General features: G+C 42.1%; 8 protein-coding genes across 15 annotated transcripts in view; 4 read left to right on the plus strand and 4 right to left on the minus strand.

Moving 5' to 3' along the window:
• Positions 1 to 22,752: 22,752 nt before the first annotated feature.
• Positions 22,753 to 28,560, plus strand: erlec1 (endoplasmic reticulum lectin 1). Of its 2 annotated transcripts, none has more exons than XM_076165573.1 (14): positions 22,753 to 23,091; positions 23,184 to 23,288; positions 24,650 to 24,730; positions 24,926 to 25,003; positions 25,104 to 25,167; positions 25,286 to 25,332; positions 25,414 to 25,637; positions 25,810 to 25,951; positions 26,170 to 26,331; positions 26,410 to 26,468; positions 26,559 to 26,693; positions 26,783 to 26,860; positions 26,979 to 27,054; positions 27,704 to 28,560. In XM_076165573.1, the coding sequence occupies exons 1-14, from the start codon at positions 22,945 to 22,947 to the stop codon at positions 27,773 to 27,775; spliced, it is 1,470 nt and encodes a 489-aa protein (XP_076021688.1). In that variant the 5' UTR covers positions 22,753 to 22,944; the 3' UTR covers positions 27,776 to 28,560. The 2 variants fall into 2 exon arrangements, with proteins under 2 accessions (XP_076021688.1, XP_076021698.1); XM_076165583.1 differs by having other exon boundaries at positions 26,410 to 26,469; positions 26,569 to 26,693; positions 27,704 to 28,559.
• A 1,813-nt stretch (positions 28,561 to 30,373) lies between these two features.
• On the minus strand, positions 30,374 to 32,017 carry gpr75 (G protein-coupled receptor 75). The gene has a single exon (XM_076162114.1). The coding sequence runs from the start codon at positions 32,015 to 32,017 to the stop codon at positions 30,374 to 30,376; it is 1,644 nt and encodes a 547-aa protein (XP_076018229.1).
• Positions 32,018 to 33,523: 1,506 nt separating this feature from the next.
• Positions 33,524 to 58,172, minus strand: psme4a (proteasome activator subunit 4a). 2 transcript variants are annotated; one of them, XM_076162940.1, is made up of 48 exons: positions 57,515 to 58,172; positions 56,423 to 56,563; positions 56,021 to 56,137; positions 54,582 to 54,638; positions 51,644 to 51,688; positions 50,351 to 50,500; positions 50,085 to 50,148; positions 49,920 to 49,994; positions 49,307 to 49,429; positions 49,130 to 49,222; positions 48,030 to 48,295; positions 47,714 to 47,900; positions 47,531 to 47,620; positions 47,383 to 47,447; positions 47,059 to 47,209; positions 46,862 to 46,960; positions 46,688 to 46,757; positions 46,521 to 46,588; positions 46,209 to 46,424; positions 45,411 to 45,568; positions 44,206 to 44,301; positions 43,940 to 43,995; positions 43,767 to 43,823; positions 43,535 to 43,590; positions 43,339 to 43,437; positions 43,105 to 43,167; positions 42,926 to 43,021; positions 41,920 to 42,051; positions 41,601 to 41,810; positions 41,162 to 41,298; positions 40,915 to 40,968; positions 40,695 to 40,824; positions 40,476 to 40,557; positions 40,207 to 40,360; positions 40,037 to 40,106; positions 39,812 to 39,937; positions 39,577 to 39,729; positions 39,266 to 39,370; positions 39,092 to 39,183; positions 38,874 to 39,005; positions 38,585 to 38,793; positions 37,580 to 37,665; positions 37,332 to 37,460; positions 36,636 to 36,791; positions 35,335 to 35,497; positions 35,117 to 35,250; positions 34,887 to 35,026; positions 33,524 to 34,607 (listed from the first exon to the last, which is right to left on the minus strand). In XM_076162940.1, exons 1-47 carry the CDS (start codon positions 57,709 to 57,711, stop codon positions 34,892 to 34,894), a joined length of 5,544 nt encoding a protein of 1,847 aa, XP_076019055.1. In that variant the 5' UTR covers positions 57,712 to 58,172; the 3' UTR covers positions 33,524 to 34,607; positions 34,887 to 34,891. The 2 variants fall into 2 exon arrangements, with proteins under 2 accessions (XP_076019055.1, XP_076019061.1); XM_076162946.1 differs by lacking the exon at positions 54,582 to 54,638 and having other exon boundaries at positions 57,515 to 58,171.
• A 1,075-nt stretch (positions 58,173 to 59,247) lies between these two features.
• On the plus strand, positions 59,248 to 71,172 carry tarbp1 (TAR (HIV-1) RNA binding protein 1). 2 transcript variants are annotated; one of them, XR_012965096.1, is made up of 30 exons: positions 59,248 to 60,258; positions 60,366 to 60,463; positions 60,568 to 60,637; positions 60,742 to 60,896; positions 61,014 to 61,066; positions 61,171 to 61,268; positions 61,342 to 61,477; positions 61,557 to 61,653; positions 62,084 to 62,173; positions 62,286 to 62,430; positions 62,534 to 62,785; positions 63,437 to 63,534; positions 63,626 to 63,784; positions 63,884 to 64,113; positions 64,229 to 64,472; positions 64,577 to 64,765; positions 64,848 to 65,044; positions 65,122 to 65,193; positions 65,298 to 65,418; positions 65,574 to 65,684; positions 65,923 to 66,072; positions 66,171 to 66,257; positions 66,364 to 66,578; positions 66,667 to 66,748; positions 66,846 to 67,017; positions 67,111 to 67,296; positions 67,991 to 68,115; positions 68,618 to 68,754; positions 70,508 to 70,777; positions 70,820 to 71,172. XR_012965096.1 is itself a non-coding variant. In XM_076166235.1 (29 exons), exons 1-29 carry the CDS (start codon positions 59,355 to 59,357, stop codon positions 70,659 to 70,661), a joined length of 4,827 nt encoding a protein of 1,608 aa, XP_076022350.1. In that variant the 5' UTR covers positions 59,248 to 59,354; the 3' UTR covers positions 70,662 to 71,172. The 2 variants fall into 2 exon arrangements, 1 of the variants encoding a protein (XP_076022350.1); XM_076166235.1 differs by having other exon boundaries at positions 70,508 to 71,172.
• Positions 71,173 to 71,229: 57 nt separating this feature from the next.
• Positions 71,230 to 73,868, plus strand: LOC143012671 (5-hydroxytryptamine receptor 1D). Its single transcript, XM_076165932.1, has 3 exons — positions 71,230 to 71,530; positions 72,158 to 72,318; positions 72,505 to 73,868. Exons 1-3 carry the CDS (start codon positions 71,230 to 71,232, stop codon positions 73,816 to 73,818), a joined length of 1,776 nt encoding a protein of 591 aa, XP_076022047.1. The 3' UTR covers positions 73,819 to 73,868.
• Positions 73,869 to 75,752: 1,884 nt separating this feature from the next.
• slc35f3b (solute carrier family 35 member F3b) lies at positions 75,753 to 117,474 on the minus strand. 2 transcript variants are annotated; one of them, XM_076165223.1, is made up of 8 exons: positions 117,377 to 117,474; positions 116,376 to 116,590; positions 82,298 to 82,640; positions 78,571 to 78,790; positions 77,103 to 77,228; positions 76,423 to 76,615; positions 76,217 to 76,306; positions 75,753 to 75,994 (listed from the first exon to the last, which is right to left on the minus strand). In XM_076165223.1, exons 1-8 carry the CDS (start codon positions 117,472 to 117,474, stop codon positions 75,753 to 75,755), a joined length of 1,527 nt encoding a protein of 508 aa, XP_076021338.1. The 2 variants fall into 2 exon arrangements, with proteins under 2 accessions (XP_076021338.1, XP_076021348.1); XM_076165233.1 differs by lacking the exons at positions 116,376 to 116,590; positions 117,377 to 117,474 and adding an exon at positions 92,508 to 92,583.
• Positions 117,475 to 126,144: 8,670 nt separating this feature from the next.
• kcnk1b (potassium channel, subfamily K, member 1b) lies at positions 126,145 to 133,061 on the minus strand. The gene is made up of 3 exons (XM_076166299.1): positions 132,299 to 133,061; positions 129,753 to 130,148; positions 126,145 to 127,225 (listed from the first exon to the last, which is right to left on the minus strand). Exons 1-3 carry the CDS (start codon positions 132,651 to 132,653, stop codon positions 126,966 to 126,968), a joined length of 1,011 nt encoding a protein of 336 aa, XP_076022414.1. The 5' UTR covers positions 132,654 to 133,061; the 3' UTR covers positions 126,145 to 126,965.
• Positions 133,062 to 136,526: 3,465 nt separating this feature from the next.
• Positions 136,527 to 142,898, plus strand: part of map3k4 (mitogen-activated protein kinase kinase kinase 4) — a 17,840-nt gene continuing 11,468 nt past the window's right edge. For 2 of the 4 annotated variants that reach the window (XM_076164613.1, XM_076164639.1), the window contains exons 1-3: positions 136,527 to 136,736; positions 141,879 to 142,066; positions 142,186 to 142,898. The exon at positions 142,186 to 142,898 is cut by the window's right edge and continues 714 nt beyond it. In XM_076164613.1, the coding sequence (XP_076020728.1) occupies positions 136,705 to 136,736; positions 141,879 to 142,066; positions 142,186 to 142,898 (933 nt within the window). In that variant the 5' untranslated portion in view covers positions 136,527 to 136,704. Of the gene's footprint in view, positions 136,737 to 136,868; positions 137,019 to 141,878; positions 142,067 to 142,185 lie in introns of those variants that run through there. The other 2 variants (XM_076164623.1, XM_076164631.1) reach the window with 2 other exon arrangements.

Consider the following 142,898-nt stretch of genomic DNA (forward strand, 5'->3'; position numbering starts at 1 on the left):
TGTGACATTGGTGAATGTGGGGAATGCAGTAAATAAATAAATATGTGGTTTTCTCGGGCAATATTTCTATCAGTCAGGGAATACTGGATAATCTGGCAGGGGAACATGAAGCAGGCTGAGTGTATAAATATTGATTTACTAATGACAAGATGGGCAGCAGCTGTGCAGGAAGCGAGTTGGGAATGCAGGCAGGAAGTATAGGAACCGGACTGCAGCTGACATGTAGCTACTCAAAAAATGAGACGAATACATTATAAACAATGTTTCCCCTTTATCTAATCACTAGTCTTCTTTTCTGTACTCTTGAGTTTGCGTCAGTTCCAATGGCAGAGATTCTGGTTCTGTGTGTGTGCATGTGTGCTTGTGTTTATGTGTGTGTTTGTGGTTAATTTTGATATGGAGGATGGACATGAGTCATTGTTTCGCGTTATTAAAGTGTTGCTATGGTTACCTGTGGCTTAGTAAAGCTGGAGCTAAACCGTTGACCTGAACTACGTTTGATGTGTGCTGATATGATTGCAACACACCACTGCCAGCCAATCGGAAACGAGTATTTGTTCACAGCTGTGGTATTAATGTGAAACAGATAAAGATAAAGTCTGTGCTGGACTATTGATCACCTTAAAGTCAAACATATCAGTCAAACACAAAATCACTTCAAGAAAATCAGCTGACATGAACTCATCCAAGCTTTTTTATTGTTTTTGTTTCAAAATTCCCTGAATGTGACAAAGACAAAAGACAGAATTGCTCTTCACTAATCCAACATTTGTTATATCTACAATGATCACACAATAAAACCGTCTTAACTCACCACACACACACATGAAAAGACTTTAATAAAAAGCTTCTTATTAAATTATCAGCCAACAGTAATTATAATTATTAGATCAGATCAGTGTGGGTAAATTGTTGTGCTACAGCAGTAAGAAGCAATGACACAGATCAAAGACAATTATGTCATCAATCAAAAAGCGCAAAAATCAGAATGTGAACAAAGGTCAAAGACTAGACGGCAGATCAACTCATCATTTGTACATTTGTTCCCTTAAATGACAAACGTTTTACAAAACACCTGCAGTTCTATCAGTGTGATTGACAGCTTAGATGAAGAGAGAGGCGGAGTTTGTACTACCATAATTAAGCCATGGACAGAAGTATGGGAGGAGCTTGTGAGTGAAGGAGCAGCAGGAGAAGATCAGCACTGTCGCATCCACATCATAAACGGAGACCAGACCCTCTTCGTAATCCACAAACACTCCCACCTTCTCTGGCATGGACTTCACACTCAGAGGAACAGGAGAGCCATCACGAGCGAAGAACTCATTTGAATCTCTCAACAAACCAACAGCCCGGTAATCATTCTGAGGACTCGCTGTGATGATTCCATTCCTGAACCTCGTAGTAAAATCTTCATGAGGAGAAACTCTGCTTTCCAAAAACACAGACACACGTATCAAATCTCTGTGGGTTCTTTGGTCATATCTTCGCCACATCACCGTGATGACCTTGATTCCCATCGTCTGACAGGATGAGCTGTATCAGGATCGAGCATCCATTTCAAACTGCTGGATCCTCAACCTCCAACAGCTTCTTCAGGTCTTTATTGATGGTCTCCTCTAGCTGAGCCACAGCTTTCACCAGGCTCTCCTCGTATGACCTTCGATGGACTCTGACCTCTTTCCAGTCCTTGATGAGAGGAGCAGTGCTAATGGATGAGGAGCTTTGGAGGAGGTGAAGGTGGTCTTCAGAGCGTAAGAGCTTCTCCACCTCAGCGGCTGTCTCCATCTGTTCAGAAAGTGCCTACGGCAGTCTTTAACCTGTTTCTCTGTGCTCTTCTGCTTCTCCTCCACAGTCTCCATGAAGTCAGCCTGGATTTCCTCCACATGCTACTTCAGACCTGAAATCCATCTGCTTTCTCTTTGTCTGCAGCTTTCTTGCTGACTGTTTGATCTCCTGGATCATCTCTGCTGGATCTTCTGATCTTCACTTGAATTTCAGCCTCCGTCTTCCTTAGCTTGGCTTTCTTAACTTCATTCTTCTCTCAGGGGAACAAACACATGGTTCTTGTGGTCAAAAACTGGACAGAGTGAGCACACAAAGGGTCTCGTAAGTCTTATAGAAGAGCTTCAGAGATTCATTGTGCTTGTTACACATCCTGTCATCCAGCTTGTCCACTGGATTGATCAGCTGATGTGATTTTAGGTGTGCTGCTGTCATATGAAGCTCCAGATGAGCCTGACAGTAGGAGGCCTTCTCCTGGTTTGGCAGCTGGTTCGTTTGCAGCCAACCGTCTGAACTCAGCAGTCATCCCAGATATGAATGTGTTGACCTTCAGCGCTGGTCTCGTGTGGACAACCTCGTTACAGAGGGGACACACACAGAACGTTATTGTTTTTTTTTACAAGTCCAGACAGATGGAGCACAGAAACGGATCTTCAGGATGCACAATTACTGAACACCAAAAGTCTGTAAGTGTTTGAAGCTCATCAGTATTCAACATCAAATGCATCAAATGAGGTTCTTGTCAGAGCAAAGATGAAGAGATTCTCTGAGTGCAGTCATTGGTTCTCTAAATGAGAAGTCTAGACTTTAGTCATTATTGTTGATCTTTCTAAAGATGTGAACAAATGTATGAATAGTGCATGGATCAATCATTAGGATTGAAGACAAATTAATCGGGACAAAAATGAAGCTTTTGTCTCTCTGCTACTATTCTGACTGCATTATATTTGACTCTTCACACTCGAGCTGGAATTTGACTTTTAATTAGGTGGACATGACTTAAGGCTGCATTCATTCACTTCCTGGTGTGAGGGGCGGAGCTCAGGGTGGTGACTCACTGATGCGGATAAACAAGGTCACTTCCTGCTGCGCTTTACCCGCTCTGACGGTGAAACTGCACCGAGGAAAAAGGCCGTATCATCGGGTTCCGTTACAAATATCAACGCGTGATCAATGGGATATGAATGTGAGCGAGGCCCTATAGAATGATGCACTGGAGTGAGGTGAAAAGTCAGAGAGCAGCTCAGCTTTTGTCTTCACGCTGCTTGTTAAATACTACATTATGTTTTATTATAGATCCTAACACTATATTCTGTGCCGTACTCACCAGAGGCTGACTGAGACGCTGCTGTGCTGAGTACAAAAGTCTGATCCCCTCGCTTCTCTTCTCCTTTAGTCATGTCGACTGCAGCTCTGCTGGATTCTCACTGACTTTCTGTTTCACTGGAAGATCACGTGAACATTTTTACCACCAGCCATCCCTACATCTTGCCATAGTCATAGTTACATTACATCATAACACCATAGCTATGTCATAGGAGTACAGTTGCTATGGCTCAAAATAACAAAAAGCAAAACATGTCTTAAAAGTATTTTCAATGTGTCGGCGTGTTTCCCTGCATGCCTGTTGCAAACATTATGCTGCAGATATCCAAGTGGAGATACACACTAAATCTGGGTGTTGCGTGTTACATAAGGTGCGTGATGAAGCTTTGTTTTTCATTAGTATCCAGTGTGTTAGGATACCAACTGACAGCAGTCCTGGGGGATAGCTTTGTGCTGCTCCCTTATTTATGAGCCCAGTGCAACTCCGAAACATCTCATCCTACATGCTCTCCACATCCCCCATCTTTATACATTAAGCTCAACCTCAGGAGCACCTCTGGCAATGAGGAGGTTGCTGTATTTGTCTACCCACACAGCGAGGGATTGGTGAGGTTGGGTGGGGGGGAGCCTTCTGACTTCTCCTTTTTATGTAAATTGAAATTCATGACTTGTAAAAACATTCATTTGAAGTTTTATTTTAAATAACAATGAACAACACAAAAATCTGTTTATGTTAAGGTAAAGAAAATTCATATGTAAGCTTTATTTTCTTTGCAACAAAAGAGTTTTTTTTCGTGACTGATTGCCTCTGGTTGCTGAATGTGATCGGTCCTGACCTGCTGATCGGGTATGTGGATTGGTCGGCTTCGTGGCGAGAGCAACAAATACGGTTGATTTATTCCTGATTGCCGTGCTAGCTTTTTGCTCCTTTTCTCATATTATATTTGTCTGGAGAAAATCTCAACCTCTGCTTGTATAATTTCTCTTCCAGTGCTGCATTACTGATATTGCAGAATACCTTGTGGCGCTTGAAGCTACACACTAGACAGGTGATTATATATGCTGTATACCAGCTTCAGGCTGACTAAACTTATGATGGGTTAGTCCTAGATGGTGTGTTTACTTCCATCCTGTTTTATAAGTTATGGATGACACCAGAGATTTCAGTGATATGGGAGTCAAGAACTACCTGAATCCATTTGAAACATCCAACATTCAATCTGAAGGTTGTTTTGTTGCTCGTGCCGTTATGTGCCCTGATGGTGAACTTGCATTCGCCAACACATATCTTCTAGCTAGGAACAATACTTTTCTCCTGCAGTCCCAGCCCCATGAGTTGTGTGTTCCACCGCATGATGGACAGCAACATTACCAACCGAGCCAATTCCACAGCGCAGTTTTGCTGAGTCAGAATGGCATTTCCAACCAAACAGTAGAGGAGTAAATCGCAGCTTCTTCAAATATGTTTGTCCAAGGTTTCAGCGAGACAAATACTTGATTCTCATTTCTTGATTGATCACCATATGTGATAGAGGTCAGTTCTCTGGCTCATTGATCATTTTGATGCGATGTGAATGGCTGTCCAGATGCTCCATGTTGGGATTGTGCACAGTACATTGACTTTGCTGATTCTGCACTGAGAAGCTCAGAGGATACTGACAGTGCAGCTTATTGGGCCTCTAACCACAGCAGATAATTCCCCTGCTCCCTCTTTGATTTAGTGGATTCAAGCACTGTAACAGGGTCCTCTACTCACTACCGTACTAACTCTCTTAGTACTTTACGGGACCCACTGTTAAAAGTCTAATTCAATTACAAACAATGAAAGAAGACTCAAGTTAAATGAGGTTTGAATACGTTTTCAGGCTTTTTATATAGTGTATATAATCTACAATGTGTATATTTATAATATAATCATCATCATCATCATCATCACCTAGAAATCAATATGCTAGCATCAGCAGTTCTCTAAGGCAGATTGCATACAGAAGAATTCACGGCTTTATTGTTGCTTTGAGGGCACAAGTTTTGTTGGGTTTGTAAAAAAAATTAGATTCAGTCATTCAGTATTAAATTCTACAAAACACACTGTCAACTAGTTTGAAATTGGATGATTGGAAGCCATAGCTGGCACTGCACAATTCAGATATTACAGTATTAACTCAAGTACCCGCTGTTGTTTAAAGTCGTGCTTAAAGTGTTGGGTTACGTTTTTCCTGACATGGCATGTATTTTATTTGTGACCCCCGTGGGAGAGCAGATAAGCATTTGGGATGTTGAGTTTATTCTCTGTAGACTCCTGTTGTGTGTTGCCTTAGGCCTTAGTGTCTGGGGTCTGACAGGGAGGTCCTAAGTTTATGTGGCGTGGCACTGGGGTAGACATACACCATTACTTTGCTGGCCTGGGTCACGCATGAACATCACACACTCAGCCCTCATTCTCTCTCTCTCTCCACTACTGATGGCCTCCTGGCTTGCCAAAACGAGGGGCTGTCCTGATTTCCTAGCCTCATTGATTTCGGAAGGTCTCCATCAATTAAATCTGATAGGCTTTCCACTTCGCTGAAACCAACAATGCAGCTATTTAGAAAAGCAGGATCCTGGCAAAGGGTTATTCTAACCTGAGAAACTAACCCACCACTGGTACTGTCAAACACACACATGGCTGTAGAGAGACACATCATCTGCTGAAAGCTTTTGATCCCAAATAAATCACTCACCGCATTGCAAAGGAGTCATTTCCTTTTCTGCTTGCAAACAATATAAATTGCAATTCAAGTCACCGACAGCTATTTCTTCAAACTAACTGCTGTCTGCAGGCAAAACAAGTTGCTATTCAGTTCACTCTGCAGCATTTTAGATTGAAGGGAACGTACAGATCATGTTCGCAATTTCTTGATATCTCTTAACAGTAATGTTTTGTTGTGACATCTGTATCATACATACACACGTGTGTTGTATGTAAACATACTGAATCAGGTATTCATAATGCTTTGCTCTTTTTTTAGGGCAGTATTACATTTATAGTGAGATATTCCTTTATAATGAAAAGCTTTATTAACTTAACATATTGCCAGCGACAACTACAATTAAACGAAACAAATCGGCACCATTTTGTGAGCAGTATGCCAAAATGAGCTCGTGTTAGATTGTATACCTCTGCAACCGTAAACGTTTACAGTGTGATATACGATGTTCATTAAATACCTTCGATGAAAGATATCTCAGAAATTGCAATTCCCATGCTTTTGTCTTATTATTGTGATTCTTTAAGTGGCAAAATGAAGCATTTTCCTGGTCTGTGTACAGGGTTCAGCAGCTGGAGCTGTCATCACTCACATAGAGCGCCGACATGAGCAGTGATGGCTTATTCATGTGTAAATAAACATGGTGTGTCTGCTTTTAAGAGTAACGTCACACCGAATTGTCGTGAGTGCAGATGACACATGCATTTCCCTGGCAGCTACGGACTAAAGACACATTTTGCTGTACATTTAGAGGGATCCTTGTTATTTTGTGCCAAAAAAGTGTAGACAGTGGTTTCTGTGGCGTCAGACAGACAGACTAAACCCACAGCTCGCTAACACCTCACAAAAGGTTTTTTTTTGTAGGTGATGATTCATACAGAGAAAGCTTGATTCCACCTGCAGAGCTGAAGCGGGAGGATAGAGTGCCAGCACAGATGATCTAGGAGGCATTGATCAGGTCTGCTGCTCTCAAAGCTCAGCGGAACAGAGCCTCCTTCTGTTCTGACCATTGCCTCACACTCAAATCCAAGCCCCACTTCGAAAGGACCATGGGAATATGCAAATGTTTAAGCTTGTATCTGACTGCGCATTTTCAACACAACAAGTACACAACCTATTGTGTCTGCTCTGGGTGCTGTGACATTTCACATTTAAAACTACGTGTACTTCTGATCTCCTGTCTATCTTTCTCTCTATTTATCTATGTATCTGTCTATGTATACATCTCTCTATTCCACACGCCTTTTTTTTAAATGGAGTCAAAATGTGAAAGTGCCTACTCTCTGTATTTGGAAAAACATCTCTATTGTAAATGGATGCCACCTTTGTATAATGAAGTGATCCGCATTTACATGTATTTCTGTCATTTGTATGAGAGAAAATGCCTCTGAGCTCAGAGAGAAAGAGGGGACTTCAACAATGAGAGGGGATATTTGGATGTTTGCGAGGCTGGTGGAATTTACACTACTGTTCAAATGACATTTATTATTCATTATTCCTTTAATGTCAGAGCAGTTCAATAGAAAGAAAGATGGCATTTCTGACCGATCTGACTGTTTCGAATTCATTAAAGTTTCCCCAGTTTCTGTCTTCTTTTCTTTTCTTTCATTCGCAGTGTTGAAAGGAAATGCAGTGTGAGCTCTTTACGTAACGCAGAGCCATGGGGGTGCAGCACTGTGTGTACATTCAGCATGCACGCTAAATGTATGTTACACATGTTAGTGCCTTTTCATTTAACTCACATTACAGGAATAAGGGCCTACTGATTTTCTAATGCATGAATTATATTGTTTGTTATTTACAGAAGACTGAATACTGGAGGAGTACACCACTTAACATTTCTAAACCTCAAACCAACAGGAGTTTCACTCAATGCAATTATTCATGCATTCCCACCTCCATTTTTCACTGATTGTAAAGTACACAGCAGTGGACAATAACAATATGCTTTACTGTAATGAATGTGTGTGTAGGCTATACACGTCTTTGTCAGCAGAACTTGCCTTTTAGCTTGTTTTGCATTGCTTTTGCAATCACGAATTGATGAAAATCCCAATCGGTATTGAATGATTAATCATCAGTAGAGTGAGATGGTGGATACTGGGCAGCAAGAAAAGTGAAAAAGCTAAAAATGCTGTGTAGCCAGATAACTTTGAAGTTAGATTTTTTGATATCAGTATAGAGAACTAACTCCTACCTACAGCAAATGTCTTACACCTAACTTAACTTATTTGAAGTTGTTTTCAAAGAAGGTACCCAATTTCCCCTATGTCTTGCTGTGTAATGGTAAAGCATTTATCCCACGCATTTAATTTACAGTGTGTCTATTGAAAGCTCCTTAGAAACAAAGTCAGTCATGGTTTGAATGTCATAGGCTCTATGGGCAGCAACTACTTCACAGTTGCTTGCAAAGGCCATGTGTATAATAGCAATTACTGTAATTAGCACTTTATCTCAGACCAAGAAATCTTTCTAAACCATTCCTGTGTGTATTTGACAATTCTGTAATCAAGGCCCTAACCCTAACCCTAACCCTAACCTTTACACAAACAGAAAAGTACATTTACATTTATCCAAAACAACAAACCAATGAGATTTTAATACTAGACAAGCAAAGTTCTAGTCCGGAGAGAATAGCAACTGTCAAGGGCCTAAGTTGTAGTCCAATAACATGACATAGGTAAGTAGACATTAGGTGTAAAGGTGTTCACGGGAGAGTTGGGTTTAAGACTGAGCAGATTGAATGGAGTTTGGTAACTCCTTCCACCACCTCGCGGCCTGAAAGAAGAAGTGTCTGGCTAGAGACCGAGGGCCTCGTAGTGGTGGTGGCACCAGGCCGCGTTTGTTGGCTGAGTGGAGAGAGCTAGGGGGACATAAACCTGACAGATAAGTGGATGCCATATTGGACACTGTTTTGTAGGGGAGCATTAAGGACTTGAACTTGATCCGGGTAGCGACTGGAGGGTTATGAACAGAGTGTGCTGCTCTGGGGCTGGTTGAAGACCAGACAAGCTGCTGCATTCTGGATCATTTGCGGTGGTTTAAATGTATAAACTAAAGTAGTCAAGGCGTGAGATGACAAGAGCTTGTACCAAGGAGCTGTGCCGCATACACAGACAAGTGGGGGTCTGATATTGCTGATGTTGTACAGGGCAAATTCTGCATGACAGAGAGACTGAAGCAATGTGTTCTTTGAAGGTTAGTTGGATATCAATAGTGACAAGTTCCTGGCAGACTGTGGGATTGACCTGAGAGATGTCAAGCTGGATGCTGATTGGTGTAGGGTATGTATTGGCTGGGATGGAATGTATTCTACTGGTGCGCGTTATGTTTATGTAAAAAGTGTTGTGGTTTGCCTTGGATGCTGGTTATAAACCTTGATATAGATCCATAATGTTAATGTTCTATTTTGTAGCAGTAATTTGGATACATACAGTGAGGGTGTAATACTTCAAGTCAAGTCAAGTTCATTTATAAAAACACATTTAAAGTTGAAGCCTGCAAGATTGTGAAGTTGGTGAAGAGGGCGGAATCCCGGAGAAAATACAAATGACTCCATCCTCCCCCCCTTCATACCTGCTGCACTTACAAAGCATCCACAACTCCTCCCTCCTACCTCCTACACGACCAACAAATGTAAGCAAGAAACCCAGTTATGTCTGCTGAAACCACATTAATGCAGCGATGACTTCAAACACTGTTTTCAGCTCATACTGAAAACAGTTTTGCCGGGCTTGCAGGTATCATCATCACCAGCCTTCTGGTACAATACACCCCGAAATCATACACAGCTTGCAATGAGATTTCAGCAGTCATGCCAGCGTGAGTCCTTCTGAATAAATCACTGGTTTGGCCCACAACTGTTTTCCGAGAACGCACCCCAACCCGCTGTTAGTAATTAGCACAAACACGTCACGTATTTATCCTGCAGATATGCACCGCATTCTTTTGCCCATTTGTGGTGATGTGACCAAGGAAACCAACAACAGCAATTTGATACTTTGTGGTTGTTTGAGGTGCAAAGGCTTAAAGTTTAACCTCACCAAAAAGGGCCAGAGCTGCAGAAAAATTGGCACAAATGCACAAAACACCTACCGCAGGTCGGGACAGAGATTACATGACTGTGAATGTTTGATATTTATTACCACAGGTCTCCTGAATTTAACTGTTGGAATAAATTCAGTAACACAGAAAATATGCAGAAAGGGTAAAAGTGTCATTTCTATCCCTGACTGTCAGTGCATGTAATTATAATAATAACATGACAATGAAAACAATGAAACAACAATGAAAACTGGGTTTGAATAAGTTGAAGTAGCATCAGAGTTCATTGGTTCATGGAACAGCACATTTTAAGACTATTTATGAAATGTACTGAGCATTCTTTGTAGTGCAAGTGGCCTCGAGAGCCGTCTGCTAAATATGCACTTCTTGAGTATGTCAAGACTTTCTCAAGTTTCTTGGCTTCTCTTATTATTAACGGAATGCAAAAATATGACTTTCCATCAATATAAGAAATATTTGAACATCCAATTACTGTACAAAACATCAAAATGATTTGCTGTACATTGGTCTCAAGTTGGAACTCACTCTAGTGTATACACAGTGCAGCTTAATGTGCCTCTGCTGAGCTTCCAAGGTGATGGATTTCTTATGTTTACCTTATTTGGTGACATTGGGTAAATAGGCTCTGCAATGTGCCTACTTGGTCCCTCTGCTGTGTTGCTTCACCAGAGTTGTACACGTAGCACTGGTGTGTGTCCACCCTGGTGAATCCCAGTAGTGTCATCTGTGTTTCTGTCAAGCACTGACTATGGGAATTAGCATGTCCCTCCAGATCCCTGCATTTGGAAGCGACGACAGCTTTCAGTTTGACCGTTGGGGCGTTGATTTTTTTTTTGCCACAAGATATTAACACATGGCCACGACTTATAACACACAGATAATAATGTGTGGGCACTGAACCTGATGCATTGAAGGTGGTGATGGCTAATTATAAATGAGGTGACTGTTGAAGCAGCTGGCATCGAATCAACCCTGCTGCTCCAGGGGTCTATGGATGTACAGGTGCAGCTTCAGGTGCCACAGACATTATCTTTATATGTCATTGCCACTTAGATCAAATTACATAGAATTACATTCTGCCGTTCTCCTCTCAAACGGTGATTTGTAATTGAAAGAAGGGAGAGAGGAATAGAGGTCCTGAACAAGTCAAATGAGACGATGACCCTGTCCATTTTTGACATCTCCATCAGTTCTGTGCCAAATTGCCACTGACAGCATTTCAGATCATAATCATTATCAAATCTAAAAAGTTAGTAAACCCTTCTACAGACTGCTAGAGACACTAGCCACATTTTTTCATCTCTCCCCTTGTAAAGTAAAGTTTGTTCACCAGCTGAGGAGATGAGAAAAGCACAGTGCCAGTTGGTTTGTCGGGGGTTAAGTGCAGGCATACGGCCGCTGTTCGCAGAGAGGCAGCGGTACTCCAGTCACCAAAGGAACAAAAACTCCCGTGACCAGATGTTTCTCTCTTCCAACTCCGTCTGAACTGCCGAAAATATGAATATGAATCAAGAAATTTGTGTTAGTTATCAACAAGGTTATTCAATTAATTCTAATTGTCACATTTAAATTCAAGTCCTTTCATTCCATTTCAAATGAACAAAAGGAACATTTAGAACTTCAATGCACGCTCATGTGATTCTAATATGATCTCTGCAGGAGTAGCGCTCTGTTCACATGTGAATGATGTGCCAAATCAAATCATGTCTTGTAAACATGCAGCATGACATTCAAACAGACAGGAGCAGACTGGACGGCTTCTGTTCGCAGCAGAGATTCACATATACCAACACAGTCCCAGGGCACTTGGTGGGTCCTCAAGGTGCTTTGCCCTAATTTCACACCCATCCCCCCCATCTGACCTTTTACCCTGACCCCAGCCTCCCCTGACCATCCTTCATCCTTCCTGAAGTAGCGTTGACGTTCACTTAAAAGTCGTTCTGTATGACATATGGTGTGACACCGCTCGCAAAGTTAGTGTGCGTGTCAGTGATGTCAACAACAATTGTTGCATCAGTCACGATGATGTCATCCATTTGAGCCTCCCATCTTCTACTACTATAATTTGCATAATTTGTTCAGGGCAAATAAAAATGAATGAAATGAAAAACACCCTAATGCACATGCTGAATATTGTGTATTGTAATATTGAGTGAATTAAACTACTTAAGAGTTAATTTTTGTAATCAATGTGTATGAAACAAAACCTCTCTGATTGCAGTAAAGCCCCAGCACAGTTCCATCACATAATCTCTTCACCTCATCCATCTCCACTACCTGAACTTTATGTTGTCAGTGTCTACATATCACACTCTGCACTGTGATAAGTCCTAGGGAATGGGCATAACTCTTTGTTTCCTGCCATAGGTTATCGCGCAAGAAGTGAGAGTAATGGCAACAACAACAATTTACTGTACCAAGAGCCTGAGGGTAATTTGCCAGTGGAGTGTTATTTTGCCCTGAAGTCAAACACAGCATGTCTTGTCAGTGCAATGTATGACGCATTAGGATTTATATGAAGCTACTGGTTGAATCTGATTGTATATCTTCTTTCTTAACAATCAATTTTTATCTTTATTTTGATATTAATAATTCTACCGCACTGTAGTAAATCATTTGAAATGTCCTTTGAGGATGTGAGGAAATTTGTTCGGAGACGGGTTTGGTTCGGTATTGTACGTGATATTATAGTAATGTTTGTATAATGATGGTTGAATCATGAGCTAAAAGTATCCGCCCAGCAGGTCATCTGTCAGAGCTGCTGACAGGACCAGCTGGCCTGCTCAAGCTGCCAGAGGTACAGGCAGGTTAGAGGATGGCCCTCCTACAACCATGGTGCTCTTTCCTAAATCAGGAGCTGGAAACACAGCCAAGCTTCAACTTGTGCTGTGCCATCCTCCAGAACAACAGTGTAATTGATCCAAAAAGACAACAGACGGAAAGGAGGAGCAGATTGCCCACACAGCCATTCATGTCCAGCACATTACTTTAGATCTGAAGTTCAAAATGGGTCAAGGATGATGTAGCAGAATCACAGAGGGAGCAGGATCAAGGGTGAGTGCATGTGTGTGCATGCATGTGCCAGTGTGTGTGTGTGTGTTGGTGAGTAATTGCTTCTTTGTCCAGTAAAAATGATGAAGGTCTTAACATTTTACAAAAAAATAGCTGGAAAAATATTGCGTTTCTTTGTTTATGCCTCCCAGGCAATCAGTGAGTGCCTCCTGATATACGTAATCCCTGATTATACATTCTGTAACAACAAAGGATTGAAGGAAGGTGTGCCCGGCTTCCCCTGTTAGTCATACATTTCACAGTTGGAGACAAACAGCACAGACACAGAAAGCATTTCACTTCTCTTGTAAGAAGTAGCCAAAAAACAGTCTCAATATATTGACAAGTTTGCACACTGCACGAAAGTCCAAGGAAAATTCATCCTCTGCTTTCCCACGATTCTGTTCACTTGACAGTAAACGCAAGATAGATCTCAGCTTATTTGTCAAGGACAGCACAATGAAGACAGAAACATATTTCGATTGTGTTTCGCTATCTTCGCCCTAGCGATGGTGAGCTAGGCTATGTCAATGGGCCAGTCGAGGTGTGAACAGGTGGTGGAGATACGGTGATCTCCGTGAGTGATGGAGGACAAGAAGGTGGTCTTCGCAATGTCTGGAAACTCAACAATATGGCGGAGAAACTCATCTGCAGCCATAAGCATGCTGGGCAGTGCATTTAAGTGTTTATCAGGCGCCGGCCCTTTACAGCCACCAATAGCTAATAAGTAGGAAATCTACACCAATCATGGCCTTCAATCAAAACCTTGCATGGTAGAAGCACAGATTGGTGGTTCCCTGGCGTTGAAGCAGATAAAGTGTGGCGCGAGGCCAGGAAAAATGTATCTGCCTCCCCGGCCAGAACCCAACAGTCAGTGAAGGTGGTGTTGGCCCGTACCTGAGACAGCAGCTGCTGCAACAACAGCTCAAAGAACAGAAAGTGCGGCTTGTGGCTTCCCAGTAGAGCAAGCATTTGGTCCGTGAGCTCCGACAGCCTGCTGTCGCTGAGGCCCTGCAGGGTGTAGAACGCAGGACCTTCTCTCTATCGTCTACTGATACCCATCATGCCATAGTGCTGGCCGGTTACCATCAAATTATTTTTGATTGTGTCTTTACAGCTTCTTTTTTGAGTTGTCTACATCAAATTTTCACAGTTTAGACCCAAAACAACCCACATACCTGAGATAAAACCTGGGTTTGGTTTCCAAGATGGAGACAAAATTCTATAATTGGTGCAAATTAGACATAGGTACAGAAAGAAGAAGGAAAACCTAATTAATCTCTCTGTGATTGCTCTAAAGATTGCTTTTCTCTCTTTAGAAATTAAATCTCCTTCTAAGTAGCCAGGGATTTAACCTGAAACCCTTTCTTAATTTTCTTTCTTTTCTCAAATTACATCTGAAAAAAGTATCTTATTTTCTGAGATAATTACCAACCCTGAGACACTTTCTCAAAGATTCAAGGGCAAACAATTAACTTTGCGATGTAACGATCTCCTTCGTTAGCTTTAGTATCTAAGGATTCTCTCAATAGATAATATTAAGGAAAGGTCTTAGTAGAGCGCCGAGTAAAACCAGTGGCAGAGAGTCGATTGTGGTGGCTGGAGTTTACTTTGGCAGCATATCTCCGGATCCCAGCAGAGCTTAGGGTGAGAAGCCATGCAGTCAACTGTGAGGGGAGCCCAGGTAATAAAAAAAGAAACTGCGCATGCATCATTAATTTATCACAGTTTAAGTTGCGGTAGAGTTCAAAGCTGGCTTTTTTTGCATCTCTGCGTGTGTGTCCTCAGTCTTCCCCCGGGCCCTGACCACTCTGCCCTCTCGGACACTGGAGTCAGGTGGAAGAGCGGGTCAGAACAGAGGAGAAATCAGCATGGATCGTGCCAGTCACACAGGGCCCGCAAGACTGAGTGGCTGAGGCCCTGTAGGACCGGCTGGCAGATGGCTGCCTCAGGATAATGACCAGATGACATCTGCAGAGTGAACAAGCCATCCGGCTAACAGACTCACCTTGACCCACCAGGGAAGCCGCCCTGCCCGTTCCCAACCTCCCCCCCTGCAAATCCCTCCGGTTACACCCACCAGTGAGAAGTAGAAGACAAGTTTATTGATTTACTAAGTTTCTTTTTGAAGAAGAGGTGTGAAAATGTCGAAAAATAAACACTAACAGATTTTAAGTGGGTGTTTGAATTGAATTTCCTTCTATTGACTAGCAATTCAGTCACCGTTTCCATTAATGCCAGGATGAACACTAGAGTGAATTGGAGTAAATCTGTTTCCGAGCTGTTCATTTTCTAAACATTTCTACCTGTGATAATGATCAAATCCTTTAATTGAGTCTCCATGAATTCTTGATCAAATCCTTTGAACATAAACAAGCTCAACTCTAGGAGGGTATTTTCTCACATTGTGCTTATTGACAAATACTTCTACTTGTGCCTTTTCTGAAAGGCTCGAACGCACACACATTGACCGTGTGATGCTGTGTGTAAAGGTCATCTTTTGACAGCACCGAGATCATGAAAAGGTCAAACTCCTGATGCCATTTGGAAAAGCGGCTGTGTCATACAAAGCTGTCAATAGAAGATCAGCGTGTCTTTTTCATTTGGTTCAAACACCATAGATTGTTGTGGGAAGGCTTTGCTGTAGGTTTATGATACGATGTTGGGGGCGACAACAGGAAACATATATATATACTAAAAAATAAGATTTGAAGTGTTTTTTGAACTTGAAAGTCACTATGGCGTAAAAACTGGAACATGCAGGTTTCGTGTTCCCAGGTTTGCATCCAATGAACAGAAAAGTAAGTAATCCTTCCATATGTCAGGAGCAGCAAAATATCTGCAGGCAAAGAGATGCAGGTGGAAAGGGGATTCATCGGGGAGGGGGGGTCCTCAAGACCCCTGGAGAGAAACCTCAACTTTTATTAGGCTAAATCCCAACATGGGAGGTAGCCGTTTGTTGAGCAAGGGCATAATAAACAGAGACTGCATGATATGGGCCTTTAATGGAGCCAAATTCACTTAGATGAAACAGATGGCACATGCAGTTCTGTATTATGGGAATTATTTATTTGGCTAGATATGAACCTCAACTTGGAGACGATTGAATGCTCAACATACTGAAACAGAAGATATCCAGATAAGAATTTAGCCAAAACATGAATTTTGGGTTACGGAATTGGAAAATATCAGAAAGAGAAAAACAACAGAAGAGGCACATTGACTACAATTTCTGCTCACAATTTAGTTGACAAGAGCAAAGCGCCCTTCTGCTGTTTTCCTCATCATCTGTAATGAAAACGTTCACTCTGCTGGTTCTCTTTCCCCCTAGAGAAGCCTGTGTAGAGCTGGGAAGGTAGATACCAACTCGTTCATTCTCTTGACCCTGACCTTTGTTAATAGTGACTGGGAAGGCCGGGCTCTTCCTGAACCTCCTCCCCTGATGTTTCACCCCAATCACTCCAGGCCTACCCCATCACCCCTAACCCCAGCCTGCCCCACCCTACTCTGACCCCTTACCAGAAACACACTGTTTCTTGCAAATTTGGTGGTGATTGGAAGAATGGTGTTTGATGTATCTACATACATTCACATACATGCTTACACACACGTGCTGTTCTCCAAAGTGTTCTCAAAGTAGTGTTTGTCAACTGTGACATCATTCATGATTGCATACATGTCTCCCAACACCCACTACTATGATTTGTTGATGCAAATTAAAATAAAATAATAATGGAAATTAAATGAAAAGTACGTTATGCAAAGGCTGGAACCCAGTTTCTGGTAATTTTGGATGCTCTTAACTAAATATGTCATCTTAAATGAGGTTATAAGCAAGACTGACCTGTCAAAAGTAGGTTTAAAATGTTTATCTGAATGTGTTGTAGTATGCACACATTTAACACACAACCATTAACAACGTATAATATTCAGCTTTTGTTTTGTTTTTTTATCGGACCTAAAATCAAAAGCCGCCATGGAAGTAAATGCAATTGTCCAACTCACCTACGCTCCATAGCCTCCACACCTCCGAAGTTTGCTCCAAAGTTTGCTCCGAAGTTTGCTCCGAAGGTCGCAATAAAGCTGCGCAGTGTTAGCCAACTAACAGGCTCTTCTACTGACAACCTCTAGACGTAGACATAGTTGGAAAGTTTGTATAACATTAACCACGTCACACCCGATGGCTAAGGTTAGCTTGTTGCTCAGCTCCTTCTTCTACACCTGGCCTGCTCACCTAGCTCACTTGTCTCCTTCTCTTCTTCTCTCCCTGATACTTCCGTTCCCCCACCGGAAACGTACATTCACTTTACTCAGTCTGTTACATTCAATTAAACTTGTGCATGTAAATAACTCAATTTTTTGTTTCTTTAGTTATGCATAGCAAAGTATAACACCATCAATATAAATTAAATATGCAACAATCAAACACATTCAACATGTAACTTAACCAATACATGACATAAATACATCTTTAAATGGATTTATATTATTGCTATTAAAAACACTTTTTAGATAAGATAAGATAAGATAAGACAAGACAGGATAAGATAAGATAAGATAAAACATCAGTAAGAGTTCTTTGTTTGTTACTTATCTTTAACATTACAAATGAAAAATGTAAATATGTGTGTTTTTCCCAACCTGTCATCTATTAGTGTGATGTAAATACATTTTCTGCACATTAGCTTGAGATGTTGTGGTCTGTGTACTCAAATGGAAGAAGCCATCATCTCCTGCGTATCTCAGCCAATTAAACCCATCTGCAGCATAAATTGGTGCCAATGAGATGTTCTGGCTACATTCAAATGATGATGGATTGTGTAGGGTTTCTTTGCATCAATAATATCCCAGCAGTCAGATGAATATAAATGACTCAGCACTGTAGATCAAGAAGTCTGAAATGAATGTATTTATTGTAAATACTGTTGCACTGTATAGTAAATGATGTGCCGACATCCCTTGAAATTAAACTTTGTCACAATTAGTCCAAAGATTGACAGCCACGTATGTGGAGCCATTCCAATGTTTTGATGCAGAGTTGACATTTTATTTGTAGTCAAACTTCACTTTAACTATAGGAGAATTATCTTAAATCTATCAAAAAAGAATGTTAAATTGTGGAATGTTAAGATAGTTTTCACTACCTGGTTTATGTTGTGATGGTGTGTGTGTGCATGTGTGTGTGTGTGTGTTTGGAATTTTTGAAAGAACAGAAATCTCTGTCTGTCTCTGAACTCATGATATCAACAAAGGATATTGTCATCGGGTGATTAACCTCGGCTGCAGCACGGTCTCCTGATCGCCCTGTTGGGGTTTGATTCCATGTTAATCACCCGCTGACAATACATTATCTCGCTTATTATACAGCTACTTACTCTTAGAAGTCAATTACTTCACACAGTATATTTAAATTGAATTGATTAACACTTAGTTAATAAATCAAAATTCAATAAAATAACAAAGTCCCATGTTGTGCTGCTGAGGCCACAGTCACTTGTTGAGTTCACCTAAACTCAAACTAAACTTAGAGATCAACAATAACTAGGGTTCCAAGTCAGTATGTCCAAAAAAGGCAACTAAATGTTTGACGATGGATACAAACTATTTTTTTAAGATAAATCAGATGGCCATACTTAAATGCCCTATGTTGGAATCACTATTTTGACGAGTAATATTAGAGCTAGAGGTAGAGCTTCCGCTAGGGAACCGGAAGGTTCGGTGCCTGAGCAAGGCACCGAACCTTCAATTGCTCCCCTCTCTGCGAAGGGTGGTAATGTAATGTAAGTCGCTTTGGATAAAAGCGTCTGCCAAAATGATCGTAATGTAACGTAATGTCATGTGACAGGATGTGGCGTACAGCACATGAGTGTTCATGACAAACACAAATCAAGAATCTAAAATCAAAGAAAACGGTATTACAGCCATAGATGGAAAACACAAAGTTAAAAAAAAGTCAATGAAAAGAGCTTAAACCTCAGTATCCTCTTGCAAAAAAAAAGACATTGGCACATACTGGTTCTGGGAAGAATATGAAGAAAAAGTTTAAATTCTTCAATGATCACAAGCGATTTGAGTTACACCTGTGCTTTTCCTGTTCGGATGTCCAAATACCTGCTGAGAAAAAGACCTACAAGCTCCGAACATCTTGAATACAGAAACACTTTGTTCTTCTTTTTAACTCAGTAAGCCACCAGTGATGAGCACCGTGCATGTGTTCCTGCGTGCGTTCGTGCGTGCGTATAACTCAGAAGTGGTTGATCAGGGTGGCTGATGGTGGTGGTGGAGGACTACTCAGATCTGGATCCACATCCCGTCTGCAGAACTATTCTTCATCATTACCGGGCTGTTTCCATCACTTCCCTTTCTCTATTCTACCTAGGCAAAGCTGTAGGGTTAAATAAAATCCTATCATGTTACACTGATTTAATCGTATTTAGCACATTAAACCACATTTTTTGGTTGGGAGATTCTAAATAAATAATAAAACAACAGGTGCTTGAGTGACGGCTTTGCAGTCAGACTTAAGGGAGTTTACACAAGCACACTTTGAAATGCAGATTAGGAAACACGCCACATCTTCTAACACTTCACTCCTTAAGCCATAAACACACTTAACATTTTTTCCTCAAGATTGTTATAGATGTTAAAAGAGTCATTTTTGGTGGGATATTCATCACAGAAACAACGCGTGTGCATTGAGCTGTGGGATTTAAACAGCAGGAAAAAAAAGATGTGATGCATTTGAAAAGATTTGTCAAGAATACAAACATCAGCATTAAAACGGACAGTTTATTCATGATTGGTTTCTCAGACATTGTTTATTTATTATATAACATATCTTAGTTTAAACAGAAATTACAGGAGAAACCAGTGTAAAAGAGGATAAAGTGCTTTTCAAACATCAAAACTGAACGTTATAAACACAATTTATCAAGAGCTACCATGTTCGGCTCATGTCTGACGTTTTCTATGTGTGTGTCGGTTGACAGCTCAGCAGATATCACCGTCTCACTCGAGACCTTCAAATGTCAAGATTCATTTCTCTCTGCTCCCTTTGGAATGATGTTATTATGGTCGGGGAGATGACAGTTGTATCAATTATGCATAAGGTGAGAGGCGTCTATGCAAATCAGAGTCACCCCGTGGACAACAGCAAAATAAATGAAAATGCTCATTTCAAAACTGGTGCAAGTATTGGTACTGGAGTAAAAGTTCTCCACAAAGTCTCAGGAAGCCCAACAGGGAGGAGACATGTTGTTTGACACGTGCTGGCTGGTGGTATTACAACTGTCACACAACTGTGTCTAATTATTGTTCCTGCAGAAGAATGCAAACAGCATGTCCAACAAAGTTTTAGTCTATCTATCTATCTACCTATCTATCTATCTATCTATCTATCTATCTATCTATCTACCTATCTATCTATCTATCTATCTATCTATCTATCTATCTATCTATCTATCTATCTATCTATCTATCTATCTATCTATCTATCTATCTACCTATCTATCTACCTATCTATCTACCTATCTATCTATCTATCTATCTATCTATCTATCTATCTATCTATCTATCTATCTATCTATCTATCTATCTATCTATCTATCTATCTATCTATCTATCTAACCGTCCATCCATCCATCCATCCATCTATCTATCGTGTGTGTGCAGCACCTAGGGCGAGTAGAAGCTGTATGTATGGGGGGAGTGGTTGGGTTGGAGAGGGTGGAAGATCTAGTGCGATGCTCTCTTGCGTGTATCCTTTCCTCCTCCTCCTCCTCCTCCCTTTCTCCTCGCCAACCTCTCCCTTCCTTTCTCCTATGTGTGTGTGCTGTCCTCCTCATACTCATACCAACAGCTCCACCAACAGGTGGGGAAAAATGTTCACATCAGTTACAGAGTCTCTCCTGAGAAAAAAATGTTTCCATAAATCCAAGATGCCCTCTACAGCAAACGCCACCTCAGACAGTGAAACGCAACATCAGATATTTTCAAGGTCCATGTTTTAAATTCAACTCTGAGCTGCTCCTGTATAGCGTGTTCAGGGTTTGTGGGGAAAAATTATACTGAGAGACAATAAGGTGCTGATTCAATAGAGCCAAAGGATGAAACAGTAAAAACATGGCACAGAGCTGCGTACTGTACACAATCTATATGATATGAGGAAGATGATGTTAATGATGATGTTTAGGAAGCAGTCAAAGGCTAAGGAGATTAATCTGATCGTAGGGATGCTGAACTAATTTCAAGACATAGATATGGTGAGCAGCCACCAACTGTATAATTGCTGCATTTCTGACTTATTTGACTATGTTGTACAACTCACAGAGCCTTTGTTATCTAAGGAACTCACACATTTCAAGCACTTCATGTGCAACAACACAGAAGAAATCTTAGTGCTTCCATAAAATGAATTCAATCCTGACTTATCCCTTTGTATTTCTGTTAGGCATGGGAAATACCAAAGGCAATGTTACAGGTTTAGCTCATTATATTCAAGCACGCATCCGGCTTTCTTGTTCCAAATCCTTCCACCGAGAGGCAGAGATGAGGCAATTTACCTCCATTCTGTGCCTAAACGTTCTGGCAACCTCGCTGCAGCATCTAAAGTCAAAAGGCACTTAATGCTTCAGGCAAGCTGTGGTCTGAATTCATTGATTGGATGCAGCTCTGTGAGCTCTGGTTCTCACGTAGCCTCGCTCCCTTTACGAGGATGTGGTTATGGGTTTAGCCCCATTTAGAGTCGCTATTGTGTTTCATCACTGAATACAAGCATACATTTATTCATTGTTGCTATTACTATTTATTATCTATTTCTCAAAAGATGTAGATATGATTACATGTGACCTTTTTTTTCTTGCTAGACTAGAGCAGCACATGTATGTACTATGTATGATCTGATAATACTTCCTGATTCTTTATGCACTTTCTATGCACAAGCAGCTGTTTTCGTCACACCTCCAGGAAAAGTAATAACTCTCCATGAAGATTTATCCCAGTCACCCTGAAGCCTCTGCTGTAAAACATGTTTTCACTTCGCCTTGTCTGCTTGGCGCTCGCTTTATGACAAACTGCAATTTACAGAGAAAGTGCAGCAGTCAAACTGTGCGGAGCGAACGCTCTTCACTGTGAGTGGTCTTTTCTCTCATAAGACACATGTCTGGCAGGGAAACGTTGTTCTGTGGGCTGCTGAATGCCAATGAGCACACGTGTGTATCTCCGAGGCTGATTATGACTCTGACACACATTCTCTCTCCATTGTCAAGTTGTCTTGGATTACAAAGATTGCAGATAATGAGAAAAATACAATTAGTCAATTTGCCTGTTACAATCTAAGCATTTCCAAGCATAACTGAATTCCAATTATTTAACATATGGAATACTCAGTGCACAGTACATGTGATTATTTTTTTGGGCTAATTCTTTGACTGGAAGCTACAGTGTTTTCATATTGTGAGACTGGTGGATACCTGACAATGTTTGACAATTTAAGCCAAACAGCAGAGGAGAAGGGGAATGAAGTCAATCTTGCAAGATGGAACATGTAATCAGGAGCACTTTCATTTGACTTGAAACCGGAAGCTGTACAGTATATGTTGCATGAGACACCTTTTTTTTCAGTAATTTTGCTCCCATATACTATTCTGTTAAATTTCTATTCATTTCTTTATTTCTTTATTTTTCTGTCTGGCAATGGCAATTCTTTATGCTACCACTAGATGGCGGAGATGTTATTTCAGCCCCAACGTACAGACGGAAAACGACGTGGCACGCAAACAGTTCACTTCCGGTATTGTATGTTGTGTTGACATCCGCTTGCTCATTGATATCTTTTGGCTTCTGACAAACCGGACTCAATAGGAATTCAGCTTCGCCATAAAGTGATCAAACAAGCAGCAGTTTGGGAGACGTTAATGAGGAGAGCAGCGGGACGTCCAGCGCTGTAGGAGCTCAGCAGCCGGGACAGGCGATGATGGCTGCGGGGCTGATGGTGCTGCTGTGTGTCGGGGAGCTACTGGAGGTCTGCAGCGGCGTCTCCACTAACAGAGGGGGGCATCCCTCCTTTACTGATGAGATCCCCTTTAAAATTAACTGGCCAGGTGCAGAATTCACTATGGTAAGTTTCATTCTCTTTCACTGCTCTACAAGTCACATATTTACTAAAATGGTGAACCTGTCAGCCGTCTAACCGACTTACTTTCCTCTCAGCCAGCGTCTGGTGCACTTTACAATGAAGAAGACTTTGTCATCATGACAACAACAGAGAAGGAGAAATACAAATGTCTCCTGCCTTCCCTGCCAGCTGGAGAAGAGGTGAGAGCCTAAAAAAGATCACTATCAGCCTCTTTAAAACAGTATTTTAATTAAAACCTAGCTTTTACTTCAGATGTAAGATGTAGAAACATTATCAGATTGCCTCATTGCAGCTGGAGTGGAAGCACATGCATGAATGATAAACAAGCTGAACTAATAGAGTAAGAGTCGAGTAAAGTCAAGTCATTAACGTGAACAAAGAGTAATTGATATTATTTAATTGTCCTTATTTGTGAATGAGAGATGTTGAAATGATTTAATCAGCTTTTAAGTAGTTTGATTATCTAATAAGAATAGAGGTTATTGATAGAGAGCTTTAGGTGTTTGTTTTCAGAAGAGGCCTTTTCTTGACCCATGGATGAATGAGTTAGGTTAGGGTTAGATTATAATTGTTGACAATTTGCTGTGATCCTGAATCTCTCAGTTCTGGATCTCTGGCGCCCTTGTTGTTGACATAGCAACACATCCGGTTTAGGAGTAAGCTCACTCAGTGTAAGCATTACAGTTTACAGCTCCACCTACGCAACTCCACCCAACTTCAGCCATGAGCGCTCCGGTTATGAGAACAAGCAGCTGGTCACATCGGTGCAGTAATAAAAAGATCATAGTCAGATTCCCAGGTTATTCCTCAATGGCCAACATCCCACTGTGTCTAATCAAGCACACATTATCCTGGGTAATTGAATGCAGCACAATTAGGAAATCCATTCTCCTACTCACCTGATTGTACTGATGAGACCCCACACCTTCTAGTTTGTGCATTCCGTGTGTGTGTGTGTATGCATATGTACAGTATGTATGTCACTAGGATGACCACCATTCCTCCGATCGCCTCCAAACCTACCTGCATTTCCATAGGGTGCGTTTATTTTTATTTCCATACAACACATTTATAGTAGTGGTTGAACGGAACCACCCAAGTGTGTCAGTTATTAATGACATCAAAGATGGAACCACAGCTCATAATGACATCATGAACGATGTTGAGGTGGTAATCTCATCATGATTGGTTGGTAATGGAATCACCTCAGCACCTGCCATTATGACATCATGAATGAAAACAACAGGGAGGGGGACAAAGGTCAGTCAGGGTCAAGCGAAGGAGCGAGTTGGCGTCTCCCTTCCTCAGCCTGTGTTCTACTCCTAGCAGTCAAACAGAGACTTAATAGTTGAACAATTGAATCAACATGCTTGGGGAGAGAGAGCAGCGTCCTTCTTGGAGTATAAATGACGATTTCACTTCTATTCATTTCCTGTGTTGCGCTCTTATTGTTGTCCCCTGTTTGTTTGATGGGTCCGGCTCTTTATATTGCCATCGTGTCACTGTTGTCTCCTTTGTTTGGTGTCTCTTTGTGTCTCAGGATGATATGAAGCTGTACAGTGGGCCCAGTCCAGGTGAACTACTGGAGCCACTATTCAAGCGGAGCACCTGCTCCTACAGGGTGAGAACCATCCAGACTCAATTCTGATTCAACTGCTGCTTTTACCGGAGACCGAAGACTATTTACAAATGGCGTCCATGGTGCATCAGCAGAGCATACGACCTGCAACATGACAATTTCTGTTACGTGACCATTTGCTTATATTCAAATGTACTCCTATTAAATCCTTGTGCTTCCGGTTTGTCGCCATTGCAGATTGAGTCGTATTGGACGTATGAAGTGTGTCATGGGAAGCACATACGACAGTATCATGAAGAGAAGGAGACTGGGCAGGTCAGTGTTCTGAGTGGACAAAGGGGATTTTCAGAACATTCATGTGAAGTTGTCTTTAAACAAACTTTGTGCTGAAACGAAATCCTTTCTGTTTCTGCAGAAAATCAGTGTTCAGGAGTATTTCCTGGGAAATGCGGCACTGAATGGCCAATCGACAGAGGCTGGTGAGGTTCTTTATCTACTTTATAGTATTGCATCATTGGTTTTTCCGATTTACAGAGATGACGTGTGTGTGTCAGTGTTTTGTTTCTTTTGCTGAAGATTTGTATTATTTCTTTGCAGAAAAAGCTGAAGAGGCGGAAAATGTAAAGTCAGGAAGTCACGCCGAGGTAAGATGGAATGATAACGCTCCAAAGCAGCCATATCTGCAGGTTTAGCTGCAGACACGCTGACGTTTGCGTCTCCTTCAGGTGCCCACGAAGAACATAGAGGGTCAGCTGACTCCTTACTACTCACACGAGATGGGAAACGGGACTCCCTGTGTGCTCAAAGAGAACCAGCCTCGCTCCTCGGCTGTGCTGTACATCTGTCACCCGGAGGCCAAGCACGAGATCCTGTCTGTCGCCGAGGTCACCACCTGTGAATACGAGGTGGTGGTGTTGACTCCGCTCCTCTGTGTTCACCCGAAATACAGGTACATGCAGCAATATTACATGGGAGAATTGTGCTTAATGAATGATGTCCGATCTGCCAGACCACAGCTCGGCTCTCTTGGAATCGCGGGAAATTTTCTTTGTGCTAGGAATGTGGATTCTGCAGAAGACGAGATTCTTGCTTCATAGGCATGTTGTACGTCTTCTCCCCAGGTTCCGGACGTCCCCGGTAAACGCCATCTTCTGCCAGGCTCTAGCAGGCTCCCCTCTGCGGCCTCTGAGGCTCACCCAGTTGGACAAAGAGCGTGAGGAGCAAACTAAGCCGCCATTCAGCGCCACGACTGAGACCAAGGAGGTGAGATGCAAAAGAGGAATACTGCCTTGCTCCAACTGAGGCACTTCTCTTTGTATTTTTAAGGAACAAGGACCCAGTTAGACCTCGGAAGTAACAGCTCTCCAACTGTAGTTTGGAGGGGCTCACGGCACCAAACATTGACTAAATCAGCGAAAGATAAGCGTGTACGCCATCTGAGAGAAGGTGCCGGGCTCATGTGTTGTGCTGATGTGTTACAGGAGGACGTGTCACCAGTGAGAGAGGAGGCCTTCACCTCCACACACAAACCCATGACTGTCGGCGGGCATTCCCAGGTCACGGTCGGGACCACCCACATCTCCCGACTGACAGACGACCAGCTGATAAAGGAGTTCCTCAGTGGCTCGTACTGTCTGCACGGGGTGAGCCCCGTCCCAAACCCCGACACCTTTAGGGACGTCAAACTGAACTCCTTCCTCTAAAAATGTTTGTGTTTTTAGGGGGTCGGGTGGTGGAAATACGAATTCTGCTATGGGAAACACGTCCATCAGTACCATGAGGTAAATATAACCCTGCGTAAAATGCGTTTGTTTTACATTTGTGGTTGCAACTGTCGCAATAAGTTTGCGTTTCCCGCTTGCCGTCCCTTGGTGTTGCAGGATAAATCGCAAGGAAAGAACACGGTGGTGGTGGGGAGCTGGAACGCTGAGGAGCACATCGAATGGGCCAAGAAGAACGTGGCCCGCTCCTACCAGCTCAAGGAGGATGGAGTGCAGAAAGTCAAGTACGTCGTCCATCTACTCCGCCTCTTGACCCGGACGCCTTAACCAAACGGAAGCCATTCTATGATCGTCCTCTGTTTTCCCTCCGCAGGTTGGTTTCCCATCTTTACGGCCACGGGGATTTATGCGATCTGACAGGGAAGCCCAGACAGGTCATAGTCAAGCTCAAGTAAGTGAAGAATCATAGAGGATGAAGCATAAAGCCCCCCCGTGTCCCCCCCCCCCCCCCCCCCCCCCACCGCCCCGCCCCTGTGTTGATTTATTACTCATTCGGCGACTCTTGTCAGGTGCAAGGAGTCCGAGTCTCCCCACGCCGTCACCGTCTACATGCTGGAGCCGCAGACCTGTCAGTACGTCCTCGGGGTGAGTTCACTCGTAAACCCCGGGCATGAAAAAAGGTTAAATGTAAATTCCGGAGGTGACATTTTGAAATGACTTTCTGTCACGCTGCAGACTTTGACAGGCTCGAGAATTTTTATTGTGTTTTTCTTGCCTTAATCCAAGTCTTAAGTGAAACCATATTCAATACCTGACGCACATAAACGGACTAAGTATAAGAGTGTCACATTTTATGACACGCAAGTAAGAATGGAGTCTAGTCTTTGTATCGATGGCAAGTTGTGACCTCAGAATTATACGGTTCTTTCTGGATCTTGAAAATAACTAAAGCACTAAACTGTCAACTTAGTCAGCGATGTTCTTGTGAAATTGTCTTTGTCAAATTTGTGGGTTTAACATTTCAAAGTCATTTTCAATTAGAGGTCAGCTGGACAGAATCGCAAATTCTATTCTAAATTTTAGGAAAATCCTGTCAAAGTCTTGAAAATTTAATACGCCATAAGTTTTGGGAAGGTCAAGGAAATATGGAATATTGATCAGAACATGTCAAAGTCAGGCTAAGAATATCTGTGGTTATGTTTTTGTCTCGAATAATATAGAAATGACTCTTTTGAAGGGAGAAAATCAATATATAATAATAATAATAATCTTCTTTCAATGCTTTATTGATCAGGTTGAGTCTCCAGTCATATGCAGGATTCTGGACACGGCGGACGAACACGGACTTCTGTCAATCAGCAGCTAAACTGATAAAGATCATTTGAGAGCGAGAGGGCACGAAGGGCAATCGAAGGCACCGACAAAGAAGGACACGGCAAATGAACGCTGCTGAACAGGAAACGGAAGACAGGAGCATTGGAGTTGGAAGGAAGAAAGACGCCCGTGACACTGCGCAAAATCCAGGTTTAAGAGGAAGTCGGAGTCGATTTTTCCGAGGCTCGGACACGGAGCCAGACCCAGACCCGGACCTGGATCTGTGCAGGACTGCTTCATGACACTCTAATCCAGGAGAAGTTCAATCTTAAGCAAGAAACCAACCAACATACAAAGGGGCTGATGTCTCTTTCCACCAGGCAGAGGATTCATTGCTTTTACTTCATCTATGCTTCACCTGAGCTACTTAAGGGGCAACGAATTGGGGGGGGGGGGGAATGGTAATCATCAGGGAAATCAACTATATATCAACGGGGGGGGGGCTTTGTTTGACATTTAAGGTGTGTTTTGGTAATATGAAATGATTTGCCGCTTAACTGAGGCACTTTTGCACTTGTAGATATTAAAAAAAAAAAGTTTTGTTATTTTGCTGGATGACTGAGTGTAAGTTATGGATTAGATGTTGCTGTGATATAGTTAAAAGAAAAAAGTGAGTTTGATTAAAATTTCTATCAGGATGTTTATCTGTGGGTTCCTAACAGTGGTATTCTGTGGTTTTATGAAGTTGTATTCTGGGATCCTGATCGCTGCCGAAAGCAAATCTGTCTGCAGCAAAGAATAAAACTAAAGTATGAAACTATTTACAGCGTTCTTACATCTCTATCTATCTTAACTCTGCGCTAAGCCAAGACAACATGAGTCTTGTTCTAATAGTGTGCTGACCTGAAGACAAGGAAACGACTGTAATCATATGATAATAATGACTTTACTTGTCATAGGAAATGGGGGGTTTTATACTGTAAATGTCTTCAGATCTGGACCACATTGAACCTAATAGTCTATCATAGGGTAAATATGCCAGATGTTTCAATTCTTTAAAAAAACGCATTAAGATTGATGTATTACTTTTGGATTATTCTGTTGACAAAGAGATCAACCTCCTTTACTGAGTTATTGAGGCAGAAGGCTCTTGAAAACTATTTCAATGAAATATCATTGGAGAAAGATAATGGACAATGTCCCACAAATGTCCCCGAAAACTGACGGTTCAGTTTGAATATGAATATACAGGCACCTTAGGAAAGAATGTGTCTTCTTCCAGGGTTCTTGCAGCTGGACTAGAGAGCTGTAGTAACGTCTCAGTACATGTTTGGCATATATAGGCCACCAGATGGCGCTGCTCCTTAGAGTGCTGTACAATCTAAGCAGCCTTAACGTTTGGAAATGCCTCAAGGAAATTGAGATGCAAAACTTTGCAACTCCACAACTTTCATGTCATTTAAATGTATAAAAATTGTAGCACCTCCAGCTCAACATAAGTGATCAACCAATCTGCAATTCCAAAGTGAATACATCCAATTCAATTTAAGTAATACAGAATTAATTGTGAGCTATGGAAAGCCCATTCAAACAGATTTATAGCAGCTCTATCTCATCCATCCCATTAAAAACTAGAAGGTTACACATTAGAGATCATGCCTCTGCCAAGGGAGACCGAGTCTTGCTTTAATGATGATAAATGATAAAATTATGTAGATGTAAACCAAATTGCACCTATTGATATTCGATGACTGGATATATATTCTATTCTACAATTAACAGTGGGAGAATTGAGAAAAATGTTAGCTAAATGTAATGGATTCTTCCCTCTGCCCTTCTTTCCAAAGTTTGCGGATAATCCTGCTAATAAACAGACGAACAAGCAAACCAAGCTACCAACAGACATGGGTGGGAACATCATTGGATGATGTAATGAGTAGTTTGGTTAGAGGTCTGAGATAATAAAGGTGAGTTGTTTAATCATCATTTAAACATCAGCATGACAGCACAAGACTGTAAACACTGTTGTTATATGTTGTAAGAGGATGATGATGTCGCCAGTAACCTCAGATCCACTGCACTTATCAAACATTTATTGAGTTAGAAAGTATATGAGGTTCACAAATACAGTTTTCTTAAGAAGTGGAAGTCCATATAAGTGCGACCACATGCCATCAAGAGCCTGTGCAGGCTTTCATACAGCCCTCAAACTACAGCAGCTCATACCAACAATCAGCCCGGGAGGAGGCAGCGACAGTGACATCAGCTACTGGTGTGTGTGGCTACCATGAAACCCTGCACACTCTTGGGTCATGCATGCACAACACTGGTGTGGTGCATTGTGAAAATGCAGTATGTGTAAAAATAGTCACTTCAAAAAACATTAAAGAACATTTTGCAACAGACATGTTCATTGCAAATCTCTTCATTCTTCCTTATGTATTTTTTTTTTTATTTTCATGACAAACAGTTCAGGTTGTGCATTTAGTTTTTCCACTGGTGTGAATCTTACACGTATTTCCACTGCAGAGGAGAACAACAGGGTTTAAACCGATTCCAGATACAGAAATTAGCTATTAGAACATGACTCTTTTGCTTCACAGTTGAAATAAAGCCAAGGCGAGACCAAACCTCTCTGTTTTGCAGCTTGTTAGACTGAGGGAATGGGAATCTGGTGCACAGAGGTGCTTTCAAAGTCTTGCAGTGCGTCTTGGTGAGTGTGGTAGTGCATGGCTACATAGGATTTAGCAAAGGCGAATGTCTGAGAGCTGACAGGCTGCAGGCTGGTGGGAGAGCTGGGTCCAGCAGAGGGGCTGCTGTTGTATATGCTGTAGTAGGGCTCGATCCGGGTGTTGATAGGTGTGGAGGTACTCGGGGGGCGTGGTTTGCGTCCACCTGTGGCCCTCGGGCTGGCGGCGCAATCTCTGGAGTGACTCGGCCCGCATGCCTGGTCTACCAACTTCCTCTGCGGTTTGGGCGACAGCACGTAAGCCGAGTTGGTCTCGTGATGGGAGGATTTATTGCGATTGACTTCCAGGCTGCCCTTTCCCATGGCGTGCAGACGGGTCTTTTGCTTGCAACAAAGGAACCCCATTGCTACCCACTGAACACAGCACAGCACACGGCGGCGGAGGCCTGCGCTGTTGCGTGAGTACACAAAGGGATTGATGCCTGACTTGAGAAAAATGAGCACAAAGCCACAAAGTTCAAACTGGTAATGTGCAAAGCTACTTTCAGGCGACAAGACATCCTGTGCAAGTGAAACTCCCATCGGCAAGCAGCAAAGCAGCACAGAGAACACTATGACCACACAGGTGACCACTGCTTTTGAATCTTTGGCTGTGGCCAAATTGACAGTGGACACCAGCTGGCAGCAGGTGGCTCCTTGTGCAGCTCCAGGAACCAGAGGCTGGCTGCTCTTGTTGGCATAGGAGTGTGTCTGAACGTTCTGCAGTTTGTTGTAAGTCTGGTTACGGTAGAGGGAGGGGGCTTGAACGGCACACTGCATGCTCTCAAAGCCTGCTGCGATGAGAGGCGGAGGAGCCGGGGGGCAAGTGGCATCTACGGTGATGATGGGACATTTCCTTACTTGCGCATTCTTCCTCAGCGTCTGAGCGATCATCAGATAGGACACGGATACCACCGCTACACAAAAAGCAAAGTCCGCCAGGTAGACGTACAACACAACCCGAGCCTGTCCACCTCCCAGGCCAAAGTGGGGCAAACAGGGTCCGTCTTTACGCGGGTAAGCTCGCATGGTGAGGAGAGCGGCCATGGTGAAGCTGGATGTCCACAGCAGGGCAGTGAGGGCCAGCGTGCAGGGGAAGGAGGCGGTGCGGTTGGGCTGCTGACCCAGGACCATGCGCAGGCGGTGCAAGGCGATGACAGCAACCGTCTCCAGGGACATGATGATGAAGCCGGAGCTGGTCAAATGGAAGGCGAAGCAGAAACTCTTCGACACTCCGTCTCCTCCGCCCGCGTCGAGGAAGAGCACCAGCGCCAGCATGGGGGCCGTCACACAGCAGATGAACAAGTCGCAGAAGGATAGATTGAGGATCATGAAGTCAAAATTGGTGCGAAACTTGCGAAACGCCGGGTCGAAAAAGGACAGGAACACCACCAGGTTGCCGTACGAGCCCAGACAGAAGATGAAGATGAGGAGGAGAGAGCAAAAGGTCAAGGTAGCCGTGTGGATGACGGCCCAGCCCGAGGGGGTCTGGGTAACCAGGGTGCCGCTGAAGTTCTGCTGTCTTGGCACATCCAGCAGGTCTGATGGTACCACAGTGGTGTTCATCGTATCAGTCACCGATTGGATGGATCACAAGCTCATTGAGTTCAACATTACTCCTCTATATGGAGGGAATACATGAGGATGGACTGTATCTGCTGCTTTGCCATTGCTGCCTTATTGGTAGAGCACTGAAAAAGGGGATAGAGTCACATATAATCAAGTATTAATGTCCAATATGGTACATTTAATGCTTATTGTATGTCACATAGCTGCAATACACTACATCCATTCATTATTATCTTAGTAGCTGGCGATGATGCACAACATTTAACCCATAAACTGCAATACAATATAGCTCTGCACCACTGTATTCGGCCAATTACACTTTACCTCCTTCCTCAAACACACACACACGCTGCTGTAATCCGACGGGATTGTGTACAGCAGGGTTATTTAATTATTTCAAAGCCGTGTGTGCTTCTCCATACAAATTCGATCATCCACACAGACATCGACAAAAAAAATGATTACCTACCATCTGTAACGTGGCCATCATCGTCTTATTTCATACAGCACAATCTTCGTTTGAACGCGTCATGACGGTAACTGAACGCACCGCGACTTGAGGTTAAAAGAGAGAAGAAGAGACGCATTTCAACGGCTGCTTACCCCCACAAAAACGAGCGATCCAGAGGTGAATTCTGATATATAGACATTTACTTTCATGCCTGGGTTTTTTTTGAATATCGTGGATGCAGATAAAATCAAAAATAAATACAAAAATCGTTTTCTGGACGGTATATCCACTCTTTTACAGGCGCGACGGCCGTTGGACGTGCGCTGAAAAATGAGTATGAAGTCACTGCCTACGTCTCCGGGCATGAGCATAACCACCGCATTCAATACGCTTATTTATTTTAAGACAAACCTCACTTATTCTCATTCATAGAATCATTTACCGAACTCTAAACGGACAACAGCGACTATTCCAAAGCTAAAATGATGCACTGTAGGTTTACACCATGTGAACGTCACGTTTAATTAAGCCATCACCTGCTACAGCACCATTGCTTTACTCTAGATTTTATTTGTAGAAAAGCATATATTACCATTTATAAAACAAAGAAAATCAAAAATATTACTCTAAATTTTTTTCTTTAATTTCGTTTTATACTTGTCGCTTTGGAATGCTGTCCTTGAGAGCATGAGCTCAACAACGTGGTTGCCAGGCGACAAGTGGAGTGGCGATGTTCTGTGAGGATATTTAAAGCAGGGACAGTAATGATGTGCCATAGGACCAACACAATGCACCAGCGTTACCGGCTTCCATCAGCACAGTGATCAATTCCCTCTCATTGGCCATAGATTTGTGTATTTTATGTAAATTAGGGACCTAAAAAAAACGATGCAACACTTGAAAGTTTGAAATGTTCATGCTCCTCTTTAACACCATCACAGGTGTGTTCATATTATAGATCATACATGGGTGTGAAAAAACAAAACACTCCTTGAAATAGTTGGCAATGCAAAGTTATGGATTCCAATGAAAATGATCAAAAACACCAGATGTAGTTTTTGATAAAAACAATTTATTGTTATCTCATTCAATAAGCAAATATTACATCTAAAAAAAAAAAAAAAAAAAATTCATCACTGCAGTTTTGGCACTACACTATTCAGAAATGAGGTACTAAATGCTCCAATGCTGACCGACTTCAAGTTATCAGAGGGACACTTTAGCAAACCAAAAAAATTGAATATCCCTGGGTTTTAGAAAAAGGTACATGACGTGGAGGGGACAGAGGGAGAAGGGGGTCCTGATTATGGACAGGCAGTTTGGTTCTTTCTTTGCATTGAGACACACGCCAGAGCTTTCAAACTGTGCTCCAACCTTCACAGCAAACATCACAGCACGACGGCGGGGGGGAGCTTCCTCTCCCTTTCATGAACACAGAGGCTCCACTGCTAAAAAAGCTCAACAATCTGCTCAGTCTCAACATTTCTTCTAGGAAAAAAACTAAAAACATAGCACTTCAAAAAAGTCAAATAAATAAATAAATATGTTTGTGCATATTTGCTATACCATGAATACGCACACACACACACACACAGGTGATGTATAGAATCATAGATAGATCAAACTGCCGCACAAACATCTGCATTATCTAAACTAAGGAGACCATCTTCTCCTGGCTAGAGACAAAACACTTCACAAGTGGAAGAAAGCAAAGTGTTTGTCCTCCACCAGACACGTTGGCTCAGTTGATACTTGGGATAGAATCCTGAGAAATGTGTGGGACACCTACAGATGTCTTCAAGCGTCCCACGCACACATACATACACGTGCACATATACACACCCACACACACTAAGCAAATCAACCCCCAAAAACCCAAAAAAAAGGTGAAGGAAAAAAGAAAACTGTACAGTAATGTTACAAACTGCAGGACAGTCATCCCTGCTATGATTGAACCTTAAATATTAAGTATAGTAGAAATGTAAATAAAAGGCTAAATACATAAATACGCAACTCTTCAATCCATTTTGTGTGCAACAAGTCATGACTGCACTTCAGTCACGGTTCAGCAGTGCCAGTCATTAGTGGAAAAACCTGGAGTCTCCTGGTTCTGCAGTCTGGGGTTATCTCCATCATCTGGGGGGAAACAAACAATACCATTGTCATTATGCATGCTGGTGTGAAGTAACTTGTGTCAAATATCCACATTATATCGTCAATGAAGACTGTTATGAGTAGAAACATTCCAATCGTAGCTTAAGACATTCCTACAGAGCCATGAAAGGGTATTTTTATATCAATGAATGAACTCTGATTGGCAAATATAGGTTTAAAAATGTACGTCTGCAGTTGTGCGTATTGCCTGTGTGCACATGTAGTGTCTTTGTCCTGTTCCTAGAGGAGTGAGAGCCATACCGGGTCTAGGCATAGTAACAAGGGGAGACCAGTAAGTCAGTCAGAACCAGCAGCTGGTCGTCTGTGAACTGCTGCTTGTGCTGCTGCCAGTTGTCGTGGTGAGTCCGCCGGAAGTTTGACAGCGTCTTCTTCACGGTCATCTGGAAAGCAGCACAGGCGAGAGAAGCCGTTACGAATGAGATCTCTACAAAATGATACGGCGGCGTCGCTATGAAGACACGGTGACGTACCTCGATGGGTTGGGTGTCATTGAGGTGGGCGCTCAGGTCCATCAGCAGCTGTGGCATCCAGGTTGGAACGTCATACGGGCTGGAGAGGATGCAAGCGCTCAACCCAAGCACACCTGCATGGCGCCTCACCAGATCTGTGCCGACACGAGGAAGATTTTCGTTAAGATTAGGATGAAGAGTGTGCTATTGCATATATGAAACTAATAAGAGTTCCTCACCAGCAGAAGGTATGGTGTCCACCACAGAGCCCAGGTCTCTCTTCCTCTTCTTAGGTAAGCAGGTCTTGCCGAGAGCCTCAAAATGGGCCTGCATGGGCGTGTCCATAGATAGGAAGTTGCACTGAAGGAAGCCACTGAGTGTGGTGGCAGCAAGTTCTCTTACCTAACACACACGCACACACACACACCCAAAGAACAATCTCAATACACCGCCTTACTTCTGTGACAGTCCCACATTTTGTATTTAATCAAAACGTGTCTCAGAAGGAGTAGGCATCCAACAGCACATGAGGCAAAACAGACCAAGGACAAAGGAGACAAAGGAGCCAATTCACTGGTCTCTCTTTATGGAAGCTGTTTGCAAGCAAGATTGGATATGGAAGCTCCAGAGATACATTCTGGGAAACCATCACCTTTTAGATGGCAATAGGATACTAAAATGGCAAAATGAGGTAGACTACAGGGCCCACATCCTTCATTCTAAACAGATCTACCAGACCACTCAATCTCAAATAAACAACCACACAATGACTGACAGCACTGTAATGAAACAAATGAATCCAAATGTGCCTTGATGTACAATTCAACTAAAAGAATGAGACTGTCAAAGACAAATTATACAGACAGAATACTGTCAGTGGCTGCTACAGTGTGTTCATGCTCCTTGCGTCACAGCGTCACACAGCCCGGATAGCTGCTGCTGCCATTAGGGTCCAAATGACGACAGCAGGTAGACAGTAGTTGGAATCTACCACCACTTCAACAGCCACAGTGATGTTTACGTTTCAAATAAAGGTGATTGGAGTTTTTAAATAAGAGCAAAGCGTTGTACATCTGAAACCTACAACAGGTTTTCGGAGAGGCCATTCAAGCTGAGGGTTGATGGGAAAAAGCAAAACAAAAAAGGCTACTGGCATCCTTCTCCCACTTCTCCTGTGTCTCTACTCCATCCCTCTCTCTCTCATCCTCCTTCAATCTGAACGTTATCTCCATAGCAACAGATTACTGCAGCCAGTGGTTTCCGTAGCAACAGCATGAAGACCAGAGGGGGGGGGGGGGGGAGTGGAGAGCCAGAAGGAGGGGACTGCTGAATCATTATTAGTGAAGCTGAAACGCAGTGAGGGCACACGCTGGCATAAACACACTTGTATTGGCCAAATAGCTTCCCGATTATGTAATCAGACGACCGTATGCTTGTTCAAATGCCACACACTGTTCCACCAGACTGACTGCATGGTGCACGTTTGCGATTGATACTCGTGCTTTCGACAGTAGCGAATGCGTGCTTGTTTTGTTTTTACCTCCAGTTGTTCGTCCTCCAGCAGTCTTATCACCAGCGCCCGGACATCATTGACTGCTCTCTGGTCACTCATGAAGGTGAACAGGTTGTAAAACACCATAATCTGGAGGTATGTCAGCACAGTGTAGCGCGCGTGCCAGGAGCTACTGCCAGCAATCTGCAACGCACAAACAAAACCCCGACCCACGTCAATAAAGGATGGAGTGGCGTTTACTTCACAGGAAGGAATAGACCTTAGGCCAGACGTTTGGCCTAGCTCGGTTTTAGGGGGAACATCCAGTCATGTTTAACAGATTTTACATGAATGTGCTGTAAGTATTAAATCTGAACTGTTGATAAGCAGCTAAATCCCCCCTAAAGCTTGACGCAGAGCCAAGCATTTGATTTGTTCATGAATATCATATCATCAGTACAGACCTGTTCGGTTTATAATGAATATTAACTCCTTTTGCATTTTATGTACATTTTTGGTCTTCACTTTCAAGTATAATCATTTTGTGAGAAGAGAAGGAAATGTCTCCAAATCCCTCAAATCCTGCAGAGTTCTCAGAGTTCAATTACTTTTTCTGGCTGCAGTTCCCTTTCCATTTGTTTTTTTTAAACTCATGACACAGAGGTGTTGAGGTCTGTAAAAGGCCCAGTGAGGTGCAACTCTGTTGAGCAGTGGAATAACAGCCACAGCCAGCAGATGACTCACCTCTTGCAGGGCACTGAGGACCAATGGGATCTGCTCTGTGTAGAGCAGTCCCTGAGACATCAGAGACAGACAGGTCTTTGCATCTCTCTTCAGTTCGTCGTAATTGTCATCATTCTCAACTGGAGCAATCTGACGAGTAGGAGAGGCAGTTGGATGAGAAGAAAAGTGAGACAGTGAGAGAAAAAAGTACACATAAAGATAATTACACACAAAGAAAATGTGAATAAGACCAAGGCGGCGTGTTTTACCTTAAACAGCAAGGGAAGCAATCGCAGCTGTTCTGGAACAGCAGTGGAGAAGGAGCGCCCAGCACTGGCAATCTGCCACTTGAGCACTGCAGACATTCGAAGACAGGAATTTGTATTTTTACAAAGGGATGCCCTGCTGCTTTAAAGTAGGATGTTAAGCTACGTTACCTGTATGTGCAGCATTCAAATGCACCCAGCATTAGACAATGACACATTTCTTATTTGCTAACAATTACCTCACATTTATGCATTGCAAACTGCTGCAATCAGATCGACTTCATCACTCCAACCATGTGTCTTAATATCTTCGCCCACATTCTTGCAAGATCCACTGCAAACACTCATTACTGTATTGGTTCTACAGTGTTACAGTGTACTAAAGCAGAGCAATGCCTACTTTTCTACCAATGAACATTCTCAGCTGAAATACACTCTTCAAATGGAAATTAAGTGCTGGTTATGTAGTGTTACAAGCAGGGTATCTAACAATAAAAATGCATGTAGTTGATTATTCAGCGATGCAGCCCCACTTCCCAGCCCAGCTGGTGTCAGTAATGCGCCATGAAGTTGGTTTGCCAACTATTCAACAACAAAGAACGAGAAGATTCAGCAATATGGCAGAAAGTAAAGGGAGAGTCAGAGCAACCAAATGTAATTTGGTTTCATTATGAACCAAAAGATAAGATCAGAGGATCTTAAATTTCATAAAAGCACCACCCTCAAAGCAGGAGCATTAAAGATAGTGACACATTGGTGCATGATTGATGATGCCGATGGTACAGATAGTATGAAATATAAATTGTGCAAATTTCAAATATTATGACTATACAAACATTATTTCTATCTTGCAACACCTCAACTATAATGATTTAGGATAATAAATTGGATTTTGCTGCAGAAACACTAGTCAGCTTGTCTCCTCTACCGGTTGTATTTTTTTTTTTTTTTTTTAAACAAATTTCCGTCCAAACCCCAATGTTTTGTGAAATTGCACTTTGGACTGACCTGTTTTAAGCAGCTTGATTGCTTGCGTCCTCTCGTCCTGCTCTCCCACCTCATTCTCCTCAACTACATGGTTCTTGATCTCCTCATCACCCTCAGTTAGGGGCTTCAGCTGGAGCAAAATCCGCTCCGTGAAGTCAGAAATGTGTGGGGAGGTGGTTCGCTGAGTGTATGGCAATTTGACATCGATCATGAAGATGTACGTGAGCACGCTGAAATGACGCCAAGTCAGAAAGATAAGACAGAAATATGTCATAGTGAAATTATACCTGTGTGATCGCAAAGGCCTCACCTGCCGATTCGTTCCCGTACATTCTTGTAGACCTGCGTGAGTTTGGGCTCCAGGTATTGTAACAATCTGTGGAGGAGTTCTGGAACACGCCACTCCTGCTGAGCGAGGCCTCCCTGCAGCACATATAGACGGCTGGGGGGGAAAAGGACACTCATCTCAGTTTACTAGTCACACGCATTTCTGTTTAAGGTTGCGGATGATCCAGGCACTCCACTCACCAGGCATCAACAAAGGAGCCCCCTTCTCCGTTGACCGGCGACTCCATTAGCATCTCAAACAGCCAGTGAAGCTTGCGTGGGTCTCGACTCTCCTGTAGCCAGAAACAACAAAGTCAAATGCCAGACGGACGGCTAAAGTAATACGCTAATGAACACAAATAGACATAGGCTTACACAGGCAGTGGCGATGCAGGTGCCCCAGTCTGCGTAAGTTTCGACCGTGATGTTGGACAGTGCTGTGCGGAGCAACGGACACAACAGCTCCCAAAGATCGTCGACCTGTCAACAGAGCACGGCTGTTGTGTAAAACAATCAAGCACTTTTTAATAAGTATGCCTATGAATGTACTGGTTAATGTGTTTCCAAGGACATTTTATAGAATTCAGCACAAAAAAGTTCACTCAGATACATTTCCCGTGAACTATAATACCTAGGGACCGACCCAAATATGAGGGACGATGGGGCATGTTGCTCGAAATGTGTACCTTGGTGTAGCTCCAGTGCTTACAGCCTCTTATCAGGCCAGAGATGATCTCAGCAACACAGCGCTGCTTACTCTCGTGGGAATCAGCGACCAGCCGTTCCATATGCGGCCGCAGCAGGGGAAGAAATGCATCACTGAAGTTGCGGAACAAACCCTGGGAGATCGTGGAAAGGGATTATTTGCGTTTGCCCTTTTTGGTTCATTTTAACATCGAACTTATCCTCAGGCCCTCTCACCTTGAATAAACAGAATCTGCGAGGACTAAACTTGTCCTTGCCCTTTCGGTCCTCAAGAGAGAGAAACTCGATTAACTGGTTGATGAACACTGGGTCCGAGAAATGGTCGTAGATGATCTGCTCTCGCTGTATGGGAAGGACAAAAGATTATTGTAATTTTAAACAAGTTAACTTTAATTTCACACAATATGCGTTATGTTTCACAGTAGGTTTTTGTTGACGAACCTCCGTCATTTCCTCTCTGGTCAGGTTGTGTTTGGGTTGCTCCTCAAGTGGTGCGTACATCATCAGCTTTCTAGAGAACAATATGAAAGGGTGATGAATACAAATAAGTGAAGTGAGAGACAAGAAACCACACAAATCAGGAGAAATTGGGAAAAAGTAGATATTAGAACCTTGGCCAACAGTAGTATCCCCAGTGAGTCTTTTCCACAAATGTACAGCTATCCCAGTCCTGCTGTGTGCGTGGCAAGTTGCTGCTGTTGTACTGGAGCCACTGGTTGTCTGGACGGTCCCCAGCTATGATACCATTCGACTCCTTCAGTTCACCTACCAGAGGTAAATGGAGATTTGTGAGAGACTATTCATGACAACTATGAAGAGAATATAAGATAAAAATTAAAACAAAAGAAACCTAGATAAACCAAAGCTTCATAATGCTTACAGAGCTGAGAGGGACTGATTGACACTTTTTTATGTGGTCTCTTGATTTGCTTCATGATCCCTGCAACAGCTGATATTGCCACCTTATGGAGAAAGTGAGACATTTGAAACAAAATTTCCAGATGAAATGTTGGAATGTATTCATGTTGTTTAACGTTTAACGACATTCAATTGCGATTGACTTTTTGAGACGTATTGGGTTTGAAGGTACAAACCATACCTTGCGGACATAGAGGGAATCATGGTTGAGGCTTTTGACGAAGAACAGAACAGCAGGTACTGGGAGTTGGTGGTCATCCCTCAATAGCAATGACAGGAAGCCAATCGAAATTTGTTCGAACTTCCAAGGCCTACAACATTAATAAAATAGGCGTTTACATGCAGATAATGTTTGAATTTCATCATGAGTTGATCATAAAGTTCATAATAAATGAACCTACATGTTCCTGTTGCTGATGCAGTCCAGGAGATCTCCAATTAGCTTTTTGTATTTTCTGAAAAATGAATAATAATGAGTTGTGAACATCGTCAAGAGCCACTGAGTTATTAGGAAACCAGAGGCTGCAGGTTATGGGCACAGCATTTCAAGAATAGTTACTTAAAATAAGGTGGGACAGGACAAGCTAATTTGATCAGCAAATTGGTCTAGTGTGGTAACTTTTTATTATATTCTTGGTGTTAACTCACCCAACAGACTCGGAGTTCTTGAGCTCCTGCCTCCTCAGACCTTCTGCCAGTTCTTCCTCTGAGGGAACGGGTTCTTCAGGAATGGGATTTCCTGTGACCATAAGTTGCTTGGACACAGCACAGCACTCAGCAGGGATCTAACGGAAAGAAAAGCCACATAGTAACACAAATCAATACTTTAAAACCTGTTGGAGAGGCTGGCTCTTTTTTCTGTACATTTCCAAAAACAACATGATTAGTTACACCTGCAGGTAATAAACACCATAAAGTAAGCCAAGTTAACAAAGTTTCATGGCAGCAAAAAAATTATTATCATATTATCAATGGTTACATCCATTCTAAAGAATGTTTGATAGCTTATTCTGTTTTGAGTTGGTAAGTTACACAACTGTTTTCCTCTGTGATCCATTAGTGAAGGTGTTTTGAGTGTTGTCCTTACGGAGAAGTCGGTGCCAATGGTCTCATACTGGCGGTGTATTTTGTCTGCCAGGTCATCAAAGAGCCGCACAATCGAGGGTTTCTCTAGGGACATGGCCGAACTGAGGCCAGAGCGTACAATGGCCGGCCATGTCACAGCAATGCACTCCCAGTCATGCAAATTGGCCAGGCACACGCCATTGTGACTCCCCAAAAGACAGTACAAGGCACCCTGGAGACATACAGAGATAGCATATTAAAATATATATTTATATACACACACACACTGTATATTCATTGTGTGGAACAGGATACAGACATGTGAGAGAGTGTGCTCCTACTTTGAACTGTTGCTGTGTGACACTGCTCTTGTCCGGGTTGAGAAACTCTAGCACGTGTGGAATCAGATCTCTGCAGCAGAAGTTGTAGGTTCCCAGTGCAGTGAACAGAACATTTTGAGCTCTGCTGCGTACCTGTAGGGGCAGTGCAAGTATCAAATGACGTATTCTTGATTTTACATGTGCTCAGATTTGTAATGCAAATGTCAATCATTCTAATTTCTCAGCTGTAATGTTTAAAAGAACCAATCCTTATTGCAAACGTGAGCTGAATTCAAAAATACAGACGTGGCTGGTGTTCATACCATTCTGTGAAATGATTGACAAAAGTAATTAACATCCACCTGTATATTCCATATTTAACAAAACTAACACTGAGAGACTTAGTGATACTCCTTAGAAGTGATATAAAATAATTGGATTGTAGCGATACTTCAAGCATAGTTTTTTCTTTAACAAGTATCACAGGTGTCTTCAATCGTATTAGTCATTCAGCCCATTTAAATAAAGAAAAGTTCTCAGTGGGCCATTGCAATCAAGCACCTTCTATAGCTAGGCAATACGTTTTGCTCCAGAATGCCTTACTATACAACGTTCTGAGTTCATTGTGCCCTGCACAGACCCAAGACGCCCTGTGCCAGACAGAGCAAAGCAATCCCATAACATAACCGAGTCTCCTCCATGTTTCACAGTATTGTGAAATAATTTATCATTTTTTCTTCTGTCAACAAAGAGCTGATCCAATATAGGTGGTGGATGATCATTTCTTTTGTTAGTTTCGAGTAATAAATAAATAAATAAATAAATATTGTGGTTCTTTCTTATTGTTGTGGTAACACTTTAAGCCACGTCTGTAATTTAGGACTCTGCCTTTAATGAAGAATAATCTGTTGTGTTAAAGTGAAGTGAGTCCAGTCATGTACTCCCTTCATGATAAAAAATTAAGAGGCAAATATATATTTGGCATGTCAAATAATGCTTTTGCTGCTGAGCCTCCTGTTAAACTTACTTGGCTATAGGTGCTTGTGGAAAGCCTCAACAGATCTTTCATTAGCTCCTGGTGTACGCTTCTGTACCGGCATCCTTCTGCTGTTAGTTTACGTAGCTAAAAAAAAAGAAAACCCGAGTCAGAAACAGGAGAAATTAGTATTGATCAGGTAATGGTGCTATTCACAGATCATGACTTACCTCATGCTGGAGCATGACTCTGTCTATGAGCAGAGCTCTGATGTGTTGCTTTCTGCCATGAAGCTGCAAACACAACAGGCAGTCGTTAGGCACTTTTTAGATTTACATACTGTATATGCTGAAGTGTCAATATGCTCTTATACATTTAACATGCTATATAGACATGGTCCTGTATGCTCATTAAGTACTTGGATGGATAAAGTACTGTGCACAATATATCTTAGGGCTTCTCACCCTGTTTTCCATTGATTTCTTCACAAGGTTGAAGCTCTTCCAGCGGGAGTCAAACTCATGTTTGTGAGAACCCTTGAAGTGCAACAGGTCACTGATGATCTGTGAAAGGTTATGTGATAATGACATACATTATATTAATGAAATAAAGTTGTATTCTAGCTAAAATGTATTTGTGACTTTGGTTCTGCTTACATACCTTGATAATGGAGAAGAGAGACTTGGTGTCATCCTCAGAGTGCTCCAAAATGTAATCTGCAAGAGAAGAGGGAAGGGAAGCCAGAAATTCAACATGGTGGGACGGAAACCAATATTTTGTCCCGAAGGAGGTTTTTTAACTTGTGTGATAAGCTCAATGTGTGTTCTGAAATGTGGCTTAAGAATAAGCAAAATGACATCACAGGCCCAAGATGGTACAGGTGAACACTTACGCAGAAGCTTTCTCATCACACTGCAGATAGCATCTCTGTAGTTCTCCCTGGATTGATCTGGAGTTGGCAATAACAACACAGGCTGAGAGAGAGTAGTCATATCATATATATACTATATATGTCATATCATATCACATTTACCATCTGATGTCACTTAAGGTAAAATGACTCACCATACTCCATCCCTGTATAGAGACCAGTCTCATCTAGACTCACCATACTGCAGACTCTGGCAAAAAAAAGCAGAGAAAAGAAAACTTCATTACTAAACATTTAAAATTGTCTTCAATAAAAACTGGTAACAGATGAGGCTGAAAATAGGAACAGCACGTTTAATCAACTAGTAAGAAGAGGCTTCACTGCCACAGATAACACTACAAAATCCTGTGCCGGGCAGTAAAAAGTAAGGTTATCACCAGTTTAGCTGAACCATGCTTACAGATCAGGGATGGGCTCTCCTTTCAGTGGAGGCATCAGACTGCCAGCTCCTAGGAGGCAGTGCTGAATAATGGCCAAGCTTTGTAGGACATCATCTCTGAAAAACAAAAAAAACACCATCTATCAACTAAATGCATTTATTACAGAGCTGGAATGAATGAATGAATACACTGGGGGGGGGGGGGGGGGGGTGTTAATCTTCCAGCTTGTGACCAAAAGTGGGGGAGCATTATCTGGTTCTTGAAGGTTTAATATATTCTTCTAGGATCTTGATTCTTGTCCATATCTTTTCTGTCATACGAGTGCAAATTGTATCAGATTGTTTCCATGTGACATATGTGTGATTTCAGACCGACTGGTAAATTATCTCACATTCTTTCAGGAGAGTAGTAGTAGTCTTATCACAGTTCTCTGTGAATGACCCATCCTGTGATAAGCACACTCAGCACAGTCAAGGACAGGTCATGAGGTGGTCAGATGTTGCTCATGACCATAGCAGGATAATCAGTCACTTAATAGATGTTCAGTATTTTATGATCCTTTCTTTGGTTTGGATTCTTAAGGGGGAGCAGCAAAGAGTTCTAGGAGCGTTCTGTAACCAGAACCCCCACGCTACACTTTGTATAGTGTCCACATTGCTGTGTGCTTTACTTTCCAGGTATGTTCTGATCCTGGTATTACATGTTTATGTTATGTTGGGACCCTGTATGTTATTTTGTACCTCGTCTTAACTGACTTGATTTTATTGTAAATGGCTACTAAAGTTACCCGATACATAAATTGGCAATTGTGAACATTGACCATTGAACATTTGTAATTACCCTTTGTGCAAATATTCTAGTGGTTTCTAGGGACTTGCTGTTCCCGCGTTGACTGAAAGGGATTATTTTATTGTCCAGGTCATTAGGATAGTGATACTGAGTGGGGGAGGCATAGGGGAAGGGTATTGAGCGTAATCGAGTGTTTCTGCATCTGGTCTGTCAGACATGTGTAGGTGGTAGAGCCCATAGCGTGCCAATTCCGGCCTCTGAGCCAACAGGACATGCTTGCCCCTTCGCACATCCATGCTAAACTCAAACTGCTCCAAGATGTGTCTGCGGAGTTCATATATGTATAAATGAATATGTGGAACTGTGCGACTTCATGTAGGCCCTATCTAAAGTGACTGTGTGTGTGAACACGAGAACAAGATTTGTTCTCACGTACCTGTTCATGTCCTGTTCTCCCTGCGCAAACCTTTGAAGGCGCTGGAGCTCAGGCTGCAGAATAAGGTCCAGTAGATAAAAAGCAAAAGAGATCTCCTCCACACAGGGAACATGCCACCGGATATCCAAATTCCACAGGTCCCCTGGTCGACCCCAGTCCTATATGGCACAATCACAACCAACAACAAAGATGTTTTGATTGATAAAAATATCTACGAGGCTACATTAACACAACTGAAAACATATGTATTATTATGCAAGAATGTGAGTTATAGGTGTGTAGACAGGGAAAGACATGTGTGGAAGTATATCCAATGGATTAGAATCTTCCAGTTTTCCAAATTTCATTGGGGTTTCATTGAAAATAAATCTTTAGGTGCCATTTTCCCTACAACACCTATCTGAAACTTCAACAAAGCACTGTGGGTACCAGTTGGTCAACACAATATTGCCACTGCATTGCACCAACAATGGACTCAGCAGCTTCTTCTGTTACCTATTTCTGCTACAGTTAGCGTTACTTGCAAGGAATGACCCACTGCTGTAAAATTTAATTGCACAGATCAATGTTCAAATCCGAATGACAAACAGTCCTGTACATATAACTGCTACCTGAGTGCTTAAAGGCACTGTAAACTGAGTGAGGCATCTCATAAGCCCTGCCCTGTCCAGGAAAGTGATAAAGTAATTTCTTATAGTGAATGGCTCCTATTGAGGATCGGGTACTATTAAAATATCTATTTGCACGCTTGCGAGAATGCAGAAAGAAAAGGTGAATGAATGAAATCAATTATAGTACCTTGATTGCCAGATAGTCGTTGGTTGGTTGCTGGAAGCCCCCAGGCACACTGCAGTACTCTGTGGGGTAGGTGAGGACAATGGAACGAAGGATGTGGTGCAGCAGGTTACAAGCTAGCATGTAGCCCTGCTTGCACTTCAGGTGGAGTGTCAACTGCAAAATCTGAACCAGCTGAGTACAATAGGGCAGAATCTTGTCCCCATCCACCCGAGCCACCTGAGGTGTACGTGGTAAGGAGAGTAACATATGGTTGATAAAGAGAAGAGGCATTGGAGACAGTTATTCTATAGTATTGCATGTGTGTCAAATCACCTCTGACAGTAATTGAAGATTCCACAACAACTCTTTGTCAAGCTCCTCGTCATTCAACACTTCCTCATCTGCAGGAGAAAAAAAAGGGCGTTAAGACACTAGACAAAAGCCAACTGCGTTTGAATTCCTCCTTTACACTTTGTACTTCTTATTTGCTGAGCACTTACTGACAGCAATTTGGTTTATGGCACTACAACAGTGTGGCACAAACAGCTTGAGTGACTCTGCTGGGTGACACTGAAAACAGAAACACAGCGATGATGCGGACAGTAAACTGAGAAACTACAACAAGCTGTGCTTTCGGGAATACATTTGGGGTTTGTTAGTGCAAAACGACTCACCTTGGAAGCAGCTCTGCACATGTCAGCTACCATTCTCCCAGCTACACGTGTCTCAAAGATGTTGGTGGTGGCAAAGTTAAACACCTTTCCCAGAGCCACCTATCAAAATAGTGAGGTGTCAATACATATAGAAACACGCATGTATATAGCTGACGGAGCAAAATGTGTAATGAGAGACGTGTAAAATGAGGCCGGACCTTGAAGATGTCCAAGGAGCATTGTGTGAGGATGGTGCTGAAGGTGGAGGACAGGCCCAACTCTACCAGACTCTCCAAATGAGTCATTTTCTCTGTTTCTGTCTCCTCTCGAGTTTGCTCCAGGGTGCTACTGTCGATTAGGGCAAAGCATCTGTGCAGGGACAAAAAAAACAATGTTCACAATCTTAACTTATAGGGTTTTAGCATATGTATCCCTGAAATATTGAGGGAATACTTTCAGAGGGAATATATTGCTGTAACAGGGTTGGACCCACTTGTCTTATAAAAGAAAACTGTTTATGTCATCAAAATGCTTCCACCTACCGATCCATGAACTGCAGGACGAAGTCTTCAAACTCGGCTGAAGCTGAGCACATCTCTCTCTCCACCTGAAAGTCAAACAAAAATGATGACATCGCTGAAGGCAAGCATCATTGTGCAGCTCATATTTAGAAGGCGAGCAATGATTTACCTCCGTCAAGTCAGTTCTTTCATGAAGGGCAGACGAACAGTCCACCAAAGGCACAAGAGTCACGAATGTAGCAATAAATTGGAATGTGATCTGCAGACAGGAATGACAATTATATAAAATCAAGACATTTAAAAAAAAAAACGCCAACATGAATAAGGTGGAAGAACCTTTAGAAGAACCCACCATGCACTTGCTGAAGTCATTGGGGTCTACACCTGGCAGAGCCCTCATGAGCAGGGGTAGCATGTGTGTGGGACCCTCAGGATAGCGCTGCCCGCCTGACACGAGGCTCCGGGCCACACCGATCATGCAGCTCAGAGTAGCAGTTAACTGGTGGGGCTCTGTTAGAGTCTCTAGAGCAGGGTATGTCCTATGAAAGAAATACGGCACATTGACATTTGTGTATACATTTAAGTTTAGTATAAGCTTGATTTAAATTGATTCAAGGAAAAATGCAATTCTTTCAATGTAATCCTCTTACTCTGGAAACCCCACTTACTTCTCCAGTACAGGGGGAATGACCAGTTCAGGCCTCATTAATGCCAGATTTTGCAGGGCCTGGGCTGCATCCAGACTGCCCGTCTTGCTGAACATGGCCAATAGAACTGGTTGCATCATGCTGGCCACAAAGTCTGTGATATCTTCATCTGTGAGCTTGTGACTTTCTGGTACTGGTGTCAGCCATGTGGGCTTTCTATAGCGCTCTCGGTGCAGGCGCCGTACCACACTGGCTGGGAGACGTTGGAGCAGCTTCATGAGCTTCATCTAGACATAAGGACACAGGCAGATGTATTACAAAAGGGTGACGGTGTGCCTGTAAGTAACCTTGACAAATGGACAGGGTATATGGAGCATTTGGCAACAACATGAGAAACCAGACGGACAAACAAAACCAACACACTGAGAACACACACTTAATCTGCTAGTATTTATGCACAACTTAAAACTATCACTTGTTTCATCAGGACAACAGCATTTTGATTTCTACATTGCCCTGTTTGCGAAACACTGTTTACATGTAATGAAGCTACTGGTTGGAGGAAACTATCTCACATGTTTCCAAGCAACAGCCAAAAATAAACACAAAGTCATGCCCCTGCTATAAATAAAGATTTGTGTATGACAGAAGCCTGCTGTCTGGTGCTTCAGTTCTAGCGGAGGGGTCAGAAATAAGATAGGTATGTGGTCCTGATCCTAGTGACTGTTCGTTGCACTGTGTCACACATGTCCTCTTCTTATTTCTGACCTAGAATCTGATGTAAAACAAGCTGTCAAGTGTCAGGGAGTTCCCTAGAACTGCCCCCTCTTGTTTGAACTTAGGACATGATGCTGAAATCACAGTTGGAACAATTGGCATAGCTCCAAGTGATGGTTGAAAACATGTTTTTCCAGCAGACAATTAATTGTCTCAATCAGGAACTGTACACTTGTGACTGTAGAAATCCTAGTATACAAATAAGATGTAAGCCTGCCAACACAATGGAAGAAAGTTCTATCTGAAATATAGTAAAATGTGTCATTTCAGCAATAATGTGCTTTGTCAAGATGGGTGTTTTGATTGAATTCCACAGTCATCCGCAAGAAGCTCAAGGGACTCACCAACCAGCGGCCATGGTTTGATGGGTGGAAGAATGATGTAATGCTGTTGAAAAGGCCACCGAGTTGTGCTTGGGCTTGTTTACTGGGTCCTCCCTGAAATCAACACAGCAGTCATTGCCACAGCTTGTTCTACATCAACTGCAGACTTTTAGCATCATAAGTACAAGAAGTACCTACCAGCAGAGATGAAATCCAGAGCACCACATGGCTGATGTCATAGGCATTGGTGAGATAGCGTGGGACGATCATCTGACTGGTCCCCACAGGTAGATTCAAACTCCTCAAAATTCTTGTGAAAATCTGAAATGTCAATTGAGAAGTTAGGGTAAATCATTACGTTTCTACATAACCATGTTCAATGTATTAGTGCTGACAGAGTAGCCACATGGATCCAAGGTCCAGCTGCTTAGTTGGATGTTCAGGACCAATTGACTTCAAACAGCTACAAGATTTTAAGTTGGACATTCTGGTCTGATTGCTGATGTTTTTTTTTCTGTCAAAACCAATTACAAGTCCTTTACATTTCACTTGACTGAACAGGTCAGGAGGGCACGTTTATCACCGATAAGGAATATGCAGTGTATGCAAACTATGATTCAAAATAACCTCTCAAAATGCAGACATTACACAAGCCATCGAGACCAACAAGGAAACGTGATAGTTTGTTCCTCTGAAGAGCAGCAATGGTTGCGACATACACACCACACGTCAATTTCACAAAGATCAGGTCACACGTGCCACCAAAAAATAGAACAGCCTGCCATGGGTGGCGTTACAAAATGTAACTAACCTTAGGAATATAAGGGTCCCAGTCAATGTAGCCAATATTGTCATTAGCCAACCGAGCAAAGAGGTTGACCAAATGCTGCAAAGACATTGGAAAATATTAGACAGGGAAGACATAATTAGTGAAATACTACACATCTAAGCAATTTTCAAAGAATTCAGCTCATACCAGTTCCCAGCTTGGGAGATTCTGTACAGACGACCACAATCGCATCATCTCATCAAACCACAACCTGTTGGACAACAAGCAGACAAAGGACAATTGTAAGCATAAATGAGATCTACTACCAATCCCTACTGAATACAGTTTCCCTACAATCAAATAAAACAAACTGCTTAGATTTTTTGATCCATCTGGGGAGGAAAAACCCATTCCTCAATGGAACTGCATGTTAAATTTCACCCTCAAGTGCATGATGGGGAGGAGGTTCTTACCTGAACCCCTTGTGGTGCAGCTCTGGAGGTAGAGTTGTGGGTAGAAAAAGATCAAAGTAGCTGATAGCCCTTTGCATGGTGACATCAAAGGGGCAGAGTAGTGGACGCCACTCATCTAGCATCTCCTGAGTAGCAGAATCTGAGAAATATCTACAGGACAAAAAATAAAAACAAAGGCATTAAGAACAGTTAATTGTTTCACCAAGAAACCATGGTTGATGATGAACGCAAACATTTCAATAACATCCATCACCTTATGAACACACACACACACGCACTTTAAGCATCTGAATCTGTTCGAACGCTTTGGCTGTATTCAGACCTGGCTTGTTTGTAGTCCTTACGCTGAAACCAGGAGCCTCAATAAACGGACACAACTCACTTGCTGCACTGTATAGGCTATAAAAAAGTTCCAAGTCAATTCTGACCAATCACAAAACGGTTTGCAAGACTATTCCCTGAATCAGAACAAAGCAAAGAAACTATAGGTCTGAATAGAGCCTTAGAGACCAGACACACACCTTAGTCAGCAGTTGATGGACGCTGATGACAAGGTGCTGTTTGATGTTGTGAAAATACTGTACCCCCCAAACACACCCGCACAAATTCACACCACATAAAAAGGAATCCATACATGTCAAGATCTGTTTATCTATACATGTTTGTATTATCCTCATACACTCAAGACTGTAATACCTATGAAACAGCAGATATTCAAATTTCTATGTCAGAGTGAACTTTTTGCCGCAGAGTCAAATCTCTCCACAGAGACATTTTTGCTGTTCAGGTTCAGAGGATATCTCCTGCTTTATTACGAGTCTGAGCGAAGCTTGCAGGTCATTTCAGGTAACCAAGCCCCCATCAATTTTGCACTATCCCCTAGAAGACCAGCAAACACTGTGGCTTCCCGCCAAGGTTACATCCCTCTGCCTCACGACAGATCCACAGTGGCACAGCAGCTGACGATAAATCACTCACCCTTCTCACTGTGACTCTCACACAAGACGGAATTAGATGACATAATAGGATTATCAACGTACGTGCAAAGTGAGGGACTGAGCCCCTGGTGTTTGTCTCAAAAATCTCCACATGCACATCAACAAGTGTGATGATAACAATCAGGGACACAACAAAGAATTAAATCAATGTATTTCCATATCTATTAATCTTTTGGACAGTAATTGTATGTCCAGATGGTAAAAACAATATTGACAAGCCCTTAATAAGTCTTCAATCTGAATGGATGGGTATTGTTTACAGATAAGGAGATCATGAAGAGTAGCGTGTACTTACGGCCGGCAGCTTTTCACAAGTGTTTTCAACACGCCTTCCACAGAGCTGAAAAGAAGAAAAATGAACAGAAATTTTGTGAGGCGTCGAAAAAAACAAACAAACACGGATGTTAGGATGCCAGGTGAGGAAGCATTGTTCAAAACAAGGCAACTTGAATTGTACTGCATGCACACACATATGTCTTCACATACCTGACAAGTGTAAAGTAAAACAGCCATTAAGAGGGCTGGTGAGAACATTGTATTAATATAACAGACTGCATATACCTCATTAAATAATAAATATTTAAAGGATAAAAATAAAAATACTCCCATTGGTTTAACTTCTTGGCTAGCCACATGCTATAATTGATCATTCATACAGTAACCATTTTATTAGAATTACAGCAAATATACTCACTAACCAGTTTATCAACAAAGCAAGTTTGTTTCAATGTTCAGTTTTTGTTAAATAAACTGTTGAGTGAGGCAATAATTTGTTGTGTTGGACTCAGTAATAATTAGTGCCATTTCTGATGTAATTCCACCTCATGTCAAATTTGATTTGAACCACCTTTTAATAAATTGTACACCAACACAATGCCATCCACAGCTATGGCCTCAAAAATCAAAGTTGAATCAAGATCACTGACAAAGGCAAGGTTCATTGCAGGGCTCTATTGTGCTGCATGTTCATTGTTAAATAACTGTCCATTCCTAACATCTGACCTTGAGTTCACTCAGAGCTCTAACAGTTGGTCGAAATGGTTTTGCTTTTGCTACTATTAATAAACAACTCTTATGCATAAGCAACTGTCGACATAATTATCGTCACAGCGCTGAAAGCTCAGGACCAATATAACCACAGCTTTGGAGTTCTCCAGCACAATCCTACCTATATCTGCTCACATGCAAGGTCAAGCCATGCCTTGTTGGACCTGCCCTCTTAAACCATTCGACGACTTGTTTTGCATTTTTTTGTTATCAAAGTCTTATTGTAAAAATCAATATTTTACACATCTAGTCTAATACTCTTAATGCTAATACAAACAGCAGCTTTACCCAGGTTGACATTCTACCAGCCAAACTGCATGAATCTGACTGCATGGGTACTGCTGGATTGTGAACTATAACACAGTAAGCTCACAACACACAGGCCACAGACCAGCATCAAACCCATGCACTGCAAACCCTACAACAAGAATGACTAACTGCGGGCCAGATGTACTGAGCCTTTAATGCAGGTCTGGGGTGTAGTTTTGCCGCATTTTGCTTCAAAAAACAAAACAAAAAAAACATGCATGTTATGTGTCACACAGACATACGGGCCTGGAAGCAGTTTGCCTGAAAGCTCTGTGAGTCATCGCAAGGTGTGCTTACATTACATTACATTACATTACATTACGATCATTTGGCAGACGCTTTTATCCAAAGCGACTTACATTACATTACATTACCACCCTTCGCAGAGGGGGGAGCAAATTGAGGGTTCGGTGCCTTGCTCAGGGGCACCTCGGCAGGGACTCGAACCAGCAACCTAAGCGGAAGCTCTACCCACTCGACTACTGCCTCGACTACTGCCTCCCACCTCCCACTCGACTAGGTGCTTCTCCCTTTAATGCATATGAGGGAGGATTGTGCAAGTAATGGGTGGGGGGGGGGGGGGGATTATAAGTGTGACCAATTACGTATTCCCCTGAATTAACTTAAGTGTCACGCAATTAGCAGGGGTCAATTCTGCACGAAATTTTTCCCGCCTCTGAAGAGCAGGTGCAAATCAGTGAAGGCATTAAAGCCAGTGGTGAATCAAAGTCTGCAGCTTGTCGCACACTGTCCCTGGTGCTGAATACACCGTTGCGGCGCAGAAACGTTACAATTTCCCCACAAACATAGACGAGATTAAAGACACTAAACAGGAGTTTGACATTTCCCAATGTTATTGGAGCCATAGACTGCACTAACATACCGCTCTTCCGTCAGCGAACACATTTATAGAAATTGCAAACACACATATTCCATGAATGTGCAAGTAGCACACAATCACAGATGTTGTGGCGAAGTATCCAGACTTTGTCCATTACAGTTACATTTTCAGTAAAGGTAACACCTACTGGATCATAAGCATATGCTATTTGGATTTCCTCAGTTATTCTCCTGTGACATGGATATTATGAAAATCTGGATTTTCACGGCTGATGTTGAATTGCGTCCCAGTAAAATGTTTTGATATTTTGTGACTTCATTGATTAGTATTGGATTTCAGTATTACTGAATTTAGATTTTTTTTTTTTTTTTTTTTTTCAAGCTTGTTGAGGGCTCCCTGTTGGACAGAATATACCATTCAACTGCACCTTATTAACGCTAATTCACATGCAAAATGCGCTTAGTAAGCCAGCAAATTCACTGATTGCAACGCACAAAAGCACTCTTATCCAGCCGCAATTAACTCGTGCGTTTCTTGTATGAAGATCTGGCCCCGGGTGCTCAGATGATCAAAGGAGGAGGGAACCTCAAAAACCTATTTCATGACCTCAGTGCGAGAGCTGGAGCGAAACAACATGTCCACCACCCCACCACATTCCAGAGGTGGGAGAACGAGAAAAAAAGTGCGTGCTACCCATCACTCCTGAAATAAACTACTATTATTTTGTATGTATATGGGTCTCAAGTTATCCCCTATAGGTGGTCAAGAAAATGATACAAGAAACCCTTTAAAAAAAACAAATACACCACAGTCAACAAAATAGCTTTGTGTGATTGTAAATAAGAAGACTAGGTGGTTAGCTGCAGTGCGACAGTCTCAAATATGAGTGAAATGTTAACATTGATGCATATATAATCCCTCAACATAAGGTGCATAGGGATATCCGGGCTGCTGGACATCCCTGCTGTCTTTCACATGCAGTGTGTTTAAGAAAAGATGAATTAAAGTAAAACACAAAGAGAAGTATTGTCCTTACCACCTCTGAACCAATTTTAGCATTATGAGTTTAGTGGATGAACGAAGCCGTGGAGAACTGAATGTGAAAGGAGACAAAGGAATAAAAAAACACATTCAGCACACGACAGAGAGCCAATCACTAGATATATTAACATACTGTACATCAATTCATCACCATGTTCCGTTTATGTTAACATGTTGACATGTGTAACGTAGAAAAGTATAGCTTTAAAGAGGTGAGCTTGTAAAATTATGCTTTTCCCCCTTTTTTTAATAGAACATAATGGTGGCGTGTAAGCATGGCATATTTATGAGAAAGATACAATGTTCCCATAACATCATAAAAGAGCACCTCGCACTGCTTGCTGTAAGAATGGCCTTGGGGTTTTCCAAAGGGCGTTACAGAGTTCAACGTGAGACTTAAACTGTAGCTTAAACACTTAAGTCCCAGTTGAAGCAAAATCCTCCATGTATTCTCAAACAAATTGTCTAGTTAGGCAAAGGTAATCGATAAAACAAAAAAAAGACAACATGATCCTAATTACCCTGTTAAATGAAAAGTATTCTATGAGGTCTTAATAGGATTGTTTTCACATTTCAGGAGAAGTCAAAGTGAAGCAATAGAAGTCTGCGGTGGCCAATCGTTTTCCTTTGCAGCGCACAAAATTATCCAAGGTAAGTGAACAACGATTTACTTTGTTTGGCATCATCCATTAAATATCAGATACTGAATTGTTTATTTAGTCATTAGTACTATATTTAGACTAACAGCATGGAAACATTGCCCTAAGGAAAATGAGAGTGGTGTGTTGGAATGAAAAGGCAGCTATCTCCAGGCAACATCTCAACAATTTGGAAGTGGTCAGACATGTTTGCGTAACTGCTTCAGTACAGACTTTGTTCAAATCCTCCCCAATCCACCCTGTTTAGAGACCACTCCCAGATTAAGAATGTTTACCTGATATAATAACTGGTTTTCAGTAACTTCAATCTCATGAAACGTTCCACCTTGGGTGTTGCGCTAACTAAATGTTTTGTGTTCTCTACTTGTCTGTGTTTAAATTGCATGTGTCATCTTGTCCAGGACTCCTTGGAAGAATAGACACTGTACTCCAAAGGGACCTGCTAGATTCAATAAAGGCTAAATAAAAGCAATGTTGTGATGTAATAACTTTGACTTTTGTTCAAATGTTGATTCTGTATTCTAGGGTATTTGTCTTATATCAACAATTCCTATAATCAAAGGCCAAAAAGGTCTGCTGGAGGATGGATAGCTACACATTATGAAGGACAAATGGAAGAGGGACACAAAAGTATTGTCAGTCTCAAATTTGGACAAACAAGCACATGAAAACATTGTTCCGCAATACAACCTCTGACTAATTCATATTTTCATAAATACCAGCAACATCTAGTAGAATCAGCATTTAAGCATGTTTAAAACAGGAAAAGGCGTACTTGGGAAACCAGTTGAGGCCCAGATGCTCTGTCTTGGAGTAAAGAATTCTGTCATGCAACTCATACAGTGGTCTCCAAGGCAACACAAGATCCTCCCTTGACAGTAATTCCCTTTTCCTGTTGGAGAGATGAATGAGACTTGATCAGACACAGATAGACGAGGACAAAAATATCATCCTTGTTCATCATACTTCCTTTACACATGACAATGTTTAGCCGTCGGAAATAGTACCACAATGACGTATTAATAGCTTGTTCGAGTATTTTCTACCCATCTAGCTTAACTCTTTGCATCTTCCAAAATGCATCTTTAATGTGAGACTTTGAGGGGGAAATAATTTGAGCTTAATAAATGACATATGTGCAAGTTTGTGAAGTCACTCTGATGAGACCCATTCTTACTTGAGGAGGTTAATAAGGAGTCGAGCGAGTCCCTGCATCATGCTGATCTCCAGTTTGGGGATTGTCACTAGCTCGTAGAGCAGCTTGATGAACAGCACATGGTCCTCTTTGCTGAACTTCCGCCCATACAGACGCATGTACCTAAATAGGAAGAAGAGATTGAAAACTCATTACTCCAGTTGCATGATACACTATGTTTGCTTAAAAACTCCTTTAGACAGCATGGAAATGTAAACACGATAGTTCAGTTCAGTCAGATGTAATATCACCATAAAAAATTACAACTGATGTACTCATCTATTAAAGGAAGAATGACAGAGTAGATTGTTTTAAAGTGACAAAACTTCAGTGGTACAAGTTTGGATGAGACCATTAAAACGGAATGTTGAAAATGTATCTGTCACTGTTAAAATGTCAAAATACCATCAGAATCTGGGTCAACCAGTCAGTGAACTTTCCATCTCTCAGAGCTGGGAGCGACTCACTCTTGGACAAAGCACTGTGAGCCAGTGTGAGTGAGGACTGAAAGGGATTAAAGATAAACCAAGTCCAACAACATGAAACAGTCTTATGTGTTATAGAATATGATATTAAATTGACAAACGAGAGAGAGAGAGCGTGAGCGAGAGAGTTTCATTGATTCCCAAACTGTGAAATTGTAGATAGACTCTCACTTTCATGATTGAAATTGTAATGTTACCATAAACAAGAGAATAGTTGTAACTACAGGAGGATACATAACCAGGAATGAGCCAGCACTGTGCTGCAGTATCTGGGACAGCTCAGTTAAACAGGGAAGCATTGAGCAATGTGTTGTTTGCTTGTCAGAAACAGCCCAGCACAACACAACCACAGTGACATAGCGGATTATCTACCGTGGTAACAGCAACGCTGTACCTGTTTAGCATTTAATGGTTAATCTTGACCTAAAACGATGATTATAAACCGTCAAGTCAACACTGACGGACATATCTTAAGAGTTTATTGAGTTGTACGTTTAGACAATAGTTGCCGTTAAGTTCAAGAAGCTCAGACAGAAAATACGATGAAACAACACAGACGCTTCAATGAAAGGTATCGATGGTTACTCACATAGAAAGTTTCCGGGTCCAAAACAGCACACCTGGCCATATTTCTTTCAGCTGGACGGCTCGGGCCAAGTTTCCTTTTATTTTACGCAAGATTTCAGTCGACTCTTCATCTAGTCTATCCGCGTACGGAAGAAGTTTGTTGTATACTATGTCCTTTTGAGGGTGGAACCCAGACGTGTCAGACTGTTCTGTTTTCATATTACGAATTCAGAATTGGCTAGCTTCCCTGCGCTAGCAATCTCCTGCTATACTTCAGATTCCAAACGCTATATGTTCAATATGAACCGCTAACAATTCCCCACCTAGCTAGTTGTCGATTCGTAAGCTTGTTAAGAAGGCCTACAATGACTAAGTTAGGACATTCACAAGTAATTACCAAGCTAGCTGGCTAACCGGCCAAATTTAAGTTGCTTTACCGGAAAGCATTGTTACCAAAGTTATAGCATAAAATGTCGAGGCTAACGAAGGAACAATTCATCCAGAGAACGGTTTGGCACTCGAGTTCTTCTTTTCCGGTTAAGCTAGGTCCCAAATATCTGTCCGACAGCCAACCGCTCTAGCTAAAGTTAGCAGTCTGTTACGAAAGCACAGTCACATCCAGAACACCGTCAACGTCGACTGGTTTATCCAACTACTGCAAAGCTAGCAGCGAGACGACACAAAATAACACGCTACGTATAAACCGTCATATCCGCCGGCAGCTTATAAAACACTGCATTGCCCAGCATGCAATTTTCCATCCACGCTTTTCTCCCTTTGGCTACTCGAACCGGATGAGTGTCAATCCACTTAGCTCAAAATAAAACCCTGTGCGCTTTACTGGTGGAGGTCAAAGTGACAAAGAATCGTTATGAAACTTAGACTTCATCCATTCAAAAATAAGATCTATTTTTGTCTGCTCAACCACAATAATAATACTAATAATACTAATAATACTAATAATACTACTACTACGACTACTATTACTACTACAACAACAACTACTACTACTACTACTACTACTAATACTAATACTAATACTAATACTAATAATAAAAATAATAATAATGATGAGGATGAGGATGAGGATGATGATGATGATGATGATGATGATGATGATGGTAAAACTGTAAATAATAATGTAAGTTATTAATAGTTAATTTTCCACCTGTTAAATCTTGTTTCCTGCTAATTTCACACCAAACAGAAAGTTGTCTCACCCTCTCCTTTTCAAAAGCTAAGTAATAACAATACCACAACAACACTTGCATGTGGGTATTGTGTCAAAATACAAAAAATACAAAATTGTATTTTCTAATTAAATGTTAAAATGATTTGAAAGGTTCACATTACACACAGGGCTTATAGAAAAGGTTTCTCTTTTCTATTTTCAAATGCACTCACTCTGAATATGACACTGAAGTTTATATGTTAATAAATACTATCGCTCATATGATAGATAGATGGATAGATAGATAGATAGATAGATAGATAGATAGATAGATAGATAGATAGATACTATTAACATTTCAGACGCAGATAAAATAATTAATTATAATTATTTTATATAATTTTAATTAAAATAATTAAAATGATATTATTATATTAATAAATTATATTAATAATAATGCAAGTAAGCCTTACATTACTGAAGTTATTTACCATTAATTGAGTAGGATTCTTCTGATTTCACATACAGTATGAAATGCCCTCCCACCCCTTGTTTCTCGCGAGAGTTTGAGAGACTACGTTCAGGGAAGTTTACATGTGGGTAAAACGCATGGCTGAAAGGAGACAGAGGAAAGCCGGTCTTCGTGTGCCTTTTAGCTTCTTATGCACTTCCCAGAGCTGACAATATCGCCATGAATTCCGTTTTGATTAAGGCGGTGTTATCCAGTTCTCCTAACTATGAGCTCCTGTTTGAATCGTTGTCTTGGCCGAGTACGTCCAGTCCAGGACCGGAGAGGATTGAGGCACTGACGGCATTCATTGAAGGACTTGGACCACTTTTGGATGGTTCATCAACGTCTGATGAGACCACATTTACTGCTGAGAAAAGGCGCTGCATTATGGATAAAATCGAATCAGTCATTTGGACCCAATGTCTTCCCTTATTGTACAAAATCTCAACAGAACCTGGTGACACGAAGTTCAGAGAGAGTACTGCTGCCGCCTGCAGACTTGTGAGTGTTTGCGTCCGGCTGTGTGACCAGGAGGTAACGGGGAGACTGGTTCTCTCCGTCCTCGCTTCCCTCCAGCAGTCCGATGAGGAGCTCCCCGGTCTGGTACGGTTTAGTGTAGAAGTTGCAAGTGAAGTCATGGCTGCTCTGTTACCTTCTCTGTCACCAGATGAACAGCTGTCACAAACAACGCTGTCATCTGCCTTGTCCTGCATTAAAACACTACCTGATACTTTGGTCTCCAAAATCACCGTCAGGCTTCTGTTGACACTCCTCAACTGCTGCAGCGGTGCGAGGATAAGCAGCATCCTGAGGCCGATCCTGGAGGACCTGAGCTGCTGGCACAGCAATCACCGCACGGCAGTTGTAACGGAGCGAACACTGCTGTGTTTGACAGCCTTGTCAGATCATCTGCTGTCTCCTCATCACGACCTGTGCCTGCCTCTTCAGTTCTGGAAGATCATCCAAGACGGACTGACACATAGAGAAAGCGTCTCCCGTAAAAGGTCTTTGTATCTGCTGAAAAGATGTGTGGCGCTCTCAGAGGAGAAGGGGGTTGACTTTCCTTCTACTTCATCAGAGGAAGGTAACATGTTTAGATTTGGCGGCACCTTAATCTTATTATCATCAAGTTCAGTCAATGTGTGAATCTGTGCTCTGAGGGTTTTTGTCTTACTCTTGAAATGATTGCAGATGAGATTTTATTCAAATGGACCACAAACAGGAGCAAATTACTGAGAGAGTTCTGGGAGGATTATGCACTGGTGATGGAGACACTGGAGGAGAATCAGGTAGATGAACCCAAATGAATCTTCAATCACAACAAATGCAGTGGTGGGGATTATGAAAATATATATATATAAAATGCTGCTTTATGATTATTCTTTCTCTACAGGTTCATGTCGTTCGGCCCATCTTAAACAGAATAGACACGTTGGTCCAAACAACAGCGGACGATTGTCAAGGTAATGCTTAAACCATGCAAAGAGAGGAATTAAGTGTGAAACAATTACAACTATGCTGTGCTGCCTTGCAATTGCCTGTTGCATGACGCTCTGTTGTCTTGTAGAATCCGGTCACAACCTTTTCCACCCGTCCTGGCTGCTTTGTGTGTACCAGCGGATGTTTCACAGTGAGAATAAATCCCTAATGAGAGAGGGAGTGTGTCACCTGCTGGAGCTTCGAGTCCTTCAGCAGCCGGCCTTCGCCTTGGCCTTCTCTCAGGTGAAGGCACTTCATCATCAGTGTCTTATCCAATTGATTCATCGAAGGTCATTGTATTGGCAAGAGTAGGGGATTTGTAGTTGAAAGTGAACTTATTTTGTCTGTTTTGCTCTCCAGTTTATTGTCGGTCCCTTTATGGATGTTCTCAGCGAAACTTCACTCTTCCACAGGTGAGGGTTGAATATCAGTACTCCACGACATTGTTGTGTTGTTAACTGTTTTAAAGGAAGTAGTAGACATAAGTAGCTTTGACTCACTCTCTTTCTGTGTCCAGGTCTGTTGGCCAGAGTGTAGGAGAATGTCCCGAGCTGGCAGTGAAGCTCCAAGTCTTCATGTCCACCTTCTTCAGTAGCCTACCATCAGAGCACAGAGGTACAAAGGTCACAGAGAACGCTCGTTTCTCCAAATCCTTTCACATTCTCTCACTATTGTCTTTGCTCTGTAGGCCATGTGTTACTGCAGCTGATCCAGCAGCTGGGCTCCAAGCACTGGTGTGCAGTACCACTCCTCTTCCTCTCCCAGGCCTTATCCAGACTCCCCGCAAGTCCACTACTGGGGATCACTGGGCTCACTGCTCTCAGGTACCCACATCATCTACAGCCTGCATATAAGCTTGTGATGCACGAGGTAAAGGCTTATTCTGTGTGTCCGGTGTTGCAGGGAGGTTCTGCGCTGCACAATGATCACTCACCAAGTCCTGCTGAGAGGCGCTGCCCAGTGCTTCCTGCTGAACAGCGCCCTCTGTCTGACACAAGTGGTGAGACAAAAACACTGGAAACGCTGTTGAATGCAGATGATTTCGCCGCAATCCTGGAATTTTGTCACACACATACTTTAAAATTGTTGTAGGAGCTTAGAATATAACGAATATTGTGAATATCAGCAAAACTGCAAAGTTATGTCATTCGACAAAGTCTACAAACTTCACAGTACATACTTTAAAACTCTTTAGCAAGTAAGAAGAGTTATTAGCTCAACAACACTACAGCCCCTAAAAATTCCCACTGAGTTTAAATCCCCTCACACTGTCAGCAACAAGGAGATTATGAGATTTCACAACCCCTCACTTCAGCGTTCTACATTACTATTGCATAATATCGTAGTTCTTGCCAATATCATATCCCCCCCTGTAACGTCAGATAGTAGAGCCGTTATGTGAAAACGTTGTGACCACTATTATTTTCTAGAACACAGTTACCCTGGATGATGTCTTTAGTTTCCTGATGCATTTCCGTGCTGATGAATCATTGTGCAGAGGGACGCAGCTTTGGAATCAGGTACACTTTTAGGCTGATATGACCCACGTTGGAAAAAATGAAACACATTACAGGACCGTATGTTTGACTTGGTGCTTCCCTACATATTTGCATATTTTTGACACAATTGCAGTTATGTGCCTGGCTGTCAGAAAATGAGGGCAATTTCAAGCCAAGGGTTATGGACGGAGAGCCTGGGGCTGCCATAACCAAGGAAACGGTGAGAGCCTACGTTCAAAGTGAGATACACAAGTATCTTCAGGTTCCGGCTTCCACAGGTAAGTCTAAAGGGCCGTAGATTAAGGAAAAGATTCTGTCTGCATGCACAGTAAAGGATTCAAGTTTTTCACTTTGATCTAACATTGATGTCTTATGCATCAGGTCAGACCGAGAGATTACCTGACTCGAGAGAGGCCGATAAGCTGGCCAGGGCCGTTCTGCTGTGCCTCGACATGGAGACGAGCGAGTCCCGCGGCCAGAACGGCAACACAGTGGAGACTTTGTTGTCTCCGCTGCTGGACACCCTGAGCAAAGTCAGCACCAACATCTACTTACCTCTGCGGAAGAGCGACAAGAGCCTGCAGCTTATGCTCCGACTCCTCCAGCTTAGAGGAATAACAGGAGAAGAGCAAGGTGAGCAGTTCAGCCATTTATGTGTCTGTGTGCGTGTGTGACATAATGACATAAATGTAGATGGTTACTCCCCAAGTCAGTTGTCACAAACTCCAGCAGTGTATAAAGTTGATCGCACAACAAAAACATGTCCAGAAAAAATAAGTGCACATGAAAACTACACTTCTATTCTCTGTAAATCTTCTCCTTGACAATTTGGGTACCAATTAATGATCCAACCCTCTAAGTGTTGTTTTACAAATCCTCTTCTCATATGCAGTTTCAATTAGTTTGTGTCAAGTTACCTCTTTAATGTTGCATCATAAAAAGGTAGGATGAATTCTTCCATCAGGCAGCTTCTTAGACATTTTATGATGTAATCTTGAATTTCAGTGGCTACTTGACATTGAATGATATTGATTCTCACTGTGCCCAAGCTTTATGTGACAACGTTAAGATGATTCACTCACACTCACCACTAACAAACCTTGTATCTGTGTAGTTTCTTAGTGACGATTTTAACCAAAGATCTACCACTTCCTCCCTTCTTCCTTCCTTCTTCCTTCCTTCTTGTGGAATCACTGAGGCTTTAGTAGTCTAGGTCATGGTGTTCCAAATGGACGGACTAAGCATTACTTCACATATTGTCTCTCTTCACTTTGCTTTTCACAGGAGATTCAGTGATGGTTGCCGTGGAGAAGCACATTTTTAAACTTGTAGATTCAGTCCTGGAGTTTATTTTGAGGCGGCTGTGTGGAGAATTGCAGGAGGTAAGTAGCAATTTAAGCAAGTGGCGCTCACTCCATTGATCAAAGGCGTGTGTGTATGAGACTCTTGACATGAAACCGTTGTTCTTTACAGCTGTGTGACATGGAACGAGCCGAGCTGTATCTGTGTGTGCTGAGGCAGCTGGTGGTCATGTACGCCTCCGTGCCACAGCACCACAGTAAACTCCAACAGGCCTATTTCCCTAAACTCATCAAGTATAGCCTCAAGATCCTGCAAGACCTAAGCCAGCAGGTACAGAGGGTGTTGTTATGCACCTTGATTTATAGTTAGGTAGATAAGAAGTTTGTTCACGGCATTTACTGGATTATTGTGTGATTGTTGTGTTGTCAGATCCCTTCTGTGGCAAACCAAGTGGCTAGAGCGGTTGCTATGGCATCCCTGGCTATGGTGTGTGGGCTGTTTGAGCAGCGAGTGATTGACAGGCAGTCAGAGACCATTTATGCTTTAAGATCACTCAATGACTTCTTCTACAATCCGGAGGCGTCTTCCTCACAAACTCCGTCGTCTCTGGGGCACTTCAACGAAATCCTGCTGAAACCACAGACGCTGGACTCTTCCAGGTTAGTAGAGTCAAGCAGTAGAAGTCTGCTTATTATGGAAATTAATATTCAGAATCTACTATGTATTCACTCTCTTAACACAAGGCTGATATGAGATCTTTCCTTCTTTCTTTAGTGTTGTAGGCGTTCAGGGTTCCTCGCTGCAGGACTGGGGACGCATAGCCGCTCAGTACCTGCGGGACCAGTGGATTTGCCTGAGCTCCCTTATAGGTGACATAGATGTTTCGGAGTCTGTTGAGCCATCCAGAGCTCCAGAGTCTCTTAAGGCTGCCTTGAGCTGCAGCGTGGAGGCCCTGGCTCTTCTACCCAGCGACCTGGTGTTGCCCGTGCTCACCTTTATGGAAGCGGCGCTACCACAAGTGAGTCTTCTCCTCACCTCACGCAGAGAGGATCCGGTTCCGGCCCTGTTACGGTGCCCTCAAGTGGTCTTATCAAGCATATCTCGTGTCTGCTTTGATTCTAGGTAGTACATCATGACGAGGCCCTCTGTGTGGAGGCCGTGACGCTGACCTGGGACCTGGTGCAGGGGCTCACCACTAATGCTCGTGACTTCTGGCAGGCCCTTGAAGGCTTCGTCTCCATGGCCTTCCACCGTAACCTACTAAGGCTGACTGAAAGCCAGGCTCCATCACTCATAGCCACTATGAAACAGGTGATTACAAGGGACGGGATGAGTATGTTGTTCTTTTGTGGTTTCGGTTTGATTAAAAACATGGTGTGTGATTGTTGTGTAGATTGCCAGTGAGCTGATGGAGCTGTCTCAGACCAAGACAGGAGTGTTCAGTGTGCTGCTTCAACACTGCTGTCTGACGTGGCTGCCCGCAGGCCGTGACACCGACCAGGCAGACACCATCTTTTCCAGTGTTTTCAGCCACATTGACATCCTCACTGAGGCTTGTGTCTATGGACCAGTGTTCAGGAGAGACCAACGGTAACTTTGATTTTAATTTGGCAGCATGCATCAAATTCTTTCACCGGACTATCGTGACAGTTTTTTATCTTTCAAAGACTTATCCAGGATGTCCAGACCTACGTGGAGCAACTTGGCGAAGAGTGCACCGCTAACGTCGTAGTCACATGGTGAGCCACTGAGCCTCTTTTTCACAGTTTGTGCTCTTGCTTCTTCTTGTCTGTCTTGCCGCGCAGATGTCATCAGAGATGAACAGCTGTTTTTTATTTTGCAGCGATAACAAGGACGATCAGTTACCTCGCACATGTGCACTTGCTTTCCTCAGTCGTCTGGATTCCTCCAATCCACTGCATCAAAGACTGATGGAGGATCTAGTGATCAAGTTGTTGAAAAGGGTATGCAGACAAAATGAGAATGGCTATGATACTGCAAAATAATACATAGTGTTGATTTTACTTCCTTGTTTGTTTTATTCATCAGAAAGCATCTCTAACAGCTAATTTCACATTATTTAACATTGATCTCTTCCCACTCTCATTGTGCCTTCCAGGACAACAGTATATCAAAGTCAAAGGTGCGTTACTATAGCAACTCCCTGCAGCACCGCGTGAAAAACAGAATATGGCAAATTCTGCTGCTGTTGCTGCCCAAATTAAGAGAGGTAATACACACACCTCGCTCATAATCTCACTCTCTATTGCACACCAGTCATCCACAGTTGAAAGTAAAGTGTGTGTGTGTGTGTGTGTGTGTGTGTGTGTGTGTGTGTGTGTGTGTGTGTGTGTGTGTGTGTGTGTGTGTGTGTGTGTGTGTGTGTGTGTGTGTGTGTGTGTGTGTGTGTGTGTGTGTGTGTGTGTGTGTGTGTGTGTGTGTGTGTGTGTGTGTGTACATTCATGCAGGAGTTCGTCACCACTTCTCTGAATCTAGTGTTTGAGGCTGGATTCTGCAGTAACCAGGCCTCAGTCAAGTATCTGATCGAGTGGATGATGATACTGATCCTTGTCCGGTATCCACAACACATAGATGGCTTTTGGGAATGTTTCAGCACGGTGAGCTCCCAGACTTTCCTCATGTCCTCTTAACAGAATGAAATAGCTGTAGAATTAAATAGTTATACTTACTGGCTGATTTCTGTTCTTACACACAGAGTCAGGAGAAAACCAAGACGAGCATCTGCACCTTCCTGTCAGTCCTGGTGCATTTTAATGTCATCCTTCCTAAACTCAAAGATAAGGTAAAGATTCTGAATGGTTATTTTTATTCCCTCTTCACCCAAATGTCACCTACATCAACCCTGTCTTGCTTTGCGGTCTCTCTCTCTCTCTCCCCGTGGGTTCCAGGCAGTGCAGTGGCATAAATCACTGGACGTTATCTTGCAATGGTGTTTCAACCACAACTTCAGCGTGCGCCTCTATGCCTTGCTGGCTCTGAAGAGGGTGTGGGCCTTGACAGATGTCAGGGCAGAGGCAGAGGAGGTGGGGACCAGTGGCTTGGGAGGGCTGTCCACTGTCATCAAGGCCTGTCTGGACCAGGCTGAGGCGATGCAGAACACTGGGTAAGACTGTAGCAATTTCAACATTTGCCGGAGACAATATGATGATATTAAACTGATTTGAGTATGTATTTGCCATCTCACCTTTTAGAAATGCCAACAAGAACTGGATGAGGATTCAGGAGCATTTCTTCTTTGCCACTTTTCATCCTATTAGGGATTACAGTGTTGAGGTATGCCAGTATATTCTTCCTTGACAGTTGAAGCCTGACAACTATTTCTTTATTTTTGGTGTCTTTAACTGTCTTTCTTTTGTTTTTCCCATTCTAGACAATACTTTATACTTTTCCTAGCCTGTCGGAGTTGGCTGATGATGAGTGGATTCCGCCCTGGAAGTTTGAGACACCATCATGTTTCTCTGAAAGTGTATCCTGTCCTTTGAGGAATCCTGTTCCTGACCTGAGCCAGCTCCAGCCTGGAGACTGGATCCAGCAGGACAAAGGTACTGCTGAGCCGCTCACAGTCAGACATCAGACTTAGTCATCGTGCCATCATCCCTTTGCATGTCTTGGTTCATGGTGTTGTAATTTACTAGGTGAGCATGATAAGGAAGAGCGCTGGGCAGAGGTCCAGAAGAAGATCACACCTTGGAGGCTGGGGATTCAGGAGCAAGAGCCGGAGCTTCAACTGGTTACCCAAGAGAGAGCTGCTCGTCTGGGCAAACTGCACGGCGCCCTGGTGGTGGTAGCATCACTTATTGACAAACCAACTAATTTGGGAGGTGAGATGTAGAACGATCAGTTCCACTACTTCCATTGCTGTACTGGAAATGTCAATGTGAAATTGTATTGAACTTGCAGCGTTACCTTAGTGCTTATTATTGTGCCGGACCAACACAAGTGCCTGTTGGTTCAGGCAGTGCAGATCTAGGCTAACTGACAATCACAGCTGTGCCACAGAAAACAAACACTTGAGTTGCCTTATCATAGTTTAAACAGCAAATGTGCAGATTTATTCATACACACTCCTATTTCGGGATCACTGCCAGTGTGTTCTGAGTGCTGTTGTGTCGGGTGACAAAATGGTGACTCAATTTGAATTTGTTTGTAGAGGAAAAGACTCATTTTGAAATTCAATATTGATATTATATAATGTAAGGCAGAACCTAACCTGGCCTCCTCTGTATTTGATTGATTTGTGATTACTCTCTGTTCCATGATTGCATATGTAGCGTGTTTTATCTACCTGTGCTTATTAAGAGAGAGATCATGCCATTTTTCAAGGGGGATTCCAATTCCCTAATCAGATTCAGTTCAAGAGGAAATACAGTTCAGCATGTGATTGCAGCACATTTCAACTTTAAAAGCCAAGTTGTCTTAATAAATTGTCATATTAAGTCATATTCAGCATATTTTTCAATTTTACAGTTCAGATATGGATAGACTGTGTATTTGATCTTTGATTTGATGTTCTAGGTCTGTGCAGGACCTGTGAGATCTTTGGTGCCAGCGCTTTAGTGCTGGACAATCTCCGACATGTCAATGACAAATTATTCCAGTCCCTGAGCGTCTCATCTGAGCTGTGGCTTCCTCTCCTTGAGGTAAAGTGCATAAAATAATAGATGAGGAGACAATTTTTTTTTATATTATAGGTTTCTTTGAGCTGTGTCTAATACTGTATCAATATGGGTCTGGTTTGATAAAGTAAGTAGTTTTACATCAGAGACCGTAACGGATGATACCCAATGTCAATTAATGTTTGTACTTATGATTCAAATTTTATCATTTCAACTCTATTTATTTCTTCAATTTTAAGATATCAAACATCTAATCCCTCTTATATAAAGCCTGTAAACACAGCCTGGCATTGCTCCATGTTTTCTGAATCCTTTCATCTACCATATGGTGCCGAAAATGTGAACACAGTTGCTTTGAGCCTGCAGCATATTTCCATGTACAATGCTTGGTGTGAGTGGAATCCTTAAACAACCTGCTGTAACTCTGTGTTTCTGTGGTGTCTTGATTGTTTTCTCCCCTTGATTGCTGTAATGGTGTGAAATTAATTCAATGTCTAAGATCATAAGCGGTATCTGCTTCTCACAGGTGAAGCCGGCGGAGCTCACTGCCTTCCTGCAAGTGAAGAAGAGTGAAGGTTACTGCATTGTGGGTGTGGAGCAGACGGCCAACAGTCAGAGTCTGCAGGACTACCAGTTCCCTGAGAAAACCCTCCTGCTTCTCGGGTATGACAACAATAAACCCTTCCGTTCTCGCTTTCAGCACTATGGCTAGAAGTGAATGAAGAAGACGACTATGCACAACCAGTTACATAAATACCTGCAAGCCTATTCCTTCCAATGCCCTTGTGACTCTTAAATAGATAACAGTGTGAGCTGACGAGGCTCTTTATTGTAATCGCACCGGTATAGTCTGTTCTCCCATTGGGCCTGATCCTCTCCTCTCCGCTGCATCATTTGCCTGTTTGGACATGCTGTGTCGTAATTGGCTCTCCCTGAGGATGAGAGCACATGAAATAAATTATACAAACCAGTGTAAACAATATGATGATGCCCGCAGAGTTGAGCTCAAGCTTCGTCTGGTACAGTCTGGTGTCGCAAAGTTCCCTCTCCCTTTGCATCTGCTAGGCCACCTTAGTGTTTGCAGTAGTGCTGAGTTAGTGGTGATTTCTTCATTTTTTGCAGTGTTCCGTTTAGTCACAGAGGTGTGCGCGCTGCTGTGTGTGAGCTGAATTTAGAGTGTTGACACACAGCTGTGCTCTCCCCGGCGCAGCGTGACCTGGTTCTAATCTCTCATCAGGCTGCTATTATCTCATCCCATTGCACTCTAGATAAATGCAGCCCATGAAATCAGGCCTTCTGGCTGAGTCACACACTCTGAATTCCATTTGAATGCCAAACTCATTACCTGTTTATGATCCCTTTGTGCGGTCCATATTGCTCAAGCTGGATGGATACTTGATTGATTACATTTTTACTTGCTCACAGGCTTCAGCTGATGAGCCATGTATGTAAAGCTCATTCATTTTAATTGTGTGATCTTAAGGATATGAAGGAATAGCTCATGTTCGGGTTAACGTCTCAGCTGGATGTGATGATTAAACTGAAAGTTGATAGAAAAGCACTAACAAGTAAAATATTGTACCCACTACCAAGTGCAGTTCAAATCATTGGACAATTATTATAATTATCCATTTCAGCTACTTGGCAGATAATCTATTTCAGTATTTTTTTGTAAAGTAATTCATCACTTAAATGCAGAAGAGGAGAGGAGAGGAGAGGCGGCATCTCATGTTAATAACAATGAGTCCTGATTTTGTTACCATGACATACAACAAGTGGCCACACAATAGTTTTTATTAACGTGGGATGTCACATATCCTCTCTCGTAGTTAAAGGCATTAAACCTGAATTTTGGCATTCGTTTACCATGTATGCATGAATGGATCCGTGGCACACATCGAAAAGCCTTTCAAATCGGATCTGCGTGAAGTTAAAAGTGGAGTTAGATACAGTCATGTTCACAGTTTCCTTAGTGATTGTTTCGTTATGACATTTTACCCTGAAACATCTCTATAATGGGTTAATAATGTGTCCTCTCCTTATATCAGTTCCCAGTTCCCAGCTTCAGCAATGATGCTCCCTAAGGTGAAGTTGCTGAAAGAATGTTGCCAAAGTATACATACAGTCATTATAGCACTCCAAATACTTCATTGGGAATCCATAAGATAAGTTTAGCTTTTATTGTGGCATTTATTATATTTTTGAGCTGTTGAGGAGAATGCAACATGGATCCATTGCAAGGTCTGCAGACCTGGTTAGTGAAAGCTAGGATCTCCAGAATGCTACAATACAGCGTCGGTGACCTAGTTCATGTGCAAATTACCAGAAAATATTGTAAAAGTATTGCTTTTAAGTCCATATCAGTTGAACATTCCAGACATCCTGTCTCCTACTCTTTTTCTCTGTCCTTTTATAGCAACGAACGGGAAGGAATTCCTGCTAACTTACTTCAACTGTTGGATGTGTGTGTGGAGATCCCTCAACAAGGGGTCATCCGCTCACTCAATGTGCACGTGAGCGCAGCGCTGCTGATTTGGGAATACACGCGGCAACATCTTACCGCTGACTGATGTGAAGCAGAAACTCGAACCGAAGCCACGAGGACGTCAAATGTGACCTTATCGACCTCAGTCAGTGAACAGGAAGAATGTCTACTGGGTTTTTAATTTGAATTTTGTGCTATAAAGTTAAATATGAATATCTAAACTATAAGTGACTTTTATTTCAGGTTTTTAATATGGGTATCAGTCACCAGTACAGACACATCATGAATAGAAAATCCTCCTGGATGTTACATCAGAATATTCCAGTGGGCATGCTGCTGTATTGATGATATTCATCTCTGTGTTGGCAGAGCACCAACATTAACGAGAAATATCATTTCACACATCAGCAAGGAAGTATAATGTTCATCTGGATAGTAAATCTTTGTCTTCTCCAAATGATATTAATACCCAGTGAGTATATTGCAGCTTTAACTGCTAATTTTATAGGCATCATTCTGTTTTTATTTTTGTTTGTGATTTAAGGTTTGAAATTTGAAATCGTGCAGACACTTGTTTCAATAAATAAGAGGATGGGAACCGGAAGTTGTGATCTTGATTTAGATGATTAAAGCGCTGAAGGGGTTAAGTATGCATGCGTGTGAGTGAGTGTGTGCGCCCCTCCCTCCTGAGACACAGCGGCGCTTCACCTGGAGACCTCCTGACCAGCTGGTGCACAGGTGGACTACATTCGATCGCTCCTCGCTGCTATTCCGCCGTGAGTCGTGTGTTTGTAGGTCAGTATGACACGCACTCGGGGTTAGCTGCAGGGGACATGAAGGCGGCAGCGGCGGCCAACGCGTCCTGGGCGGTGGGCGAACCGCTGGTGTTGTCCACGCGAACGCAACAGATTCTGGAGATCGTCATGGTGCTGATGTGTTTAGGGGCCGTCACGGGTAATCAACTTTTTAATTTTTAATATTTGTAACTCTACATACAGTGATACAGCATTGATTAGATATTGTTCATTAATCGGCACATGTGATTCTCTTTACTCACTTAAAGTTTACTTGAGATCAACTGACATCTATTTCTAATAGTAAGAGTCTTCATCTTAGATGATGTGATATAGTATAACAAGGTCTGTAGAATCACTGGAAAATGGGTTTTTATCTGTTGGTTTAGTGAGTTGATATCTTTAGGTTCCAGCATGTCAATGGCATCACACTCAAGTGTCAATGAAATATCCAAGTCAAGTTGATATTTACACAATTTCAAACAATATTACACAAATTGAAAAATTATAAATTGGTCTAGGTGTGTGTGTGTGTGTGTGTGTGTGTGTGTGTGTGTGTGTGTGTGTGTGTGTGTGTTTCAAGAGATTACAGTCTCAATTTATAAAAGCATCATTGTGCATAATAATTCACTGCAAGACAATCAGATTTTACCCAATGTTTGTTTTCTCCTATGTAAATCATTAAATGTTATTGCAAACTGTTCAAAACTGTTTTGGTAAGTTAGACAGGTACCTGACCTCCCATGTTAATGTGTATCTGTGTGTGTGTGTGTGTGTGTGTGTGCAGGGAACATTCTTGTCATTGTTATTGTGGCTGCTAACAAGACACTCCACACCGTGACCTCCGTGCTGATCATGAACCTTGCCATCAGTGACCTCCTGGTGGGCGTTGGAGTGATGCCTTTTGTTGCTGTGTCCATCATGAACAGTGAATGGGGGGAGTTTACTGTAAGTAACATTTCAGAACTCTTAACTCTCTTTTACTCTCTTACTCCTTTACAGTCCTCTAATCTCTCATCTTTGGTCCGTATAACCCTGTCTGACTTTCACACGTCATAACACTTCTGTCGATTCCAGATTTATCCATCAGATTACACGTAATAATGTTTCTCACTGATTTATTCTGTCTTGCAGGATCTGTGTTTATACGTGGGTTACACCTCCTCTGTTTACTGCACAGCCTCTGTATTGACCCTGGCTGCTATTGCCCTCGACCGCTACCACTCCATCGTGGACTGTCTGCGCTATAGGTCCCGCTGCACCCTGTGGAGGACCTACGCTGTGGTCCTGTGGATCTGGCTGCAGGCCTTGGCTACCAGCTGCCCTCCTCTGTTGGGCTGGAGTTCTGTCAACTATGTGGTTCCCATGTTTAGCTGTGCTGTCAACTGGGCCAGCAGTCCCGGCTACACTGTGTTCATGGCTGCTCTCTCCTACCTCCTGCCAGCGGTGGTCATCCTTTTCTGTTATGTGAACATTGTCAAGGTGGCTCGCAGCCACGCCAGGAGGATTCATACTTTGGAGGATTACCTCCAGCGCAGCAGGACAAATAATGGCTCTGTCCTCGCAGCTGGTGATTCATCCCGACAGAGCTGTGGGAGCCTCCACAGTCCCTCCCAGCTAATCTATCATGTCAGTGGACACTTTGTATCTGAGGGCAATAGAGAGGAGGGGAATTCTGTCAACTCTCCTACAGCTCAGTGCCCCTCCAATCCCACCTCCAGACGCTTGTTGTCCTTCCTGGCCCAGAGCACCTCCCAGCCAACCACACCCAACTCCCAGCAAAACCTTCATCCCCAAGGAGTGGTGCGGCTCTTCCTGGTCATCTCAGCATTCTTCTTATGCTGGACACCTTATGTGGGTGTGGCCCTAGTTCAGGCCACAGAAACAGCCATATCAGGCCAATCTAGCCTTGTGCCACCCCCAGCTGTTACATTCTCCTACTGGCTGGTGTTGTTGAACTCTGACATCAATCCTTTGCTCTATGCTCTGTTGAGCCAACGTTTCCAGGGGGCTCTTGAGAGCCTAAACCAAAAAATCAGAGCCCGTCTGGGAATTATGGTGGGCAGAGTGCAGGAGGTCAGAGCAGAGGGAGAAGATGGGAGGAGCAGTGATCCTGGCACTCTGACAACCCCCAATCCCGGTCCATCTTCCAGCTCTGAGAGTTCAACAGGTGATGACTCTAGATACTGCTCCTCTATTTTCACTGTTAACACGGACTTCAACAGCCACTCAGAGGAGTGTCTCTGTAAAGTGTGCCACCCAGGGAATGCATCCTCCTCCTGCTTTCTGTGGCACCACTCCTGTGGTGACCGGGGGGTGGACTGCCTCCAGGTTCCTTCTGGACCACAAGAGGGCAGCAGACTTCCCTTTTCTGCTTTAACAGAATCACGACAGGCCACTTTTTTCTATGGCCAGATCACAGTGAGAGTAGAGCACGATGTTTCTTAGTGTTCATGAATTGAATTGAACTGAACTTGAACTGAATTTGTAATAAAAGTTCCACAGATGACAATGGGACATTTCCTGTATTCATAACTTACAGCAACATCATATACATTTTTTTACACTGAAGGAAATTCACACCAGATTGATTGACGCCTTATTAGTTTTGGCTATTTGACAGTGTAACACAATACAATATGGACAATATTGACCAGAAAACAAACGTGGATCAGGACATGTATTGAAAAGAAGTTTTTTAATATAATACATGTGATTACACTTGAAGACACCCACCACTAAATCTAATAAAGCCATCATTTATTCACACTCTGAATATTTCTTCCTCAAATGTGATAATCATATGTTGCATCTCTGTGTAAAAATCATCATTCCTTACAAAGGTTTACATTTATGTCAGCAATAATTCCAGAGGAATACAATATTATTATTTATTGTCATAGAGAATGACAATGGGAAACAGTGCCGATGTTCTCTATTGCAAAACAAAAAAAGGCTGTGTAGCAGAGTTGTCGGGTGTACTTAGTCATACAGTATGTGCATGCTTGTCCTGTGGATGCCGCTCTCTCCCCTCGCTAACCAAGTGCAATCATGTAAAAGGTCTATTACAATGAGTCATGAGTTTCTGGTTAGATGAGTACAAGAACAGTATTAAAGAGTCTCTGCAGCAGTCTGCGGTAGCACTGTAAGAAATAAGCAAGAAAGAAAGGTGGCACATAGCGAGCATGTATGGTTGAATGATGTTCATACATTCACAATGAGGCAGTTTCCACGAGGGCTAATCACAAAGCTTATTGCCTCAGTTACTCTGCAAGGTCCTGTCTGAAGGTAACTTGCCTCAGAAAGTTGGCAAATGAAAACAGTTACACCAAGGAGATTATTAATTATATTTCCTTCACATGTCAAACACGTCTCCTTTTATTTACTGTCATTTATTTACTTCCTATATAAACTTCCTATATAAACACATTGAATGAATCGTTGCTGCATTAGTTTGTGTATAACTCTGAAGTTTAGAACGCCAAACAGGGGCTCCGTGGGGATCTGGTTGATGCTCAAAGTGGTTAAGCAATCGTTGATGCCTTATATTTCTGAAGTCCCAAGAAACAGAAAAAGCAAGGAAAATGGATGGATGGACTGAAATGACTCGCAGTCACTGGGCCTGAGCTAAGAATGTCAGCATTAGCTGAGTGAGCATTTGGCCCCAGCAAGGCAAATAACTGCAGGTGGACAAACAGGACCCGGCCTCCTCTTGCTGATCAAACAGACAGAGGCAGACAGAGTAGAAGCTTCTTCAGCTCAGATTCATGTTCAGATGTCTAGACGGGTCCTTTCACGCCACATCAGCCCAGCTCCAGGACATCCAAGGTGTGAAATATATCTATGTACAGTGCGCGAAAGGCAGATATTTGTCATGAGGTTTACACCTGAGGGATGCCAAGGTAGGTCTCCCCTTTGTTTTCAGGCATTTTTAGGCATTTGTCTTTGGATCTTGAAGGTGATTTGTACGTCTCAAAGCTAGCAAGTCTACTAGGCTGCCTCAGAACAAGAGTAAGTACAAAACATAAAATAAACATAACAAAACACCCAATCAATGATGTAGAAAACCTGATACCAGATCATGTTGGTTTGATGAATCCAGGCACTGATCCAAATGACTTCTGCATGGAAAAAAATGCCAACTGAATATTCTGTTTCTCTTGTAACTTTCAGATAAATCTCTTAGAAAAAATGCTACGGATTAAAGGACGGGGGAAATCTTTTTTTTAAGCAAGGGATATGCATGAAAGAGAGGGCAGGACACCAGGTGCCAGATGACCATGCAGGTCGCGCAATTAAATCTCCAGACGTGGATATTAGGAGGTGTAACGATGTCTCCATCCCTGTCATTGAGTATTTTTATCTAGTAATATCACAGGGAGTCAATGTGCAAATGTTGACATGGAGGTCCGGCCTCTCCCTCTCCAGTTGAGCCCAGTGGTAGCACCTGCCTCCCCACTGCCCTCTGTTGGCTCCTCACGTTTGCGCAGCTTCATGCTGAGCTCGATGATACACTGGTCCCAATCCTCTGGCAGAAGCAGCATGAGGAAGCCCAGGCAGATGATGAACACAGCGATGAGGCGCACAGTGTTGAAATTAATCTCACATGTGTAATGGTCCACCACTGTAAATTTATGAAAAAGCATTAATGTAAATCAGAGGTATGCAAATGCCCACAAATTAAGCAATAGTTATAATATAATGACTCCATAAAATATTATAAAGAAGGTAATGAATAATGGATGAATAAGTCTGCCATTACTTCAACCACCAATTAGAGTCATGAAAGGTTAAATGGTTACCAGGTCAAATAAGTTAGATTTCAGCGAAAAGCCCAAAGACTTACTGGCATTCACAGGGACACTTAGGACGATGCCCAGAGAGATTAATGTCGGGTAGGTTATTGCAACGCCAAAGTTCACCAGAATGTTGAAAGCTGTGGGAAACAGGAAAATCAGATTAGCAACAGTCTACATGGAAGAAATACACTTTAAATATAGTGTCAGTTTCATGGACAATAATGGTTCAGCATAATTTGCCATCTTTCCCTACCAAAAAGCAGGCCTGCGACCCCACAGAGGTAAGCCCACGGGATGTCTTCAGGCGACCCAATGTACTCCACATGTGTAAAATACAAGATGAGCGGCACAAAGCTGACAAAAACAAAATTGGCACTCCCAACAATCGTCAAGAAGAGTGCAGCCTCTCCAAATTTGGCACTGCCCAGGACCATTTTGAACAGCACCTACGGATGGATTTACAGAGAAGGAGAACATTTGTGAAAGAACGGTATCTGCATCACAAACTGTGCACCTGCCAAGTACCCGCCAAGTCTCTGGCATATTTCCCACTGCTGTCTGTTTATCACATTACTCAGCAGGGCACAGGAGGCCACAGCCAGTCAAAATAAAGCTACCTGCCCGGCAAGCTACGTGATCAGGACATCCCAGCTTGAGGCAACCAAGCAAGCACAAATCTCACTTCTGTCAGCTGAGGTTTACATTTTCATAATCTCCACCTGTCTTCTACCACCTGGTTGCATGGAGAAAGGAGCTTGTTCATTTGAGAAGTAAGACAATACAAACGTCGAGATGTATTTTTCGTTGCTTGTTATACTACAAACGCTACTATTACACCAAATTTAGTTGTGGAATATGGCTTGAATCACTGGTTGCTGATATTACACGGTGCCTGATGTTCTTGCAATTGATGAAATGAAAAGCCATATATACCTTGTAGAGCGCTGACATCGAAGCAGAGGCCACGACCAAAGTAATGCCGATGACAGAGTGGCTGTGAAATCCGTCAGCGTAGGTCATCATTACAATGCCTGCAATGGCCAATATAGCAGCCACGATCTGCAGAGGGAGAGAGGGAGGACCATCAGTCACTGAGCAATGGACAAATACGCTCATGTGTGTGACGATGAGGATGTCTGAGGCTTAACTGCTGTGTGGGTACATCTGCATTTGTCACAGTACATGGGTTCCATTGCCTGGGCTATTGCAGAGGTTGTAAGCCACATGAATAAACCTTGAATCTATTTGTGGGTTTTAGTTTATAATCATCTAGCTGATTTGCATAAATTTAGTGGGTGTTCTTGTGATATTGTAGGCTTTCATTTCTTTTTGCACAAACACAAACATACAGTATGTACGCTCTCCAATCTCTTCCCTCTCTGGACTGACAGCTTCCACAGTGGTGCTCTGCGGCTTAAAGATGTCACACAGACGTCAATTTCACACTCCTCTTCTCCATCCGCCTTAAAGTCTCAGCTTCATCCTATCAAATATATTTACTATTTTCTTTGCAAAACAAGCACGTGTGCTCATGATTGTGTGTGTTAAGTGCCACGTGCATGTAAAAATGTGTGTTTGGCTGAGCCAAAGCCCTTGACAAACTGGCTCTCCGCTGCAGTGCACGCTGTCTGTCACAAATACACATTACATTTCATGGCAATGATAGTTTGCTTCCAAGGTCAAAGTCCCAATGTGCATTTTGTTTTTGTTTTTTTAAGAGATGTCAGCATAATTTGAGCGTCAGAGGGGCAATGGATCATGGCTCCATCAAATCCGATGTGGAGTCGACACATTTGCTGCAAATCTTTGTTCAGTTGCACAATTAGCAGCTTGTGTGTTGTTTGTACTGTTTTTTACAACAGCGTGACAAACTCATCCAAGACCCCCTGCATTACTGCAGACATCACAACACTGCAATTCCCATCACTAAGAGAGAGAGAGAGAGAGAGAGAGAGAGAGGGAGAGAGAGGGGGAGGGAGGGAGGGAGGGAGGGAGGGAAGGAGGGAGGTTAGGGAGGGAAGCTCATTATAGTATTTGTATCTTAGTGGTGCCTTTCATCCAAGGTAATGCGGGGGCACAGTGAGGGAGAGATGGGATGAGTGTCAGCGTGTGAAAGGAAAAAGGGGAAAACCATTCTGCAGAGTGCAGGATGGCTGCACATGAAATTGCATCTCAGGCATGCAGTGGGATGAGAGGAGGAGATACCTCAATACACAAAACGAATCAATCAATCTTTCAAGATTATATGACTTCCCATTCAACCAATCATCAGGCTTTTGGGCTCAGGTATGCAGACATAAAATACATGCAGATAAGTGCTGCAAAACGGTATTATTAAAATGCAGTAGTTTCTCTCTCTCTCACACACTCTCCTCTCTCCCTTTCTCTCTCACTCACTTACCCTGACCCCCATGAAGCGGTCTCGAAGTACAATCCAAGAGAGCAAGAAAACAAAGGCCTTGTTACAACAGAAGAGTGCCGATGCGTCTGTTGTGTTGATCTTCCTGAGCGCCTGCAGGTACAGGTAGTTGGTGAGGATCCACAGCAGGCCAAAGGGAGCGACCTTAGTGAAAAACACCTTGGGGGTCAGTCCATCATCCCCGAAGAACCGACAGCACTCCCTTCGAAGAAACATAACGCACAGCATAAATGGTATGCATGTGGTTTAATGATTTTAATCCATGTGTTTTCTTTCTACATAAGCACAACAGTCATATTTCATATCTATCAGACAATGTAAGAATTAATATGTTTGAATTAATAAAGTGACAATCTTTCTCAAACAAGTGAAACCAGTGAAGAAAAACGCTGTGTAATGATTTTGTTAATTCTACACTTGTCTGTAATGTAGCAATTTCCCACTGACATTAACTTTGCAGTATTGCAGAGTCATTAATCTTATATCCTTGCACTCATCCTGGCTACACTTATAGTCACTGCATTTACTCTTTAACCATTCTGCATGTGTGCCAGGACCAGACCAACTTCTCCAGAATGTCTTTGTCATTGAGAAAATGAGGGAATTACTAGATTAACAATACATTACAACAAAATTCTCCTTTAGGTTTTTTGTGATTTTTTGTTTTTAATTTAGGTATGCTGTATTCTCTTTACATTTGGTCAAAATCAAGAGTAATATCTAGCCCATAGGTGCAAATTAGTTGATACATTGATGTTTTAAAGAGAGGGTATCTAAGATGTTTCTTCTGGTTTTTATCAGTGGATATCTACATTACATTTTAGGTTCAATTGTGTGCAAAAGGCGTCGTATTTTCTATTTAAGGTGAAAGAACACGCCTTCAGATATGAGCTGACAGTTTAAAAGCCTGCAGTCAATATGCCAGTCAATGCAATATAACAGTGAAACCCAAACCATCAGATGTGTCACAGTCAAAACACTTGGCGGTGATCCAGTCTACTGTGTTACTATGTTCAGAAAAGCTCTGTTCCTCCAGGGTTTATGTTACATCAACTTGACATGTTGCCAAGACATTTTCTAATACCAAACTATAAGACTTCAAACTTTTCTCCCATAGTCAGGAAATGTGTTGTTCTCACTACTATTGTTCCTATGTTGCAAAGTTTACCCATCAAGCATCTGCTCTGTGAAACTGACGAGGCAGCAATAACTGAGGAGTGTCAGGTAGCAGGAGATCCCATTTGCTATCTGTCAGTCTGGATCCCGACAAGCAAAACTGTTGTGAATAAGCTCCAGAGAGCTGAGTGTGCAATAAAACATGCCTTTATAAACACAGCACTTAGTCAGTGAATATCACACCAAAGTCAATTTTCATTTCATCACAAACCTTGGATCCATACCAACAGTTTGTGATTTGCTTTACTTTGCTGTTGTGTGTGTGTGGCTTGAGATCTGAACTGATGACACGCAGTCAATTTTCTCAAAATGAACCCTGTGGTTGTTATGAGGTTTATTTATTATTACTAGCATTTTTGAATTGAACATTTCCACCTAGTTTTGTTTTTCTAAGACCTTTAAATTGTGTAAGGTTTATTTTGTTTATGCATTTTTTTATTTACTCTTCCTGTTACATAATCTGATCTGTACTGATGGTACTTTCTTAATAACTCATCCCTTCTTACATCTAAGGTATGGTTTGAAATGTGACAATATTAAGCATGATATGGAAATGAAGTCATGAAACTGCACTACCTCAACGAAATTGAGTTCCTGACACTCTGCCCTCTGTCATGACACAATCAGCCCGTAGGCAGACATGGACATCACCAAGATTTGGAGTTATGAGGCAATATGAAACTCTCTCACGGCTCTAATCTCTCAGGTCTGGTCTTTGGCAGTCTGTACAAGATCATCAGATGGGCAGATGCAGCACAATGATGAGCATCCACTCAGGTGCCTGCAGCCAATGACATCTATGATCAAACAGGCCAGCTATCATGAATGACATGTCTTTGCCTCTACTTCAGCCACTGTAACACATAAAGAGACGAGACAGTTATTACAACAAAAAAAAATACCTGGTCTTCGCCTCTATTTTTCGCGTGTCTGGAGATTTACCAGCAAGTACAATTTACATACGTACAAAGGAGTGTTTGATATTCTGAGCACATCAGCACTGGCCTGAGGAATGAGAGCCCAAGATGCTCGTATAAGCCCTCAGCAGAGTAGAGTCACGGGCAGGAAGTATAGAGATAGACTGCATTTTCGGTGTATAACGACCCCCCAACAAACCATTCGCTTTGTCTCTTTGTATTAAAGTAACACAGCAGGCAACAGAGATAAGAGTTCTGTCAAAAGACCATGATTAATGGACTGTTTCAACTGTATAAGCACTCCCAGCTAACGCATTCTGTTTGCTGCAGCAGCATAACTAAACATAGCATGTGGAAACCTTATTTTCAAAATCTAATCACTGGTGGCCTGTATCAGCATATCAGCAATCAAATGTGAATGAATGTAAATGCCCACCGGGCAAACTTGAATTGAAGGTATACAATTTTAGCTACAACACTAATTCTGTAGTATCTGTAAATCAGACCTCATTGATTCACGGAGGGATGAAATGAGATCTGAGAACTGAGAAAGATGCTCTTTGATTGTGGTTGACTTAACATGGTGTAGCATTGTCTTCTTTCTGTTGCCAAGCCAGCCACAATAGTGTTTCCTCCTACTGCTGTTGTAAACGCACTAAAAATGGAACGTCCTACATTTGAACACAGCTTAGTAGGCATCTACTGTACACTCACTTACACCTTAGATAACTACGCAGACTCATAAAACTTGCCGACAAGATGTAATCGTCACCCCACCTCCGATTACCGGCTCCACACGCTTTCATTCATAAAACGGTTTGAGTGTTGCTGTGAATGGGGGAGACACTTACATGAGGAGCACTAAAGTTAATTACACATGGATGATGTAGAGCAAGAAGGCAGGATGGGCTTAAACAGCACGATGGCGTTCCTACTAAGAACTGACATCACAATGACGCATGTTGATGTAATGTGTACATCCAACTCCTGTCATGAGATGTTGTTTTCCAGATATTGTAGCAAGATATCAAGATGTATGTAATGTAAAGATGTAAAAGGGGTCTGTGTGGCAATTTCCTAGACTGACAAAATGGATGCATCCTTTTTTTCATACTAATTTAAAGTCACACCTTTAAGCAGCAATTCTGTTATCTTTAGATTGTCTTGCAGTGGACACTTTTAATTCAGGGGAGACTTAAGTCATTTTTATAAGTTAACTTTTCACATGTTTCTCTGGTTTTCATACTGGATCTCATCTAAAAATGTGCACAGCAGTCTTTGGGTTGCATAATCTTGCCATTTCTGTCAAGGGCTTTTTATGCACAACTGTCAAGATTATGACATTATCAGGCAAATTTATGTATTCCAAAAATGCCATTTTCAATATCGCATTTGTTCCCTGTGAACAACAAAACCCAGTTTAAAAAGGCCTTGGTGGTTGCAGATTGAGTTTGAAGGACTCAATCGACAACAAATGACATGATAATCTAAAGTGGAAATTGGTTATAGGTAAGAAAAACTAAATTCAATGAAAGTGTGTGAAAGTTAAGTGCAAGAATTATCCTCGACATTGGGCAAAATGTATCTGAGTGTTTTTAAAGAGAGAGTCCACTTACCTGAATCGCTGTCTGGGCGTCTGTCTCTCTGGACTCTTGCACAGGTGGCCGATGTAATAAACTGGGAAGAAGAGGCAGTTCCAGGAGGTAGCGAACCAGGTCAGGGTGAAAGGTGCATCAAAGTGCTTAAAGGTCAGCTTGGCCAACTGGGTGGAGCCAGCCCAGGATGAGCACACACACATAACCATGGCAACTCCCCATAAAGCCTTCTGCATCTGTACAGTTGATACTCTGATGCAACAATGAAGCTTCTGCCTGTCGGATGCAGTTTCCGCTCCTGCTGCTCCTGCAGATGCCTGCGCCTCCGTAGTTCCCACCACATTCTCCCTGACTCTGTCTTCACCTGGGAAAACAGACAAAGTTACATTGAATGCATTAGCAATGAGGTCATCACATGGACACTTTCTACCTTCCGGGTTCAAAGATATTTGATATCAAATTGTGAATTGTAATGTAGTTAGGGAAAGCACAGTTCCTTTAAGTTATTGCTAATTATACATTTTATCTATTCATGTGACTTCAGGCCACCCCGACTCACCATCTTCTCTATGGATAAATATAGCTGCTTCCACAGTTTAATTGAACTTGAAGGTAATCAATCAGACATCTGACTAAAAAAATCTGGTGATTGAATGTGACAGGCTGCATCCAAACAGAGGGCATAAAGAGGGCAGCTCTGATATCCAATCCCAGGCCAAATCTTCTTTACCTCATAAGTGACAATGATACAAGTGCTTGTTTGTGTGCAAATGTGAGTGCACATATGTAAACACAACAACAACTTTCCATTGTTCCTGTCCAAACATGACTTGGACTTTCACAAGGTTTCAATACCACGTGAGGTCAAACATAGCGTGGGTGCGCTGTTGTCCGTCCCACTCACACTCGCTGGATACATACACTCTTGCTTCAGTTAAGACTGTAGAATAATGTGTCAAAGTATAAAATTTGCAAAGCTAAAAACAGAATATTCAAGCTGATCTTCAACCTCTCCAAGTCGATAATTCTGTGCATAAAATAGCTACATTATTGATATAGCAGCACTCAAATTACTAACTGTGCTTTCAAAACAGAGGCCAAGACCGCAAAACTTTAACAACTTCCTAGGATATTACAATGCAAAGGACAAAATAGTGACAAAAAAACCCATAAAGGATATATAATATGCATCATAGATCTCCTGCAGCTTTGTGTCCTCCAACAAGTTTAAAATGAGGGATCTCCCTTATGGTGTTTTTGAAGGTAATGATGTGCCACCTGGAGCCTTCTACTGATTAATCTCCACTGTACTGCGCCAACTATAATATCTAACACACTTTAGACTGCGTTGAGACAAGAATAAATTGAATTTGGATGTATTGCGTGAAAATGTAATGCTATAATCAGGATTTTTATAAACTCAAGTGGCCCAAATTGAATTTACATCTACATTTCTACCCAGAGAAGGCTGAATGTTATTTATGTTGTATGATGTGCTGTAGAAATGCTTAATTCTGAGGTGTTTTACTTATGGGGGTTTTGTGCCTAAATAGTCTACAAATAAATTTAAAAAGCTATACGTCTGTGTCTTCAGTGGTTGGTCGCTTCTGTACATCCCTGTTCAAGCCACATACAGTTTATATGTTGTCCATATATCCAGTATTGATTAGTCCGATTCTATACATCTTATCATTAAAGTGACCTGTGTAATCAGGTAGACAATGCTGCTCTAATATGTCCGGCCAGCCGAGGGCATCCATCACACCCAATGAGGCTCCTCATTCTTTCTGGGTGCGCCACCTCTGACCTTGCCAGGTGGTCTCATCAGAACACAAATTAACTTCCCTGATTACCATCGACCCCCATACCTGAGTGAGGAAAATGTCCCTGACAAAACTATCTAAACACCCACGATGCAAAGCTAAATGCACCACATTCTGTATACATGCTGCAATAGAACGTAAATGTGATGCAATCAGGATGAGATTGTACTGCTTAGGATGTAAGTGGGCATTCTAAACAATTTACTCCGGGGATGCAACAGCACTTGGCAGTCCTGACAGCTGTGAAGCAAATTTGGCAGAATGAAAGATGATTCAAGATCACTGTCTGCTGGTGCAACGAAACGATGAATCAGCAAAGACACGGAGAGAAAGACACACAGACACACATGGCTGTTTATCCAATCGTGGGCACAAGGATAAGAATTAGGTTTCTCTATTCTGAGCTCCAAATCTCTTTGTCTCGCTGTGAAGGTCATCTCTGGTTTACTCGCTGCTGAGTTTGTCCTTCCTGGGCCTCCGTCCCATCCCACATCCTGGAGCTCTGGCCACTGCTCCATACTGCAGCACAGTTTAATCTTACAAATGCAGTGATGGTGTGAGTCAATCATCCCCCAGAGAGAAGTGGGACCCAGCTATGCACTTCCATTTCTAGCATATGTCGCCCACACTTAGTGAAACATACTGTCATGTCATACATACACAGTCATTAGTGACGTATTTACCATATTTTACCATGTTACTGATTTTTCTCTGTGCTTTGACATCAAAAGTACTTCTAAGTACATGCTAAGACACTGGTGCTTATTAATTAGTTAACCGCTGAAGCAGGAGGAGCTGGATGAGCTTCTTTTACACTTCATTTGAGGGTGACTAACAGCTCTGTCAAAACCTTGACTGCCAGTGATGAACAATGTAGAGCACCACTGACCTCATTAGTGTGAAGGAGCTGGAAGGGAGCGGACGGGTTGAAGAAGGTAGAAGAGCTCTACTGTTAATGACATTTGAAGCTTTTAGTACCGTGAGTGAAACGCCCAGAAAGAGGGTCCGCCTCTAACCTCTTAATCGTTAACTGAATGCAATTAACCTCATCAGATCACAATCAAATGTCAACTGTCAAGGTCAGTGGGAAAGTCCAAGATGATTATGATGGATATGCTGCATGATCTGTCTCAGCACAGCCACTCCTACTCTAATACTTGGTTATATCCCCTTACTCCGCACTGCTTGAATCTGAATTGACATCCAGTGTTTAATTTCAAACCTGCATGCCTCCTCCAAGGTCAAGCACTTACAACTTTGTCTCTAAACGAATACACTTAACAGGTTGTTGTCTCAACCATGATCTTTCCCCCCACTGAGGAATCAACAACATTTTCATTCTACCGTTTGATTTCTTTTTGAGGTATCGTGCCAACAGACGAACAAACACGAGCAAACTTTCTTGGCGGCGGTAACAGACATCTGTGAAATCAGTGAGACAGGTGGAAACCAATGAGATCCCTGTTAGAGAATCCTGATCTGCTCTGACAACCATATGCCATTCCTTTCTTGGCTAGGTGTTGATAAGTTGTGAGCCCGGCATAGAGAGACTCAAAATCTGGTTCTTGCTCAAATGTGTATCTTGTTTCCAAAGATGTCACTGTCTGTAAAGGGCAAAACAAGTGAGTAAGTTTGTCCTTCTTGTACAACTCTTCAGTACCACTGGGATTTGTATGTTATAGTCACTCATAACTCAGAATATATCAATCGACCCTAAATACAGTTTGCTTTTGTATTTCTGTATACATGACAGAGCAGGATAATGCTTCAGCCGCACCGAATATCCATTCCACTGAATTATACAAAGAAATGGTGTGAAATGGTTCTTCTAAGTCATAGATTTTCTCTACTCTCCACTATTGACATTATAGACACAGTAAAACCAGTTCTTACATCATCATTTGTCTCCCGCGGGCATTTTAGCCCACTGAGCACCTCATCGGCTTGCTATTGAATACACGTCGTACATCCACCCCAGAACTCTGGCCATTACTCAGACCGTTTTTCCGGTGTTCCTTCCTTCTCAGTCCGCACTCCTGTGCTCGGCGACTAAACCTCATTCCCGCGCTGCTTTTCTCCCTCCCCCTGCAGTCTCTGCACTGCAGATCTCTCCTGCTGATAGCTGCAAGTCTCAAATGTGCCAGCAGAGCCCTGCCTGACTGCCTGCTCTCACACTTCACAGAACCTGGCCATTACAGGCCTAGAAAGGCAGCTATGTCACCCCATACCACCGTTTCTTTCTGCAGGCCACCGCCTACGCCATCCCCCACCCTCTTTGCCGCCCTGCTGCCCGCAGTGCGCGAACACAACATCGCAAGATCGTCACGGACAGCAGTGTGGAATGCACAATACTCGCTCCAGCTGGTGAGCAATGTGTTGGTTGGTGAGGGAGGCCACATGACTGCCAGGAGGACTTTTCTGGGACCTCAACTGAGATATTGAGGTATGGGAGAGGTTTGCCTGTTCGGTTATAGGGTGACACCTCAGTGGGAGTAAAGCACAGCAGCACTTTGCCTCAGTGATTCGGGAGGGTAAACAGATCAATCACCAATACACACTTCAGAAAAACTCCATGTCTTACTGTCTGCTGGGCTTCTGCTTGGACTGTATGGTGGGGAATATGAACTAGCTGCAGTGTTTTAGTCACACCTGCTCATAACAAAACAAAAATTATAGTAGTATTAAAGTCTACAACACAGATTCACATAAAATGCTTGAGATAAAAAGCCTTTTTGGTTTGATATTGCCGGTAAAAATCCACTTTGTACAAATGTCAAATGCAAATGAGGCTGAACTTTCCTTTTCTGAAATCTTGAAACCCACACATCACTGAGTCAAGAACTCCATTGCTGTGGTTTGGCATGTTTGATATAAGTCAATGCCTTGACCTTTGAACCACAAAACAACCTCTTAGAACTACATTAGGCTTTAAGGAAAGTGACACTTCAGAAGGACGGTAGTTTCTTTGGTCATGCAGAGACACTTTGGTGACAGTCAGACAGGCAGGCAGGCAGCACACTGACAGCCTTCACTGTTGTTATGATACTGATGTGTGAAACACAGTGAGAGTGTGTGATGCTTGGCTGTGACAGCAGGACAACCCAAGCTGTCAGTCAGAGGTCTTTCAACACACCAGAGCAGGCTGCTTTGACGACCCGGTCCCACTCAATAACACAACACACACACCGAGGTGGAAAACACACCACGCTGCTTCACCCAGCTGGTAGGTTGGGCTGCGCAGGCCGACGGACAAGGAGCAAATGAGGGCAGACAAGGGCAGGATGTTACTGTTACTGATCCCACTGTCTTTAATTCCATTCCTGTTTGTCCTTCAATCTCAAGGGACAGAGGAGCAACTTGTCGGCTGAGTTTAGAAGTTGTTTGTCGCAGTCCTGACCTGCCCAGCTGCTTCAACAGATGCTGATGATACAGGTCAGCGATGTGGCACCTCGCAGGTTCACTGCTTAGTGACACAGCAAAACCCTGCGGCCAGTGTGTGCGTGTGTCCATGTGTTGTGTGTAATAGCAAAGAAATTCCAATTAATCATACGTAGCACTGGGCACCCCCCCTCCTTCCTGAAGCATCCCCCCACCCCTCTCACAGTCCCTTTTACCAGAGCATGTGAAGCAAATGGACCTGCAATTTAACAGACTGGCAGGTTTCCCAGCACATTACGTGACAAATCAATTTTTAAAAGATTAGCCACAGCGCCCCTGTTGAAGTAACGGATAAGCAACCACAACGGCTGTAGTGTAGAGTGTCTTTACCCAACAGCGGTTTTCCTCCCTGCGTCCCACCACTACTGATAACGGAGGGGATGTGTCAGCCTATCATAAACATGAGTTACTCACACATGTCATTGTGAGAAGCAGAAGAAGACGTATGTCCTTATTTTTCCTTGTACAAGTACAAAGAAAAATGTCATCTGCATTTAACCTTACTAAAAAGGAACAACTCCATAATGATCTCAATCTTCTCATTGTTATTAAAGTTAAAAGGATGTTCATCAACGTTCAAACTGTTTTCAGACTGAATGAAACGCAAACTCAATCATTCTGCATGCAACAGCGCACACATTTATGCTGACCAAATGTCGCATTTACTACAAATGCTTCCGGCTTTTTGCACTGAAAGCGTAATGTCAGCTTTGTAATAATTCAGCCTCTATGTACAGCACAACTCTATCCATCTGGTCTACTGGCTGCGTGAGACATTTTGAGAGGGGAGGCGTCCTGCCCCTGAAGGAAGCTTAAGGATCAACTCCCCCCCTAATAGAAGATTACAGTTTCAAGCTTCTTCTTATACATTTTTTGCAGAGGATTTTGCTCGGAGATGAAACACTAGCGTATTGTTACAGAAATCATTGCATAAATGAAAGAGCGAATGAGGTCTGCAGCCAGAACTCAGCGGTTTGAAACCTTAAATGAACTCAGTGCAAGGTCTTACGTCATCCACTTACACATATCAATCCATCTATTCACTGCAATCTAATTCAGTACAATGCACACTGATAGCTTTCCCTCCAAATACAATCTGCCCCAAACCTGAGCCAATAGTGAAAAAACACTACACCCCGTCCTGACGTTACACACAGATCAGTAGAGAGAGGTGCATTTCATCTGTTTTAAAATGACTTTGGCAGAGGAAAAAAACCCCACTCCTTCAACGTCAACTTCTATTAAATATCTGAAGTGGAGAAAGTAAGAACCCTTTATATAAGTGGAAAGTGGTAATTCGTCATCCAAGGCACCTTTTTTGCTGTGAGGTGACGGTGTTAACCACCCTGGGACCCCATGTTGGCACCTTACTTTGCATGGTTGCAAGGTTGCATGGCTTTCCTCTAGGCGATCTGCTTCCCCCCCCCCCCCCCCCTGCAGTCCAAAGACATGCAGGTTCAGCTGAATTGTAAAATCGTAATTGCCAGCAGGTGTGAATGTGAGCGAGAGGTGAATGAGGTTTTGAATGATGTCGTCTGTCTGTGTGTGTGTGTCAGCCTTGTGAATGACTGGCGATCTGCCCAGGGTTTAACCTTCCTCACCCAAAGAACGCCGGGATAGGCTCCCGACCCGGCAAAACCATGTAGAAGATAAGCAGCCGTGATAGTCATCATCACTCTCATCACGCATCTTTGTTTGGGCCATTTTAACCCAAGGATGCTTCATTTCATATTAGGCCTGAATCCTTTTGTAACTGTGGATATAAGAATGTTGTGAATGTGTGGATGTCTTCTATACTTCTGATGCTTGACATTTATTGACCTCAAATGTACAAAATCTGTCATTTTCTATTTGTATCTTCTGATTAGTTTCACTGATATTGCACAATTTGTTGTCCGTATTTCAACAAGATGAATTTTGCACATAAAAATTCCAAGACGCACTGCTAGGTTGATGGATCGATAACATTTATCTAATACTCTGGGAATTATTCTTAGAGGCAACACTGTTCTGAGCTTTCTTTAGAGCCAAGCATCGACGTCTTGAGGCAAACAGAACAAGACAGATTATCATCGTTAATATCCTAAAGAGAATTGCAGTGATTTGTTGAAACTTGTTGAACAGGAAACATCAGTCAGCAGGAGAAATATAAGACTTAAAGACCCAATAATCAGATGGTTACAGTTACTGTAAGTTAAAACCCTGAGTATCTATAATTGGAAGAAGACTTTGTTATTCCTGCGTGTCCCTGATGTTACCTGTGATTGAGATGCAGTTTATGTAGCTCTGGGGAAAAATTCAGTATCAAAAGCAGCTTATAAAGTACGAACAGATTTCAGGGGGATATCCAGAAAGTCTTAGCTGAAGAACCTTAAAAAGATTCTGGTTCTGTGCCAAAGCCTTTAATGACATTAAAGAGATTAAAGGGACTTTTATTCATTTCTTAGTCTTTCCTCGGACATCACCAGAAACAACACAGACGTTAACCCACAGACATGATCACTCCAGATTAAGTACGTCAGAGGAGAAATCAATAATTCATCATGCAGACTGTAAGGTGGGTGTCACACCAACATGCAGAGGAGAAGGTAAAGGCTCAAAATGAGGACAGTGACTCAAATTGTGGTCAGCAAGTATTGGCAGCCTCCACACAGGAATTGATATGGGTTCCACTCCAGTATATAGTATGGCCTGCATCATGGTGAATTGTAACACTTCAGTTATCAAAAATTGATATTGCTATTTATTAGAGGCCAAGATCAGATGAGATCCAGGGAACTGAACTAAAGCGATCCTGGTTGAATAGATTACACCATTCAGAACGGAGCTCTACTCAAGACCTGCCTGAGCTGAATGTAAGATGCTGCCAGCAGAGAATTGAAGCTTTATCACACTGACGTTAAATAAACAAGAAACAAGAAAGTAGAAGGATGAGGATTTGTGTGTTTATATCTCCTCTAAGGCCAAACAGATCGGGACAAAATGCGTCTTGTTCTAACACTATAACAAATTGCCTAAAGTGAAAGAATTGACACAATGCACCCAATGAATACAACCCACACAAACACACACACACACAAACACACACACACACACACACACACACACACACACACACACACACACACACACACACACACACACACACACACAGACATTAATCATTAAGTGAGGGGCATCTCAGTCATTCTGAATAAATAAGTGTGAATCTCAGCTTTTGACACTTCATCATATTTTAGATCATTGCTAATCCAAGCCATTATCCAAGATGATAATCAGTACCGTACATGTATATCTTTTAAGTCAACACATCCAACACAGTACACACAACTACAATGTCTATTTGGGTAATTTGATAGATTGCTGCAGTGTCTAAATAAAACTGCATAAAACCTAATTCCTCATTCATATTCCAGAGACTGGCCCAGTCATAAATTATGAATAATGAAGTGGTCTCAGATATTTCCACATTGTCATCCAGACGGTTCTACTGCCCAAATAGCAGCATAGAGGGAAAGATTGGAGCTCAGGTTTGGAGATGACACAACTATTCTTACTTAACTTAAGACTTAGAACAAGGCTTGTATTTTCCTTTTCACAATCTGGTACTTTCATTCATTCTAGCAGACAAAAACAACATTTTCCATGGAATTGCTGGGGTTATACATTGGTTTGTTGCTTGTCTCACCTTACGTCACTCCTCAGCACACACAGACATCAGCAACTGCCTCCATATCAAACAGCAAGAAATACTCCTGTGGGACTATTTTCATTATATCCACTCGTCACTTAACACTTCAATTCTTTGAGAGTACACTGTTCTTTGGGTTGTGACTGCTTATTACATACGACTCTATTACACACACATTTACTTCAGGTCTCTTGGGTAGCGCAAAAGAACTTTATTAGTTTATGCAAGCTACTATAAACTATCTCCCAACTGCATTCGGTTATGTTTGCTATGTGAAATCAACAAACACTAAAATTCCAATTATTCCATTGTGTACACATCATGCAGCCTCCGCTTTGTCTCAGGAGGACAATGTGAGACGACCCTTTCTCCCGGGTGATTACACACACACACACACACACACACACTTCTTCTGGGTTTTTAAGACCATCAGACAATAATGGTGTGATGGTGCAGCAACACACAGTTACTTACTACACAGAAACACACACACACACACAACCAGTCAGATAGCTGTAGTCTCTTACTAATGATAACACAAAAAATGTCAGACTCCTCAGTTGTTGTTGTTGTTGGAGATCAGAGAGACTTTCAGACAAGAACATTCCTTCAGAGGAGGGGCGGGCGGGCGGGGGTCCCAGCATTAAACGCACCCCAGAGACTGGACCACTAAATGTGTCTGAGTGTGCAGCATCCCAGAGGACCATTAACCCGTTCAGGGAGGGAAACGATGCTGTGCGGTATTTTAGCGCCGGAAGTCCTACGTGATCGTGCGAGGTGTGTGTGTGTGTGTGTGTGTGTGTGTGTGTGTGTGTGTGTGTGTGTGTGTCTGTGTGTGAGGGGAAACCCCTGCTGCAATAACAACTTAGGACGCGCCTCCGTGTGGAGAGCGAGCCGAACATTTGGCACGTTTTTACGCGCTACAGTCGTACTTCTTTACATTGACGTACAACGTCGCGTTTAGGAAGGAAATAGAGAATGTGATCGAATAACACTTGAGACAGACTCTAAGGATTGGTGCTCATAAAAACTGATCAGGCTATTTACCCAGCGCAAATCGTTTGTCATTGAACGGGGGAACTTATGCGCTTGATTGATCCTCTTGTTGTTTGGTGTTGCTGACGGTTACATTTTCAAGAAGTTGACCCACGTCTTAATGAGATAGCAGCCCGATCAACCCACACACGCCAGATACAAGCCTCTCTCTACAATCAATACATGCATGTTTCCGATTTGAGGAATACTTTAGAGGCACGATAAGATTCCCCTCCTCCCCTACCTTCCACTTTGGTGAGGGTGAGCACCGGGCTGTTGCAGGCGGACAGCGGGGCGACCCTTGCGGAGTGTTTCTTCATGATGATGATGATGAGCTCGGATGGGATGAGCTCTGCGCCGCTTCGACTACATCCCTGAAGCTGGTGTATTTGCAGACTCCAGAAGCTCTTGATGGGACTCTTGATGTTTGCATACCCGGAGACCTCTCTCACTCACTCTCTCTCTCTCTACCCCCTCGCATCTATCCAGCTCCCTGTTGATGCCCTCCCTCCCTCCCTCTTTCTCTCTCTCTCTCTCTCTCTCTCTCTCTCTCTCTCTCTCTCTCTCTCTCTCTCTCTCTCTCTCTCTCTCTCTCTCTCTCTCTCTCTCTCTCTCTCTCTCTCTCTCTCCCTCCCTCTCTCTCTCTCTCTCTCTCTCTGCCTCCCTTTCCCCCAAGTGAATCCTGACTGGTCTCTCCTCACGCACAGTTTTGCCAAATGCTGCAATTTGCTACGTCACACACACCCATCAGAACACCCCCCCCCCCCCCCACCCACCACCCCCTCGCCCCACCACCCACCCGCTCCTACGGCGTCACCAGCCCCCCTGTGTCCAGAAGCAGCAGCCAAGGTCGTCGCCGGTCCTTCCTCAGCTCTGCGTCGGGACCAGAGAGACGCACCGGGAGACGTCCTGACAAAGTCTGCGGGGTATGCCAGACATAAGACGGAGCCGATGCCGATGGGAATTGGCAGCCAGGCAGTGCTGGGTGGGTGTATGTCAGTATGTCATTACAATGTGCTCTAGTAGATGAAAGCATCATCTATGTGTGGATTGGCAGCTGGCAGCCAAAGAGTTGCCAGTTTACCTCCAGGCCACTGCCGAGGTGCCCTTGAGCAAGGCACCGAACCCCAACCTTCTCCACTAGCGCCAGCTGCTGGCTGCCTGAGGTGCCCCCTCCGGTGCATGTGTGTGTAGGAGGGGGCGCAAACTTTCAAATGTGTGTGATTTGCATTTGTGTGAAAACATGTATGTATAACTGCATGAAATGATTGGAAGAGGAATTTCTCAACTTCTGAGACAATAAAGGCATTCTTCCTGTGATTAAAACATAACATAATTCCATATGGGATAGACTTATGGGCCTGGGTGAGATGTGTCAAAATGAAATACCCTCCACACACACATTGACTCCAGTCCCAGTTTGACAGTTCATCATCATTTCCTCTGTATTCACGTGCGTCCTTTGACTTTGTTAAAGTCATCAAGTTTTTAACTCTTCTGGGAGCAGCGTCAAGTGAGTTACATTTTCCAATTGATCACTGAGGCGAGTGGGAGGTGCTGAATGCATTGCTGCGTATAACATCACATTTCATTCACACCACATGTCCCTCGTCCTTTACACTTAACAGTACAGTTGCTTGAAATTCCAACAAACTGCATTTGACTTTGAGCCTGTAAGACATTAATCAGAGCATAAGGTTTGCATAGGCTGAGTGCTGAAGTTAACTTCCAGCTGAGGCACTTTCTGTAACAGCCAGATGACCTTTACATTTTCATTGGCTTCTTTTACACCTTAATTGTGTTTTACCCCTGGGAAACCTTTACACAGATAAGCACACTATATCAGAGACAAGCAGATCGTTGTCAGTGATCAGGCTGGACTGGCTCTGCATTGATCTGAGAACATCCCCGCTGTCCTATACTCTTTAATGCATGTGTGTTTAAACATATATACTGTATGCGTGTGTGTTTGCAGTGACACTGTGGGCAAAAGCCACTGAGTGAGATGAGCACGCCTAAAGGAAGCTACACTGAATAATTCACTGGTTGGACTCTACCTCGTACTCTAGATTCCCCCTTCTTGGCCTCCTAACTGGGACAGAGAGCTCTACAAACACTCACTGTCCACACCAGGCTTGACTTCCTTTCCTTTCCTTTCTCTCTAATGACATTGACTGGATCCTTAGATATTATCCCATTGCTTGCCAGTTTATGTTTGGATTTGAAAATGGGAAATGTCAGCAACAGCGGATGGAGGATAATAGATGAAGTGCAAAGAAGTCATAGTGAATGAACTAAAAGAGCAGAACAGGATGTTTGATGGGTAAACAGTATAAATATGTCACCTATGAATGATATTGTTGTGCGTCCCGGTGAAGGATTCTATGTCACATTGTGCGTGTGGAAAGCTGTGCGAGTCACATTTGGGATCTACAGCTGCCAGCCGTCTGTGGGAACTAATGCTGCCAATTTTCAGGAGCTAAGTGTGGTAGAACAGGATGAGTTCTGAGGGTATTGATGAGAAAGAATGAGGTGGAGGGGGTGAGATCATTAAAGGATCTCAGGCAGTGACTCATGGACCTCTATCTGTGAAGATGGTGGAGGTTCAAACCCGTTCAAGCTCTGAGATTCCATATAAGCTATAACACACATTCACTCTGTATATATTAATAAGAATAAGTGCATGGAGACAATAAAAAAGAACATAAATCCGAATCTCCCGTGGCTCCCTTGAAGTCATGTTTCCAGAAGAGGATGGAGGATGAGAGATGATTATTCCTCCATGTACAGTGGAATGTTCTGTTCCTGTACTGTTCTTAAATGTTTATTCATGCTGAAGAATGAGAGAAGCCACAGTAACCATTTTCCAGGGCAAACATGCTGCTACACTGTTCCCGCTGAAGGTTGAACCCACAGACGTAGATACGATCAGCAAGCAAATCGACTCACTGAGGCTGTTTGAGTGCATTTGAAAACATAGGAGATATTAAACGGAAAATTTGAATGTTTTCGTATTATCTTGTCTGATAATCTGACAAACATTACCATAGTTACAACATTAAATAAGAAACCATTATTTCTCTGCAAAGGCTGCATAAGTTAGAGCTTTTAATCTGATAGAGAAAAGGACAATCACATGTTAGATCTGTGCAGTTCAAGTGCAGCAAATATAAAAAAATATTGCAAAATAAGCTTGCAATGTTAAGAAGTCTTTTCAAAAGATTCCTGCAATCCCAACTTGATCTGGGTCCTCACCAGAAACCATACATCACTGAAATCTGTCAAAAGGTTTTGGAGGAATTCTGCTCACTCACAAACATCAAACAAATAAATCAGCACACAACATCCTTGGAAGATGAAATAAAGGAAATAAGATAAAAGAATTCAGTTCAATTGATCTGAGGTAACAGTCACAGATAACAGATCGAATACTCACTGATTTTACAATTACACATCCACTATTGATTGTAATTCTACAGAATGGCCAGGGTGGACAAAGGGAAAACCGTTGGTGTGAAAATCAATGTTATTGATTATGCATAAAGACGCTTCAACTGCAATTCCGACAGAGGAGAGCACTTGATAGTTGGAAATTATTGAATGTGAGTGCTTGAAAGTCTGGGTGTGAGAGTAAATGATTTCTTACTGTCAGATCTCGATTAAAGGATACTGCCAATGTGTGTAAATGTGTCGAGCTGAATTTGTGGACATCAGCTGGCTCAGATCTGCACGACATCTCTCTGCCAAATCAGTGATTAGATCCTTCTGCATGACCGTAGAGCAGAACTGTGGATTCATGGTGTCGTTGCTCTGGACGTAAAGAATGTCAGTCTATCAATCAGTTTATCCTTGGATGGGACACAAGGAGTTCTTTGTGTTGGATGAGTTAAGATCCAGGAGTCATGTCGTTTCCTGAACCCGGATCCAGGCAGGTACGCCTCTATAGTGGTGGAGGGTGGATGAATAATGGATCATTATACCTGTCTAACTAATTCAAATGTTTTATTATTATTGGGAAAATCTGTTAATGTGATGTTATGCTTTACAAATCAATTTGTTGGGTCACATGTTACTTTATGGAGATGGAGAGAACATGAGCCAACGTAATAGATCATTTCTTGTCATTTGAACAAAACAGATTATGTATAAAAGTAAATATCACGATTAATATCAATGCTTTATGAATAATAATAACAATATGAATAGTAAATGTCACCACTTTTCCTCAAGTCTTTTCTTTGTTAACTCTCTATTCCACTCCAGGTCCCTTCAGTCTGCCCTTCAGGTAGCAGCTGTAAAACATGAAAGCTGAGGATTCATTACAAAACTGAAGAGGCGTGTGTGACACTGGCCTGACACTTCACACCGTTTCCCAGGAGGGGACTGGGTGGTGGTCAGAGTCTTAAATAACTGCTTGTTTTGAATGCCAGAAAGGTCAAGCTACATTAACTCTCCCTCCTCCATAGCCGTGTATCTCCTCAAAGCAATCACAGCTTATATGCGGAGGCGACCGGCTGTCAAGATACTGCAACCTACAGCAGTTTATTGGATTAGTGGCCCCAGTGGGTTCTCCTTGGGGTCGCATAGAGAAAACAGTTGCCAAAATTCCTCTCCAATTCTGGTTAAATACACACTGGCCTACACATTCATCAATCCACTTGAAACCATTTAAGACACTTTGTAAGACTATGTTTGGTAACGGATTGCACTCACCAAAATCTTATTATAGCAAATACAAAAAGTAAAGGATATTATTTGTAGTAATGGAAGAATTTCCATTTAAAATATACACATTAAAAACTAATTTGAATTAGGCTTTTGCAAATCAATACCTTGTTGTCCGTGGGGAATCAATACAGTGCTTCTTTCTGTAATTTATCTTCTCTCAAGGACAGGTACAGTATGCAATTACATAAGATGTGAGTCTATTCCATCAGCAGTGGTTCCTGTGGTTGAAAGCTGCCCAAAACTCTTGCACATATGTAAACGGTTGCTCATTGTGGAAAATGAAGTGCTTATTAAGGAAAGGAGGACACCGCTTCCAGCCACCCAACATAAAACAGCTAAGGAGGATGAATAAGGAAGCTGGAACGAGTGCCACTTTAAACCCAGGTAACTTGGGATTTCCTCTTAATTACAACCACAGCTAATAAAGTCCTGCAGTGTCTAATAAATGCTATCAAGTCGAAACAGCCAGTGATAGACCGTATAATCACACTTTACCCCAGTGGTCCAGGCTTTATCAAGGAGACAGTGTCCATTAAATTTACATCCCACAAGAGGAATCAGGCCCTGACAGCACATTTCTATCTACCAATTACTGTTGTTTCAGAGGACACGGTAGTATGTGATGTGTTTCATTGAAGTGAGATCTAAAGTAGCTGTGTCTGGCAGTTTTTATTGCAGCTTACAATAGCAATAACATGTCATTGTCATGTTGTGGGTGGTAGAGACAATGGCTGAGTCACACAGCGGCTGTTAGTGTCTTACTTTTCTCGAACTATTAACCACTCTCCTGCTTAAAACTACAAAGAAAAAAGCTGAATGGGCAGAGGTTGTGCTCCAGCATAAATCTACTGTTAGTTGCAAGAGGGTTAACCACAGGAGTCAACACTCCTCTAGAATTATTCATGAGAGGTCCAAAATTGGATTGAGCATCTAAGTGGGTAATCCGGATGTGGCTCGCAATCTATATACGTGGGCAAAGTCAAAGGCACCGAGCTTCAAAGGACAGGATCACCTCTGAATATGCAACTGTTTTGATATGATATCTTCAATAAATTACAACACATCATTCATTTTTTCACTTATAGATTGTTGAGGTAAAATCCAGAGTCTTGCTGCTGTCGTCTCTAAGCAATTGGGAATCATCTGGCACAATATCTCCCAGTAATCCTTCTTATCATTCCTGATAAGGGGATTAAGATGCTCCACTGGTTGGTTAGCTTTGAAGTTTCTTATTATCCTTGAACTAATCCTCAATTGGTGATTTGTATGTACAATAAAAGCCTTTTCAATATAATGCACTGGCACCATCTGTTGGCAAGCAGTGGTATAACTGCTAATTCATCCACAACCTTTACTGTGTGGATTTTTGTGTGTGTAAATGTTTTCATGTTTTTGATACATTCAAATAGTATTCTTGATCATGTAAAATATTCAATAAGATTTGAATTTCGTACAATCTACTTTCATTTCTATCAAACTCATAGATGGTTCTGGATCATAGATGGTTCTGGATCATAGCTGGTTCTGAAGTCTAGAAAGCTCCCACTGCTTTATACCGCCCTTACCATAATCTGCTTAAAATGATCCAAATTGTTGTGAACAGCAGCAATTAACTAGCCAACTAAACACCTCTCACTACCAGTGGAAATGAGACAGACGAAAAAACAAGCCTGAAAGAAAAGTGGACATTGTGAACCTGAAATGTTAAATTATACAACCTTTTGTTCAGGCATAAAAACACAGCTTTTAGAACAGGAATGTTTGCAATTTGGTGGTCATCTTCCATCCATGCTCAGATTATATTTAACACAATTTCAGATACCTGTTAGATACATGATGCAGTTTGCAATCATGACTCAATAGCTCATCAATAAATATGACAACATCTTTCTTTTGGCACGGCGTCTGTCAGACTGATTCAACTCTCTCTTCTCTATGTAAATAGATAGGAACCTTGATTGCATTGCTTATGTGTACATGGCTGACTGGAGACACAAATCTCATTTCAAAGCGTCGTGCTGAGAAAGACGTGTGCGTATGTCATCTCTGGTAACTTGCCATCAGCCTGCAGGCCTTCCTCTCTGACTATAGGGGGCACCGTGACTGCATGCTCTCACTGGCAAAGAGCTGACAACACACCTGCTCAGGTTTGAAGTAGGGCTGTGATTAAAAAAAGACCAAGACACCACAGTTTTCCCTCTGATGCATCTCAGAAAAGCAACGGAGAGACACAAGCAGATAAGACAGTCACAGAAGCACACAAGCATGTACGGCGACAGTATACACACAGCCACACAGGTGAGAAAAAGCCACACACAGTATGGCACCTCTTGCTCCTCACACCTTTTTCTCTTTGTTTTGTTGATTCTAGGGACATTGTAAGAAATCTGTCACACTGTGAAGCACTTACTCCCCTCCCGACTCTGATTTTCTTTCAGAACTCCTTGAGCCCTCGAGCAATGCCAAAAGGAAGAGAGCAGGATGGTGGAGTGATCACAGCTAATCCAAAGTGCTGAGCCTGATTCTGCAGTGCAACGAAAATGGCACATTTACGCTATTCTTTAATACTAATCAAGAGACACATTTGCTGTATTTGTATACAGAGTTACAGGCGATTACAGCCCCATATGTGTCTTATGTATGTGTTAGTCATTTACATGGAGGAGGTCGGTTTATCACAAAAGAGAAAGCAGATTTCACATAGTACAACATTGCACAAGTAATATTAAAACCAACAGCAACATGAATTACAATAAATCTCCTCTGCTTGTCTTTTTTAACTGCATATTTTAACATAATTTTATTGACCCCCTCAGGCAAGAATTTTACTCTCTAGTTGGAATGCAGTTGGAGAGTTAGAATAGCACTGCTAAAACAGAGATAAACACAGGAATGGGGTTTTAAGTATTTGGCTGAAGGATGTTATGATGTTATGGCTGCACATGAGACCAAACCTCACAAAACCTGCAAGGCTACCCAGCAGCTATTCAATTAATCGTGTTAACAATGGTGTGAATGAAAAGAACATTTTCTTTGTCCGAGTTGTTACCGGGGCCTGGAACCCCTGTTGTGAAATCAAGGACCTGTTGCTACCTGTTATTCCGACAGATTCAGAATCAGAACATCTCTCTGGCAAGGACACCGGGGATTCAACCCATCCACATCCTTCTTATAAATTGGTCAAAGGAAAGTGCAGAAGGAACAGCGAACATCCTGCGCACAAAAGGGAAGCAGTGAGAAGGAGCAGAAGTAATCCTCCTGAAAGTGCACACCTCGATTATGTGGAGGACGAGTGATCGGAATCATTTCGCCTGAGCATAATTGAAGCTGATAAACGGACCAAATTATATCTGGTGAACAAAACTGGATGCTGTGGCAACAATATGGCATCTCACCTGACAGGGAATAGCATTTATTGATGACCAAAGGGAAACCTAGGGGTTAATCATTCTGTGTATAATCACATCAGACATCAGATCTGTTGCTGTCTGTCTTTGAAGTGTTCAGATAGGATGCCAGGTCCAAACCGTGGTGGCTTTCAGCACTGATCAAACCCTATTTCGATCACTAGTGAATCTTCCATCACTAAAGCAGCAGGTGTTAGGAGCCCCTTCAAAAGCCCAGCAGCAGGTGTGTGAGTGCTGTCAGTAGTGTAAAATACACACTATATCTCTCTCCACTTCACACACATCCAATTTCAAAATGCAAACACGGGCACCATTTTGGAGGCACTTGTGCTGCACTTTTTAAAGGTTACATTTAAAGCAGATCTCGTTATAAAGAAGTCTCTTCATTTTACGCACAGTGTGAGCGAACACGGCTGACGATGAATGAAGGGGGCGGGAGGGGACAGAACAGCAAACAGCATAATGAACTCACTAACCTCTCTCTATGAGAATGAATCAGCTTAGCTTTACTAACGTAGCAACATTTAGTTGATTTATGCTGGTCATCAAGACAAAAGTGAAACAACCTTTTCAGCAACTGAAGACAAAATTCAGTAACCAAAAGCTTTCAACTGGATCTTTGCAATCAATACTGTGCTTCAAAATAGAGTTAATGTTCAGTTATATCGGGTAAATATACTTGCTACGACTTTATCTATTGTACTGAGCTGTAATGCGAAGCGCTCTTCTAACAGTCATATAACTGTGCATAGAACATGGACACACTGTCCATGGTAAAGTACTTGAGTACATGGTGGCCTGTGCATTGGCTTGATTTCTTGATGTAAATAAGCAGTATGATTAAGCGATTATTTACTCCATGTATGGGGGCTGAGGAATGTGGATCAGTCAGCTGCCTGAGGGGGTAGAGGAGGTTCAGGCCCCCCTCAGCCTCCCCGCTCCATGTCGGCTTGCATCCACGTCCACAGCTCCCTTAATTGTCTGATTTCCTGTCCAACATTGGTACTTTGTAGTGCGGGGGGTTGTTGGTTATAAAGTAATAATGACCTAAAGTGACATGGAATGGAATGCTCCCTCCCTCGGCCATCACAGCCTGGCAATCGCTACAGCACCATCACATAATACTTCAGTTTAATCCTCTACTCATACATATCAATGCACAATAAATGTTAAAACCAATGCAATGCAGTTATTATTAGTCGTTCCACAATTTTTCTGATAAATAAGTGCTGACACAAGATTAAGACTGTATTGCAATAAGGTGAGTAATGTAATTCGATATTGTGCTAGGAAGCTGAGGATTCATTACAAAACTGAAGAGGCGTGTGTGACACTGGCCTGACACTTCACACCGTTTCCCAGGAGGGGACTGGGTGGTGGTCAGAGTCTTAAATAACTGCTTGTTTTGAATGCCAGAAAGGTCAAGTTACATTAACTCTCCCTCCTCCATAGCCGTGTATCTCCTCAAAGCAATCACAGCTTATATGCGGAGGCGACCGGCTGTCAAGATACTGCAACCTACAGCAGTTTATTGGATTAGTGGCCCCAGTGGGTTCTCCTTGGGGTCGCATAGAGAAAACAGTTGCCAAAATTCCTCTCCAATTCTGGTTAAATACACACTGGCCTACACATTCATCAATCCACTTGAAACCATTTAAGACACTTTGTAAGGCTATGTTTGGTAACGGATTGCACTCACCAAAATCTTATTATAGCAAATACAAAAAGTAAAGGATATTATTTGTAGTAATGGAAGAATTTCCATTTAAAATATACACATTAAAAACTAATTTGAATTAGGCTTTTGCAAATCAATACCTTGTTGTCCGTGGGGAATCAATACAGTGCTTCTTTCTGTAATTTATCTTCTCTCAAGGACAGGTACAGTATGCAATTACATAAGATGTGAGTCTATTCCATCAGCAGTGGTTCCTGTGGTTGAAAGCTGCCCAAAACTCTTGCACATATGTAAACGGTTGCTCATTGTGGAAAATGAAGTGCTTATTAAGGAAAGGAGGACACCGCTTCCAGCCACCCAACATAAAACAGCTAAGGAGGATGAATAAGGAAGCTGGAACGAGTGCCACTTTAAACCCAGGTAACTTGGGATTTCCTCTTAATTACAAACACAGCTAATAAAGTCCTGCAGTGTCTAATAAATGCTATCAAGTCGAAACAGCCAGTGATAGACCGTATAATCACACTTTACCCCAGTGGTCCAGGCTTTATCAAGGAGACAGTGTCCATTAAATTTACATCCCACAAGAGGAATCAGGCCCTGACAGCACATTTCTATCTACCAATTACTGTTGTTTCAGAGGACACGGTAGTATGTGATGTGTTTCATTGAAGTGAGATCTAAAGTAGCTGTGTCTGGCAGTTTTTATTGCAGCTTACAATAGCAATAACATGTCATTGTCATGTTGTGGGTGGTAGAGACAATGGCTGAGTCACACAGCGGCTGTTAGTGTCTTACTTTTCTCGAACTATTAACCACTCTCCTGCTTAAAACTACAAAGAAAAAAGCTGAATGGGCAGAGGTTGTGCTCCAGCATAAATCTACTGTTAGTTGCAAGAGGGTTAACCACAGGAGTCAACACTCCTCTAGAATTATTCATGAGAGGTCCAAAATTGGATTGAGCATCTAAGTGGGTAATCCGGATGTGGCTCGCAATCTATATACGTGGGCAAAGTCAAAGGCACCGAGCTTCAAAGGACAGGATCACCTCTGAATATGCAACTGTTTTGATATGATATCTTCAATAAATTACAACACATCATTCATTTTTTCACTTATAGATTGTTGAGGTAAAATCCAGAGTCTTGCTGCTGTCGTCTCTAAGCAATTGGGAATCATCTGGCACAATATCTCCCAGTAATCCTTCTTATCATTCCTGATAAGGGGATTAAGATGCTCCACTGGTTGGTTAGCTTTGAAGTTTCTTATTATCCTTGAACTAATCCTCAATTGGTGATTTGTATGTACAATAAAAGCCTTTTCAATATAATGCACTGGCACCATCTGTTGGCAAGCAGTGGTATAACTGCTAATTCATCCACAACATTTACTGTGTGGATTTTTGTGTGTGTAAATGTTTTCATGTTTTTGATACATTCAAATAGTATTCTTGATCATGTAAAATATTCAATAAGATTTGAATTTCGTACAATCTACTTTCATTTCTATCAAACTCATAGATGGTTCTGGATCATAGATGGTTCTGGATCATAGCTGGTTCTGAAGTCTAGAAAGCTCCCACTGCTTTATACCGCCCTTACCATAATCTGCTTAAAATGATCCAAATTGTTGTGAACAGCAGCAATTAACTAGCCAACTAAACACCTCTCACTACCAGTGGAAATGAGACAGACGAAAAAACAAGCCTGAAAGAAAAGTGGACATTGTGAACCTGAAATGTTAAATTATACAACCTTTTGTTCAGGCATAAAAACACAGCTTTTAGAACAGGAATGTTTGCAATTTGGTGGTCATCTTCCATCCATGCTCAGATTATATTTAACACAATTTCAGATACCTGTTAGATACATGATGCAGTTTGCAATCATGACTCAATAGCTCATCAATAAATATGACAACATCTTTCTTTTGGCACGGCGTCTGTCAGACTGATTCAACTCTCTCTTCTCTATGTAAATAGATAGGAACCTTGATTGCATTGCTTATGTGTACATGGCTGACTGGAGACACAAATCTCATTTCAAAGCGTCGTGCTGAGAAAGACGTGTGCGTATGTCATCTCTGGTAACTTGCCATCAGCCTGCAGGCCTTCCTCTCTGACTATAGGGGGCACCGTGACTGCATGCTCTCACTGGCAAAGAGCTGACAACACACCTGCTCAGGTTTGAAGTAGGGCTGTGATTAAAAAAAGACCAAGACACCACAGTTTTCCCTCTGATGCATCTCAGAAAAGCAACGGAGAGACACAAGCAGATAAGACAGTCACAGAAGCACACAAGCATGTACGGCGACAGTATACACACAGCCACACAGGTGAGAAAAAGCCACACACAGTATGGCACCTCTTGCTCCTCACACCTTTTTCTCTTTGTTTTGTTGATTCTAGGGACATTGTAAGAAATCTGTCACACTGTGAAGCACTTACTCCCCTCCCGACTCTGATTTTCTTTCAGAACTCCTTGAGCCCTCGAGCAATGCCAAAAGGAAGAGAGCAGGATGGTGGAGTGATCACAGCTAATCCAAAGTGCTGAGCCTGATTCTGCAGTGCAACGAAAATGGCACATTTACGCTATTCTTTAATACTAATCAAGAGACACATTTGCTGTATTTGTATACAGAGTTACAGGCGATTACAGCCCCATATGTGTCTTATGTATGTGTTAGTCATTTACATGGAGGAGGTCGGTTTATCACAAAAGAGAAAGCAGATTTCACATAGTACAACATTGCACAAGTAATATTAAAACCAACAGCAACATGAATTACAATAAATCTCCTCTGCTTGTCTTTTTTAACTGCATATTTTAACATAATTTTATTGACCCCCTCAGGCAAGAATTTTACTCTCTAGTTGGAATGCAGTTGGAGAGTTAGAATAGCACTGCTAAAACAGAGATAAACACAGGAATGGGGTTTTAAGTATTTGGCTGAAGGATGTTATGATGTTATGGCTGCACATGAGACCAAACCTCACAAAACCTGCAAGGCTACCCAGCAGCTATTCAATTAATCGTGTTAACAATGGTGTGAATGAAAAGAACATTTTCTTTGTCCGAGTTGTTACCGGGGCCTGGAACCCCTGTTGTGAAATCAAGGACCTGTTGCTACCTGTTATTCCGACAGATTCAGAATCAGAACATCTCTCTGGCAAGGACACCGGGGATTCAACCCATCCACATCCTTCTTATAAATTGGTCAAAGGAAAGTGCAGAAGGAACAGCGAACATCCTGCGCACAAAAGGGAAGCAGTGAGAAGGAGCAGAAGTAATCCTCCTGAAAGTGCACACCTCGATTATGTGGAGGACGAGTGATCGGAATCATTTCGCCTGAGCATAATTGAAGCTGATAAACGGACCAAATTATATCTGGTGAACAAAACTGGATGCTGTGGCAACAATATGGCATCTCACCTGACAGGGAATAGCATTTATTGATGACCAAAGGGAAACCTAGGGGTTAATCATTCTGTGTATAATCACATCAGACATCAGATCTGTTGCTGTCTGTCTTTGAAGTGTTCAGATAGGATGCCAGGTCCAAACCGTGGTGGCTTTCAGCACTGATCAAACCCTATTTCGATCACTAGTGAATCTTCCATCACTAAAGCAGCAGGTGTTAGGAGCCCCTTCAAAAGCCCAGCAGCAGGTGTGTGAGTGCTGTCAGTAGTGTAAAATACACACTATATCTCTCTCCACTTCACACACATCCAATTTCAAAATGCAAACACGGGCACCATTTTGGAGGCACTTGTGCTGCACTTTTTAAAGGTTACATTTAAAGCAGATCTCGTTATAAAGAAGTCTCTTCATTTTACGCACAGTGTGAGCGAACACGGCTGACGATGAATGAAGGGGGCGGGAGGGGACAGAACAGCAAACAGCATAATGAACTCACTAACCTCTCTCTATGAGAATGAATCAGCTTAGCTTTACTAACGTAGCAACATTTAGTTGATTTATGCTGGTCATCAAGACAAAAGTGAAACAACCTTTTCAGCAACTGAAGACAAAATTCAGTAACCAAAAGCTTTCAACTGGATCTTTGCAATCAATACTGTGCTTCAAAATAGAGTTAATGTTCAGTTATATCGGGTAAATATACTTGCTACGACTTTATCTATTGTACTGAGCTGTAATGCGAAGCGCTCTTCTAACAGTCATATAACTGTGCATAGAACATGGACACACTGTCCATGGTAAAGTACTTGAGTACATGGTGGCCTGTGCATTGGCTTGATTTCTTGATGTAAATAAGCAGTATGATTAAGCGATTATTTACTCCATGTATGGGGGCTGAGGAATGTGGATCAGTCAGCTGCCTGAGGGGGTAGAGGAGGTTCAGGCCCCCCTCAGCCTCCCCGCTCCATGTCGGCTTGCATCCACGTCCACAGCTCCCTTAATTGTCTGATTTCCTGTCCAACATTGGTACTTTGTAGTGCGGGGGGTTGTTGGTTATAAAGTAATAATGACCTAAAGTGACATGGAATGGAATGCTCCCTCCCTCGGCCATCACAGCCTGGCAATCGCTACAGCACCATCACATAATACTTCAGTTTAATCCTCTACTCATACATATCAATGCACAATAAATGTTAAAACCAATGCAATGCAGTTATTATTAGTCGTTCCACAATTTTTCTGATAAATAAGTGCTGACACAAGATTAAGACTGTATTGCAATAAGGTGAGTAATGTAATTCGATATTGTGCTATTTTGCTGGTAAAAGATAATTATTCTTATTTCTTAAAACAAGTGAATCTCACTACGATGTATTATCTGAAGTGGTGTCTACAAACTTTTGACATCCTTTATCACCTTCTGCAAAGATTTTACTAGAAAAATAACTATTATGACTAAATCATATCATATGTATTCATTTCCAAATGTCAGGAGTGTGTGTGCCCTAGTTTTATTTAACTTGTATAGATACATTACATTACGAGCATTTAGCAGACGCTTTTATCCAAAGCGACTTACATTACATTACCACCCAGTAAGTTACAGAGGGGGGAGCAATTAAGGGTTCGGTGCCTTGCTCATGGGCACCTCGGCAAGGACTCGAACCAGCAACCCTCCGGTTTCCAAGCTGAAGCTCTACCACTGAGCCATTGCCTCCCTATAGATACAAGTTCTGAACATTACAGATGTACAATAAACAAACATAAGGACAGTTAAGGGACTAAATATGTCATCAGCACGACAAATCAAGAATTGTTTGTTTCAAGAATCATGTTTGTGACAGAGCACTTTTCTCCCACTCCCATAGTATCGTTACACTGCAGTGCAATGATCAGTTAGTTTTCCAGTCTACTTTAAAGTTTTCAGCGGAATCTTTAAAGGAGTAAAACCAAGAAACCCACTTGTGCTTTTAAATCAAAGCTTAGAAGGGCACACACACTCCTGACATTGGCTTTGTTTTAGTATCTGATAGAGGGAACTCTGAGAGCGAGCTCTTCTCATCTTCTTGATCAGTCTGTATTATACTGCAGAGACTCTACAGCACGCTACATCTAAGAGAGCCTGGACATCTAAAAAAACTCTTCATGTTGGGACTTCTTCATGCTGCAATTCTTCACTCTTTATGAAACTCTGTGAGTAATGAATAACACAGACAGACGCCCTGCCACTGTTCCTCATTTTCCAAAAGCTGCTGTGAACAAGACCTCAGCCATGGCAACGTTATCCTATAATACAGAGAGAAATTAAGATCAAAATCAGTGCTGAAGAACCTGCATGATTACTATTAGCTGTCATCAATCAGATCAGGTCAGATTTAGTTTGCGCTTTATCTGATCTATGTAAATGACTATGAAATACATCAAAGTGATCCGATCAGATTAATGGAATCTCAGTCTAACCAACCTGTAAATGCAAAATTAATCTATATTAGGTTCGATTAAATAGATGCATAATCCTCATTGACTCCTCTCCTTTGAACCATTTTATAATCTTTCTCTCTCTCGCAGAAGCATGCGTTAGCTGAGCTTTCACAGACCTCACAGACTGCAGATCTTGACACAGATTCATGCAGATCAAATCAAATCAAATCAAATCAAATGTATTTGTATAGTCTACTTTTGTTTTCCTTCTTCTGTCTTTCTGCTCCGACTTTGTTGCTGCTTTACGTTTGTCGCGTTGATCAGGAAAGGTATGACTTTCAATTGCAGGCTTTAGTCAGCAACAAATAGTAAAACGAATTTGATCTTACATCTCTTCTAACACCAAACACAATATCTTTGAAGCTTAACTGTGCTGTTCTCCCCTGCTGGCTGCACCACCTCCCTCACCTCCCCCAGCCCATCCTCCATCACAAACATTTCATACAGTGCTGGTTTGTATCAGCATGGTTTGTATGTGTCATCATACATCGATTCTGTACTGTGCATACACAAGGCCAGCGGCAACAAATGATGAATTCTTCAAAATGTGCTTGGAAATGGAAAGCCAACCATTTACAAGAAGCGATCTGGCTCAAAAATGGGATGCAGAGGGGTTAATGTCATGTTTCAAACAAAGCCTGCACTTGGCCGCACGAGGCTGTTTACTGAAACCCTCGCACATCACGCACGGTTGCACTAGTTTCTTCTCGCTTGCCTCAGAATACAGAAACACTCTCTAAATGAATCTCCAGTGTCAATCAGTGAACTCGTTTGTTTTGGGTTTTCAAGCGGTGGCAGAAAAGGCTACATGCCTTTTTGTGTTGGTGCCTATTAGCGCCTGATCGATGGGTAAAACCAGGCTGACACACATGGTATCGGTGAAATGCCAGTCAGACAAATGAAAACAGACGAATGAACAACGAATGAAATAGGGCGGCAGGTGACATAAGTGGCATGAATAGATAGTAATGCGAGTCGATGTCGGGAAGAAGACGAGATAATGAGAATGGATTGGTAAAGTGAATGCATGTGGAAAAATCAATCGGCATTTGCAACTTAAAGACTTTTTCACGCATTTGTTGTGCAGAGCTGCAGAGGATGTAAGTTATGGGAGGAATCCAGTGAGGGGATCTGTAAACCTTGTGTGGGCACGGGCTTGTTTGTGTGTATCTCTCAACGCAACAAGCTTCCATGAATAGTCAACTCCATCCTTCATAGCACACCATTATACATTCAGCCTTTGTGGTGCACTCACACACTCCTACCAGTATTACTTGGTTGCAGTCATGCTCAGATAAGCCTCCAAATTACTTGCACCATCCATTTACACACTGCTCTCTCTCTCTCTCTGTTCCTGAGCACTGCTTTCTGGAGGACACTGATGTGCTGAGAGTGGCCAGTGCAGACCTCAGATTAATTACACAGACAAAGGTAGGTCATCACTTTCAAACTTCTAATTAACTGGGGATAAAAAGACAAAAGGAGGAGGAACGAGAACGCCGGGACAGGATTTGACATGAGACAAGCAGAATTTCAATTACAAGGTAGAGTGAGCTGGGAGTGGAGTCACTGAAATGGAGAAAATTGGACTCCAGATAAATACTCAACCCTCGGTTAACACCTGAGCCTTTCTTGTCCTCTTTTGCTCTGCTTAAGTCACCTCCCCTCTCTAAACTCCACCATTTTGGAAGAGACAGATAGCAGAGACAGACAGCTGATAGAGACAAAGGACCGCAGAGTGGACGGCATTTATCTTCAAAGTGAAATAGCCGAGCTGCAGATCCTTCAGTCCTCTGGGTGTACCCAGGGCTTCAGGAGCAGCTATGTGATGATCTATGCCACGTTCTCAATTATAGATGAGCTGTTATGCAACAGAGTCTGTTGCTACTGTACCAGAAATGGTTTCTAAATGAGCCACCACATGCTATACAACTAGAGGGGCACTTCACACCTCCTCCAAGGATGAACAACCCTGGACAAAATGTGTTTTGTTTTTCTAAACCTTTTTTTTTAATTGATCCCATACAGAGAAGGAGAGAGAGCTTTGAACCCACAACTCACATCCATGTTCAACTAGAGAAGAAAAGAAAGGACCACAATCATAACAATAATAATAGCACTTAATTACTTTATTGGTCAAAAGAAAAGGTTTTTAAATTGTATCAATATCTCGCCTACCTACTATCTACTGATAGTCCATCATGGGGTTCATATGCCTTCTTTCTTTATTGAAATATTGAAAAACTCAACATCTCCCAGTGTTGATGAATCATTAAAAAGTCCTCTGCCTGTCCTTGAACAACCAATCAAACAAAGCAAACCAACTAACCATTCTCTTACAAATAGAATGGTTGGAATGTGAGACTGGAACCTCTTTGACCATGTTTTAATTACACACAACCCTGCAGTAATGAAGCTAATACTGAGCTATACTGGCTCATACTGGGTGGTCCTGCTGGGTGATGATACAGTATCTTTGTGCTAACACAGATAAGCTGCCATTGCACATACATAGCTACTGTACTGAACCGTCCACTCACGGACTGTCTTTGTCCTTCTGTAGAGAGGACTCCACTACTCCTCACTCAAGAGTACTGTAGGTATCCATGGTTATTTGGACAAATACACTTTCAATCAACCTGTCAAATGGTGGAATGGAAACCCTGTGGAACTGAGGCATCACAAGACCTCATAAATATGTGTCCCACTGTCATATCACCCATTTACATAAATATTTAATTTCATGGTGATGTTTGAGTCCTCTGGGCAGGAGATTTTTTGAGTATGTTCTAAGTTATGCATATCACTACAGCATGTCGCAGTGTTTCAAAAATGTATGTGTATGATCACAGAGAGGAACAGCATAGAAATGGACTGTTTACCTCCATACTGCACTGTTCTTGTCTCCCATTTCCATAGCTTATTGCTCGACCTCCCTTGAGAGAAGTGTTTGTGTTTATGTGTGTGTGTGTGTGTGTGTGTGTGGGTGGGAGGGTCCCGGCTATGCATGTGCAAATGTATGTTTGTGTAATGATTCCCCCTATTGACATGGTATCATGGTATTATCCTGCATACCTGTTCTGTTGTGGTTGTCCAGGCTTGAATAAGGGCTACAGAAGTGAATAATGATGATTTGCAGGTTTGACACTACATTACACCCCTGCACTGGTGTTTCAAATAATAATAACAGTGTTTTCTCTGCCCACTCAACCATTGTAACTATGACAAATGAGCAACCAAACTGCGACTCCTGAATGAACACACAAACAGGTCCTTGAATGCACCGCAGATTGATGATCAGTGTTGCGTTCCATTCCAAGGTCTTTTTGTTTGTGTTGCAAGCTCGTCTTTGGCAGCTACCATAAAGCGTGTAATACCCCATTTGTCCACCAGCCTCCGACCCTGAGTTTCCTGCCTCTGCTCATCTCGCCCACTCACTTGCTTGTATCGTCCACCTCAGCCCTCTAGTACACTGCAATCATGCCCCGTTTCCTCTCATCTCTCCCACATCACATCTGGGGCCCATGCGGTTCAAGTGCTCCAGTGAGTACCTTATCCTTCTGATTCGTTTGGCTCTTCATCCTGGCCTTTTTAGACTTTCGCTGGATCCCTGAGCCTCAATTCTGAATGTAAACCCACCTCCTCCACCACTGGATACTGACCTTGTCCGTTAGATTTGTTCGCTAAAACTTCCTTGACCTGGATTTACTCACCTGCCTACTTACTACTTCCTACTTTTGCTCATTGTCTGTTTGCGGGTCCAGATTCTGAGTCCTTGCTGCAGCTTTACTTTTGGATGAATGTGGGTTAGGGTCAAAATGAGGAGAGGAAGATACAAGAAGCTGTGCAAGTGACAGTTGGTATAGAAGCTTGTTATTCCTTCCTCTCTGTCCAGCTGGGTTGAAAGCTCTTTATTCTAGCTGCCAGTCATTGTTGACCGCACCGTGTACATCTCTTCCAGCTGTTAGTTAATACTTCTTTTTCCTGCGCACACAATCATCCTCTGCGCTTGCATGCACTCAAAATAGAATGCATACTAATTTCATGCCCCATGAAGCTCTAAATTCTTGCTGGAGGGATGACACATTTGTGATTATGTGTGTGTTGGGAGGATAACAGAGACAGACAAACCTTTAGGGACATGCTCACACAGAAACAATAGGCCTAATTTTAGAGAATCCTCTTCCTGTGAGGATCTTGACTGAAAAAGACTAGTCTAAATTCCACAGAATCATTACAACACCTGGCTGTGACTGCTGAATAATGCCTCCACGGTCAAACCTTAAACGGTGAAAATGGCAGCAATTACAGACTCATCTTGGTGATTGCAGCCATCCAAGCTCTGCTTTTAAAGATAATCTGCAACAATGCACACTATGATCTAAGTACGTTCAGATCTTTTAAACTGTTTCTTTGCCAAAAACACTTCATAATGCCTATAAAACTACATAATACTTGTATTTTCTAGGATTTTTAAAAGGACACAATTGTTTTTTCTTCCTCATGTTTACATAATATAAGCCAAAGTGGAGGTTCATGTCAAAATAAATAAATTGTGTTTACATGAATTACACCTGAGCTGCATCTCAAAGTTCTCTAACTGATGCCACATTCCCCTCACTTATGTCTTTTTCTTCTGTCTTAATCCTAAAGATGCAATGAAAACTCCTCGCTCCTTAACAGTGAGACTTTTCTGTGCTCTGTACTGCTCTGCTCGCTCTGAAGTACTGTTTTAATTTCCCACATGACCATAAGCATACACATCTGAAGCTCAATCTGACGGCTCCGCCAGTCCACACATCCATCTTAAGTGTATGTCACAAGAGAGAGTTAGAGCGTTAAACTGCAGCCTGCAGCAATTCATTAGAACATTTCCCCTCTGGATGTTTTATTAAACATTTCCCTCATTTATGCTGCTTCTTTTATGCTTTAGATCTATACTGAACACACTTCCTGTTTCCTCACTCATGCCTCTTCCAGGAAGCCTCCTCGCTCCTTGGGCCTCAGAGCAGTAAGAACTACTTCTGTATGTGCTCAAAGATGGTGGACCAGATCGATTTGAGGTGGGAAGCCACTGCCAATCAAAATAGCAAAGACCTTGTATACAGACTAACGTGAATGGTTTTCACTCAGTGTGCACAGCATAGAGCTGCAGCATTTATGTATTATTAATCATTCAGAAGAATAATAAAGAAGTTACATTATAAGTTGCAACAAAGCAGTGTCGGATACATAACCAGCCACCTATTCTTTGATGCATTGAAGAAGACTATGTGAAAGGCTTTGTGAATCCTTAAGATATATTTTCCACCTCATTAGATCCAAACATTGACAACACAGAGACGGAGACAGAGCTCAGGCTTCCTATCTGGGATAAAAAGGCAAACCTGCAGCATCTTCACTCACTATAAGCTCCCACTCCTCTGGCATGTGTTACCCATCAGAAGTAAATCTGCTGCTCAAATGTGCTTCTGAATGAGCTCCATTTGTGCACGGATCACTCTGGGAAAAGTAAATAACCCCTCAGTTATGGTAAATTGAGCAGAGTCTTTGTGTTTAAATGCAATTTTGGCTTTGTGATCACTTACACCCCTACACTTTCATATTGAAGGAGTAACAATGCCCTATGAAGTCATCCGCCACTTCACATCGCCAAGCTCAGTGATGTGGCTTTTCATGTAAAATGTGCTATTTTTACTCACATACTTGCTCCAGCTTTGCCGGTGCATTCCTGCGAGGAATGTCACATGTTCGCTTTCTGAACATTCCTGTAGTTAACAAAACAAGATAGGTATCTCTTTGCACTTGATTGAAAGGTATTCATGAGCTGCTTTCACCATCTGCATTCTGCTCTGTGTCTCTGGTTCAAATAATTGCAAGAAGAAATGAAATGAAAACCTGGAATGTAACTCCTGTTCCACTAATTAGCGGATTTACTCCATTTTTTGATTCCCCCTTGGTTTTGGGAGATAAGCCGACTTAACTTGCAAATTTGCTGTCGCATTCTCTCTTCTCGTGTCTCTCTCTCCCTCGCCTCTATCTTCCATGCAACAACTTCTTCTGATGTTGTGGGCCTGTAAAGCTCTTTGAGACATTGTATGTGATATCACCCTATACAAATAACGCTGACTTGACTTGACAGGGTTTGGCATCCAAGGACTCTAACTCCAACTCCAAGGCCTACAGACTTGTGCAAGACTTGTCATAAAATGGCAGGAGCATCAACCTAACATGTATTTTTGATGGTTGGAGAACAATGTCAACAATTGCACCACCGTGGCAGGAGAGGACAGGATTGTATACGCGAAATAGTATTCAGGATAGTAAACCATCTTTCTAATGTTTCTAGAAATAATATTTCTTTCTAAATGAATGTGTGTGTGTGTGTGTGTGTGTGTGTGTGTGTGTGTGTGTGTGCGTGTGTGTGTGTGTGTGTGTGTGTGTGTGTGTGGGAGCATTTGAAAATAATCTCCTCTCTCTCCTCCATTTCCATAGAAAGACAATGACTACAATAAACTATTCTTGCTTTTTTCCCATCAACTGCACAACAACTATAACGATTACACAATTTAAAGGACTGTGACAAACAACTGCAGAAGTGAATGAATCGCCTTCTAATCATCTGGAATGAGCTCAGTGCATAAATTACCTGCACCTAAAACAAATTAGGCTTCCAAACTGTGATTAATGGATTTAACGTGCAGATCCAAACACTCAGTAAGTACAGAGTGCAGCTTCAATCAATCAAAACATACTCAATAGATCAATTAAACAACATCTGCCAGGTTTGCTGATCTATTTTGCTCTGTGGATCTATGGTTGAGAGACGTGATGATGTAAATATGAGTCTTACTGCCATAACCAGCGAGAAATCAAATGATCCTTGTGAGCCAACCTAGTAAATCTAAAAGCAGTGTATCACAGAGCCACTTTGTGTTGAAATTACGAGAACTAATTGTTACTTAGTGCATGAGTTATACATAATTTTGTACTGTTATCTGACGTAAGAGATGTGTGCATTAATCACACCAGACAGTTGCAAAGACTGGTTTGTGTGGTTTGTCCTGTTAAAGCTGCAGCAGCATCCTCACACTGTGGCGAGATTGCTCTGTTACATCATCCAGTCAGGCAATTTCAGCTCAGACACTCTACGCTGTGCACTAAAACTAAAGAAAAGCCAAGTGGTCCACCAAATCAAACCAGAGAAGAAACAAAAGCTGAACTGACATGTTTTTTCTTTTCTCAAAAATCGATTGGCGTGAGCAACATTACCTCTGACTGGAGGCTCAACAGGCTCCAGTGAAGCAAACATTAACCTGAGTGTCAGCAGCAACCAGCAGCAACAATGATGTCGTAGCGTGCCATTCTCAGAACAAAGGGAAAGCAAAAATAAAAGGGATACAGTGGAAATAATGAGCATTGAGCTGAAAAATATCATGAATCTGTCATTACTGTCTCATTCAGGAGAGATCAGCTCCATTTTCCCAGCAGCACACAGGGCTCAATGCTGGGATTCAGTGCACACACACAAACTGTGCTGCCTCTACCGCAGCAGTACACCTCTCTCATTACAATTGGACTTGTCGTATACCAGTGTAGTAAGAGATTTGCAATCAAAAGAGCTCATTGAAATCCATCCATGACTGAAAATCAATTAATCTATAGCTACAATATCTGAGGTTTTGTTTCTGTGTGTGATTTTTAAAACATTTTTCTCTGTATTTCTCATAAGGATTCCGCAACCAGTGACTCTGTAAAGGTCAGAATCTCCATTTCTGAAGTTATGACTAATAGAAAAGTGTAACTCAAGCTGTTATCAGTAGTAATTGTACCTTAGAGGATTAATGTCAAGGTGCGTCAGTGCTCTGGTGCTGTGCATGCTGGCTTGTTGCCTCACACACATTGCACAGATTTAGAACAGAACAGAATAAATCCTCATTAATGCTATTCCTTACACTTGTGCTTCCCCTGACTGCTGTGGAAAATACGCCCATACCTCCTGCGGCCCATGAGTTTAAACATTATAAATGCATAAGCCAATGTTTGCCAGTAAGGATGAGTCAACTTCCTTTGAAGCAACTAGCCGACCTGTGTCCCTCCCTTGGGCTTTATCCACCCAAAAACACATTAGAACACACCAAAATTCTGATGCAAAGACCTAAATCGACAGTAAAGCACTTAGTATCCTTGTTGCCAGGTCAGAAAAGCGCAAAGCATCATTCTGCCCCTGCAAAAACCTCTATGATTCTATATTTATCAACACTCTATACTCTTGCATGCTTGCATGGCCCAGCAGTGCAGAAACGGAGCAGCTGCTTCATCTGTCACTATTACGCCTCTGCATAATCATGCTGAGCTTCATGCAGGTAAGCAGTAACAGTAACAACACATGGACTCACTCTTGCAGCTTGCACTCCACGGCTGATATCCATAATAACCTGTGATCCGCAATATCCGCTCCTCTATGGACGCGCTGTTGATGTCCTCAACCGAGCGGGACGACTTGAGGTCCTCTTTGATGGACTCGTCCACCACCAGGTATTTGAGTTGTCTGAGCTGAGGGCTGATGTCCGAAAGCCGTCTGGGGCTCACGTCGGGAGATTTACGCATTCCGCTGGAAGGAGAAGAGCAAGAAGTGAAGAGATTTCAAGGCAAACTGAGATCGGTTTGGTGAAGGAAAAGGGGTGGGGGGTGTCTCTGTGAAGCTTCAGAATAAAGAAGCGACTAAAAGAGGAAAGTAGCTTGTATATGTTCCATAGTGGACACGCTGCCACTGACTGTAAAGGCCCATTGCCGCTCCTCTCTACAGGCACATCTTCATCCTTCACTGCGCGTCCGCACAACAGACACTAAACCAAAGTGACTCTTCCTCTGCAAATTGTTCTCTCCCGCTGTGGAGCTCAGATGAAAGCCAAAGTGTACACTTATATAAACGCACACAGCATATAAATGTAACTAATGAATCGATCATAAGTGGTATAGATGGAGAAGAAACACTTAATGAAGGTCTCAACTTTAGCTTCCAATGCTGCGCCAATGCTCCAAAGATCAGCAACTCCACCTTGATTATAAAATATGACGAAGCATACGGAGAAAAAATCGCTTTGTAAAATCCGTCTTTTTTTTATTATTCAGCATTTTATATGATTATATAATGAAGTTTTCAATCGATTATCTGTATTAGCAACATATTGATTCTAAACAATACGAATTTAGTAACGTCATATTAGATGTAAATCATTCAAAACATCAATTCACATGCTTTATCATTTAAGCTTTTATCCATTATAAGAAAATAAAATAAAAGTCCAAATCCGACGATGTTTCGCCTGTGGAATAAATTTCGCAACAGGTGTCCGTTGTCTCCGATTCCAACTCCTTCAAAGTTTAAACATCTTACATCGGCATCAAAGTAGAAGGAGGTCCAAGATAACACATGCAGTCCCTGCGGGGCCGCCCGACCCGGTCCCACACTGTCCCCTCTCCATCACCAATCATGATCCAGCAGGACTTAATTCATCTAAATCCTCATTGGGTTGACGAAGAGAAGAAGCACCTTCATCCTGCTGCTTCTACTGCCACAATACGGCTGGGCGCTACTCTTACACACGCTTTAACCATGAGAAAAGGCTGTGTGCTGTGCTGTCACACGGATAAGTGGACCTGGCGTGGCACTGCAACAGCGCCATCTGCCGGGGCCAATACAAGTCAACAGGACAATGAGGGAGAAGTGACGAGCTGTCCAACTTCAACTGAACCAATCTGAACCAGTTTGTAGAGAATCAATCAGTATTAATGTGGAGATTTGAATCAACTTATGGCAAATGATATGAAAATGGTTAAACTTATACTGGTCTTTATTTGGCATTTCTCTGGAATGGCACAATGTGTTGGCTTGTAAACTACATTTTTCCATGCTTATACACCACAATTCCAGTTTTCCAGAACAGTGTAGTGAAATCTAATAATGAAACCTTGATGGAACCATTTTTGGGATCTTTATGTGTTTAATATAATGTTTAAAACACTTACAATTAAAGTGTGAGGTGATTCTGCCTCCAATGACGGTGGACACAAACTAATTTCAGTCTAATGTACTCCTCAACTACATTATCTCTTCCAGCATGAACCACAAATGATTCCTCAATGATTTACATGTCACTTTTCTTCCTTTTTTGTCATACCAGCCGTGCTTTTAACATTTTAGAGTGAATACCAGCCCTGTGTTTCTGGGGATGGTAGAACTAGGACAATACACATGTTTCTGTTACGCAATCATGCAGCAAAGACAATTACAGGGATATGGTCGATTATGTTCAATCAGAGCTATGAATCCAGTAATGAGGTAATTATGTGCACTGGTGGTGATTACATCTGTCATAGAAATTGAAATCAAGCAAAGGAAAGTTTCTGTTGTTCAAAAAGTGTGATGTACTGCAATAACTTTACATTTGAAGTGTGTTAGAAAGACTTGTAAGGTGGAACAGGGAGCTATTGGTATTTAATGCTTATCCGTATTTATCTACAAGATCTGATAAAGTCTACATCAAGTACAATACATGCATGTGTCAAAAGTGACGAAGAAATAGAGCTCTACCTTGTCTGGAAGGGTTGGTCGCAGGTCGTCAGTCCCTGGGACAGTGGCTGCATTGCGTCGGCATTCTGTGGGTTCTTGACTGCGGAGAGTAGCCCAAGTTTTTGCATTGATCTCTGAACAGCCACTCCTCACATGACCGCACAGTGGGAGGTGGGGGAGCTGTGCTTACTCTTGCAAAAAGTGGAATCCAGCCATCAATAAGCAGCTCAACACCTCCATTTTATAGAGAAGAGGATCAAGTTCATATACTTCAAAATGCACCTGTCAACTTCACACCTCAGTCAAAGCCAAATCAATCCTTCCTGTAAGATCCTCTGCCTCCTTAAAAACAAAACATTGGAATAACTCCACTTTGTGTTACAGCTCAGGGAAATCTAATCTGTTATTAAAAAGTGTTGCTGTGATATTCAACCCATGCGGTGCTTCATGCAGCATCTCCCACCAGTCCTCTAATGGTATAATTGGTCATACAAGCTGCAGGGCATCATCATTCTGCTTCTAAATATGGAATAGAGATGAACAGTAAACATGAAACATGAAATGAACCCAGTGAGAATAATTAAAAATGTTGATTCACACACAGGGTAGAAGGTAATAATGAGCAGAATGGTTGAGAGTCGTCAGGATATTTGCACTCCACTGCCATTTGCACAGCTGTTCTGTATTTAAACTGATCATTTCATTTCACTTCAGTGTTGCACACGGATCCTTTGCACTATTTTACACTCTTTATTAATTTATTACCTGTATATCCTGTATATATAGTTTCTTCTGTATATATTTTATTACATTTTAGCACTTCTGGTTGGATGCTAACTGCATTTCATTGGCTTGTACCTGTACTTTGCTCAATGACAGTAAAGTTGAATCTAATCTAATATTGAGAATGACTTTGTTTGGAATGATCTCAGAGACAAATCATTTGTTCATTCTCTTCAAACCTCATTCATATATACAGTTTTGATTTAGTAAGTTTGTTAGTTTGTAGATTGGAAACACATTACTTTTTTTAAGTAAATCTAATCTCCAACAAGATGTAATTGAATCTAATTAACAGTAGAACAGAATACAGCTTCCTATTAATGTTCATTCTGAATTTTGTGGCAAAATCAATGATCATATTCGTCAGTTAATTATAATATAAAGCTAATCTTGTATAAGATTTCTTTGCAAAAATGAACGTAAGTAAGTAATATGATCAAACAGGTTCAATGGAGTAAATCTATATTCTGTGTTTTTCTCAAAGGACACACAACTTCAATGGAGAATCTTTCTGATTGAAGCCTGAGTTCAAGCATTTTCTAAGTATATAATTCTGTTACTTTTATGACAGCCGCACGTCCACTTAATTCAATTTCCAAAGTATGATGCATCCTCTGGCTTCTCATCATCAATATTTAAGTAAAGCTCTCAGCCTGGAAACAGTGTGACAATCCTCTGGTGTTTGGCTGAGGTTGGAAACGATACAATTCACAGCCAGTAGAAAAGGTCAGAGGCACTATCTTGTCTTCAAGTACTTGAGTACAGTAAGTACACATTTGTATTCTGTTATACTCAGTCCTTGATGAGTGACTCTTACATTTGCATATGCCAGTGTGAGAAACAAATTACCGTTATAGTCCAGAGACGCACATCCGTTAGTCTGAACCCGAATAACGACTCTTACAGCGATACACAATTACTGCAGGTAGAAAGTAATCTAACCTTTCTGGAATTGGCAACGGGCTCTTTAGGGTGTATTTGTTATTCAGCTGCCATTACTGGTAAGGTTCACACACAGCTGGAGAGTATCCAACACAATCTCCACGGATGAGAAGCCCTGCGGTCACTGTTTTGTGTCAACATCTCTGTCAGTTTGGTTCAGAAAAACAGCTCAACTGAGAGGAAACACTTCTTCCAGTCTTATAGACATTCATGTTTGCTGACACCTTAATTAATAATGATTAAAAAAAGCTGGTTTCAATTTAGAAAATGTGAAATACTGTGAAATTCTCAGCTTTATTCCAACACAGAGAATAATCAGTATCACAAAGAGGATTAACTTTGTTCTGTAACACCCATGAAGATTAATCACCACTTTGCTTATTCTGTGGGAATTCTAAAACTTTCACTTTATTCTTTATTGTATTCCAATTAAGAATGAGATATATTTTTAAATAATTGATAACTCATTTCGCACTCATTTTGTAAAAACCCAGATTTGTCGCAATGGAGAAGCATCTTTGGAACCTCCATCTCCTCTCCTCCTCCTCCGCGTTTTGCTGTCAGGGACTCTCATCTCTTATTCATTCAACACAGACTTAATGTGTACATGTTTCCCTTAGTGTTTGTGTGTGTGTGTGTGTGTGTGTGTGTGTGTGTGTGTGGAGAGGACGGTTCATGTGTTTTCTCCGTTGCTGGGTAAGTGTGGGGATTCGCACAACATATATTGAGCGATTTGTGTATTTACTTCATTTGTTCACGTCTTGATTGCACATTAAATGTTTATTTTAATACTTCCTTGTTAAGTAAAGGTAATATAAAATCAACACTCTCTCCATTCCCTTCGCACCAGCAAATGAGAGCGTCCTGTTTGCAGTACCACATGAGGCAGCTTAGTGAGGGATGTTTGCGCTTGAGGCCTCCTGCAGTCCCACAGTCCCCAGTCTGTGTGCGTTTGTGTGTGTGTCAGTGTGGGTGGGTGTGTTTTAGGTTATAAATAGAGTGGCTCCACCATCAGAAAGCAGTGCAATTAAGCTGATGCCAATAGTAGCCATGGCCCAAGCCAACTTCTGTCCTGGATGACCCCCAAGTCCATGGACAATTTGCATATATGGACACAAAATTGCATATATGGCCTTTTTGCAAAAGGACATGTTGCCTATTGTGCTATAATTAAAGTCACTCTAGTTATATTCCTATTTCTCTGAGTTTGTTTGAATAGTGGCAAAACACATCAGACATCATTGACCCTCTTTGTGTCACGTTTTTGTGTCCCCTTATGCGTTTAGATTTGTTTGTATTTGTATATTAACAATGTGGTTTGCTTCGGTTACTTGTAATAACCTTGGTACTCAAAACTTACAATGTATTTTGTTAGATGTTGCTGCACAGCTACAAACAGGGTCTGTTGTGGCAGGATAGAAGGTTTGTGGTTTGTTATGCGGATCTCAAAGCTGCAGAAACATCAAATGGCATTATTAATGACATCAGAGCGGCTGGTATACTTCAGGCCAGTGTGAGGAGCTGAACCTTCAAGGGAATTCCCTTGTTCTGCCCCGATACACACCTGACTGACAGCCTGGGAGATCCTACTGACAATTACATAGTGTATATGTATCTGTGTGTGTGTTTACGAATTAATAGCAATAGGAAGGAAGAAAGAGGAAGAGCCATCATGTGTTTCTTCTACTGTTTTCTAAGATTACAATATATTTTTCTAAGGCCTCTGGAGTCAGCAGCTGTGGTTTCACCTTGTAAACACATTGCACTTGTGAACGGAAGACTCCGTTTCCAGCAAAGTCCAGGGCGGGCGAAGGTGCTGCTGTCTCTGGGCAGCGGTGTTGTTTTTAATGGAAAGCGATTATGCAAGCACGGTATGACATAACATGAGCATAATTGAGTCCTTCAGGTGATTTTGAAATGGCCAAAGCTATTTTAAGAGAATAAATCACACCAGAGAGACACCAAACAAACTGGATTGTGAATTGGAGCTTGACAGTAGTAAAAGCATTATGTCCATGATTAGATCATGCATGTTGGGCTGCCATCACTACGTAGACACACAGGGGGTTACACTGACACTGACAGTATCTCCAGTCTACCTTCTAGTTGTCCATCAGTGTAGCAGAGATGATTTACTGCAAAAGAGAGTAACAGCTCTGCAGGTTTGGCCGTTCAAATGTTTCTCCTGGTTTAGTTTCCTTCCTGATCATAGAAAGCAGATGGAAGTACACAAGCATGACTGCAGGCTGGTGGATCAAAAGCTACACATCTGGGTTCCACTGTAAACTGGTTGTGACACATCTGTCCAAAATGTCTCAATACAAAAATTATCTTCTAAGAGAATTTTGACAAAACAAACACATGTTTTAAAACGTTTCATGCATTTATGTGACGTTTCTTCCCCGGATCACAGGGTTTGGAGTAGAAAGTGGAGCTGTGAGTCATGGCCGACTACTGAGCAACAACTCCAACACAGTCTGATTATTTATTTATTTCACTGCGACAGAAAATAAATGGTCACTCTCAGGAAACTGGCTGTGTTATAATGTGTGTCTTTATCATACAGTAAATGTGTTATTTTCCCCCTGCTGCAAAATTGTAATTTACCCTGGAGTGTGTTATTACATTTGAAGGTCAAAATAATTATGCAGTATATTATTTTGGACGTATTTATGTAGGCGAGGAGTTATTTGTTGGATGCAATAATTAAAACGGATGGTTTGCCATTTAGCATTAATGTGATAGGGGGGCATGGGGGGAGGGGGGGGGGGGGGGCACATCTGCATAAGATAACCTGTGTCACTTTTGTGATTTTCTATCTATTCTATGAATATTAATACACATATTTCATCTAAATTATATAAATTACTCACTCTTGGATGCTCGCTCTGATCTAATTCCCGCTGTTTGCAATCACATTCTGTAACTCGACAGGCATATTCTCTGCTCCCTGTTTATTTTGAATATTACTGGTTTATTCTCACTGCCTGACAGCTCCGACAGTTATTACCAATTACTGCTCACCCACAGGAAATGGTGTTCTCACAATGCCCAGCAAACAAATACTTCACCAGGAGCTGTCTTCCCCCTCATCGTCACTTAGTTATTAAAGCTGGTAAACAAGGATGCTGCAGGATCAGTGGTGTTTCCCTGTGAGACGCTGGCAGGTCAAGATAATTACACTTCAATACATAATATGGATGGTGAAAAAACTTTAAGTGTTGCTTTCCTTTCTTCAGGGATCCACCAATCTAAACTTACCCAATTAATTCATTCTCCTTAGAGATGTATTATGCAAAGTACAGTACACACTGTAGTACAGGGCTGAACTCTGAGGATGAAGACCTATGACTGAATTGATGATCAGGTTAAATGTGTGTATAGACTCACTGCTCATCTTGTTTGTTGTCTGCTTTTCTAACTGACTTTAAACTTTAAACATTTATATTCATAAACGTATGTGAGCATTAGAATTCTACGCTCATATCTATGCTTGTTTCCATCAAAGTATATAATCAACCTGGAAATTAATGAGGATAATTTTTCTTAACCATCCACATTTTTTGTCATCATCCACACAAATTATAACCCTTGCATTAAATGTCATATAGAGAGCGTTATACAGTATGACTTGTTGTTATAGAACTTGACTTGCTCTTTGCCTGTCAACTTGTGACTTAACTTGGACTTGCATGTGACTCGTGCAGCAATGACTTGATCTCATCTCTGCTGATTTCATTCAACCGCTTTGTCCAATGTCTTTTTTTTTTTGCTGATGTGGTCCACAAACTCAATAGGTGGACCGAGCCAGGAACCGTCCCTGTTATCTTCCAGCTGCTAGTATCAGCAGTAAGCAGGCACACAGGCTGAATTGGAGCTGATGTTGACATTGTGAAATGGTGCAGCTAATAACCTGCTGAGATCATCATATTCAGCTTCAGATTGAATATTAAGTAGACCTCTAAATTTAAGAACTCCTGTGATATACTCCCTGACACAATATGGGCATGAGTTTCTCCAACAAGTCACAATAAACTCATTAAATAGGTACCACATTGAATTACTCTGATGTGCAAATCACCCCTGTTTCTGCATGCACAAGAAAGCGTTTCCTTCCTGTCCAGGCTGTATGAGAGCCTCTTGTTCACCTACAACTTTAATTAGTGCTCTTGTCTGTTAGACAAAGGTGTGCAAATCCACACCACGTCTTATTCAAAAGACTTGAAATGCTGCATTCAAATGGCAAACATGTGATTCTACTCAAAGGCCCTCATCATATTCATAGCCAATCATGCTCTTCTTTCAAAGATCAACCACGTGGATTTAGTATGAAACACCCACTGCTGTCTAAAATGTCTCAACCTTCTTTATAGTCTTTGGAATTGCTCTTTAATGTTCCTATCTGCAATCAAAGCATGTGTCACTTGTATATGTCAACATTCTTTCATTCAGCATCTGAAGATAAAAATGTCAGCAAGATAAAAATTCACTTCTACAAGAGGGGGCAGATGAGGTTAGAATAAACTAACACTTTATTTCAAACACACTGATATTGTACATCTTGTATGCTTTTGTTATGCGGAAATAAATATGACATAAACTCTGCTGTACCTGTGTACACTGACAGTAAACCCTGCATTACAATATTGACATTGCAACGTGAAAATACCTTAACTGTACATACGAAACCATGACAAGATGTGTGCAGGCATCTAGTAGAACTCCTACTTATCCAAACATTTTGTGTGTGTTCCCACTTCTTCATCCTACATATTACACAGCACTACTTTCCCTGACTGTCCCGTCAATATCAGGACAAAAACACTGCAGATGAGGAGAACAAAGATGAAAGACATTTTCAATAAATACACCACAACAGAAGACAATACGAACATAGTATCCAGTTCTTCACATTTACATGAGAGGACCCCGGTCTGGTGCCACAAGTCAGTGTGAAACCATAACATACTGTAATATCCCAACATATCTATAACATACTCTATTAAAGATCAGTGATAGAATACAATATACAGGGAGGAAATTCAGATGGATGCGGAATAAGCACATTTTTACCTCAACAATGTGCTCAGGCCTTCAATTCCAGCGTGTCCATTAGCATTTCAAGAAAGGTTTACATTCAAAACTACGTCAAAGGCCCCTGTGTCCTGATGCCACAATGTAGTAGAGAACGATGAGGTCAGAATAAAAAAGCTTCATATAGCGGCTGAAGCGTTAGCAACAAAGACATCACAGCAGTACGTTTCATTATACAGATGGTTTTCTCTTCAAAGATGGACAAAAGCACTTACGATTGATGAATTACAAACACCTAGAGGAGAGCCGTGTCATTCAATTCCCACCTGTATATTTACAGGATGAAGTTAAACTTATGAAATGTTTCCCTTTATTTGTGTGCAGATTACAACCCGGCGTAGAATCACCAGAACCAGAACCAGAACCAGAACCAGAACCAGAACCAGAACCAGAACCAGGATATTTCATCTTTTCTAGTGCCACTTCAATGTCTAGTATCAAGTTTTCCTTACAGTGTACCATTACTAGTACACAACATTCATAAAGGAGTCTACTAACAAAATGTATAAACCTCCCAAATGTCATATTTAAAAATATATATTCTGCATTCAAGTTTCCCACGACAGACAATCAACTTTAACAGTATTACCTCATGTATTAACTCTTTAAAAAATACCTTCTGTTATCAATATACAGGAATGCACTTGATGTGTGGGGCCGTGTCTCTCTTCAAAACATCGTATTACTCCCTTTAGTGACATTACGGGGCAATAGGTGAGCCTTTCTCGTTCCCTTTCCTACAAAACTAACTTCCCTTTTTCATACAGATCGCCCACATAATCTGCTCTTTTAGCAAATTCATGAATTGCAACTTTGAAAGAGCGTTGAAGCGTGTTGACATTAACGGTATCGGCAGGCAAATACTTCGCTATAACGATGAAGTCTGACAATGTGGAGGCGTGCGACCAGACTAACTGACACCTTTGATAAAGATGAGCCAAAAAAAAAAGCGACAAATCATCAAAATAGTTCGACATTTGTGGGAATAATGATCCTTCATTTCCAAGTTCCATCCAAACTTTCTAATTTCATTGTTTAAGCTTTGTTGTGTTTCTTTAGCTCATCTTTAACAGGTGGGTTCAATCCTATTTATCCATACTGTATAACTGCAGCTGAATATGTACATTCCTCTAACTTAAGGTACCTACATATTTACTTTTTGATAGATTACAGAAATGTGTTCTAATTCAGCAACATTTTAGAGACCAGTGGCTGTCTAACACTTCTGTTAATGTCCTACAGAGTGTGTCTTTCTTCCCTATATTTTACTTCTACATACCTGAAGGCGTTTCTTTTAACGATGGCTATGCCTTTATAGGAATAAGAGTATTTGTCCTTATAGGAGCACATAATTTTCATCTCTGCTACGTAGCATTGTATCGTCGTTAACATGTTTCATTTAAAAGGAGACTGTTGCTTGATCTGGAGTCTCAACTAGTATATAATGAGATTTGCAGGCTCTGAGCGTTGCAGAATGGAAACTACTGACCCTTGTGTTATACGTACTTGCTCAGGCTACCTATAGATGCATGATGTGTTTCCGGGCCAATGTCACATTTGTGTGCTACAGTATTGTGTTCGCTCTGTCTCACTCTTACTGAATCATGGGATCATCTCCGTTGGGAGAATCCAGGGACGACCCAGTGACAAAAGGCTGATATTTTTCCTCGCTGCGGCTTGAAGCTTGGTCGGACACGGTAGAGAAGGATAAGTGGTCGTGTTCCAAAATGGCCAGGTGGTCCTGTGGCTTGTCTTTCTTCAGATAGAACATTTTCCTCAGCTGCTTCAGCTGCTGCAGCTCGCAGAATGTCTCCAGCACCACCAGCATGACTATCAGACCCAGGATTAGGTAGACTGAGGAGACAAACACGCAGAAAGACAAAAGGTGAGAAATGAAGCACAAATTTAAAGGTTTGAAAAAAACAAACCCATAAGCTTTTGGTCTGACAAGAAATTCAATCTCATTCATGTGAGGACTAACTAATTATGTTTTTGGTGGACATAATATTCTGACCATCAAATGTTTTGAATACGATTTTATCTGTTATGGTGTTATATAATAGATTACATTTCAAATAACACTTTAAACTATTGCAATAACAATCTAACAGAAAGTCCTGTATCGCTTCAGTAATGTATTGATCACAAGTCGACACAAGAGGGCAGTGGCGAGCTTCACATGTCCACCAAAAGCACCAATAGAATAGAATAGAAAAGAATAGAATAGCTTTTATTGTCATTGTATATGATTATACAACGAAATGCATTTGTGCTGTGCCTGAATCTTTGAACAGTAATAAATAACAGCAATAAACTATGAATAAACAACTAGAAATAAATCGTAAATAAGAAATAAACAACACACGGTTCCATTCATACATTAAAACATGAGTAGTCTCACAGCTCAAGATGTCCCAATAGCTCAAGATGACTCATATGACATGTCTCGACATCCCATACAACATCACAACATCACATGACATCACTATGACATATGACATCAGATGACATCATGAAAATCCCATATGACATCATGACATCCCATATGACATCATGACATCACAACATTACCGCCCCAAATGACATCACATGTTCCTTGCCCCATATGACATTACATGACATCATAGCTCAAGATGCCCAATATGTCCAAGATGCCCAATATGTCCCAATGTGTCATATTGGGAGATATTGTGATATTGTGATATAGATATTGTCATATCAAGAGCTTTGATGCTGCTCTAGATTGGTAATGACCAAAGTTGTGCTATAATCTTCTTGTGTTGTTAGCCTGTAAACTTCATGTTCTCTACTTTTTTCTATTTTCTTAAGATTCAGAGTATTCAGAAAATGTAGGCCTTTTTTTTTTATTATTTTTCATATTTCTACTGAAGAAATCATTTGACATGATAATAAGCATGCAGTCATGAGACATTTTGGAGATTGTTTTCTATATAAGGAGAGAGAGAGAAAGGGAAAAGAAAGAATGAATAATGACTAATGAGAGCTAGGAAATGTGATACACGAGTGGACAAGGACGCATAAGGAGACAAAGAAAGGGAAACTTGAGCTGCTGACTTGTACAGTCAGGTTCAGGTGGGGAATAATAATGTTATTGCTGATTAATAATTGTGTGTTCTGTACCAGAGTGGTGATAGTGAAAGTCAGATTTGGTTGTGTTAGATGGGTCCATGTGTGTGACACATTGCCGTATGCAGATTATTATTTACATACTGGGGGAAGGAGGAACAAAAAGACGAGAACTAAAAGAGAGAGAGAACTAAAACCAGAGTTGAGTTTTAATGTTTACCACAAACCCCTTAAAAACTTCAGAGAGTAATTATCTTGTAATTTGTCAAAGCAAACACAGCCTGTAATTGTTCCTGCATTTACCAACAAAACTTAACCCTTTCTGTGGCTTTGTAGTGACCCAGTCTAAGTGTCTTCCCATATGAGTGTGTTAAACAGAAGTGCTCCAACCGGCCCGCCTGTAGCTGACATTTATTTATTTCCTCTGCACACAAGCACAGAGGGACACAGTGTTCCCCCCGCCCGCTATTACAGACTGACACAGCACTGCTGAATGACGTCATTGTGCACCCACGTCCCATATGGAAGTGACAAATCACTCCAGTTGCGCTTGACATTTACGCACGGGCAGCTCGTCAATACTGTTTATGTTTTTGTCAAGACACGGCTTCATTTTCCTGCAGCACTGAACCGACAAACCCTTAATGACCTCTGGGTTTGACTTTTTGGTTTTGCTTTGGTCATGTAGGCAAAAGCAAAATGGAGCATGAGGGGAAAATGAGCTGGTGTCATCAATTCTGCTGAAAAGGAGGAGAAAAGCTGCTGAAACTGAACAAACCCCCGGTGTAAGTCTACCTCAAAATCCTTTCCTATGAGTGTGAGTTCATCATTATACGTGGTGCAATAACAAAAGAGTCAAGCAGCAGCAGCAGTATGAGGTTTGCTGAATGTGCCACACCTAAACAGGGCAAAGCTCACAGTCATAAATGTGCTATTTCTGATAGATTAGCAGTGAACTCGCACAATGAGACCATCAGTAATAACCCTTGTAGTAGGAATGGGCCATGTGCTATAATCTGATGCAGACTGAGTAATTTAAAGTCATCAAACAACGATATATAGCTCGATTTGTGGTGAAACCCAAATGAGAGGCGGTTGTATGTATTCAAATAAAAGCTGAACTTCTGTTGGATTTTTCTGATACAATCTGCCCAGATTGCTTTATAGCTCACACAGCTGTGGAGTGTCCTTTCCTCAGAGCAAACAAAGCAAAGACCAACATCCTGCTTGCTGTATAGGTGGAGTTAGAGATAAGGAGAGACGTGACCCCCTGGTGTGAATCATCAACACTCACCGGTGATGCCCACTTTGTAGAGTTCCCTGAACTTCTGATTACCGCCCTCTCCCGGTACGTAGTCTCCCAGGCCTATGGTGCTGAGGGAGATGAAGCAGAAGTAGAAGGACTCCAGGAAGTTCCAGTTATCCTCCAGCGCCGAGAAGATGGCGGCGGGGATGAGGAAGAAGCAAGAGACGGCCAGCAGGGCGAGCAAGGTGGCGTGGACGATGGCCACGAACGGCTTGGACAGACCCCAGCGCGTGTGGAAGTACATGATGGGCCTTCGCGTGCTGTAGACCATGATCCTTTGCACCACTGCGGTGAGGAACAGGAGGGTGAACGGGATGCCGATCACGGAGTAGACGATGCAGAAGGCCTTACCGCCGTCTGACAGCGGGGCTGCGTGACCATAACCTGTAGGCAAACAAACCAGAACAACCTTAGTGCAATTAACAGTCATGAAAGATGTCAAAAGGTTTTCATGACATCATCTTTCACTCTGTCATATGGAGCGACCAGATGTTTCACTCAATGAGAGAACAGGATCACCAAGACAACTAAATAAACAAAATAATGATAATTATAATGATACAGTTAAAGTCAACACGTTTTCTGTCTGCACGCTTCATTCATATATATATTCTGATATTAATATAAGTTAATTATATAGTTAAATTCTAATCCAGCTGTCGGTCCATATGGCAATACACTGGATATAACTGGGGCAGAATGAACTGTTAAAGTAGATTGTCTGTCAGTAAAATTAAATAAATTCTGTCTAACTTATTAAAGATAAAAATACGTTTAAAGTGTTTAAGTGAACAATCCTTTTGATTTAGAATTTACTTGCAAAAATGGAGAATGTACTGTGCTGTCCCTGTACAGTAAACATGAGTTTAACAGCATAATAAACATACAAACAAGTAAAGAAATGATCTTGTTTGTTTTTTTTTGTAAATCAATGCTTATGTAGTATTTCTAAAAAAAAGAATTTGCCATGTCCCCGTCAAGTGGCTGCAACAAGAGTGTTAGACATACCTGTCTATCTGTCACAGGCATGCAAATGAGAAAATCCTGTCCCCTCACCACAATTTGAAAGAAATTGTGTGTGTGTGTGTGTGTGTGTGTGTGTGTGCGTGCCTCATACTGTAATATTGTGTTTGTTGACATACTGAGTCTCATAACAGATACATGTGTCACAAGCTTGTCTGATCCAGATGTTCCCTGTTTACATGTCAACAGAATGTTGTTGGGACTAAAACAAGAACCTTAGCAGACTTGTACAGTCATTGCACTCAATATCAGAGTTGATACGTCACAGGCTGAGTGACAATAACATGCTCTGCCTAAAGCTCTTCATGTAGACAGGCAGACAGGCAGACAGGCAGACAAATACCTGCAGCTCGTGATGTTTTAAGCAATGTGAGACAATTGAGCCCTCTAATGCCTTCAGGAAAATAGAGTATTTGTTTTAAGGGTTTGTCCATTTGCACATGACCTGGACTGCTTGTGAGAATAACATTTTGCCTGGATAAACACATGTTTGCATCCAATGACGCATCTTTTTCTTACTTACTTAGTTTAAAAAAACAAGATAGAAATGAGCAGAAAACTGAAATTCTACTTGTGGATCCAAAATGATTTACTTGCTTTTATTACAAGCCCCTTAGATTAGAACGCCACATCCTGGATTTTGACCAACACCAAAAAAATATCTTAGAATTGATTTTAAAGTCCTTTTACTTATCTACAAAGTCTTACGTAATCCAGCACCTTCATGTATCAGGAACAAGAACTCTGATCCTCCACTGCTTTCTCTTTTAACAAGTTTCTAATGTTTCTACAACAAATTGGGGAAATGTATTTAATTGTGTTTCATTGATGTTTATTTGATGCGTTGTTAAGGTTTTATTGCTGGTTTGTCTATCACCTATTGCTATTTTAGTTTCTTATCTATTGTTATTGTTTATTTTTATCTGATTCTCACGTTTTGTTAAAGCACTTTAAGCTGCATCTTATTAGCATTAAATATCCTACGCAAATACAGTACTATACAGTACAAATACAGTACAATACAATATTTTCCATCTGTGCTGAGTGTCTGCCTTGTGTTTACATTTGCCACATATATAGAGGGAGATCATATAGCTGCTTACTTGTTGCATGTAATAACAAGAGATAAGATCATAGATTAATTCACACTACTTCTTCTTTCGAGGGTGAGACTTTTACAACCTGATGGGATAAAGTCACAGTAGCAGCCATATGTTGTTCGTACTACATTATAAAGTATTACAAAATGTCGAATAGGCTATTTATCACAACGATCAGCTTCTGCAAGACACAAGTTACTCTTGTGTTTGCCACAAATAATATACAGTAGACGGTTACGCTACAGGCCAGCATGCGTGTGTATGTGTGGCCTCGTGTACAGTCAACCTGATCAGTTAACTTGATGAGATACAGGAAGAACTAGAGGCCAATGAGTTTAAGTGTGTATACAGTACAACTAGTCATAATCAATATAGTGTGTGACCGTGAACGCTACATACGTAGACACTTACCTGTAGTGGACAACACGGTGCTAGCAAAGAACAGCGCAGAGGTGAAGTCCCAGTTCCAGTTCACAGAGGCGTTGTTGAGGATGGACACTCCATAGTTACTGGCATCAAGAGCTTTCTTCAGAAAGCTCTCCAGACGTTCCTCCGACAAACAGTCATTCTCCTGGAGGAACTGCTTTTTAATGGCCCGCAGATCTTGGCGCAGGACATCTTCGTACGGTAGCTCAACCGAGGAAAAGACAACCGCGCCGAATATAAGATAAAGGACGTACCCCAAGACTAGAAAGACAAAATACCACGTCGATTTGTGATTCTGTATCAACCGCACACACGAATTGCTGGCCAGGGACTGAAGCATCTTCAATAGGTATATCACCTCAGCGTTAGGTATAAGTTTTTAAATATGTTTTTAAATAATTATTCTTAAAGGCAACGGCGAAATCGCGTCAAAACCGGAGCATTCTGTACACAAAGATGAGACGCAAGTGGCCTTGACGGTGTCGATCCTCTTCCCCGTCTGTGAAACCTGCTGTGGCACTTGATGCCTTCAACGACTATCGGAATTCTCACAGTCATGTAGGGAAAGCGGTAACACGACTGCAAAGATTGGTTAACACAAAAGCTTTACTACAGATGAGAATATGTCGCGTTTGAAGATTATCTTGCGGGTAGACTAGCGCTGAAGTGTTAATTAAGATAACTTTACAGAAAAGGCCCCGTTAAATAAATTAATTCACCTATTCCTTAAAGCACCTGAAACCAAGTTGCCGCCCTCCTTCTAATCACGGAAGCTACAAAGTATCAAAGTAGCTGTTCATTACAAAAATATAACTACGCTAATTCTGAGCTACAGGATCCTTTCACTTTTACCGTGCAATAACAATGACCGTAACAGCTCACGAGTTGTAGACTTTACGAGCTTCAAATGGGACTGCAAAGGCAGCAAGTGATGTGGCGGTCACAAAGGCAGTGTGACGTCACAGTTTCGTTGTTCCCCTCCCAGGTGGACCAGTTCATTTAAAAATACCTTAGTTCCTGTTTCGATCCTCATCTACATAATGGGTTTCGAGAAGGAAGTTCAAATGCCGCACCGGCACCGTATTTTGCACACTGTTTGGATCAGAAAGGAAAGTTTGGACATGGGAGGCATCTATTACAAAAGCTCCCTGAGGGTCTCCATCTTCGAGAGGGTGACAAGACACATAAATCAATCTATAATTAAAGATATAATTCATGGCGATGTAAAGGAGGAAGTGGCCAATTAGACCACAGATAAGAGCCCCTTCAGCCTTGTCCAAGTTTCTATGACAATTTAAGGGCCCATCTGACCTGTAAGAATAAAGAAATAAATTCTCCTATGCACAGGGCCGCAGCTATCATGGTATATGGCTCTGGATCCCTTAATTTATGGTATATTAAATATAAATTGTGTTGAATGAATGGTATTGTCCGTAGTTTGCTGACTGATGACTTATTATCTGATAAAGAAAATAAAACGTGAGTACAGTAGCATTGTGTGTCATCTGGTACATTGGGCATAGCAATGGTATGATGCTGATTGTGCTATACATTAATGCCAAACACGTGAACAATATACACTTCATTGTTACTGATAAGAAATAAAAATACGGAAGTACAGTTGTGTTGTTGCACTAAGTTATTAAAGTTAACAAACCAAGAGAATAATGAATATAATACAGTTAAGCACATCATGATACAAGGTATTTATGCACAGCAGAAGTGAGGAAGGGCCTAAATCTACTTTAAAGGGGAGATGGGGCTCAAGTATTGGACAATTTAAACATGAATATTGAATTATTTGTGGGTGTGTTATTCTAGTCATTTATAGAATAGATAGACAATAAGTAGACGTCTGAAGTGTGTGATCTAAATTTCCAAAAAATAGGTTAATCAAACTTTTTTCCAGATCTGAAAAAGTTTAGGGGAGTTTAAATTCAGAGAGTGACAGTATATCTACTAATCTACTCATCTACTAATCTACAGTATTAGCAGAAGGATAATTTTCCTGCACACTGTAGGCTTTCCATTCTTAATTCCATATGGTAGCTGCATTGTCACACCCATATTCAAGAAGTTTGCTAATAATTGCGCAATACTTTGTCAGTTTGAGGCACTATTGCCTGTTCCTCTCCAGTTGGAGCCCCTTTGCTTGTTGAGTGACATGTGCAATTGTCAATAGAGTGACTCTTCTCTGCAAATTGACTATATCCTCTATCCCAGACTACTATATAAAGTAAGCATGGGAAAGCACAATATAACATTACAAACACACCAACTCATTGTATTACAGCTTGTGTTGGTCTGTGTGCACAACTATAGTTTGAATTTGTTTGAACAATTAAAGGGACACTTAAATCTCACATCAGGTAATATAATCAAACTAATAAAGTAAAACATCCTTACTGATGTTCATTGTACAGTATAACAACAGATTCAACAAATTCAACCCCCGCCTGCCTGTGGACACTCTGGACAAGATTTGGGCTCCTGATGATTCGGCAGATTGTGTCCTAGGGATCTCCTCTCAGGCCTGGATCAGGGCATCAGTGGACAGTCAGTGGCGGTACTTTGTGGCATCGGATGCACTGATATGTAATGTCCCATAGGTGCTCAAACGGATTTAGTTCAGGGGAACGTGAGAGCCAGTCAATGGCATGAATGCCGTTGTCATCCAGGATCTGCCTACATACTCAGGCCACATGAGGCCAGGCATTGTCCTGCACCAGGGGGAATCCAGGGTAAGGTCTGACAATATCACAGCATTTCATCTTGGAACTGTTTCATGTCAGCTCAATGTGAACCTGCTCTCATCTGTGAAGAGAACTGGGCGCCAATTGACTCATTCTGAAGGTTTGTCAAACATATGTACATATGTCAAACAACTTTAATGCCTACAGGTAGTCTTAAAGGCAATACATTACATTACATTACGATCATTTAGCAGACGCTTTTATCCAAAGCGACTTACAATAAGTGTGTTCAACAAAGGTAGATAAAAGAACTTCAGGTCACAAGAAATCGTAAGCGCATTTCCTTCCTAAACCAACAGCTAAGAGCATAACTAGAGCAATAGTGTTTGAAAAGAATGTTGTGGTTTGAGTGAATGCCCTATTTACACTTTTGGGAATACTTTTGGGAATACTATTGGTTGGATGCTATAAACAAAATACAGAAAAGCAAATGGATATAATATGAAGGTAATTTGAAGAGTAGTCTGAGCTGAGTCTGAGCTGCCTGACATTATTATTGTACTGTGTGTCTAAAATGCCGTATTCTGTCCCCTATTTGTCAGTAAGCAATAAATAGGTATGGACAAAATGTCAAAGAGATTGCTGGCCCAGAGTGGTAAAGATTTAGCTAACAGCAGATAACTCCATTGTGCATCAAATTTAGTATTGTTTGGAAATATTGAAATATTGAGCTGCTTTATAGATTCCACATATTATACATTGATAGTGTAAGCATCACCATTTCATGTGTCTATTTTGATGTAATCATTGTCTATATTGATTTATTTATTCCTGATTTTGAGGTACATTGAAAAACTGAATTAAATAAGATGTTAATCTCATATTTCAATTATAAGCACCCCATATGTTAATGTATAATATATGTATATATATATATATATATGTATAATAATGAGATATTACACATCAGGCTTGCATATGTTTAAAAGGTTGGAGGTACAACATCGAACAGACTAGTTGATGTAGCAATGGAGCAGTGATGTAATCTGGCTTTAGAAAACAAAAATATTTCAGTGGCACATTCACAATTACGAAGAAGACCTGACGAGTCAACTGTCACGCCTAATTATATTCAATCTTGAGGTAGTCATTCATCATACAGGACTCTGCCGGAAACGATGATGTAATCACTCAATGCTGATGGTGAAAGAAATGTTGCAAATGGTCACCTTTCTTCACTGGCAAATACAATTTAGGCTATCATAACAATGTGTATATTACCCCAAGCTATTGTTTTAAGAAGAAAAAAATCCTTCTCTGTAAATAGAAGAATTCGTATTATTAATTGCATAACATTTAATGAAAGAGACTTCATTTGTAGGTAATAACTAGTTGACAATGTATTTGTATGTGTTGTAATTTTCCTTTGTAACGAATCACTGAGACCCTATGACCGCAGATGACCTGTCCGAGTTGCCGTAGCAAAGCAATTCAGTGGCACTCCTCTCAATGAACGCTGGAAAGATGGCGACGACATACGCGCAGGCGAGACTCAACTCTGCCGGTGGATAGAAAGTGCTCCAAAAGAGATACATATCGGGATTGCTTGCAAACACTTAAAGGTGCAAAGTCTGTCTTATATCGCTCAGACATGGTTTAGTCCATGCACGACTAGGAAGAAGGAGCCAGTGCCCTGCTATGGAGCCTCCGGATCGTAACAAGCCCAGCAGGTATGCGAATTTGTTGAACAGTACACTACACCATCAGGACCTCGCGCTTGCCAAATTGAGAGCCGAACGTGACACCGCAGTCGAGTCTGTGGGGGCGCTTGCGCAGCTCCCAGAAATCGACTTCCTGGCAAATAGTGGTACGCGTGCAGTTACTGCATTTGCAACACAGGAGTTGCAAACTTTTGGAGTGAACATTTCCAGTCTCCATTGTTTGTCTATTACTGGGTTTCATCTGTTTGCTGTTTGCTAGAAAGCTGGTGAAAATGCTCGTCAAATGAGAAGGTAACGCGGCGAACAATTATCTACCGCACAAACTGTGCAAATGTCATAGAACAAGCTAGCTAACGTAAAAGAAAACTAGCTGTCGGCAATTATCACTTATTTGTTCGTAGGAAAATTCCCTCTCATAATTTCATGGAGATTTAGCTGGATAAGTTTGCATTCTGCACTTGTAAGGTGGAATCTAAAGTCCTGTAAGATAATGCACAATACCGAAGCACGAACTTGTTTGGCATTAGCGATCGTAACATGTTGCTCCTCTTGTTATTGTTAGTCTCACAACTCGACATGGCTCTTGTGCTGTTTCTTTGCACTTAACTGCTGAATCATTACGTACATTCAATGCGATTTGCACTAAATCTGTTATGGAATTATGTTAAGTTCTCTTGTGTTTCGAAAAATATTGTTGCAGATACCAATGATTGCATTATTGTGGCTCACATTACGAGCAGTGGAATGTGTAATATCTGGCAGCCATTTCATGTTTTTGATCTGATTTATCAAATGTCATAGTGTTTGCCCCTGGCTGATGCAGACAGAGCTTCTAGAATGTGATGTTTAGTCTCTGCCTCTCCTCCCTTCTTTCATGCTGTAGTAGACTTTGAGGGCATGTTATCGTTCTGGGTCAGCACTGTTGTCTTTAACAATACTATGCTGATATGTTGCAAATAGCTTGTCGTTGTTGACTCTTTTGAGTTATTATTGGCTCAGCTCTGTGAAGTGGACACAGCAAACAATGTGCTCGATTGCGTAATAGAGCACTTTGAATCTAATATCTGACATTACTGCATACCAACAGAAGAAATAGACGAAACACCAACACATAGTATTCAAAGCTGTTTGTTATATAATACTGACGGACGTTGTGCGTGCAAAATTTGTTGTGAAAGTCGAGGAAACTTCTAAAGAACTCCTGCAGTTTATTTGTAATGCAATATTTTTTGTGATTGTAATCCAAGTAAGTACATTCTGCTTTGTGGGTAAAATTAGTTGGACTTGGAAACATGCAAACACGTACATTGTTCAGCCTATGGATGTTGCGTCTGTCTATAATTAAACCCAACCTTAAGACTAGAATGAGCGACCTCACAACATGCAAAAATGTTTACTACACAATGCAGCTCACCTCACTACACCTCCCACGTTATATAGAGTATATGGCTGTAGATTACGTAGAAGTTTCTGGCAAATCCTTCGTTTTTACAGGAAGGTCAGGGGCAAAATGCCTTTCTATGTTATGTACTTGGTTTGTGAATGAAGGCTGTTACTATCGCTGCAAGTACAGAGGTCCTTTGTCGATTATGTCTCGCTCTCATAGTCGGTCTCAAGATATTGTGGCTCACAAGCATTCCAGGGAATTCAGGATGTGGTGTGCTCAGTGGATAGCTGCTTCAAGCCTGTAGGCGCCCACGGATAGGGGCTCATTAATGCCTGCATTCGCCAGGAGCACAGGCTGTGGAATACATATGGATTGTTCTAGTATTTCTTCTAATTGCATCCTGTTTTGAATCCGCTCCTGCTTTAGTGAAATGAATGCAGTGCCTACATTCTGCCACTCTCCCATCTGTCGTTGTGTTGTTGCGTTTTACCGTCGAAATCTTCCGAGCAACTAGTAATTGACCTACAATGAGCTATACATTCATGCATACTGTATATTCATGCATGCATTCCCGTCGATATAGGAAAAGGTGTCATGTGGAACTACGGATAAACATTTTTTGTCGCTGTGCACGATTGCAGAAGAAACTGAAATGCATGCTGACTCTCGGGAAGATGTCACGTTTGACCTATTAATGTTCAAATGTACAGCTGCATGCTCTACACTTACGGTGGAAGTGGCGCACGTTGAAAAATGACAGTCATTACAACGTTTCTGTCATGCTGCAGCGCGCTGTCTGCAGACTCTGGCTACATTTCAATATATTTGCATTCGGTGTGGTTTGAGGATCTCTTTCCTTAAGCGGAGAGTTAAGTAAAGCAATTCACACGGTCGGATATCAATGACAGCAGAAGGAAACACGCACAGGCTATGAGCTGTGTGTATGACAGCAGAGCAGTCACAGCTTTCATGAGACAACTCTTAAAATTCTGACCTGCATGATTTGTACAGTGGCAGGTAGGAAAAGTTGGCAGGTCCACTGTTTGCTAGGTTACACACGCATGTCCTTTTCATTTATTGTCTATCTATTACCCTGTAGAACAAATCCTGTCAGCTATGTCACCGCCGTTTCCGAGGGAGTTACAGTAGGTCAGGCGGACCACAGGTTTTTTGCTCAGAGGTGCATCCTGTTATCTTCCACTTTATCCTGAGCTACAATTTCACACGAGTAGCGATTACTATCTCGTAACCTCACCAACTAGGCTGACATTAATAACCGGCACATCATAACAGGGGCAATCAAAAATCTGGATTTAGCCCTGCCAAGCATCAGCTATGGCAGCGTGACCTAATTAGTTGGAAGCGTGCTCTTACAAAACCCTGGGCCAGATTCTCCTCTTTTCCTTTCTAAAAAAAAAAACAAATCCATTTTAGTACGGCCATTGTGAGCAAGTGTGCTCACTAACCAGCTGTGTGCTATTCAGCCGTGGGCCTCACAGTCCACGTGTCAACACCCATACAATAGTGTGCCCCTTCCTGGCACAATAGTTCGGGTGGTTGGGTGTCAAAGGTCAGGCTCCCCTGACTCTGGTGGCCCTTGGTATCACGGGCCTCAGTCTCTATACAGAAAAGACTCTCGATTCTCTGCTGTTTATTATGCACTCAGTGTTTTCTGCCTTGGGGCTCTCGCATTCCATTGGCCATTATTGGAGACCCAATCAGCCATCAGATGAGCCATTGAGAGCGTCCAGACACCATCTGCAGTGATAATTCACTAGTGGCAGGCAGGCAGGAACAGCTTGAAGATCATAGGAAGGCCACGGTTTTACTGCGGGGCGTTCAAGCCTCTCCGAATTTCTCTGTGCATCCTGCAGTACGATTAGGGGCAAAGCAACAAAGTTTGAAAAGGGATTTGGCGCAGCCTATACTGAAAGCTTCTCCCAATCTGTCCTTGGAGTGTCTCATGGCAACCAAACAAACAACCCGGCAGTGATGGCGTCATTGGTTCCGCCGTCATTCCTGAGTGATTCAGTCATTCTGTTCAGTGCAGGGCAGTGTCGTTTTTAAAACCGCTTCTCATTCCTGCTCACATGCATGCACTATTTATGTCCTCAGACGCCAAACACACACACACACACACACACACACACACACACACACACACACACACACCCATGCACGGGTTTGGAATGTTTACAAATGTACAGCCAAGCACATCCTACTTATGATGAATGCAGTGGGAGGCTCACGGCCTAACAGTTTTTTTAATACTGTGTGTGTTGCATTATGGCCGAGGCAGGCCACCACTTAGGAAGCGAGTTGTATGCATTTGTCTGTTTCATCACTGCGTCTTGCTGCCCTCCGTGTTCTATTTTTGTATCTGTCGTCGTCGTCGTAAATGCTTTATTGTAACGCGCAAGATTGCTTACTGTGCATTTTGTGAATAGTGAAAAGATCATTGCCCTCTCCCGTCCCCGTGGCGACTGCAGGACACAAGCGCTCTCTCATGCAGTAGTTCTTCTGTTGATTCCGAGACTGCATTTAAATGTTTGCCCTCGTGCCCATTTGCCTGTTTGCACGGCGATTGGTTGACAAAGGGGTCGATTGCAATCTGCAGTCCTCCTGCATGTAAATCCAATGGAGCTGCAGCAGGTGTCTGTCTGCCACGCAAGTAGTTCCACAGCTGCTCCCGAGGGGTCTCTCTCTCTAAAGAGACTCTGCAACAGGGCAGATGGGCGCTAGAGGTCGGGGGCTGGCTCGACCTATAGGGAGGCTCGTCTTTTCAGCGAACAGCTTTAGCGAGTGATTTCCAGATGACCCCCCTCCCCACACACACACACACCGAAAGGCTCGCACACGCTCCCCCGGTGAAAGTGATACAGCCTTGGCCCTTTCAACTCCCTCCGCACAGACGCCACAAGGCACGTGTTGGGGAATGTCTTTTCAGTCAGATGATGGATAGCGGCACACGGCGAACCCGGGGCATTCAGCGCCCGGTTTGCGTGCGCCCTCTGTTTTTTGGCGGCTTTGTTTTTGTTCGCAGGGTCACGACTTTCAACCCTTTTCTTTAATCCTATTTAAAACCCCTCAGAAAGGCATTAGGGGACAGAGCTCTGACAGGGTAATCTGGAAAGGCGTGCTGCTGGCTTTCTCTCTCTCTTTCTTTGCCTTTTCCGCTTTTCCGCCTTTCCTGATGCCGTTGTTTTAAGTGACTGGTTTCGAGTGCTGCTGCTCCTTCTGTGTGTTGTCAGGTTAACTCGCCCGAAACGTCCTTGTCGCTCCAACCTTTTCATAATCAGAAGTCAGACAGAATGTTGAATTTGTAAATGACAGGGTACGGCTTAGTGCTGCGTTTGCATACTTTGGGTGAGCGAGGCCCTAGACATTAACTCGTACATTGCGGTTGATGACGGACACTATTTCTCCTTCTCTTGTTGAGCCATTATGTTTACCTAGACTAAGAGAGGGTGTCAGCAGTGAGCCCCACATATTATCTTGTGTCTGGACCCAGCTGTGGTCAGGCCCATAGAATTGCTACTCTATAGTTGTGAGACAGCCAATCAGGCTCCAGAGGACTGACCACGCATCTGTCTGCTTTAGGTAGTGGAGACATTTTTTAGTTGGAGTCTAGCTGGAATTTCAGCCATGGCTTAGAAACCCAAACCCAACGCTGTTTAACGTGGTTTACATTTCGTTTTGACAATTCTACAGTGTAAAATTCTTTCCCTAAATGTCAGTCTTTTGTTTAAAATTTACATTCACAGGCAGAGCAATCCTCTAAAAGATGGGTCCCGACAGAACTCCGAGTTGGATGACTCTTTGGACTCGCCCAGTGAGGAAGAGGAAGCTTTGTATGGGTCTTCGCCTCCGTACAACCCCCGTCAGATGAAACGCATGTCTGGCAAACATCAAAGGAACAGCCAGGGGAGGAGCGCTCGTTCTCCCAACAAGGGTAAGCCAGCGGAGACCATGACCAAATTGAGTTGTTTACAAATTCTGTATCATTTAAAAAAAAGAATCGGCCGCGTTTGACATATGTAAACCTGTCAAGTGTTGTTTTGTGTATCTCAGCAGACGTTGTCCCGACTGTGCTGCGAGAGAGTCCCAGGCCAGCAGACACACCTGAGGAGCACAGTTACAAACAAGGCAAAAAGCAGAGGGCCAACCTGCGCTCCACCGAAAGAGACAACAAGAAGACATTCGAAGGCTCCTTTATGCTGGACCCACTCTCAAAGTCCAGCCCGTTTAGCGCCCTCAGCATGGATCCCCGGAAGCATTATTTGAGCTTGGGTTGCAGCAGCGGCAAACTCCCGGTGTCTATGCCCCATCCCATAGCCCGGCCTCACCGCCAGACTTCCAGGACAGACTGTCCGGCAGACCGCCTCAAGTTCTTTGAGACCTTGCGGCTGCTGCTCAAGCTCACATCTATGTCCTCCAAGAGGAAGGAGAAGGAGCAGAGGGGCCTGGAGAACATGGCCTTTATGGGTCATAACAACGAGGTCATTTGGTTGGAGCTGCAGGCGTGGCACGCGCGCCGCTCCACCAACGACCAAGATCTTTTCCTTTTCACTGCCCGCCAGGCTATTCCTGATATCATTAATGAGGTGCTGCACTTTAAGGTTAACTATAACAGCCTGAAGGTGGTTCAATGTTTAGCAATGCAAACAAGTCTGGGGGACAACGAGAGGGCCCCGGATCTCGTCTGGGGAGAGGAAAGGCAACCTGCTGTAGCGGAGATCAACCACTGTGGAGTAGATCCGTGGGGCTTTAGCGCCTGCCCCTCG

This window comes from Genypterus blacodes, unplaced genomic scaffold (assembly GCF_046128005.1).
Source record: "Genypterus blacodes isolate CSIRO-AG114 ecotype Tasmania unplaced genomic scaffold, CSIRO-AGI_Gbla_v1 ptg000012l_1, whole genome shotgun sequence".
Lineage (NCBI taxonomy): Eukaryota > Metazoa > Chordata > Actinopteri > Ophidiiformes > Ophidiidae > Genypterus > Genypterus blacodes.

What these genes read in the sequence shown, in the direction of transcription:
- tarbp1 (XM_076166235.1), top strand. Translation starts at nt 59,355, where the DNA reads ATGAATTCCGTTTTGATTAAGGCGGTGTTATCCAGTTCTCCTAACTAT. An exon ending in GAAACTTCACTCTTCCACAG is followed by an intron (nt 61,067 to 61,170) that starts GTGAGGGTTGAA and finishes TTCTGTGTCCAG; the next exon opens with GTCTGTTGGCCAGAGTGTAG. An exon ending in TGGAAGCGGCGCTACCACAA is followed by an intron (nt 64,473 to 64,576) that starts GTGAGTCTTCTC and finishes CTTTGATTCTAG; the next exon opens with GTAGTACATCATGACGAGGC.
- slc35f3b (XM_076165223.1), bottom strand. Translation starts at nt 117,474, where the DNA reads ATGATTGGTGATGGAGAGGGGACAGTGTGGGACCGGGTCGGGCGGCCC. An exon ending in CCTTCTACTTTGATGCCGAT is followed by an intron (nt 116,591 to 117,376) that starts GTAAGATGTTTA and finishes TTCTCCTTCCAG; the next exon opens with CGGAATGCGTAAATCTCCCG. An exon ending in ACCGCTTCATGGGGGTCAGG is followed by an intron (nt 77,229 to 78,570) that starts GTAAGTGAGTGA and finishes CTCCCTCTGCAG; the next exon opens with ATCGTGGCTGCTATATTGGC.
- erlec1 (XM_076165573.1), top strand. Translation starts at nt 22,945, where the DNA reads ATGATGGCTGCGGGGCTGATGGTGCTGCTGTGTGTCGGGGAGCTACTG. An exon ending in GGAGCACCTGCTCCTACAGG is followed by an intron (nt 24,731 to 24,925) that starts GTGAGAACCATC and finishes TCGCCATTGCAG; the next exon opens with ATTGAGTCGTATTGGACGTA. An exon ending in TGGCCAATCGACAGAGGCTG is followed by an intron (nt 25,168 to 25,285) that starts GTGAGGTTCTTT and finishes ATTTCTTTGCAG; the next exon opens with AAAAAGCTGAAGAGGCGGAA.
- kcnk1b (XM_076166299.1), bottom strand. Translation starts at nt 132,653, where the DNA reads ATGCTTCAGTCCCTGGCCAGCAATTCGTGTGTGCGGTTGATACAGAAT. An exon ending in CACCGTGTTGTCCACTACAG is followed by an intron (nt 130,149 to 132,298) that starts GTAAGTGTCTAC and finishes GTTTGCCTACAG; the next exon opens with GTTATGGTCACGCAGCCCCG. An exon ending in CTACAAAGTGGGCATCACCG is followed by an intron (nt 127,226 to 129,752) that starts GTGAGTGTTGAT and finishes TTGTCTCCTCAG; the next exon opens with TCTACCTAATCCTGGGTCTG.
- LOC143012671 (XM_076165932.1), top strand. Translation starts at nt 71,230, where the DNA reads ATGCGTGTGAGTGAGTGTGTGCGCCCCTCCCTCCTGAGACACAGCGGC. An exon ending in GTGTTTAGGGGCCGTCACGG is followed by an intron (nt 71,531 to 72,157) that starts GTAATCAACTTT and finishes GTGTGTGTGCAG; the next exon opens with GGAACATTCTTGTCATTGTT. An exon ending in GTGAATGGGGGGAGTTTACT is followed by an intron (nt 72,319 to 72,504) that starts GTAAGTAACATT and finishes TCTGTCTTGCAG; the next exon opens with GATCTGTGTTTATACGTGGG.
- psme4a (XM_076162940.1), bottom strand. Translation starts at nt 57,711, where the DNA reads ATGAAAACAGAACAGTCTGACACGTCTGGGTTCCACCCTCAAAAGGAC. An exon ending in CTTGTGAAAAGCTGCCGGCC is followed by an intron (nt 50,501 to 51,643) that starts GTAAGTACACGC and finishes TTTGTCCTGTAG; the next exon opens with ATATTTCTCAGATTCTGCTA. An exon ending in GTCCTGCAGTTCATGGATCG is followed by an intron (nt 47,210 to 47,382) that starts GTAGGTGGAAGC and finishes GTCCCTGCACAG; the next exon opens with ATGCTTTGCCCTAATCGACA.
- gpr75 (XM_076162114.1), bottom strand. Translation starts at nt 32,017, where the DNA reads ATGAACACCACTGTGGTACCATCAGACCTGCTGGATGTGCCAAGACAG.